General features: G+C 44.1%; 2 protein-coding genes and 1 pseudogene across 8 annotated transcripts; 2 read left to right on the top strand and 1 right to left on the bottom strand.

The window, feature by feature from the left end:
- Positions 1-25,366: 25,366 nt before the first annotated feature.
- Positions 25,367-53,795, bottom strand: LOC147884458 (uncharacterized). Of its 7 annotated transcripts, none has more exons than XM_087398233.1 (8): positions 48,931-53,795; positions 48,398-48,774; positions 48,148-48,291; positions 47,885-48,045; positions 47,392-47,736; positions 45,290-46,003; positions 44,268-44,352; positions 25,367-26,407 (listed from the first exon to the last, which is right to left on the bottom strand). In XM_087398233.1, the coding sequence occupies exons 1-6, from the start codon at positions 53,563-53,565 to the stop codon at positions 45,363-45,365; spliced, it is 6,303 nt and encodes a 2,100-aa protein (XP_087254359.1). In that variant the 5' UTR covers positions 53,566-53,795; the 3' UTR covers positions 25,367-26,407; positions 44,268-44,352; positions 45,290-45,362. The 7 variants fall into 7 exon arrangements, with proteins under 7 accessions (XP_087254359.1, XP_087254361.1, XP_087254360.1 ...); XM_087398235.1 differs by having other exon boundaries at positions 44,273-44,352; XM_087398234.1 differs by having other exon boundaries at positions 45,295-46,003.
- Positions 41,982-42,690, top strand: LOC147884459 (uncharacterized; annotated as a pseudogene).
- A 24,034-nt stretch (positions 53,796-77,829) lies between the features above and the next one.
- LOC147884457 (DUF21 domain-containing protein At2g14520-like) lies at positions 77,830-135,143 on the top strand. The gene is made up of 12 exons (XM_087398801.1): positions 77,830-78,031; positions 99,408-99,484; positions 99,573-99,656; positions 99,768-99,881; positions 100,007-100,093; positions 117,352-117,491; positions 117,619-117,706; positions 117,912-117,985; positions 133,600-133,790; positions 134,050-134,270; positions 134,691-134,734; positions 134,851-135,143. Exons 1-12 carry the CDS (start codon positions 77,854-77,856, stop codon positions 134,930-134,932), a joined length of 1,380 nt encoding a protein of 459 aa, XP_087254927.1. The 5' UTR covers positions 77,830-77,853; the 3' UTR covers positions 134,933-135,143.
- Positions 135,144-144,179: the final 9,036 nt, after the last annotated feature.

Below are 144,179 nucleotides of genomic sequence, written 5' to 3'. Positions count from 1 at the left end.
CAATTGTTATCATCATGGCTGCTGACGATGCAAATATGGCACCACAACCTTGGTGGTGGATTTTCTTGTGCAATGATCTTGGCTCTTAGGACTGGGCACTCATTTACTGTATGATTGGCCATGCAGTGTGGACACCAGACATTTTCTCGCCGTGGATATGTCTGAGTTGGTGGCTGAGACAAGTGAAGTTTTTGTTCCATGGTTTGTATAATGTCTTCTTTCAGCTTCATGGTCATGGCCTCTAGGTGATCTTCATTTGATGTTTCAGCAATGGCCTTTGATTTGCCCTTTTTTGAGCACTTATCGCGTGTACTAGATCTGTCATCATCACTACTAGTGTCTCAGTCGATCATGCCATCCTCGATGTCAATGGCTACTACATGAGCAGCACTGAATGTTTCATAGCTACTTATCTTTTTCATATCCTTTCAAATTTTCTTTCTTAGTCCTACAATGAACCATGCCGTGAGGTACTTTGCATCTGGGCGTGGGTCACATTTGGCGATTAATCTTTTCATCTTACCCAGGTGCGTGTCTCACCGGCCTTGTTCGATCTTGCTTAGTTGGAGAGCGGGATCATCTTGTACTTCTCTGTTTGAAAGCATCATTTGAATTCTATTTGAAGTAGGTCCCATGTGGCGTGCTCTTCTACTAGAAGGTCTAGGTACCATTCAGACGCTTCATTAGTTAAGGCCATGGGAAACCAAGCCACCTTGGTTTCATGGGATTGATCTCCACCTGCTCGGCATGCGGCATGAACCAAGTTAATCTAGTTAGGTTAACTAACCTATATCCTCCAGTTAGGTACTAAGTAAAGTTAGTTAACCTAACCTAACTACGGTAAAACTAACCTAGCTAGACTAAACTAACGTACCTAGTTAGACTAAATTAACCTAACCTAGTTAGACTAAACTAACCTAACTAGTTAGACTAAACTAACCTAACCTAGTTAGACTAAACTAACCCAGCTAGTTAGACTAAACTAACCTAACTAGTTAGACTAAACTAACCTAACCTAGTTAGAATAAACTAAGGTTAGGTTTAGGTTAGGTTTTTTTTTGTCTGTGGGGGGAAAATACGGCAGCGACGGGGGGTGGTTTTTGCGCGGGGGGAGCAATGGCGAGGGGGAAGGAGAGGGTGCGGGGGGAAGAGGGGAGGGTAAAGGGTAGGGGATGGGAGGGGGGTGAGGGTTGGGGGGGGAGCAATGGTGAGGGGGAAGGGGAGGGCGCGGGGGGGAGAGGGGAGGGGGGCGAGGGGTGCTGAGAGTTCACACTCAACATCATGTGATCATGTGAGCATAGCACCATCACGTGATCATATGTACATAGCACTAACCTTATAGAGTGCTATAAAGGAAAGGGTTAGATCCCCTAACCCTAACCCTAAATGGGTTTGTATATATTCTATTTTTTCAACTAAATTTAGTGTACAGTTAGTCATTTGTGGTGTGCTCTCTAGCTGTGCCCTCTCTCCTCATCTCCACTCTTCTCCTCTCTCCTCTTCATATTTTGTCATGGTATTAGAGCTCCTTGCCTTCTGCTGAGGCATTGAGATCATTGTGAGAGAGATTGAGTGATTGTGAATTCTCTTGAGTGTTCTCCATGAGAGTTCACTTTCGGTGAGAGACTCCCATCTACTTTCATAGAATTTCCGTCATACAATTCCGTCCATGTGAGAGAGAGAGACTTCCATTGATTGAGAGGTCTTCAAAGGTTTTGTGAGAAAGATAGGGAGTGTCTTCTTCTTGCTTGAGAGAAAGAGAGTGATTCCTTCATAATATTTTGTTTTTTTCTTCCGTGAGAAAGAGATAGATCTCTCGTATGAAAAGGTGACACTATTGGGCTTCCTATGCTGTCGAGTTTTGGTTCAGCTTTGTTTCGTGGAGAAGTGGTAAAAGGAGGCAACTATAGCACCCCTCATGCATAGTTAGCCACCGAGCTCCTAGTCAAAGCTCAAGAACAAGCACGTTGACTACATGCCTACAACGAATAAGGCTCTCTATGCACAACCTTCTCAGCAAGGGCTCATCCACAGCTCACTGCATCGCGGGCTCATGGGCCATCTCCATCTCCAACAACCAAAGTCATTGTTTCTTCGCGCTCCAACCTTTGGAGGCTATGGCTCGGTGCTGCTACGCTTGGAGATTTGGAGGCTCCTTGTGCAGAGACTTAGTAGACAAGGTTGACACTCCATCGACTTGCAAACCCCCGCTCTTGGCAATGCCCGCTCCACCAAACATTCAGTGCCTCTCTATAGCTATAGCCTATGCTCCAACCGTGTTGCCACCTGCTCGACGGCTAGCTTCACCCGATGCGCACCAAACGACCAGTGGCTGCTCACAGCTGGCTGCTCACAGCAGACTCACACCAACGAAAGCTCCTCAGAACGACCAGGCCAACAACCTCTCCACCAATGCCAGAACTATTAAGCCATGGGCACTGGCTCTCCAACGATCGACCAGCAAAGTCAGCACATCTCCAATAAAGCCAAACGACTTCTGCTACAGCAACCGGCTCCTTACAACCCACAGCTTCTGCACGGCTTCTCTCAACGAACTACAAAGCGACTCCTACAAGCTAAGTGATGCCCATAACAATATGCCTTTCCATTGACAAATGTAACTTCAACAAGCCCTTGAACAACCGGCCTCACGGCAGCTCCATAGCCAGCTCCTTGCAGTCGACAAAGAAGACGATGGAATTTAAAAGATTCTGTCAAAATCTTCACAAGATTTCGGCCTCCCTATCTCCAACACGTGGAAAATAAGGGGCTACCCTTATCCCCTGATTGACCACACATTTGGTTAGAAATTTGACACATGGCAGTGACTGCCACATCATCACCTTATCCACACTATCACATCATCTGCCATGGTGGTAGCCACATCACCACTGTCACATCATCAATGACATGTCACCAATGCCATGTCATCTACCACGTCATTTGCTAACATCATCATCTTTGCCACCTCAGCTGTCCAGTAAGCACTGACCTCTGCAGGCACACACAATGCTCCACAGTCACTTCATGTGACCACTCCTACCACCTCAGCACAGGGCTCCACAGGCACACCTCTTGCTAGGCACAGTGCCACATCATCACTGCATGTGACCCAGAATGACACATCATCATTGAGCACCATTTGCACTCCTTTTGCCCCTCCACCTAGATCAAGTCGTATCTCTTGATCCAAGAAGAATTTGAGGGTGCTCCAAAAAGAAAAGTCGCTCATTTTTTTGTGCTCTACGTGCTCGTCACATCAAGCGCACATTTCGATGCAAGTTACACTCACATTTGAGCCTCGTCGACAAAACCACTTCCTTCATGCACATTGCCTCTACATCGACGCGTCTGACCAGCACTTAAAAAGAACAAAAGAAAAGGAATTATTTGTTGTTCTTTCATCGATCGACAGTTGATATAGATCTAGATCAGAGTAGACTAGATCACCATAGAGGGGACGCTTTGAATTTTCCCAAGTTGCCAATCTAAGCCATGCCCGAAATTCCCGACTAGTACCTACAGTCCATACGCTCACATACGGTTTCACATCATTACATTACCTGAAACCTTACGTTCATCAATTCAATGAGCAGTCTTCAGAGAGTACAGAGGCATTGTAGATTGTTTCAGTGGGTGGATAGCATTTGATTTCACACACACATGCCACCATTGTAAAGCCTATTCGGCTATCTCATAGCATCGTGCACATCATTTTAGCCTTGTAAAGCCTCTTGACTATTCTCGACATCATTGCCACAAGCCTTGTAATACATATCAGATTTTATATATTGCAGTTCTATCTTCACCAATGGTTCAAAGATTTCACTTGGCATAGACAGTGTATTTGTAGTTGATTCATACATAGATTTTCACGACACTTTTGAGTACATTTCTTGCACCATGTCTTGGACTAGCAACCTCAATCTAAAGGCATTTACTAAGTAAGACAACTCCAATTACGGTACATGGAAATACCGAATGGAGACCGTTCTTGTACTTCAAGACAAATGGGAGTACGTTGATGGGTCTACACCTAGACCATTGGATGATCGAGCCATCAATAGCTCTACTCCATCTGTTGTCACAGCACTAGCAATGGGATCTACAATGGCATCCATAGCTACACAAACAGTTTTCGCACCAGTAGCAAATCCTGCCATTGCCCGAGCTCAGGCAAAATGGGATAAGAAAGACAAGTACGCCTATCATCTGATCAAGCAAAATGTGCAAGATGTCATGCTAGGACAGCTCAACATATTCAAGACATCGAAAGAAGCATGGGATATGTTCACAGCTCTCTACGAGTCCAAGAACACATCTAGGATTCTCACACTGAGAAACCAAATCAACCAGAGTTTCTGCAACAGTAGTGAAACCAGTCATGCTTATGTACTCCGCATAAAAGACTACAACAATCAACTTACAGCAGTAAGAGAGACTATGAACCCTGCAGAAATGGTTCAAGTCATTCTAAATGGACTAGGAGAGGGATACGAGAATCTAGTCTAGAGTATTGCCATCCAACGGCAAATTCTAACACTGGAAGAACTTCAATCAATCCTACTTGGTGAAGAACTCAAGACTCAAGCTATTCAAGCATGTAAAGGTCATTCTAATGATCAGGCATTCACAGCTTCAGACAGAAGCAGAGGCAGAGGCAGAGGCAGAGGTAGAGGTAGATCATATCATAAAAGTGGTCATCATCAACAAAGCTTGAACCAAAATCAAAATCAGAATCAACATTAGCATCAGCATCATCTTCAGCAACATCAAAATCAGCAAAAGAGGAAATCATTCCAACCGAGGAAGATTTCAAGGACGAGTGAATGCATCCACCAACATGTCAAACATTCAGTGTAACTACTGTCACAAGTTTGGACACTATGAAAGAGATTGCCGCAAGAAGCAGTACGACCAAGGTGGTCAATACAGCAGTAATCGAGGGAATTCTCGAGGGAGAGGAAATCATCGTGGTGGACATTCTAGTCATTGTCATTTTGCAAATGAACATGGTAATATGTTTCTTGCAAGCGAGGAAATGCATCAGACTGATACAGTGTATCTAGACACTGATTTCAATCCTAAAGAGGATTGCAGCTATCAAGTTGACCAAGTGGAATAGGATCCTTGGTATATTGATAGTGGTGCATCATCTCACATGACAAATCATCAGGAATTGTTCACAGAAATGAAGCCATTAGAAGGTCATAAAAATGTCATCTACACAGCAGACAATACACCGAATCCAGTTCAAGGGACAGGTGTTATCCCTATGAACAATTTCATTGGTATGAAAGGATTGGTGAAAGATGTGCTCTATATTCCGAAGCTCAGCAAGAACCTCTTATCAGTAGGTCAAATTTACTACTTGACTTTCATCGATGACTACAGCAGATATTGTTGGGTTTACTTTCTGAAAGAGAAATCTGAAAGTTCTCTGAGTGGTTTTTTGCAAGCCAACAGGTGGTTTTGGAGGAAAAAGATGTTTTTGATGATTCCCATGTTCCTTTCGACGAGATTGAGAGTCCGAAATGACTTGCAGAGACAACCATTGCTTGCTTTTGGTGTCCATTGCACTTTGGGAGTTCAAAAACTCCTTCATTTTTAAATTTGGGATCATTTCATTGGATTTCTGACTCACTGTCTCTGCTTTAACGTTTTAGTGCCAGTGTGTTGGAACTCAAGTTTGAAGCAACCATTCACAGATCTATCAGTTTCGTCTTACTGAGGAGGTCCCAAAACTCATGCGTTGCTCATCATTTGCACTCCAGTGATGTTTACAAATAGGTCTATTTACAAAAACGTTTTTTAGTCCATGTGTTGGACCCGATGATTGGGACCATGATTTCCAAAACCATCTGTTCCATTGCATTTCGAAGGCCCAAAACCACTACCTGTCAGCTCTTACGTGATTCTATAGAGATTTGTAGAAGCTCTATCTCTTTGAGGCACCAAATCTTCTGTTTCTCTGTCAAAAATCCATTCAAAGGTTCAAACCTTTGAGTTTTGGATTACAGGTCAATTGCAAGGGTTGGGTCCCCATTTCCCATCCATTGGTTGGGATTTTGAAGTTTGAGTAGAAGAGAGATATTTGCATATTGTCTTGCTCAGTTCGATTATGCCATGACTCCCATGTTTTGAGGCATCCCAGGTTCTATTTTCACTAGTGATCATTGTCGTGGGACCATGATTTCTTGGATATACGTTATGCATATCACTTTGGCTACTGAGCCAATGCTTTACAAGCCATTTGGATGCATTGCGATCCTTGTTGGATGCACTGCTGATAAGCCTAGATTGCATTATGAGATGCTTTATTGATGGACGTTTAGCACACAGATGCTATTTTATGCTAAGGGAAAGCTTCAACACATTGCAATTGATGCACTCATTGTGCTATGCTCTCTTGGATGAGACATTATTCATCCTTATGCCCATGGGCAGTGTTTATGCTTGAGGCATTTGGCTCTTATTAGCATTGGGTTTGCCATTGTTTTGTCATTGCAGGTTGACATTTTCTTTTGGGCTAGATTTGCTCATATGGATGCATAGTACATGCACATGAGTCAGATGCATTTTGATGCTTTGAGCCTTGAGTTTTAGTGACACTATCCTTCATTAAGGCATACATATTTGGGTGCATCTGGTATTTGGTGTGATTTCTCTCTTACAAGTACTAGCATTTGGGATTTTGTTTCATTTGCATCATGGCATCCTCTTCCATGCTGAAAAGGAGTATTTCATCATTAAAAAATTTGATGGGACCAACTTTACTTTATGGAAAGAACAGATAAGGGATGTGCTTATTCAAAAGAAGTAGATTAAACCCTTGGCAGGGATCAGAGCTAAGCCTGCAGATATTTCTGAAGATGATCAGAATGAGTTGGATGCATTAGCAAAGTCTACTATTAGACTTCATCTTGCAGAGTCAGTCTATTTCACAGTAGTAAATGAGCAGACTACGAAAGATTTGTGGAACAAATTATGTGCCACTTATGAGAAGGAAACTACCTCTAATAAAGTTTACCTCATGAAGAGGCGGTTCGAGCTATAGATGAAGGAAGGGGTCTCCATTGCTTCTCACTTGAATGAATTCAATATTATTTTCAGCTAGCTTTAGGCTCAGAAGCTTAATTTTGATGCACAGACTAAGGCAATTTTCTTCTTGTGTTCTTTGCCATCCTCATGGGATACCTTCCGTACAGCTATTAGTAACTCTAGATCTGGTGGAGTACTAAAGTTTGATGATGTTGTGGGTAGCTTGTTGGCTGAGGAGATTAGGCATAATTCTATGGAAGGCAACAAGCAAGATGCAGCCTTAAATGTGCAAAGGGACAGATCACAGTTCAAGGGGAAGCCCCAAGAAAGAAATCTCGTAGCAAATCCAAGGCACGAGACATTTAGTGTTACCATTGTGGCAAGAAGGGCCACATGAAAAAGGATTGCTACAAGCTGAAAAGAGAGCAAAAGGATAAGAAAAATAATGCAAATTGGGGTGCAAATAAGAAGGAAGAGAGTCCAAGGGAGGACAAAGGAAATATGAAGATCGAGGAGATTAATGCAGTCTCACTGATAATAGTGGCAATGACATTCTCTTCATGACTAGTCTACCTACAGACTTGCTTCAATGATGCATATTCCCAGGATTGGATTTTGGATTCTGGTGCATCATTCCATGTTACTCCCCATAGGGAATGGTTCTCCACTTATGACAGTGGAAAAGACAGGTTGTGTGCATCTTGGAAATATCTATGCATGTGACATAGTGGGAGCAGGTGACATAAAGTTTTCTTTTGCAAATGGGTCTGCATTTGTTTTGAAAAATGTGAGACATGTCCCTAAGCTGACCAAGAGTCTCATCTAAATGGGTCAACTAGATGATGCTAGTTTTCATACTACTTTTGGCTTTTAGAGTTGAAAGGGTGCCAAGTGTGGGACTTTATATCCCTTACATATATCAGGGGTTTCTGACCATGTTGTTGCAATAACTGAGCAGCCAAGTACTTCTTTGTGGCATTGTAGGTTGGGACACATGATGCATATTCCCAGGATTGGATTTTGGATTTTAGTGCTTCATTCCATGTTACTCTCCCTAGGGAATGGTTCTCCACTTATGATAGTGGAAAGACAAGTTGTGTGCATCTTGGAAATAACTATGCATGTGACATTGTGGAGCAAGTGACATAAAGTTTTCTTCTACAAATGGGTCTGCATTTATTTTGAAAAATGTGAGACATGTGCATAAGCTAACCAAGAGTCTCATTTTAGTGGGTTAGATAGATGATGTTGCACCTTTGGCTTTCAAAGTTGGAAAATTCAGAAGGTCTCTATGGTTTTGGCAAGAGGTGCCAAGTGTGGGACATTGTATCCCTTACATGTATCATGCCCTGTCGGATCATGTTATTGCAATAATTGAGCAGCCAAGTACTTCTTTGTGGCATTGCACGTTGGGGCACATGAGCCAGAATGGAATGAGACTCTTATGCCGTTTGGGTTATGTACCGCATTCGAGTTTTTTTTACTTTGAATTTCGTGAGCATTGTCTCTATCGGAAGCAGACTAAATCAGCCCATAAAAGAAAGAGCTTAAAAGGCTTGATTTGGTGCATTCAGATGTATGTGGTCCCATGCCTACATGCTCATTAGGAAAGGCTGAATACTATGTGGCATTCATTGATGATGCAACTAGGAAAGGGTGGGCTTATGCTATGGCTCGAAAGAGCGTGTGTTCCAGGTATTTTAAAAATGGTTGGCTTTGGCTGAAAATCAGTCAAGTAGAACGCTTAAATGCCTACAGAGGACTGATAATGGTGGAGAGTATATCTCTCATGACTTTCAGCATTTCTGTAATACACGTGGGATTAAGAGGGATCTCACGTCTCCTCATACTCCAAAGTAGAATTCAATTGCAAGGTAGATAAACCTCACCATTCGGGAGAGGTTGCAATGTATGCTTTCCAATGCAAGTCTTTCTGGTGGTTTTTGAGCTGAGGCAATGAAGACTATAGTGCATGTGATTAACAGATCACCTAGTAAGAGTTTGGATGGTGGTATTCCTAGAGAAGCATGGAGTGGCAAGAAGCCCTCTTACTCTCATTTGCGTATATTTTGGTGTGAGGTATATGCACATGTGCCAAAAGAGCTTCGGAAGAAGCTAGGTCCTAAGTCTAGGAAATGCATCTTTCTGGGTTATGGTGAAAGTGGAGAGATGGGCTATCCTCTCTGGGATCCAGACACAAAGAAGATCATATGAAGTCATGATGTGGTCTTCAATGAGAAGAAGATGCATAAGACACCCATGAGGGATATGGAAATGAGGAGAATCACTTTCCAGGATGTGAATCCATCCGCATATGTTGATAGACAGCAAGCTACCCATGACCAAATGTGCAGGAAATGGTGGCCCCAAGTACTCCCACAGGTACACAATCAAGGGCAGATGATGGATCATCTATTGGTGGAAATGATAAACCAAATGTGGTTGATATGCAAGTGGGACAGCAAGCTCAAATGCCCTTGACAAGATCAGCAAGAGTGTCTAGACTGCCTGAGAGATTTGTTCCAGGGGAAGACTATGTGATGCTTACTGATTGCAGGGAGCCTTCTTGCTATAGGGAGGCTATGATGAACAAGGATCAACACAAGTGGGAGTATGCTATGAAATCCAAGATGAATTCACTCATGAAAAATAAGACTTGGTACTTGGTTTCTTTGCAACAATAAAAGAAAGCATTGCCATGTAAATGGGTCTACAAGATGAAGGTCACAGGTGAGGATGTGCCTAAGTGCAAGGCCCGTTTGGTTACTAGAGGCTTCAAGCAAGAGAAGGGTGTGGACTTTGATGATATCTTCTCTCCGGTTGTGAAGATGGCCACACTTAGATGCGTACTTAGACTTGTGGTAGCAGAGGATATGGAGCTTATGCAAATGGATGTCAAGACAACTTTCTTGCATGGGGATTTGCATGAGGAAATTTACATGGTACAACCAGAAGGCTTTGAAGAAAGGGGTAAAGAGAATTTGGTTTGCAAGCTGAAAAAGATTCTCTATGGCCTTAAGCAAGCGCCTAGAGAATGGTATCAGAAGTTTGATGCTTTCATCGGGCCCAGCATTTCAGAAGAAGTGAGATTTATCACTGCCTCTACACTAAAAGGGCTAAGGATAATATCCTAATACTCCTGGCACTTTATGTGGATGATATGCTATTGGCTAGCAAGTACACTTATGAGCTCGATGGATTGAAGACCAAGTTGCATGAGGCCTTTGACATGAAGGATTTGGAACCCACAGGTCATATTCCGGGTATGCGCATTACACGTGACCAGAGTAGGAAACTCCTTTGGCTTTCACAGAAGGAGTATGTTACAAAAGTGTTGCAGCATTTCAATATGGAGGGGGGGAAGGCAATATAAGTACTCCATTGCCTCCATATGTGAAACTAAGTCAGGCAGATAGTCCCAAATCAGATGAGGAGAGGGCCATGATGGCCAAGGTTCCTTATGCATCAGCAGTTGGGAGTCTTATGTATGCTATGATAGCTACTAGACTGAACATTGCATTTGCAGTGGGATTTGTTAGACGGTATATGGCTAATCTAGGAAAGAGGCATTGGGGATGCATTTAAGTGCATCATGAGGTACATGCAGGGGGTACCAAGGAGATGTATATCTACTTTGGTAGTAGAGGAGAGATGCGTGTACTTGGGTACATAGATTCAGAATATGTAGGACACGTGGATAGCAGGAGATCCACTTCTAGTTATGTGTTCACCTTTACACATGGTGCAATGTCGTGGATGTCTCACGCACAAAAGTGCGTTGCTTTGTCTACCACATAGGCCGAGTATGTTGTAGCCACAGAGGGTTACAAGGAGGCTATATGGCTTGATCAGCTAGTGGGAAATTTGGGGATTCATATAGGTGTACCGACATTGCATAGTGATTCCATGAGTGCTATTCAGCTAGCACGGAATTTGGTCTTTCATGCAAAGACCAAACACATTGAGGTAAGGTACCATTTCATCAGAGTGCTACTTGAGGACAAACGCATAGATTTTGTCAAGGTTCATACAAATGATAACCCTGCAGATATGCTGACAAAGAGTCTACCTAGTCAACAATTTGAGTATTGTCGTGTATTGATGGGTGTTGGATAGTATGTCCACTGGTTGTTCTCCCTTAAACGCACATTGACCTTCAAGTGGGAGGTTGTGGGAATTAAAGGCCACTCTACCTTAACTCTAGTTATGTACAATACTCAAAGACATATATATATGGATGACGTAGAAGATTAGGGTGTTCTACACCCACCAAAACCTGTGTGGCTCTCTCTTCTGGCTCTCCCTCTCTCTCACCTTCTTCTGTTCCACTTCCATTGTTAGGATCTCTTACATGTGATACATGTCTGCCATGTTTTATCCATTGCTACCATGGAGTCTTCTGCTTCTTGGAAGGGGATGTAAAGGAGGCACTGTTCATGGTAGAATCGTGTTGGGTCTTTATGTTGGTTGAAGTGAACAAATCATATTTTATTAGCTCCTTCTTTGCTTTGATTTGCTTTCCTTTGATTGTTTTGTATTTGCTTGCATATTCTGCTAGGCAGATGTTGTGCAATGCTTATTGTTGATTGGAGTACTTTTGGAAGATGTCCTCAAAGAAAATGTTTGTATCATGGTCAACTAGAGTTTGCAAAGTTGCCTTCCTTTTCAGTAGAATTGTTCTATCCTCTTTGAAGGTAGTGTTTATGAATGTGAATTACCATGCGAGCATGTTGTTATTGGCAGAGACAGTGCAATCTAGGCAGCTTGCTATGAGCTCAATTCTTGGGTGTTTATCAATGTGTTACATATCTTCTATAGGCGGTCGTATGTGCTGAGGTTGTTTCTAGTGCTGTGCTCGAATGCTTCTTTTAATGCTTTCGCTGTGGTTGTGTCTGTCTTCATCATGTATGATCTGCAATATGTTGTTGCACTATGAGGGTTTAGAATGAATTGTATGTCATTGTTTGCATCCCATAATGCTGCAAGTGTGGGGTTGAAGTTGTTTGTGTAGATATCCTTTGGTGCTCTCTTTAGTAGAACCAATGGCTTTTTGATGGAGCAGCGCAAGGTTTCCATGTACTCTCCCTCAGTTGTGTCCAAAACTGCCAGCGAGTCATCGAATGTAAGCGTAGCACCGTGCTCCAAGGTGTGTAATGTCATGTTGATTTTCCTTGACAGAGCTTTAAGATCAATGTCCTATAGGTGCTCGTTTGTAGTATGCATGTCCTTCGAGATGTTGGCTTAAGATCAATGTCTTATAGGTGCTCGTTTGTAGTTTCCTTGACTGAGCTTTAAGATCAATGTCCTATAGGTGCTCATTTATATCTAATGGAAGTAGTATGCATGTACTTCAAGATGGTGGCTTAGAGAAATCGTACTTGCATCTTTTCTTTGTATCTAGTGGAAGTAGTATGCATGTACTTAGAGATGGTGGCTTAGAGAAACCGTACTTGCATCTTTTGTTTGCCTTCTTGCAGCCCTTTCAGTGGTGGTGCGTCTAAGAACCATGCAAAGACTCCTCAAGTAAGCATCCATCAATGCAAATAAATGTGTCACTTCAGCTTCTGTTTGAAGTCTGATGATGTGCGAAGTGCTTCAGAGTCCCTATAACCTATCCTTGAGTTCAAGATTTGTTCAACATTTGTCTTTTGGCGCACATTTTTTGCACAGAGATGCTTCCCTTGCAATTGTGCCTTCTGCAATCGGACCCAGGTGGACGACAAGACTTTCAAGACAATGCATTATCTTCATAGTTTTGAAGAAAATATTTTCTATGTTGTGTGTGAATCTTCTATCGCAATGTAGCAACTCCCACTTTGCAATTGCTTGGTAATTATGGTCACATAGCTTGTGGTACATTCGTTGCTTGCCAAAGAACAATGTGTTGGGAAGCACATCTCCTCACAATGCATGTCTCTAAAGAGACCAAGTGGATGATTTCCCTTTGATGGTGCAATATGTGTGATAGAGTCGTTATAGTCAACAACTTGCTACTGCGAGGTATATAGACCATGTAGAAGTGTGTCTGTGTGCAATGTGTCATCAGATAAATCACTCATGGAAGTGCTAAGAATGGCCTCTTCTCACAATAGCTTGTGCATCAAATTAATGTGGTCAAGCCACTTGTCACACAGAGCTACATTGCTTTGAACGTATAGCAACATTGAGATAAGTTCATGGAGAGCTTTCATTGTTAGCATGGGACAAACTAATCCACTCATGTAACAACGTCTAAACTCCAACTTACACTTAATGCCAACCAACAACGAACCATCGTCACTTAAGAATCAAGGTAGTATGTGTTGTGCTCTCTCTACATCTGCCATGACACTAATTACACTACCTCACAAGCCGTATTGCCCCTCGTAGTTGAGCTCCCTATCCTAATAGACACCAACCGCGCTTTGACTGCATTTAGCTTTGAGACGTATATGGTTGGGCAGTTGGATTGCATCATTGGGCTTGCAACTAGGCACGGCAACTTGCCTCTGATGAGGGATTTTGCACATTTAGAGAAAGTCTCGCCTCTTCTTGGCACAATGTCTCATTGTTCACTTTGAATGCATGCTCGAGCATGGCAACCACAATGGGATTTGGAGTTTGCAGTTGTTTTTGAAGAAGAGATTTCTATAAGAAGTGCAAGGAGTGGAAGGGGTGTCAGTGATAAGCTTAAAATACTTCAAGCTTCCTTGTGGATGTGTTGCATCTCTCATTATGCTGCACTTGTGTGCAAAAGCCGGCCCAACCCCCCTTTGCTTTTCTCCACACATTCTATAGATTTTCATTTGCAATTGCTTCTCTGTCATGGCTGTCGTTGGACACAGTCTTTTAAATTCCATGGCAGTATCTTTGGCGCTCGACAATGCTCCTTCATCCAGTAGCTTATCCAAAATAGCGCAATCCCCGGGGAACCAATTCCCACTTTTGCATCGGTCCTGTGCAAGCATCACCCAAAGGAAGACGACGTATCCACTCTCTCGCATGTCAAATAGGAAGATAGTCTTAGGGCCAATCAAGTTGGATTTTGAAGAATATCTTATGCTTGTGGCTCTTCTAAGTTTTACGTAATTTCCTACCTCCAAATCCCAGTCGAAAGTTTGTGCAACACTAGGAATGTAGTTTAGCAGCAGCTCAGAATCAGATGTTGTTGCGAAGAAGTGTGAAATGGCCTCTTCTAATCTATCCCCATCAAAGTTGTAGTGATTCCCATGGAAAAAGGCTCCCCAAATTGATAATGTTGATGGTTTGCAAGCATGAATGTCTGCAACTACTATGGATTAGTCTTTGCTGTCAAGGTATCAACATCATATAAAGAATATGTTTTTATTTAATGGGAATGACTGAAAGAAAGACAATTCCACACCTGGCGTGCCTAGAGCCTGCGCATCAAGGTGTTCCATTGCAGGACAATGCATGAAATAGATATGAATTAGAAGAGTGGCATTGGTTTCAATGGCAATACTAGGAAGCCTTATATGTTTGTGCTATTTGAATATAGAGGCGGCTTTTTGCCTTCAAATTCTAATGGCTCATGTTTTTGAACTAAGGATGCATATAAAGAGGGAGGTTTCATTGCAACAATTCAAAATTAGTTTAGAGTTGTATGTTAGATTGCTCTACCAAGATATAACATTTGAAGAAAAAGAGTATATTCAAAAGGAAATCATATGCTGAATTATACTTGAAAAACATTTAGGTAGAATACAAAAAGTGATCAGAAAGCTATTTTAATATTCATATATCCTTGGATAGAAAAGTTAGTGTCAAAATTGAGTGGAAAGTCAGTTCAAACGTTTATAAGTAGTTAGGGATAAGGCATAGTACAAAAATTGCAGAAAGTAATGTATTTGTTGTTGCTTGGAGAGTCCAGTTAAAAAGTTAAGGGTTGCAAACATTCATGTCCTAAAAACTGACAATAATCTCTACTTTTGCAAAGCAGAATTTTTGCAAGAGAGGTAAGCTGATTCAAGCTCCCTGTGAGTCTCCCTCTGGCTGGAAGCCACCGACATGTCCCTATGGATTTATGGAAAAGGTCCCGACTTTTTTAAAGCTACTTAGTGTTACTTTTGCATTCAAGCAGCTATTTGCATAAAGAGAAAGGAAGGGCTCGTGCAACCCACGTATTTTGTCAACGTTGGTACCTTGAAGAATGACGTTCGTCTGTGAGCTGTCCCTTAAAGTAATCTTGGCTTGCAAGCTTGCTGACTGGTAATCGCAGTATGTTGTTTACACTCACTGTTTTGATTCTTGCCACCTTATCTTCACACTTTTACAGCTGCATGAAACCTGCCTGGAAAATGCCTCGATAAGTCTCTGTTTCAGCTCAGCAGTTGGCAGGGTTGTCAAGATAGTGCCGTCTAATATTGCAAGGGTGCTGCTCCTTTACTTCCAAACGCCTATGTTATGTGCCACGTAGAAAGCGCAACCCTTTTGTTGGAACTCGTTCACCATGTGATGGTACTCGTACCGCCACTCCAGCACAAATGACAGCTAGAATGACAAGAAAAGATACCTCCTCTAAGCAACAAGTAGAAATATTTTGCAAACAAAGTGAGCCAGAGCATGAGAATTTACTGTAGCAGATCAGTCGAAAGAGGTCCATCCACAATTGTGAGCTGTTCAAGTTGGTTTCCAGCACTCTTAGAACCAATGTCTATGTTTGCCACTGCAAAGGCAATTGTTGCCACTTCAATGGAAGGAGTGCCCACCTTAGGGAATGTTGCACAACATCAAGCACTCATGAATGGCACCGTAAGAGGTTGCAAGAAAGAAGCGTTGTGATAATTGGTAGATAGTCATCTTCTTGATCATTCCCGAAAATACCATCAGCAAGCATGCAAAAGCACAATCAAAACGTCACTACAAAAATCAGTTCAAACCATGTTGCATGCGAATATTCCTGCAAAATACAATACCGATGCAAAACGAAATAACAGGGATGCTTTCAAAGACTTGAAGCCTCTGTCAAAAACTTGCAATTTTGTGGCACGGTCGCTGCACCACGATCCTAAGATCGATTCGTTATAGTACAAAGGCCTCAAAGAAAGAAGACCATGTGAAGGGTTAGATCAGATGAAGATAGAGATTAGAACATCGAGGGACACCTCCATGCAAGCATGCAACACCGATTGAATAGAAACATCGAGGGACGCATCCACACAAGCATGCAACACCGATTGAATAGAAATGATTGGAGCAAGAAGCAGAACATTGGCTATAGAGAATCTATGAAACTAAAAACCATGCAGTCGATTTGCTCACCGTTTCGGCATAGAATTGAAATGATTTGCAGAAAAAATAACCATTTGGCTAAGGATTCGAACAACCTGACCACAGACAAGGAAATCGTACCTCACAGAGACTACTGCAAACGATTTTGAACTTGAAGCGACAAACATAGACAGGCCGCTGCACGACCCATACCGAGATGCAGAGGTGCTCACAGACCGCAATCAAGAAACGCCCTAAGGCTAAGAGAGACTGAGAGACGAGCCAAAGCAACAACAGATGGGAGCAAAGTCGCTGAGCAAGATAGAGAGCATGAAAGCATGGCGGTCCAGGAGGATGAAAGCATGGCAACCAAATCGCCCTCGTGCAACGGAAAAAAAAAAAACTTATACTACTTGAACTTAGGAAAACACAAATTAATGCTAGCCTCCTCCCTAGTTGCAAAGGATTGCCTTGTTCGCAAGTTGTGGATACCATATGCACATGTTTGGAATGAAATGCCCAATGATTTGGATAAATAGCTAGTTCATCTTACACAAGTCGATATCATGGAATTATTAATTCGGTTGTCAAAACCATTACCTCCCATGGTTTAAGTGGTAAAAGTCATGGTTTGTGAGACATGGTTTGGTAAGACTTGGTTCACGTATGTAGATTTGGAATCCATGGTTTCCATGTGATCAAGCCAGATTGGCTTAGCTCCATATAACCAAACTAAATAAATCTAATTCATACAATTCTGGATGACTTACTTCCCATCCAATCAAATTAGATGAAACTTAGTTCCCATCCAAGTGACCTAGGTGAAAATAGGCCTAGATTTCCACAATCAAAGGCACCCATAAACTAATTAGTCTCTTTTAGTTTAACTTTCAATGATTACCCATTTGCATGTAATTATTAATGGTTCCTATTTCTCATAAGTGTGTCCATTAACAAAGCTAGGCTATTGGTGTCTCCCAAAGCCTTTGCACATGTTTAGTGCAACATTAAACAAATGCTTTTCCTTTACTTGTGGAGCTTAGCTAAAGTAGAAAAGAGCACAAAAAGGCTTCCAAACCCAAAGAAAAAAGACAAAAACATACTTCTTTTTGCAACATATATTGGTTGTCACTTAAATTGCAAGATGCCTAATTTATATATTGCTTCCATCATAAATATGAAACACTCTATCACAAAGATCCTACTCCACTAGTTGGATGGCCTGCTCAAACTTCAAGTTTTCCTTCATCCATCTCGGGCTCCAAGAACTCTTTATCTCATTACTTGCCAGTCTTTCCTCACCCTCTAATCCATGGGCTACCAAGTGATCAATGTGGGCCTTCAATCCTTTGAAATAGTTATTAACCTCATAAGAGGGGACTTGATACTTGCAAGAGGAGACGCAATTCTCTTTTTTTAATATCCCATCTAGGAATTCCTTAGTGGTGTTAGCTTTTAAGCACTAACCAAAGAATTCTTCTCTCTTCATTCAATAAGAGAAAGGATTTTATAATAATGAGCTATATGCTCATGAAGGCAATTAAGCCACATCCGAACCAATGCGTCCTTCATAAAAGGGAGTACTTATCTTGGATCTCTATGTTGATGATCAAGAATGAGAATGCGATACGATGTTGAGAAATGCTTGAATTAAACAAGACCAACCAATGGTGCAGATGATGCAAGTGAGGAGGAAGGCGAAGGAGAGGACAAGGGTTCACAAGAGGGTGATGGCTTCACTAGTGAGTAGGTATAGAGGTATATAGGCTTCTCTATGTTAAGCAAGAACGAGAATGTGGTACGATGTTGAGAAATACTTGAATTAAACAAGAGGAACCAATGGTGGAGATGATGCAAGTGAGGAGGAAGGCGAAGGAGAGGACAAGGGTTCACAAGAGGGAGATGGCTTCACTGCTTCACTAGTGAGTAGGTATACAGGTCCTCCTCATTTCGAATCCCTCCTTGAGTAGCATGTAGCTACAATGGTGGATTCTTCTCGAGTCCTTTCCCTCTCGCTCTCATACATATACTTTTTTATGTAATGTCTCTAGCTATTTACTAAAATAAGCGTAGTCTCAAATACATTTTCCATTCTCTAGGATAAGTGGAATATTGTTTCCTTGCAATGAGACTACATTCTCTTAGTACTATCTTAGTCATCCTCGTCCGCCGCTCCAAGACACCCCAAGATGTGCTCATGCGTGTCTAAATCCAGTTTGAAGACACTCTTGCCCTTCTTTCGTTGTGGCACAAGTTGCATATGGGACTTAATAGCTCTTATTGGATGAGAGTACACAAATGTTTGTGGACTCTTGTGTAACATTTCGTAATTGCAACCTCTCTTGGATGTTTTTTTGTACCAAAAAGCTCTGACTTCTACATCCCACTTCTCATAGGTTGTTCCCCAATTATCCTTAAATGCTTCCTCAACCTTGTGCACTTAGTTTTTGTGGACTGCAACAGAAAGTATGGGTCATCTTCCTCGTTCTCCATAATTGACTCATAGGTTGTTCCCCAATTATCCTTAAATGCTTCCTCAACCTTGTGCACTTAGTTTTTGTGGACTGCAACAGAAAGTATGGGTCATCTTCCTCATTCTCCATAATTGACAGTGCAAACAGAAAACATATGGGGATGCTTCAATTGGATATCATAAATGCCAATTTTTTGAGAAAGGCTAGTCTAATGGGGAAGTTTGCTTCTTTTATTAAACTTTTTCTTGACGAAGGGACCCTTTTAAAAAAGACCCAAGTGAAAATGAACACAATAAATCTAGATTGGAATGAATCTTACACTCTGGTGGTGCAAGATCTAAGATCTCAAGTTTTGGAGCTCCTCATTTATGACTGAGAAAAGGCAAGAAAAGAGATCGATGTGTCTCTTAGCTTTTTTCTTTTGGCAACAGAATCAAATGCAAAATTGTGTCTCCTGGTATATGACAAATCCAATGGAGAGAAAGACATGTGCTATGTATGAAAATTTGTCTTCATGCCCAAAAGATCACATGTTGGATAGTGGTTATGTCACTCTCTCACTTTGTTTTTTGTATGTAGGTGGTCATACGTAGATCATTACTTATTCTCTATATTGTAAAATATGCTTAGGTGGCCAGACTTAGATCATTGCTTATTCTCTATATTGTAAAATACCCTGCACTTGCTATCCTCTACACTACATATTCTCTATATGCACTAGTATCAGTCCTTTGTATTGTGCAATGAATGTTCATTGTATTTCTCAATGTGTGTGCATGCATGTATAACCCACACTGTATAGCCACTTATACAATAGTACATATTGCACTTCCGCAAATTTGTCCCTCTCCTTAGTTTCTTTCTTCACCCTTTCCATGCCTTGGTCATGAGAAACATTTGAGTGTTGCAAGCTATGTTGTGATGAATATCTCATTGAGGAATGAATTCCCTTAGAATTTCTTTGTGTTGAGATGCTTTTCTTCTTTTTAGAAGTATAAAGGCTAACATGAAGTCTTCAATAAAGAATAAATCTCTTTCTTTATGTTTTCATTCAATTTTCTATGTTATTTACATGTTATTGAGTTCTAGTTTTTTGTCGTTCTTTCACTTAGTGTGCTTCTTCCTTGGATTTCAAGAAGCACAAAACATAGATTATGGAATGAGAAATTTTGCATGCTTTTGAAGGATTCATGAGTCTCTAGCAATCAATGGCATCTTGATAGCTCATAAGGGCTCTAAGTGATGTATCCTTGGCAAGTGAATAAAGCATCCTTTGGAACAGGGTTGCCCCATTTGGGCACCATAGTGCATGCCATGAGTAATTATTTTATTGCATAAGTTTCATGAGTTTCCTTCTACATTGCAATTCAATTCCATTTATGAAACGATTTACCATTTATGGGCACCATATTGTGTGCCATGAGTATTTATTTTGTTGCATATGTTTCATGAGTTTCCTTCTACATTGCAATTCAATTCCATTTATGAAACTATTTTCCTTATGGGCATGGTAAGCTCTTTGTGGAATTTTTTATCTTAAAGAAGAGACGACGATTATGTTTCAATTCTCATGTATGTAGGAGCATTTCCATATGCATACGTACATCCTGAAACATTACTCATGCATAACACGTGTGATATAACCGTGAATGCTTAGCTAAATAATGGTTTTATGAATTAATCACTTTCTGCATATTCAGGAATACTTCATATAAGCCGTGCAAGTTAAGGATGTACTAATTATGTTAGATTCACGTGCACCTCTAATCGTAGTTGGTAACTGAAGGTACTAGAGTGCAAAAGATCTTGTGCCTATGCTTGGATTCTAACTCTTTGGTTGAGTAATGGACATAGGGAGATGGGTGGCCAAGATGGCTTGGGATGAAGCAAAATTTTTTTCCTTCCCTCACATTTAGGGGATGGAGATGGCATGAAGGGGCTACCTAATCCATAACCTTGGTTTTCTATGAATACCGAGTCTCTTCTCATCTCTTTCCCTTTCACCACTTGCTTGATGGGTATTCTTTCCAAGGGAAGCAAGTAAGAAGACCCTCCATGAGATTGTGAAAGGAAAGGTTTTTTCTTTACATAATTGGAAAGAAATTCACAGGTTGAATGCTTCATGCATTTTATGTGGATTTCTGGAAGAGTTTGCTTAAAGTGACATCTCCACTAATACGTTGTCGTGCCGCTAAGAGGCACATGATAGGGAAATTATCATGCATGGACCATGTCCTCATTGCCCACTTGATGAGAGAACACCTTTTGGAGATGTGGAATATATGTCATGATGCACATTAATAAATTGACTATGTGTCTCTTTCTCCTTAAATCAACTTTCCACAAGTAGGCATCCATGCCACTAAAGAGGCACGTGATAGGGAATCCTATCATGCATGGACAATGTCCCTATTACATCTTGGTGAGAGAACTCCGTTTGGAGTTTTGGGCTTATCATGTGATATTCCTTAATGAAGTAACACAATACCTAGCCAAGACACCCAATTTCCCCATGATCACCTCCCATACATTGCATAGGAAGCTAATTTCTAGCTTTGGAAGACATACAAGAGCAAGTCCCTCCCAGCTAAATTACAAACATATAGAGATAGTTCCACTACTAGGAGATGGACATGCTAGCAGCTAATCTATCAATAGATGCATGAATATTAGAGGCCTTCCTACAAACACATCTCCTATGCACATGGGAGAAGTAGAGTAGTGCGCCAAATTTCTCCATTACACTTGCTAGATATGTACATCCTTCCAAAGCACATGCATGGTTGCCATCGGCAACTGCACAAAGCCCTATCTTCTAAAGCCCTTCCACCACTTAGCACAATGCGTGGTGGCTACACATGGCACAAAGATCAAGCAAGAGAAGCTTTCCAACATGCATTGATAATTGACTAATTATTTGGTTTGTTGTCTTACCCTTTGGGTGTAGATTGTTAATTTGAAAAGGTTCCTCAAATGATACGTTAGACCTTAGCGTTTAGGATATATTAAGAGAGTTGAAAAAGTGAATTATGAACTATTAAATTTAGTTGTTGATTTACCCTTAAAATGGTAGGTTGGACCTTAGGGTCTAGGGCATATCATGTCATGGATTTGTCTTTGACACACTTTGAGACATTTTAGAGGCACATGATGTACCATATCCCCTCATATATCCACCTTGGAGGCAAGGGCATAGTATGGTACAGTAGTCAACCTTTGGTGGATTTGCCATGTGTCATAAGAACATGTACCCAACACTTTGGAGTAGCCAATCAAGTTTTGACATCTTTTGTGTTCAAACCAGAGAAACAAAACACATTGAGCGGGCAAAAATTGCTCTCATTAAGAGCTAGTAAAGCACCAGAGTTGAGGATAAAAGTGCCATCTCATCCGTATGGTGCACTTGAAGAAAAAAGGGAGTCCCTCTACCCCTGAGAAAAACAATCCTCTTGGTAACAGTCTACTTAGGAAGGCCCGTGCATGCTCACCCAAATGGCCATCAAAGTGTGTACAGCAAATTCTAGCCAAAGTAAGTGAAGGGTGGACTAGAGCCTCAAGTAGTCTATAGCGGCAACTCCCCCCTTGTCGATAGTCCCATAAACATTGTGGCCCAATGGGAGATAAAGGAGGCTCTCATCCTACTACCATTTTTGGGGTTGAGAGATCTCCAAAGTGGTGAGGCAAATGAGGGGTGGGTACCCTCAGCAAGCAATTCTTATAAGGACACGTGGCACCATCTCATAGGTGGCCACTCACGTTCCTTGACATTTGTTAGAGCACAGTGGCTTTGACAACCCATGTTGTGTAGGTGCAAGTTGATGGTGTGCCTCCACACGACGGTGTAAACCAGGTGGTCTGCGATCTTTCACAATGACATGTGCCTAAGGTGACAATGGGGCACAGACCTCTGTGTCACATGTGGCGACAGTAGGGCACAAGCACTTGCATAACAGAGCAAGGCAAGCAAGTCCACTGCTCGCATAATTTGCACGACGATTGCATTGCAAACAGAAAACTAATTAATTAGCTAGTAAATTGGTAGACAGAGTTGAGACAATAGAAAAAGTAGATTTAAGAAAACCTACTAGTGTACAAATCATTGTTGACACATTGCTTACTATAGTAGCATGGATCCGAGCCCCCCACTTGGAAGACAATGGGCAATCCCTCCCTCGTGCTTGGATTGAGGGAGGATGTTAGAACCACTAAAGTGGCCTATGGGCAATCCAAGCCCAAGCGGTTGCCATGTGACAAGCCCCCCATTGTGGATAGTCCCACATACATTGTGGGCTAATTCTAAGGAAAGGATATAAGGCCTAAGGAGATCAAGGAGGCACCACTATCATTCTTGGGGTTTGACAGATCTTCGAAATGGCCATGCAGTTGAGGGGTGGGTACTCTCAACGACTCCCGTGAGGACATGTGGCACCATCTAATAGATGGTGACTCAAGTTCCTTGGCATTTTGATTAGGGACATTGTATCAATGCCACATAAGAGAGGGTTGAAACTATAGCTTCTTTCTGAAGCCTCAAGTGGCTACAACCCCACACAATTAATGATTAGGGCTTATTGTTTTATGATGTGGTTCATTCTTGGTAACTCTACTATTATAGCTTTAAGATGTGCCTCTCACCTTTCATTGTAGTACATTTTTTACTAGAAGTCACTGTGTGTCTGCATCTAATTAGGTGTCACAAAAAGTGAGGACTATGCCTATGAAGTCTCATCTTGGGAAGGCTTCTACTAGAGCTCTTCAAGAGCTCCTCTTGAGGAGGCTTACTTGCACATCTACAAAAACGATTTTGTAACATTCTTGAGGGCTCAACTTGAGGAAGTAAAGAAGGCTTGCTTGCAATATGACATAACTAAAACACATGCCAATTAACAATTCAGTTCAAAGCAAAGGGACACGTTGCAGGCATGTCACGAAAAGCATTAACCTACATACAAAAACCAACAAATAACCAATCAATACAACTAAATAACCAAGTCCAAACAAGCATAAGAGCTGCAACCCCCAAGTGAACTTAAAAAGGCGAGCATTAAAAGGCTTGTAAAGGAAACACAAAACAATGACAATGACACTCATGAGAAAAGCATGTGCAAAAGCATAACATCATACCATCAACAATGCCTTGTTGTTCCTCCATCTACGTCATGCCCAATAGCAAGCAAGTCCAACTAATTAGCCCAACCAAGAAAAAAGAGAAGGGGATGCAAACCAATACCAACAACACAAAGAGACACATCGACAACCAATCAATGCCATGCCTTTTGATTGTGTATAAGTGCCAAATCTATATTGTGCAGATGACGAATTTAATTGCAAACGAAGCACAATGTGCATAAAGCCACTATTTACATAGTGTGTTCAAAAGAGCATGTATACATGTACACGTGTCTCTGAAAAGGAGTGCATGTGCAAACTGCACATGTATGCACATGGTGTATGTGGGTGTTGCATTCCACCCGTGCATGTAAGCTGCCTAGACTAGATCTCATTTGAAAAAGACATGAAAGAAGTCTCGTCTCTAATGCAATACATTAACACAACTTATAAATAAAAGTGCATTCCCTAGAAAACAGTATAGAACTCGGAAAAACATTGAGCTAATAAATGCACTAATAAAGGAAAATGAAATATCAATGGATACAAAGTGAGACACACAATATCAATACTAAAGCGGGCTAGTGCCTCTTCCTACTAACAACCTTGAAGAGTACCACCATCCCACAAAACTTATTTTTGTAACAAACTTGTCACTAATTTTCATGCATCTTGGTGCTTTTCAAGATGTTGACAAAGTTCCGAGAAATAATTCATTGGATATCACATCATAATATGGGTTTTGCTTTCTTGATTGGATTTTGATTATGCTTCTCTCTACATTCTTGATCCAAGCCCTACTTGAAAAAGCCTCACTTTCATGGGTTTCAATCCCTTAGTTCCACTACCTAATATTGCTCTTCGACAGGCAAATTGTCCCAACTATATGTTGGCCTTCATATCAAAAATTGGAATTCAAATTTGCTTCTGTTGTACAGTTTGAGACCAAGTTTTGTTGGCCGTACAATAGCTCTTAAAACTCTAAAATAAGTATATCCAACACTAACGTAATTCCAAATCCCCTACCTCTTGACTTTTAATGATGCTTTAGTTCTTGAACTATTCAGCAGAGATTAACTTTGTCTGATGAAATGGTGCACGTAGTAGTACAATGTTTGCTGGCTTGTTTCATAATTTCCTATTTTCTGCTCACAAAAATTGTTTTGCTGATCTTCAATTTGAAATGGGAAGCATTGAAATTTCATTTCAAATGAGTTTCAGCCCATAAGCAGGTCTCCTGTGCACCAACCACACACTAAAAACCTTCAACTTCAAAAATACAAGCAGCAGTCTATACAGCACCTCAAATAACTCACCAAGCAAGTCAACATCACACGAGTCACTACCTTTGAGTGCCTTCTTGTACATCATGCACATTACAACTCGATTGTTCGCACATGAGCTTGATTACCAAATCCCAGAGGCTTCGGCAAAATGCTTTCATTTCACAATCCGGGCAGGATCCTGACAGCAATATTTACAGAGATAGAAAACAAATGTTCCAAACCACATTCAGAACTCTCAGCCATTCACACTGGTTGTTAAGTACTTGAGATACGTTGATTTGTACCTTCACTACATTTCATGAGTCATCTACTCTGTTCAACACGTTAGTCAGAGCACGTGTCAGCATCCTTAATGCATATGATCTCTTTGGCCACGTAAGTTGTCAGGAACTCCCACCCAAAAAAGCATATCCCCTCAAGGCTCACATGGTTCATAGCAAAGGCCCCTCCCAAAGGTGAAAACAGAACTTGCCATATCGTAGGGTGAAATTGTTAAAAACTACAACCGACCAGGTTGGTTACCAATAATGCAGAAAATTGTCCTGCTTCATATACTTACATTTAGTGAGAGTTCCATGCTCTTCATCCTTTGCAAAAGACTGCCTCATTACGATGAAAGAAGGCTTAAATGCGGGTGTTACAGAAACTAAGAAAACAGGAAATTGCTGTATTATGAACTAAGCTCTATGAACCCACAGAAAACCCGATTTGCAATACAAATCTAGTCTTTCAAGAAATTTCACACCTAAGCAGCTCAGATAAATTCCTGCACCTCATCCAGCATGTTTACATCTGAAGTGACAAAGCCAAGCATGTATTCCAATCCCCATTGTCCAATTGAGCTTGTCCCAGAGGCAATGCTTCCCATGTACATCTCACTGACTTCCAGGCAGATTATTGATTCCCTGAAACCTGCAAACACTGCGATAGCAAGCCAACTGGATGCCAGAACCAAAAGCAGCCGAGCAGCTCACCATATTTTGTTAGAGGCCCTTCGCAGTTGGCTATAGCCTGTCAAATTCATTGGAAACTTGCGCTGCCATGTCCACACACAAGAACATTCTGCCAGTTGCGCGAAATGGGAGATGAAAGCCATTGCTATTTGTGGTGTGCATAACCAATCCGCAATGATTGACTGACTAAAATCAGAGTGGTTAAAAAGAAACTCCAGCCATTGTCTCAAATATTGGGAGATTACGGATAACGATCTTGCTTCTGGGGACAAGCGGGAGCACTTCGAAGCATCTGCATTTGAAACCAGAAGAGGGATCCCGCACTTCGAAGCATCTGCATTTGAGACCAGAAGAGGGATGGATGGTAGAGATCAGTCTCTCTCTCTCTCTCTCTCTCTCTCTCTCTCTCTCACACACACACACCCCCCCCCCTCCTAGGGATGCTGGCCCAGCAGCTAGGCCCCTACAAAAAGGAAATCCTAGGGTGTAGCAGTTAGAAGTTGGCTAAATACATGCTTGCAACATAGCATAGCAAGCGATATATAAGAATTTCTCAGATTTCTGGATGTAAGAGCCACTATCATTTTAATAGTGGTCAACAATACAATAAATGCAATCAGAACTCAAGAAAGAGCTAGGTCAGATAAAATCTGATTAAAAAGGACAAAAGCTACCATGTCACAATACAAACAATTAAGTCTCTACGAAGTAGGTCAAGCCACACCAAGGAGGCCTTACTTCATGAATGGTGGTGGCATGCAAGACATTATCTCAGCCACCCTGGAGAAAGAGGGAAGAAGACAACGTCAAGAGCAACAAAAAGGCTAGGAGGGACTCCCTGCCAGCACAACCCCTCTTTTATTTCCTGGTTCATTGATAATCATATTGATAGAGCAGGAGTTTCATCCAAGGATACGAGCTTCATCATTTGATTAAATACACTTGAGACCAGGTAGAAGTCTCAAGAAGAGGGCTATGCTAGAGGACATTTTTATGGGTGAGGACCTGACCAAGATACAACTTGATCACCGAAAAGTACTGTGCTGTACTCAGACGAATAGCCAGAGGGCAGTTTATAGAACAGAGTCTGAGAGATCATCCTTTGTATGGCAGCATGGAATCCCTTATGGTTCTGTTTGGTCAACGTTAGATCGCCTGAATGCATGTATCTCAAGCCTTATTGACTGAACACATGCAAGCCCGAAATGGCAAATGCCAAAGGCTAGAGAACAACAAAATATTTCACCTACACATGAACCTATACAAACCGTAACCTTACCAAGATACAACTTGATCACAGAAAAGAACTGTGCCGGACTCAGACGCATAGCCAGAGGGCAGTTTACAGAACAGAGTTTGAGAGACCACCTTAGTTTGATGGCAGCAAGGAATCCCTTATGGTTCGGTGTGGTCAATGTTAGATCGCCTGAATGCATGTAGCACAAGCCATATTGACTGTAACATGTGCAAGCCCAATGCCAAAGGCTAGAGAGCAACAAAATATTTCACCTACACATGAACCTACACAACCCGTAACATTCATATTAAACCACATACACCAAGAGATTATGATAATCTAGCACTCCCCTCAAGAATTCGCCCCTTTGCAAAGCTTTGGTGAATAAATTTTTCAACTGAATTTCAAAGAAACTATGGATAGATCAAAGATCAGTCTACTTTCCAATTTGTATTGGTAGTAATCTTTGACCAACCATGACCTTTTGTTGGGGTAAAGGCACATTGCCACCCTTTAAAATGTTATGACCACTATGACTGTCTTAAGACAGTCATAGGGTGAATACCTAATCCTAATAAAACCTTTGAGTTTGTGGTGTGGCTCAACACATTCTTTTTACACACCCACACTCCTTGTGTCTCTGTCTCCTAATGTTCCACCCCTCTCTTTCCCTCACAAGTGGTATCAGAGCCTTTCTCTCCCTCTCACTCCGGTCTACCCCTCCCTCTCCCCTCGGGCCTCGTGCCCTTTGTCAGCAGGTGCGCGAGCGAGCGCAGCCAGCGCGCACAGCGCACAGGAGCAGCCGCGCGCAGCAGGCCCGCGACCAGCCATAGCTGCAGCAGGCAGCAGCTAGCTGCTACCAGCCTACCGGCGGCCGCAGCCTACCAGGCGGGCGCAGCCAGCGTGCGCCGCGCGCAGCACCGGCCGCGCGCAACCAGGCTGCACAGGCAGCTGGTCACGACCGCGACCAGCCGCGACAGGTACAGCCGGCCGTGCAGCTGTTAGCTGCCGGGCCGTGTGACCAGCAGCAGCCGGCTGCACACAGGCAGCCGACCTCCATCAGCGGACGCGTGCACGTACAGGTACAGCCGTACCGGCTGTACCCTCAGCCAGAATTTCGACATTTTTTTTTGGGGGATCCGTGCCCTCGCAAGTACAGGGTACAGCAGGTACTCTGTGCAGGCACACAGGTACTTGCAGGTACAGCAGGCACAGAAATTTTTTTTTGGGGAAGAAGGAAAAGAGTGAAGAGCACTCTGCTCTTTTGCGTGGTACATCCCAGTACGCGCAGGTACAAAGTACAACAAGGCTGTTTATACATTTCCCGAGGAAAACTTTTTTTGGGTACAACAAGTACTCTCATTGTCCCTCTTGCTAGGAGGTGACCAAGGCCACAGTGTGTGGTTGTTTGCACAATTTTTTGACGGGAGATCATATGCCTTGATTTTGCAGAGGGCTTTTATGCTTACACTGAGTGCAAATCTCAGTTTTCGCGTGACAATTTCATAGGGCTTTTGCCTGGAAGTGTATGCAGTGTATGCCTTGAGGCAGTGTGGAGCCAGGGTGCCCACATTGGTCTCGTTTTCCGCAGTGTATCAGTGACATTTCTTTGCAGGTCACATTTTGTGTACGGCACTTAGAAAATCTCAGTTGAGCCACGCTTGGCCAGGGCGCATCAAGTTTACTCGGTCCCTAACTGTCCATCGTTGACAGTGCTCAAAAGATTTTCTTTTCGGTGTTTGTACGTTGGGATCTGTGTTGCTACTGTGCACACAGGCAGTTTATGCATTACATTGTCAGGTGAAAGTGCCAGGAGAGCGCTGAATTTTGTATGCTACCTCATTGTTGAGGGTGTTTTTCACTTGGTACACGTGTCAAATCAAGGGGCTTTTGCCCAGATTGTGCTTGAGAGCACTTTGGTCACTGTGTAGAGACTTCAGATGTCTTTTATCCCCTTGACATAAGGGTGATTTGTTGGGATTTGTCCCGTGCTTTGTTGCAGGTTTGTGACAGGCTGAGGTGTTTGGATCCTTTTTTTTTTTTTTTTCAGTGGACAAAACAGTGTATGCCAAGTGGTTTATGCATATAAAATCAGTGCAATACCTCATCTGAGGTGGGAGAAGTGTCCAGGACAGCAGTGTTTTGTGCTTTGTGGAACAGCTGCAGCATTTTGTAGTTACTGTTTTATGCCTATTTGAGCACGGTACAGTGTGTCGGAAGGTACAATGACTGGAGGGAAAATTTCCTGTTTTGCTGCAGGTTTTTTGACAATAAAAAACAACTATTGTGAGTGCTCCTGGCTCTTGATAGAGCAGGTTTTCTGAGAAATCAGAATTTTATTTAGTCATTTTTTGACTGACAGGGAGTCAGGCACTTTCCTTGTCTAATATGGCATCAGGGGGAAGTGAATCCTCAATACTGAACATAAAGAAATTGGAAGGGGCACACAATTATGCATTATGGGCAGAACAGTGTTTGAATGTACTTATGCTAAAGAAGATTTCTAAGCCCATAAGGGTGAAGGGTGTCAAGCTATCTGGGAAGGCAGATGATGAGTGGGAGGAGCTTGATTTGTCCGCAAGGGCGGCTATCATGCTTACTCTCACTGATTCTCTTGTGTTCAATGTTCAGGCAAAAAAGACCTCTTATGGCCTATGGCAGAGGCTAGAAGAGTTGTATGCCCAAAAGAGTTCAGCCAGTAAGGTTTATTGGTTGAAGAAGCTTGTCGACCTTCGCATGAAGGAAGGTACAGCTATGACCTCACACTTGAGTGAGTTCAATGCCACCTTTACACAACTTATCGCACAGGGATTGAACCTTGATGAGGAGTTCAAGGCTACTTTCTTGTTGTGTACCCTCCCTGAGAGTTGGGACACTTTCAAGACCACTCTGTCAAATTCAAATGTCACTCTTATGTATGCTGATGTGGAGAGCTCTCTCCTTATGGAGGAGATGAGCAGGAAGAATAATATGGGCAGCAAGTCTTCCAATGCTTTGCAAGTACAGGAAAGGGGTAGGACTCAGCAGAAGGGGAGATCTACTGGCAAGTCCAAATCCCGCAGTCAGTCCCGTGGCAAAAAGGATATTGAATGCTTTTACTGTGGCAAGAAGGGACACGTGAAGTCTAAGTGCTTCAAGTTTATACGGGATCAGAAAGCCAAGAAGGCTGAGGCAAAGGATGCAGGCAGTGGAAGCAAAGGCAAAGGCAAGGCCAAGGGAGATGACACTGATGCAGTGAATGTTGCAGCAGAGGACAGTGACAGTGACAGACATGATGTATTATGTTCTTCTGCTGTAATTGCACATACATTGGTTGTTGATGGCCATGACATGCACACCTGGCTCTTGGATTCAGGTGCTTCTTTTCATGTTACGCCTCATAGGGAGTGGTTTACTTCCTACACAGGTACTCATGGAGTTGTTCACCTTGGGAACAACTATGCATGTCAGATTGCAGGGATTGGCAGTATACAGATAGTATTCCCTGACAAACGCATATTTATGCTTGATGGTGTTCGCCATGTGCCGCAAATCAAGAAAAATCTGATTAGCACTGGCTTGTTGGATGACAGTGGTTACCACACCACATTTGGGGATTCCAAATGGGTGATTACTGATGGCCAGGTTGTAGTGGCTGAGGGTTACAAGAGTGATACCTTGTACCCTCTTTATGTTTCCAGTGTAGGTAATCATGTTGTTGCCATAACCGAGCTGCCGAAGGTTTCATTGTGGCATAGCCGGTTGGGACACATGTCCGTTAAAGGAATGCAAGAACTGTCACGTTTGGGTTATCTGCCGTCTCTTTCTTTTTCAGATTTGCCTACTTGTGATCATTGCATTTTTGGAAAGCATTCTATGACTCCTCATAAGAGGAGAACTCCCCAGAATAGAGCACCGCTTGATCTAGTGCACACTGATTTGTGTGAGATGCCACAGCTATCACTAGGGGGTGCAAAGTATTTCATTACTTTTATTGATGATGCCGCACGCAAAGTGTGGGTCTATTTCTTGAAGCATAAGAGCGATGCCCTAGATGCTTTCAAGAAGTTTGTCGCTCAGGTTGAGAATCGGACAGGACGCAGGCTGAAATGCCTCAGATCCGATAATGGGGGTGAGTATGTGTCACATGCTTTTGTACAGTTCTGCGAAGCTAAGGGCATTAAATAGGAACTCACAGCCCCTCATAATGCATCTCAAAATGGTGTGAGCGAGCGGATGAATCGAACTATTCAGGAGAAAGTTCGATGTATGTTGTCTTATGCTGCATTGCCCCATGGCTTTTGGGCAGAAGCCGTGCAAACAGCAGTTCACCTAATCAACAGGTCGCCGAACAAGGCTTTGGAGTTGAAAGTGCCAGAGGAGGTGTGGTCTGGCAAGCCACCTTCATATAAGCACTTACGTGTGTTTGGCTGCGAGTGCTTTGCTCATGTACGCAAAGAACTGCGCACCAAACTGGAGCCAAAGTCTTTCAGATGCATCTTCATGGGTTACGGTGACGAAGGTCAAATGGGGTATAGGTTATGGGATCCTATCAAACGGAAGATTATACGCAGCAATGACGTCATCTTTAAAGAGGATTGTGTACACAGAGAACCCGTGCAACCTGTGGAATACAGGAGGGTTGTTTATGATGATGTCGGACAGCAAAGAATGCCCATTAATATGCAGCAGCAGGCTGCTGTAAATAACCCTGTTCAAGAGGGTATACAGGCTGAAAATCAGCCAGACAATTTTGCCAATGATGCACCACTGGATATGCCAGCAAATGGCGCTGTAGGACAGCCAAATATGGTGGTACAGCCACCCGTCACGCATGACGAACAGGCTAGACAGCAGCCTAATACGGAGCATTTTGTTAGGAGCACCCGTGTACAACGGCCTCCTGACAGGTTTGTTCCAGGAGCCAATAATGTGGCTGATTTTATCATGCTGACAGATTGTGGTGAGCCTTCCAGCTTCAGGGAAGCTATGGGAAGAACAGAGAAAAGGAAGTGGGAGAAAGCCATGCAGTCAGAAATGGACTCCTTACTTCATAATGATACATGGGACTTGGTGCAGCTACCTGCAGGCAGAAAGGTTTTGCCATGCAAGTGGGTTTACAAAGTCAAAGTGGATTCAAATGCTTTACCGAGGTATAAGGCCAGATTGGTTGCCAAGGGATTTAAGCAGGAGAAGGGCATTGACTTTGATGAGATCTTTTCCCCTGTAGTCAAGATGACTACTTTGAGAGCAGTGTTAGCTCTTGTTGCTCATGAGGACATGGATTTATGTCAGATGGATGTGAAGACTGCTTTTCTTCACGGAGATCTCCATGATGAGATCTACATGAGTCAGCCAGAGGGATATGCTGTTAAAGGAAAAGAGAAGCTTGTGTGTAAGCTCAAGAGGAGCTTGTATGGACTCAAGCAGGCACCAAGGGAATGGTACAAGAAGTTTGATGCCTTCATGCAGTCCCAAGGGTATCATAGGTGTGAGACCGATCACTGCTTGTACACCAAACGGGCAAAGGATGGCAGTTTGATGCTACTCATTCTATATGTGGATGACATGCTGATTGCCAGCAAATCTCAGCAGGAGATTAGTGCTTTGAAGAAGCAACTGCATAAGTCTTTTGACATGAAAGACTTGGGTGATGCAAACCATATTCTTGGTATGCGGATTATTCATGACAGGTCCAAGGGACTTTTGTTTCTGTCACAGGAAGAGTACATTGGCAAAGTACTGCAGAGGTTTAAAATGGAGGGGGGGAAGTCTATTAGTACCCCGTTGCCTCCACATTTAAAACTCAGCCGTAAGGACAGCCCTAGATCAGATGATGATAAGGCTGAGATGGCCAAGGTTCCGTATGCATCTGCAGTTGGTTCTTTGATGTATGCCATGGTTGCCACTCGTCCGGATATTGCTTTTGCGGTGGGAGTCATCAGCAGGTATATGGCAAATCCAGGCAAGCGGCACTGGGAAGCAGTGAAAGGCGTCTTGAGGTATCTCAAGGGTACCAAAGACTTGTGCATATGCTATGGTAGGCAGGATGCATTGGTGCATGGTTTTACAGATTCAGACTATGCAGGGAATGCATATAACCGGAAGTCTACTACCGGTTATATTTTCACATTTGCAGGAGGTCCTATATCATGGGTGTCTCGTTTGCAGAAATGCATTGCACTGTCAACCACTGAAGCTGAATATATTGCAGCCACTGAGGCTTGCAAGGAAGCAATATGGCTTACTCGGCCGGTGGGAGATTTGGGCATTACAGGAGATATGCTAGTTTTGCATTGTGATAGTCAGAGTGCTATCATGTTGGCAAAGAATCCAGTCTTTCATCAGAAGACCAAGCACATAGATGTGAAATACCATTTCATCAGGGAGGTACTGGAAGACAAGCGGCTTGAGCTTGTGAAGGTGCATACTGATGATAATCCTGCAGATTTGCTCACTAAGAGCTTGCCTACAGAGCGGTTTGCACATTGTCGCCGCATCATGGGATTAGGATGAGACCATTCTTATTTTATGGTCTTGTATACAGTAACTGTATATTGCTGTAATTTTTATTCTTTTCTCCCCTTTAGGCACATTGGCCTTTAGGTGGGAGGTTGTTGGGATAAAGGCACATTGCCACCCTTTAAAATGTTATGACCACTACGACTGTCTTAAGACAGTCATAGGGTGAATACCTAATCCTAATAAAACCTTTGAGTTTGTGGTGTGGCTCAACACATTTTTTTTACACACCCACACTCCTTGTGTCTCTGTCTCCTAACGTTCCACCCCTCTCTTTCCCACACCTTTTTCATTTTTTTTTAAACGTGGTGGGTCTCTTAATTGTCACAAATGATTGATTTATCTATACTTGCGATGATCGAAGATGAAAAGCAGCTGTCTTAAGCAAATAGCTCTTTTCTTGGGTTCTTGATAAGGTAAGTGTGGCTAGTTTGTTGCTTGTGACAAGACTATGTGATGGTATGACATACCTTTCATATACTGGAAGATTCTTTTCATTATTTTTCCGAGATCTTGGCGTAGATTTGAAATGAGTTGGACTACTAGATCAAATATAGATAGAAATTGTCTTATTTGGCACTTTTGGCGCATTTTATACTTCTAATAATGGACTTCATGGAAGAATCTTGCCATTTCAAAGAACAAAGAGCAATAGTTTGCACTTCATGGTGTTTTGACTTCATAAAATTTTCCATGCCCTATAACTTCCAGAGGTTGAATGAAGGTGCTGCTGCAGATCCGCACTCTCACAGGCCTTCTCCAGGCCCCCGACATACTTCAAAACAGTCCGTACCTGCTGATGTACCTGTCTGTACATGTGCTGGCATCATCCCTGCCTCATCGCAGCCCTCTTTGCTGGATACCCTTGGCAATTTGGCCCTCTCCACCCATGGACAGCCACGTGGCACTTCCGCCTCAGATCTGCCCTCCTGGTGATGCTACATCTGCCAGGTGAGAACTCTCTATTTGCTGCCCACATGGCAGCCTGTTTGCTGCCCATGTGGCAGCCCAAAAACCCTTTCTTTTTCTCTATGGTCCACCACCCTGATGCACTCCTAATTTGGGGGCTCTCTGCAGATGGGGAGATGATGTCTACGAATCCAACACACAGTTCTTACACCATTAGACTTTACCATCTTAGCATGATAGTGGCACCTTTCTATAGACGAATCAGCCACACCTGACGCCAACCTATGTGTACACCAAATGACACGAAGATGGAAGCTATTGCATAGGATGGACTCCACTACATGGAGTTATTTCACAATCCATAGGCTTTTCAAACAGATTTCTTGATAATTTTATGTCAGAACACTTTGTGGACACTGTTGGATTGATGACCACTGTTTGGCATCTTCTGGGGTGATGAATTCATTGCTGGTTATTGATTGAGGCTGTTGGATAATTTCTATTGGAGTACACGAACATTTCACGGTCTCTTACAATAGACTTAGATTGTGGGTTTGAGTTAGTAACTCTCTAACATCATTTTAATTTTTGACACCCCAAAAAGGAAAAGTGAGAATTCATCAAGTTGCTAAGCATCTAGCACTTCCTTCAACACAAAAACAAGACCTGCTCAAATTGTGATTTGTTGGGAACAGCTCAGATAGATTGTGATTTGATCCAGGGCCCTACTTATATGACGTCAAAACTCTTTCTGGACATTGTTGGATTCATGATAACAGTTTGGTTGTCACAAGGGCGTGAGTTTTGATGCTCACATGTGGCCTCGAACCCGGTAATCAAATGGTGAGGTCACAGGATGTGGGTGTGCAAGTTCCCCCTGGGCAATTGTGCCTTGGGGCCAACTGAAAGGTTTAGGGCCAAAAGGGGCCCAAAAACCTTAGGCCTTTCAAGTTGGTCATTGGTACACTTTTAAAAAGGCCCCACTAGAGGGGGCCTAGGGGCAAATGAAGCCCTTGGGGGAAACCCAAGGCATGGGCTGCCACGTGGCAAGCCCATGCAGACCCTTTTGGAAAGGAAGCCCAAGGAAGGCCTTGGGCAAGGAAGGATGGTGACGTAAGCTTACGGGGGAAAAGAGGAAGGCAGCCTGCGCAAGGAGAGAGGGTGAACAAGGAAGGATGGCAATGGCTGCTTGCGGGAGGCCGTACGGGTACAAAAGGCGTTGAATGCAGGCTGCACGGGCACCGAAAGGTTTCTCCTTCCTTGCTGAAGCCCTACGACAGTACGGATGGCTGCGCAGGTGATAATTGCAATACGGAGCATTAATTGCTGCTGGTACAAGTTGAGTACGGAGCATTGACTGCTGCTTGTACAGGCTGTGTACGGAGTAATAACTGCTGCTTGTACGGTCTGTGTACAGAGCGTATTAAATGCTGCACGTGCTGCTGGCCTTTGTACATACTGTTCACGGGCTAGTGAATGGAGAGAGAGCACGCTACGAACAGATGAGAATGAGCAGCCAGGTTGGCACTTCCGGCAGCTTGTAGTTCAAGGACGATAGGCTGATTTTCGCCTCGGGCTGTGTACTCACGTTTGGGAGGAGATAAATGCCATCTGCCAAGGAGTGAGCAAAGCAATGCCCAGCATGGTATATGCTTGGTAAGAAGAATGCACACAGAGGTTATGCTTGGGGGCCATGTTGGCCAATGAGCAGTGGGCTGAGTTTTTAAAGAGACGTGCTTGGCAGAGTGATCACAGTGAATGCTTGCAGATATGGTTTATGCTTCTGAGCATCGGGGGCAGCTCGGTTATGCTTTCACTCATTGTTTGGGTATCCTAGTGGATCAGTGAACAGTTGTGTTTGATTGGGGAGCGTGTGGCCTTGCTTGGCCTGTAAATAATGGCTCCCATGTTAAAATGCAGGTGTTTGCACTGAGTATGGACGCTTGTAGTCACATGGGTGTGATAGCAGAGCCCCACAGGGCTAATGTGTTGTGATACTAATGCCTCTGAGTGAGGGAAGAGCATTGAATGCTTGAGTTGGTACTAACTGTGTAATCTCTTTGAGGCACTCTTCAATTAATAAAGAAATACCGAAAGGGGCGCCAAGTCTTTGGGGCCAGTCTTTTTGAGCAAGAGCGCTCTAGCTCCCCCTATCTGTCTGTGGAGTGTTTGCTGAGTATTCTTTTGTGAAGGCTTTTGTTTGGTTAGTGTTTTACCACCCTCTTGTTAGCCTTAAGGCTGGTTTCATGGTTCCATTGCTAGGACATCACCATCTTTCTTAAGGAGGTGAGCCTGTGATTGTCTCTGGTGAAGTGTCGTTTGCTGTAATTCGATTACAGCGACAAAAAAATCAGCAAATATATCTTTAACACATAATGATGGGGATATGGAGGGGCAGTCCTCCCAGGATGAGCAAGAAGAGCAATCTATGCATGAGGGAGCCTTTCAGGATGACCAAAATGTTGACGCACAGCAAGTGGTAAATGCTTTTGGGGTGAGTGCCTCTCAGTCAAAAGGGTCAAAAGACCGAGGTTCCTTGAGTTTATGCATACTCCTTTGAGGTCCAAGGAGAGAAAGAAACATTCTCATTCAGCCTACTCAAAAACAGCCATTTGGAGTGAATCCATTGGATGGACAGCCTCCAGTAATGCCAAATGTATAGGGAGTTGCAGGGCAGCAGCCCTTTCAAGGTCCTGGTATGGTTATGCATGGCCAAGGGGCTGATTTTCAGAATCTAATTCAAAGGGCAGCAAGCTCTTCCCCAACCCTTTATGCATCCGGGGTATTTTTGGTGGGGGTTCAGTATTTCAAGCAATGGCTGGTCAAGTTAATGATGGTCAAGGAATGCTTGGAAATCACCCTGTTGGTTTACAGCCTGGGATGCAAGGGATGCAAGGCAATGTATGTGGGGAAATGCAGCCCGCAATGCCCAACATGATGTATGGCAATATTGGCATGCAGCCAGGAATGAAGGACAGGAACCTTTGAAGCTCCTACAAGTATGTTTGGTATGCCTGGGGCTGGTTTGGCAAACCCTCTAATGGGTGCATCCAACTTGTCCCATGCTGTCATAACATCTACCTCAAAGGTTACTGTCAACCAGGTAGCTGAAAACACTTGCTTCAACTGAACCCAACTCGTGGGTGCTCTATTTTGGAGCAGCAAATTTGTCCACCACTGTAGAGCATTCCCCTTCAAGAAGGTGGCTACCTTTCGCATTTTAGATGACTCAGTAAAGTTCCCTCCTGAGAAGGCTGCATCAAACTGCTGCACAAAAGTTAAATCCTTCAGCCTGTCCTGAGCCCCATTAAAGGTCCCCAACTTCACTGCTGCACCACCCTCTTTGTAATCTTTTACCTTCCCTTTGGGTGCCAGATTATCATACACAGGTGGCTGCAAAAATGGAGGTTCAATTGCATTCCCTCCAGCTTGTCCTGCATTACCACTAGCTCACAGTCATAACTTGGAAGAGTACAACAAAAAGTTTTGGAAAGCTCTCTTGCCAGTCAGCTCTTATAGGCATGTGCCCTTGTCAGAACAGATTGAAAAATCCTGTTGTGGGCTGCCAAAGGAAATCAGGGACTACTGTACTAAGCAAGGGTTACCAACATGTCTCAACTCATTGAGAATGCTACCACAGTTGATGCATTATTGTAAGATGTAGAAAACTCTTGCACGCCAAGCCTTGCAAAATCGAACACGCCTCTCAGTGGTCGCTCTAGAGCCTGGAGTCCCACGCTCCTAGGTGGAGCGTAGAGTGTAGATGATATCCTGCCAAATGGGGTGGAAACGGATGCTCACCCATCACGAGACTGCAACGAGCCACCCAAATGTTCCACGCAGTGATACTGGCTACCACCTCCCAAACATTGTCCTCCAAAAGATAAAGGAAAGCTAGGCTATCAGGAGGGACTGCCTCATGGAGCGCTATCCTCTGAATGCTCTGACCCTGTATCCAGTAGGCTAGGGAGATCTCATCAATCTGGAACGCGTGTCCTCCCTCAGTCAACCAGGCCACCATCTCCCAGGTGTAGTCCCTCTGAAGACTTTGCATACGGGTCATGATCCTGAGGGCTCCCATCCAGATCCTCGCTGCTCTGCGACAGCTCCAAAGGCAATGCGGAATCATCTCCAGGAAACCACCAGAGCAACAATGGCACTGCCCCTCCACTCAAATCTTCTCCAATGATAGGCCAGGTTCTAATTCGTTGTCACGTGAGGAAAGGAAAGCCTTGATGGAGGCTAACAAATGCTTTCACTGTAAAGAAGAGGGCCATATGGCACGCGATTGCCCAAAACGTAAGCAAAAAGGGAAAGTGAATGATAGGGAAGAGCAAAGAGGCAAGAAGCCTAAACCATCTGTAGGATTAATGCCTGATGTTATCAGTGAGCAGCCTAATGATGATGCTACAGAGCTTTGCAGGGCATGGGACAAAGCCAAGGATCAGATGACATTGATTTTCTTTGACCCACGTGCTCGTGCAAATTTTATTTCTCCTGAATTGGCAGGCAAACTTGGAATCTATGCTTAGGAGATGGGACCTATGAGTGAAGCAGGATTGGCTTGTCCTAGCTTTGTCACTCCGATTACCCCTATCATTGGAAAGCTCTGATTTCATATACAGAGCTTTGTGGACAGCGAGGAGTTTTATATAATGCCTCTTGAGGGCTGTGATGTTTTGCTGGGAATGCCTTGGTGTCACATGGTACATGCTTTGGTGGACACATATAATCGGAAGATCTCCCTGGAACATAGAGGGAAGAAGCATATTTTGGATGTCAAACTAGAGGGAGACTCAGTCCCTGTTGTATCTACTTCCGCTATATGCTCAGTAATGAAACAACATATTTCTGCGTACTTAGTTTTTGCAAAGGATACTAGGTCTGATGATCCACAATTTGTAATATCTAAGCTTGATTAAGGGTAGACAGGTTTCCTAAATCAGTTTAGAGAATGTTTTTTTGACTCGTTGCCGGGTGAACTTCCACCTGACAGGCCTGAAGATCATGCAATTGATATAGTGCCAAGCAGTAGTCCACCAAACAGGGCACCTTACAGGGTCAGTGCAGCTCAGCAAGAAGTAATCATGAGCCAAGTGAAGGACCTTTTGGATAAGGGGCTGATTCAACCAAGTTCTTCCGCTTACTGTTCACTGATTTTGTTGGTGCAAAAGAGTGATGGTTCTTGGAAAATGTGCATTGATAATTGTGCACTCAACAAGATAACCATAAAAAACAGATTTCCAATTCCAAGGATTGATGATATCCTGGATAGATTGGAAGGGTCAGCCATTTTCAGTTGCATAGATCTCAAGAGTGGGTATCATTAAATATGCATTCGCCCAAAGGATGTGTCCAAGACAGCTTTCAAGACTAGCTTTGGGTTGTATGAGTCTTAGCTATGCCATTTGGGCTTACGAATGCTCCTTCCACTTTTAATCGGATGATGGATAGAATCTTCCATGACATAGGGCTTTTGTGGGCACTTTCTTTGATGACATGATTGTGTACTCAAAAGATGAGGCAGAGCACAGGAAGCATCTGGCAATTGTGTTTGCAGAACTCAGCAAGCATAGGCTGATTGTAAATGCAAAGAAAAGAGAATTCTTTATGCCTGAGATTCCCTTTTTGGGGCACATTATCTCAAAGGATGGGGTGCGCCTGGATCCCGCGAAGATTGAAGCAATTCGCACCTGGCCACAGCTTAAGAATTTGCACGAAGTACGAAGCTTTTTGGCTCATGCTTGTACTACACGCGATTTATACGCCATTTTGCTGAAATTGCTTCACCACTCTATGCTGTGCAAAAGGGAGCATCCTTCGTGTGGGCTGAAAAACAAATTGCAGCATTTGAGATGCTAAAAGAAAAGCTTACCACAGAGCCAATATTGATCTTACCAGATCTTCGAAAAGCTTTTCACGTCCAAGCCGATGCATGTGGAAAGAATGGCCTTGGAGCAATCATTATCCTGGAAGGACAAGTAGTGAAGGACGGGTAGTGGCCTATGAGAGTAGAATTCTGCAGGATGATGAAAGACATATGGGCATTTATGAGAAGGAATTGCTGGCTGTAATTCATGCCCTTGCTACATGGAAGCACTATTTGCTTGGGGCTGATTTCACAGTGCAGACAGATCATCAATCTTTGAGATATTTCCTTACTCAGACGAAGTTATTTGAGAAGCATATGCGATGGGCCAATTTCTTATCCATATTTCACTTTCAGCTACTGCATGTGGAAGGTAAAAAGAATGTGGTGGCCGATGCATTGTCAAGGAAGCCTCAGGTTTCTGCAGTAACCATTGCTTACCACAATGAGTTGGATGCAATGAAGGACAAGTATGCTCATGATGAGGATTTCTCAAGGATTTATGACCAGATGTCTAATGATCAGCAGCATGACCATTATACTCTTAAAGATGGCTTCATTATGATGCATGGACGCCTTTGTATCACAAAGCAACTAAGGTCAAAGGTTATAATAGAAAGTCATTCTCCACTGTATGCAGGACATAGAGGCATTGATGCTACGGTTAAAGCAGTGGAACACTTTTTCCATTGGCTAGCTTTGAGAAGGGATGTGGATGCCTTGGTCAGAACATGCATCACTTTTTCTATTGGCCAGCTTTGAGACGGGATGTGGATGCCTTTGTCAGAACATGCATCATCTGCCAAAAGGTCAAGTTTGACAGGCAGAAGACCACTGGATTGTTGCAGCCATTGCCAATGCCAGATAGACCGTACGAGAGCATTGCCATGGATTTTATATTCGATCTTCCTAGGACGCCTATGGGGAATGATGGTCTCTGGACTATTATATGCCGGTTCAGTAAGCGAGCAAACTTCATCCAATAAGGAAGAAAATTACAACAGATCATATGGCAAAGTTGTTCATGCAGAACATTTTCAAATACCATGGGATGCCTCAATCTACGTAAGTGACAAAGATCCGCGCATGACGAGTCTCTTTTGGAGAGGGCTCTTCGAAAATATGGGCACTACGCCGAGATTTTCATCTTCTTTTCATCCTCAGTCAGATGGGCAGTCCGAAGAGGCTAATTTGACTGCTCTTGATTTGCTGAAATGCTGTGTCTGAGCATAAGACACAATGGGAGCAGTGTCTACCCTTAGTAGAATTTGCTTACAACAATACTGTGCATACTTCCACTGGGAAAGCTCCTTTTGAAATAGTGGAAGGAGGTAGGAAAGTTCCACCTATCTTGCATACAAAGGATAAGATTTTTGAAGCTGATAGGTATGTTGAAAGCATGGATGTGGCATATAAGAAGGTGGAGCAGGCTCTCCAGAAGACTCAGGCAAAGCAAAAGAAGGCAGCTGATCGTCACTGTCGTGAATTAATATTTAATGAAGGTGATTGGGTTCTTTTGCGCTTTGAAAAGGCAAGGCTGAAAAAGAAAAGGGGTAGGGACCGGTTGTTTCCCAAACTCAGCATGAGATATTATGGGCCTTTTCACGTTTCAGAAAAGCTAAGTGATGTAGCTTACAGGTTGAAGCTACCCGATCACTGAAGAATTCACAATGCTTTCCATGTGAGTCTCTTTAAACCTTTCAAGGGTGATCGGCCAGAGGATATGCCTAATGAGTTGCAACCAGAGGTTGAGGAATTGAATGAGATCCTAGTTCCAGAGCAGATTTTGGCACATAAGGAAAAGAAGATCAGAGGTAGAGTTTCCCACCGCTACTTGGTAAAATTCAGAAATTATTCTCCCTTGCATGCAAAGTGGTTGGAAGAGGATCATCTGGTAGATACACCTCAGTTATTACAGCTCTATCTAGATGCTTTCATCTTGAGCTGACTTTAGTTCTGGCTCCTTCAGGCTCAGCAGAGCATAGGTCTGGAGCATTGGCTGATGCTCAAGAGAGGGGTAGTACCTCTGTCTCTATGTTACAGACATGCTCAGATATCTAGGTCACTTGGTGACATTGTTTGTTTCGGTACTGCTTGCTGACAGTATATCTGCCTTGGGACTTCTATGATCAGTGTACTAGTCACTATGAGCAGGTTTTTGCAGTTGATATTGATATCCTAGGTTCTGAACAATACATGCTTTCACGATGGTATATTCACATGTATTTCAGTTATTGCATATCCTTGTAACATTCACATGCAATCGAGGTCGATTGTCATGTTTCAAGAGAGGGGTATGTCACGAGGGTGTGAGTTTTGATGCTCACGTGTGGCCTCGACCCCGGTAATCAAATGGGGAGGTCACAAGATGTGGGTGTGCAAGTTTCCCCTAGGCAATTGTGCCTTGGGGGCAACTAAAGGTTTAGGGCCAAAAGGGGCCCAAAAATCTTAGGCCTTTCAAGTTGGTCATTGGTACGCTTTTAAAAAGGCCCCACTAGAGGGGGCCTAGGGGCAAATGAAGCCCTTGGGGGCCACCCAAGGCATGGGCTGCCACGTTGCAAGCCCATGTAGACACTTTTGGAAAGGAAGCCCAAGGAGGGAGAGTCCTTTATAGAGGGGAGGGACATGGATATGGGAAACACTGCAAAATCTAGCTTTGGCAAAGATGAAAAAGACTAACTCAGGATGCATATGAAGAAAACATGTCTATGGATCTATTTGTCTTGCTGAAAGTGTTTTGTGGTAGCGTTTTGAAGACTACATGCAAACTATGGAAACCTAATGCAATGAAACATCAGAGAGAACTTCAGACAATCAAACTGTTTCTCCTACAAAATGCTGTATAGCTTATCCTATTGTAGGTCATGTTAGGATGCATGCATTAACATCTAACAACTCACGTTCCCTGCTCCCCCTGACACACTCCCTGCATACTCCTCTCTTCTGCTACTCTGCCTACATCTCCAGCCTCTCCTCCACCCCCGTTTCCCGCCTAATGAATTCGTCAAGAATATGGAGTCTTCTTTGAAATCCTTAAGCTTGCAGGTCTTGTCTACATCTGAGGATATTTGCCTTTTTTCAAATGCATAGGAGAGTATGCCCTGGATCCTCTTAATAAGAAAGAAAGCTGAAGACAACACCTTTCATCTCTAGGAGCCTGGATAGAAGACCCGACAACTTTGCCTTATTCATCCACTTCAGAATAGACCCTGTGTATAGGACAAATAAGGCAAAGGGCCTCCCAGTCCAAGATTGCAGTACAGACTGACAAAATCATTACATGCTCACAACCATACATCCTTTTGAGAGACTAAGCAGTTCAGGCCCTAGCAAAGATAGCCTAGGTAGTCAAACAAAAGAACAACACAGCCAGTTGAAGAATTTGCAAACCAGAAATACATCAACAGACCTTGAAACAAGAAAGGTTGTTTAAGAAAACCATTTGTTAGAAAAACGAGCTTTGCATGGGTGTAGCTATCTACAAACTAGAAATATGGCAGAGATTGCAATCATAAAAAGTAAAGAAAGCCTAAGTAATCAAACAAGAACAACAGTTGGAGAAGCAGCAAAATAGAATAGCTTAGAACAAGAAAGGTTGGATAAGAAAACAACTTTTTCAAAAAAAAACCAAGCATTACATTGTTGAAGAAACCCCAATCGCAAGGCAAGGGATGTCACCTCACTTGAAAGGATGTATATGAGTTGGCATCACAACAGCTTCATGTAGACAATTGACATGCCTGCTGACCCATTACAGAAGTATCTGTGGAATGAACATTGAAGTTACACACAAACATGCTCAATAATGGAGACATTACTCATGCAATGCAATGGAAAATCAGAGAGAACTACAGACATCAGTTAACTGATTGTGCAAGTTAAAAAACATTTGCATTAACCTGGTCAACATAACATCCCCACCCTTGAACTGTTTCCTTAAAAATGTTTTATAACACATCACATTGTAGGTGTCATGTTAGGAGGCATGCATTAACATTTAGCAAATCTCATTCCCTTCTCCCCCTGACACACTCCCTGCATACTCACATCTTCTGCTACTCTCTGCCTGTATTGCCCATCCCCCTTTCAGCCTGAAGAATTCATGGACTCTTCTTTCAAGTCCTTGAGCATGCAGGTCTTGCCTACACCTGAGGAAATTTACTCTTCCAAATTCACAAGGGAGTACGCCCTGGATCCTTAATGAGAAAGAAATCAGAAGAAGACACTTTTCATCTCTAGGCGCCACCAATTCAAAACACAGAGTCTGCATATAGGATGAATAGGAACAGAGGGCCTCCCAATCCAAGATTGCAAAACAGACTGACAACATCCTTAAAAATTACAACCAAACATCCGTTTGACTAGCCCATTGTGAGACTACACAGTTGAGGCCCTAGCAAGCCTAGAAACACAGCAATCAGACCTTGGAACAAGAAAGGTTGGTTAAAAAACCATTTATTAGGAAAACCAAGCATTGCATGGGTCCTCTGTCTGCAAACAAGAAATATGGCAAAGATTGCCATTAAAAAGACTGAAGAAAGCCTAAGTCATTAAGTAAAACACAACAGTTAGAGAATATGCAAATTAGAATAACTTAGAACAAGAAAGGTTGGAAAAGAGAATGGTTAATTTTAAAAAAGCCTAGCATTGCATGGGTGCAGCTACCTACAAATCCAAAGCCACAAGGCAAGGAATGTCACCTCACTTGAAAGGCTATATATGAGTTGGCATCAAAACAGCTTCACGTACACAATTGGCATGCCTGCTGACCCATCACTGAAGTATTTGTGGAATGAAATTACGCACAGACATGCTCGATTGTGGAGACACTCTCCCGCTCATGCTACCACCCATTTCTCCACTGCTCATGGCAGCAGCAGGAATGTGTCTCCAATCAGGCTGCTTTCCATCTAAGGCATATGCATGTTCCATGGAAGTCATACCAAGCTGACCAAAATGCCCAACAGCAGGAGGAAATGGATTTGTATACGCTAGCATAGATTGCTGACCCTGTACCTGTGGAATCCCACCCACTGGACTAATAATAGGTCCTGGGAATTTTGACAGCACTCCACCACCAGAGAGCCGCTGTTGCCATCCTTTCATAACAACTGGTCTTACAGCTACAAATCCTGGTTCCAAGAGCCACCCCTGTCTGTATGTGTGTGAAAAAGGCAAACCTTGTTCGCATGGAGCAACTGGAAAAATTGGTCTACCAAACATGGTGCCCATCTGTACACAAAAATAAGGAGAACCTGGTAGACTGGGGACCATAAGTCCAGAGGACCCTTGCACAAGAATGGGAGGAGCTGTAGACACCGACGATAGAGCTGCCTGCACCGACATATCTCTAGGTATGGTAGGATCTTCCTTCATTGAAGCTTGTAAAAATACTGGCCTCACCATTGGAACTCCTGAAAATAAAAATTTCCCTGTAAGGACATAAGCTTTGCACCCATAGCATCCAGGGTCTTTGCAGGGTAGTGGTGGGGGGGGGGGGGGGGTGAGTTTTGCGGTGGGGGTGTGGGTGTTAAGAAGGGAAAACGGGCGGGGGTTAAGAGAAAGTTTTTAAAAAGTCAAAACCTGTAAAAGGCTATTCGTTCATAAGACTAGAATATATCCAATGTTACAAATTAAATTTTTTATAAACAAGCGAAAGAGCAAAGGAAAAAGGCAGTAACAGAAATAACTTAATAAGCATATGCTAATGTTCCAAGAATAAGCTGCCATGTGGGTCAAAAGCTCTAAAAGGATATACCTTTGTAAGACTAGAATATATCCAATCGTACAAATTCAGATTTTTGTTGTTCTAAAGTCCAAATTTCTAACAAAGAAAATAAAAGAGAAAATGAAAGAGAAGAAAAATGAGGTAACAAATTTTTTTTGAAAAACAAAAGGTAGACATACTTAACAAGCAAAGCAACGCTTATGTCGTCATCAGTGCCCAAGCATAAGCAGCTATACCGGGTTTCTAAAGACCTGCAGAGTCTCTTGGCAAACCCATTGCTTACAAAATACGTCAAAAGCTCTAAAAGGATGCCCAAAAACCTCATAAGACATGATTCACATATCACCCAACCCATTACCATGTACCTCACCACTTAGCCCTGTAAAGACCTAAGCTTTGCACCAATAGCATTCAGGGTATTGGCTGGGGGGTTGGTGGTGGCGGTTTGAGGGGGGGGCGTAAAGAAAGTCAAAAGCTTTAAAAGGATGCCGAAGAGCCTCACAAGATATGATTCACATCACCCAACCCTTATACCTAGATGAATCCAGGAACATTCCCAAACTCATCCTCTAGAAACACAACATAGTGCAGTTTCAATCTCACGAGAGTCACTCATAAGATTGAAAACCATAAACTCCATCATGCATAGCAGGGACTAGCTACTATGGCATCCCCACTGACGTCATCAGCACCCAACAGTGGGTGTAGACCATAGTATAAAAGTATGCTCTCACACATACAAATCCACACACCCACACATACTTGAGCATCCATTTATACAAAGTCTTCGTACTGAGTTTCTATCAGCACTCCGGAGGTGAAGGGCAAACTCAGCCATGACGAAGGCTAGCACTAAAGAAGAAGGCTAATCAAAAAGTAGTCCAAATCTCTTCATTCAAGCTAAAACTGCTTGTGAAGTCTAAACGATTTCATTTTAGTCTCTCCCAAACGAGCATCTAAATCTAAATCTATGCACCCAACCCTTACGCATGTTCCTCACCACTTAGCAATCAGCCTGCACAGCACAGCTCCAACCTAAAAACAAGAAAATTCAAGCTGAAATCAGGTCATTACCCAATGATACTGCGTAGGAGTTAAACATAGGAGACTGGCCAGCCCAAGCTATATTCCTTAACTCACTGCTGTCAATCGCAGTAACAGCCACAGCAGATGCAGCCAATTCAACTTCCGCCTCAGGATCAACCATTGCTTTTGGTCTGTCATCATCCACCACTGTCTGTTTAGGTTTCTGAAGAAAAGAAGCATCATCACCCAGCCCTAGGGTAGGCCTGGCACGACTATTTAAATCGACACCATCGTGAGAACCTTCGAGGCCTGACAGCAAAGATGACTCAGCTCCGACATAAGAGAAGAGCAGCAGACTGCTGGCAGGCCGGATTGTTGGTGCTGTGGCAGCCCCTACAAACAAACCAAAACGTTGATTGCATTACAAGCTGCAAGAATGTGTCCTTTCTTTGAGCACACGAGCTTGTAAATGATTCATATTTCATAACCTTTACCCTAACACATCCAAAGTTCTCTCCACTAACAGAAGAGGGAGTGGGACCTGTTACTGCAACAGACGTTCTCTCCTCTGGAATCTGTGAAGACTGTAAAATTCCTTGTTCAGATAAGCTAATATTTTTCTCAGTTTGTTGAGGCTGCAGAGATATTTGATCGCCAAAGCACAATGGTTTCATGGCTTCTTCAAGCTGAATCTGTGTCAAGCTGAAAACCTGGTTTTACAAATCTAGCTGGCTAATGAGTAAACTGTAAATGCAATCTGCTCCAGCAGACAGGAAAACAGAACACGCCCACAATGAGACTTACTTGCTGAGTGCACCCTCGCCCTTCCCATCAATGGGTTCATTCCAACAAATCCCTTGACAATCAGATGGGCTTCCTGGAACTAAGCTACAAGCAGACTTGATATCCTGCCCAACCCTGTCACTGCAGGCTCTCCCTTTGCTTAATCTGGGGAGACATGCATGGCATTATTTCTATGGTAGCTCATGCTAAGTGAAACAAATGAATTTTGATCTCAATTTAAATGACCCAACAGCTACATAATACTACTTACTTTGATAGCTGTGATCTCGTATCAACATATTCATCAAGAACGTCATGCTGGTCTCCACAAACTTCTGAACTCATGGAGTACAAACCTGCAACATTTGCAAGCAGCCTATCTGTCTTACAAGCACTACTTGTTTCGATGCCAGGCCATGTGGGAGCAACGTCCTCTACCTCATGAAAATCTGTCATCTTATCCAGCACAGTGTCAAAAACATCAACTTCATGTCCATCTGTGACAGATACACTACTTGCTTCGAAGCCAGGCCCTGTGGGAGCAACGTCCTCTACCTCATGAAAATCTGTCATCTTATCCAGCACAGTGTCAAAAACATCACCTTGATGTCCATCTGTAACAGATACAGTCTGCTGTATGCACACAACCTGCTCCATCAAAGTCAACAAAAGCAGCAGCATCCCACAAAGTCAGTCATATTAGCTCAGCAGGTAAGGTTCCCAAGGTATGATCAAATGAGACCCCCAAGAGGAGATCATACAGGAATAAATCCATTTGACATTATATCGGAGCAGAAAGCATACCTTCATGTCCTCCGCCTGTGCTTTGTCCTCTTTCTCTTTCTGTTCTTGCACACCATGTAGAGTTTCCTGCATAGGCCTCACCTCATTAAAATCTACCTCCAAGGCTGGCTTTTGAAGCCCTAGATGCATATCACCCACGGCTCCTTGCTTCACAGTTACTTCCACAGAAAAAGTTTGAGGTGCACCAGTATAACCTTGCTTCAAATCACTGTCAATCTGGCACGGACATGATCTCATGACAGCTCCAGTCGTCTTATCGGCCTTATTGTTCAAAGCCATACTCATAAAAGCTGCAATCTTATCATCTGGAACAAGGTCACTTGATCTACTGCCAAGTGCAACAAAGCCATGACACATTGAAGCCTCTGGTATTTCTAAGGTTGTTTGGGGCTTGCCATTTGATGACAAATCGGGAGTGGACCCAGTAATTACAGGCTTGGCGGAAACATCACTGTCCATCCTGTCTGCCCATGTTGCCTTGCTGAACCATTTTACACCCTTGGTCTGGCCCATGAGCCCAGAAGCCCAGCCAGCGGCAACAGGCCTCGATTGGCACACCGCATCATTTTCATTGTGATCCCTGGGCATTCCATCACCAGTGGACTCTTCAACCTTAGCAGATTCCACAAAAAGTAAATTTGCATGCTCATCAAGTCTAAGTTCCTCACTGGGTTTCCTAAGCTTGTATTGCAAATCACGTGTAGCACTATTAATTACCTGCTGAATAGTCTTCACATGATTTGGGGCCTCCGTAACAACACCAGAACTAAGCCAGACAGGGCTGACTTTGTGTGTTAAAGATACATTTCTGTCTTGGTTAAAGGGTTTGTAGTTTTCCTGAAGATCTGTGGTCGAACACATAAATGTCTCTGCTTCAGCAAAGGCCTTCGTTTTATCATTTGAAAATCGCACAGGCTTCTCCTCTAGATATAACAGCTGAACATCTGGATGAGGCTGAGACAGAGGAGCTGAATGCCCTATCTGCCCAAACTGGAACAAAGGCTCACTCAGATGAAACGGCATCTCAAATAAGCCATTCTGAAAGGCACTAGAATAGAAATCTGAGTATGGCAATTCCTCAGCAGGCATTGCCCGCAAAGAGCCTTGTTGTGAAGCAGTCCTCATCTGAGGAAGGGGAACTGCCATGAAGGAAAAGGGCTGCTGAAAATGTTGAACCAACAACTGCCTAGAGCTAAGGAGTCCCAACGGCTCTAATTGTCCAGACTCTATGGGATTACTTGACGGTGACGAGTCAGGCGGCAGTAGTGGCTGGGCAGCAGATTGTTGAAAAGTTTTGCCAAAAGTATGGCCTCCAAAAGTTTCCACTACCTGTTTGTCCTTGTACTTCCCTTGCATAGGATACTCAGGCTCTGGCTCAAGTGGCTTATCAACATCTTTAGACCCACAAACTTCAAAGGGATGCCAAGCATCTGCAGTCTGCTCTAACAAGCCATCCTTCCCATTATTGCCAGCAAGAATCTCTGTGATCACTTGTTTCTCTCTCTTCAGAACAGGTAAAGATGATGGGGCCTTTTGATCCTCAGGCAATTGAACAGTGGAGCTCCCTCCTTGATTTTCCTTCTCAGCATCCAATTGGCTGATATAACTCTCATTCTTACATGCTATAGGGTAAGATGGGCAAATCTTTGCAATGCTAGTTCCTCTTACAGCAGACCTTAGAGCTATCCCTGTGTCCTTATCCCTTTCTGATTGCAAAGTCCACTTTTCATCATGCTTGGCAAGTTGCACCACAGAAGCACCCTCCCCAATCGAGCTACCGTGTTCATGCCAATCTGAATCTTCCAGCTTCCTCAAGCTCCATGGTTCATCATTAAATGTTTCTTGTGCTCCAACTCTTCCGTACTTGCAATCCAAATTCTCTCTAAAGTCCCAGTCAGCATCCTGGACAGGTCTGTAGTCTCCTTTTGAAAGGTTGGTAGCCAGAGACCATTCTTCTTCCCTGAGCCTAAGGGATAGTAAGTTTGCATCTGGATGCAGCCCGCGTGGCTGCTTGTGCAGGGACTTACAGCTGATTGGCACAGTAGCATTGGTACCTGCTGTCTGACATTCTGAAGAGAGAGGAGGAAACAACATGCATAGCCTATCTTGTGCCCCTCGTCTCCTGCTCCCATGTTGATCAACGTTGTTCCCAGATGAGAATGATTCATGATATTTTGGAAAAGTCCCTGATGTCAGCTCTCCTGCAAGAGGCATGCCTGTGATAAATTTCTGATGCTGCTGTTCCATCATGAGCTTTCTAGCTTTTGGTATGGGATGTTGTAGCCCAGCTGCCTGTTTGGGAGAACCACCCAAAAGTTCCCAAGGAGAAACGGCCCCCCATAAGGATTCATGATGCCGGGATGCCTTGGATGATGAGCTCAAGTCTGTGGACTTATTACCATTGTCTTTATCAATGTTATAAGGCTGAAAAGTATGGTCAGCTCTAGCATCAGACCCATGAAAGATGCCTCCAGCCCATGACTCATCTGACTTACTTGCGCACAAAGAAATTGCACCAGCCCCATCATCCTCTCGTGCAGAGACAACAGCCAATGGAGCAAAGCATTTCATATCTTCCCAAGTCACATCACCTGTCCTCCTTAAATCCACTAGTCCCCTGCCATCATGTGTCCATTTTGCAGGCCGTTCCAAGTTTTCTTTGTCTTCTTCCTTCTGAGAAGGGGCCTCTTTCCCTTTTTGCTCCGTCAAAGCACGCGATGCAATACGTTCCTCAAGCTCTAAAAGCTTCCTCCTAGCTGCCTCTTTCCTCCTCTCCTCTTCCATAGCAATCACGTGCTTTTCCTCTTCTCGAGCCCTCTGTTCCTGTTCAAGTTTAAGAGCAGACTCTAAGGCCTCTTTCTCTTTCCTTCCTGCAGCTTCCCTTGCCTCTTCCTGGAGTTTCAGTTTAGCAGCCTCCTCTTCTCTGGCAAGGCTATCGTACTTCTCCTGTTCATGTCTGGCAAGCTCAGCAGCCTTCCCTTTTTCCTTCAACAATCTTTGACGTTCCTCTTCTTGCACGAGCTGAATCTTTTCAAGTTCAGCATCAAATGACTCCCTTTCTAAATCACGGAAACTACTATCCTTTACTACGTCCTTGTTCCTCCCGACGGGCTTGATGTCAAGACTCAGTGTATTGCCAGAGAGATCCAAGCCAAATCCTGACGTTGACATGAACCCCAAACCCTGCATTTCGGTTAAACCTCTGCGAATTGAATCCTCTTGATAGCCCCGTCCATCAGAATTGCCATGGCTTTTATTCTTTCTTATTGCTACCAAATCTTTCACACCTCTACCTTCAATAGACGCCACACCTCTACCTTCAATAGACGCAATGGCCTGGTTATAGCGTCGGTTGATCATAGTCCTACCATATGCATCACCCTTGGGACCACATGTTCCACCATTGTCTCCACCAGCCGGTCCATCCCAATTGCTTGGATGATCCTTCCAAGAGCTATCACCTTCCCCTCTCGCCTCTCCTTTCCTATTACCATCAAGACCAAGACCTCCAGGATCCACATCTTTACCAATTATAAGTTCTTGACCCGGGCCTCCTGCATACACTTCACCATTCTCGAGACACTTTGTGTAGCCCAAAAAGTAACCATTCCTAGAGCTAGGCAGGGGATTGTAAGCAAGCCCATTCCTGCTGTCGGAAGCAGGAAGGGCCTTGCTGCCAGGACCGCTTCGAGGTCTCTCGTGTAGAGCAGGTCCTTGCGTTTGTGGGGTTTCTCTCTCGTCATCTGCCCAGTTTGACGTATCGTATAGTCTAATTAGAGGAGAAAAGCTACAAAGCGAAACCTTTTCCCTGATACTTGTACTCGTCCGAAGCTCCTCTTCCTGAGGATTCAATGGCATACCCTCGTTTACAAAATGCACCGCAGTTCCTGCAGGTTGTAGCTGAGAGTGAGACCCAGGCTTAAGAGCCTGCTGTTGTTCTGACAATGGCCGCAACTTCCATTGTTTCTCTTCCAACTCCTGTCTTTTCTCCCGTGTTTGCTGACACTGCCTCTGGCGATTCTGGATAGGCGCAGGAGTACTGGAAAGGGATGCTTGTAGGGTTGGGAAATCTTCCCCTCTGAGCACATCCGTCCTCTGGCCTGGAGATGAAGTCCCGTTGGGTTTCGCATCGCGCAAACCTGGAGCAATATAGACACTAAGTCTCTCGCAGGGTAGGCTTGATTTAGAACGCTCTGCTCTTAATTCTGCATTCCGCTCCACAACTCTGGGATTGGGGTTGCGGTAGACAGGATGAACGGCAGTTGCCCATGATTCGGCGCTTGCGTAGTCCGATCTATCCGGTGCAACAGTCGATGAACCTGAAAGGCGCACATTATCTTGTTTGACGCTATCCTCCAGCTGGCGAGGCCCCGGGAGTTGCTTGGACCAACCAGAAATGCCGTGGCCACTGCCAAGAGGATCGTTTTCTCCATGCTCTTTCTTGAGAGAAGGAAGATTCATGGGGCTGGGGAAGCAGAGCTTGGAACCCTTGGGAGCAGAATGCAGAGGCTTGGATCGAGAAGGATGCAGCGAGCTTCCGTGGGGGGAACGGCCAGAGGCAGGAGCTGAGGGGACGCCATAAGACTCGTTGAGGTTCACAGAAGCGAATTTGGAGCCAGTGCTGGGACGAGCCATGGGGAGAAGGTATGGCGAGCAAGGCGATGGGCATGGGAGGAGCCACCGTGCAGTGGGAGCGGCTACGAATCTTGATATACACCTGAAGCTCCTCTGTTGAGGGAAGACGATGTTGCCAAAAGCCTGAAGCGAGCTCAAATCCGAGCTCGAAGCTACCAGCTACCCTAGACGCCAAAAGACGAAGAAGACGAAGAAGAAGATGATGAAGTTGATGAAATTTTCAACAGCAAAGAAAGAATTGCCCCCTTTGGAGCTCACAAGGGTTTGCTGTTCCTTATTAGTTTCTTAGGGTCTCCTCCCACTCCATTGGATGATCACCCCGGCTCCCGGTCATCAAGCTGCTAATTGTGTAGCGCTTGGAGTTTACATCGAATCCGTCAATCGTGTAATGGTTGGAGGAGTTGGCGATTTAGGTCACAGACGTGTGATGGTAGCGCACTTGGAGGAGATCGAATGGGCCAATCGTGTAATGGTTGAACGAGTTGGCAGCCCTTCATGGGCTAATCTTTTGTGTCAATTTCCAAGCTCATCCCTCTTATCAGGCCAGCTAGATTTGCAATAGGCAGTCTTTCCATCGTGGAGCAAGTAACTACTAACTCGAAATTGAAGCTGAATCCTCAATTGTTTAAGGAAAAAAGAGAATGAGTAAAATAGTGGACATGAGACCCAACACATGGTCCGTTAGGATCGATCCTCCCTGCAAATGTCCCGAGCGGTGATCTATTATTGATTTTGTAATGTCCATATTTTGAAAGCTAAAGTCCAGCAAATACATGAATAAGGTGATACAATAACTAATGCTCATTGCAGTTTTTACAATATTGTCACATGGACTACAACCATATGAATACATGTGTAGTCATCCTTCAATCTTCGATCCATATTGTCACATGGACTACAACCATATGAATAAAAGTGTAGTCATCCTTCAATCTTGCATCCAACTTGGATTTCCTTGCTCCCTCGCATCAATAACATGCATTAAACGGTTGTAAGAATTTAGATTAAAAACATGAAATTTTGAATGGACCAATAATTGAAATATTTTATATTATAATATATAATATATAATTATTATAACCACACATAGTGTGGGTGGGGAGGTGCCGCGCTTTCTTTCCGAAAGAGTTATAATCTCAGGGAACGAGCTCTTCCCTGGGCGTCGAGATAACGTAGAGAGTATAAATGCCGAGAATATTAGCATTGGAGATAAGTCTCGTGAATGGATAAGAAACTGGCATATTACTTGAATGTCAATAGTCATAATCGTAGTCGAACACTGGGAGAATATATTCAGAAAACTTGCCAATGTGACCCTGAGAGGATGTACGTGTGTCCTTGAGCGGGATGATTCCAACATTCTCAGATCGTTCAATAGACTCTGGACAGCACAAAAAGACAACTATCATTAGAGGAAGTTCGAAGTAGAGCACGTAACATTCTCACTCTCCACTTAGCCAGTGTTATGTGCCTCTCATACCAACCTTAGGAAAATGGGAGTTTGATCATTGTAGTAAGTCAAGCTTTTACACTTGTGAAAGTAGAGCATAAGGTCATCGCGAGGCTCTCCAAAGCTTCACATGCCAAATAAGCCCAAACTTGCAAATCAAGTAGACCATCTCTTCAAATCGAATACATCAAACTAAATCAAGGGCATAAGATGAAACCAGATCAACAAACTAAATCAAAGGGCATACGATGAAACCAGATCAAGGGCTTAGATTCATGACACGTGGCTCAAGGGGGTGTGAGAAAACCCAAACATCTACCTATGCTGCCTGTCGTAAAAAGCAAAAAGAAAAAATCAAGCCAAATCTAAGAAACCAAATCAACGGCTTATATGGATAACACATGGCTCAAGGGGGGGAAAGAAAACCCAAACATCTCCCTAGGCTGCCTACCGTAACTAGGATGGCAGTCCTTCACACCACCTTTCCAAGGATGGCTGCCTAGTGGTGTGAACCAATAATCGATCCATGTTTCCTTCTTATTTCCTAACACTTAAGAGTCTTGTCCTAGCACTTAAGAGTCCTGTGCTAGCACTTAAATGTCCCAAGATGTTAAAAAATGGGAAAATCACACGTTGAAATGACGTCGCAGGCTGCTCTTTGTTGAAAGTGAGGAGGAAGACAAGGCAAATCATAAGGAAGTGGAGGCATCTCGTTGTGACGAAATGGATAAGGAGTTGGAGTAAAGCCCAAAGGAAAAAGCATCGGTTAATGGAACAACGGACGAGGATGTACCACAACATGAAAGGCTTAATGAAAGGCATAAGGAAGACGAGCATGCCCCTTGAGAAGTCTCACCTGAGTTTGTGGCACCAAAGATACACAGAGAAGTGTCACCCGAGACACGTGTTGAAAAGACCAAGTTAGTGTCAAGATGTTTGAATGCGGATTCCAGAATTACGGAGGGGCCTCAAGCAGTGAGATGGTCCTCATGACAATTGGAGAAGGACCTGGCGAGTTGGCCAGGTCGGCTTGTTCTATGTATTGAATTGTGAGGCGTTGTTCTCTAGCACTTGTTGCAATGCTTTGTTCCTAGTCTTAGTTTTATTTGGCCAGTTTATTGGCTTGGTTGTTTCCCTTGGGGCATCTCCTAGCCCTGGTAATGGCTTTGTACTCTTGGACCTCGTAACTACCAAAGCCTGAATATTTCTTTGATTGCAATGATTGTTGTGGTTGTACTCTTGATTGATGGGTTCTAGATAGACACCAAAGCTCACATGGTGGACCTTGCCTATGGCCATCCATACCACAATAGGTACAAGCTTGGTCTTGCATTTGCCTCTGCTGTTGGTTCCCCCATGGTTGTTGATTGGGCCTTCTTGGGGCTACATTTTGATACCTTTGTTGTGTTGGTCTTGACACTTTGATTATTTGATTAGCAAGTATTGTTGGTGCTTGATTCTGTTGTTGCTAAATGTAAGGTGGTACTCTCCCTCTGTAATTGGGGTTGTACCAGCATCTCTCTTTGTCATGATTGTCCTTATTGCAGAATTCACATGGAACCTTTTGTCGTTGTGGGGGTGGCTTTAAGCTTTGCAACAACTGGTCTTTAATCATCTTCTCCAACTTGGAGATTTTGTCTGCTATCTTTTTTGCTGTGGATCTTTTGCTTTTTCTCTTTCTTCTTTTTCTTGGAGTGTTCCTCATCATCCTCATCATTTTCTGATGAGTTGTCTTCCTCATCTTTAGTATCTTCTAATGCTTCACTATCTGTGTTTGTCTCTGAGTATGTTTCTGAATCTGAATGTCTTTCCTTTTTTGTCTTCTTGGATCTTGATGCTGTACCAAGTCTTCTCTCTACCTTTTGCTCAACTTCCACCATATTGTTAAAATCATTTGCTCCTCCAAGCTGGTCCCTGCCTGCTACTGCAGTTCTCAGTTCCTTGTTTAATCCTTTGCAAAAATAGTCTCCTAGTTGCTCCTGGGTGGGTCTTTGGTTTGCTATTAGACTTCTGTTGAGGTTTCTAAGCATCTGTGAATAGTCTTCAACCATGAGGTCTTTTTGTTTCATTGTTCTCAGTTTTTTCAAGATGTCCTCTCGTGTTTTTTCTTTCCTAAAACGACTTAAGAAAGCAATCTTTAATTCATCATAAGTGGCAAAATGTGCAATACCATACTGCATAAACCAATTCATTGCTTTACCATTGAATGTTGCTGGCAAATTGCTCCTTCTTGGTATCATATGGCAGTTGTCCAAATCCACTAGCTATCCACCTTGTCTCAAATTGCCCAACATGGCTGTCAGGGTCTTGACCTTTCTTGCCAATAAACTTTGCAGCTTTGACCAATGGGTTCTACATTTTTTGCTAAGCTTGAGCTTGAACTTTGACATGCTTCTTCTTCTTTTTTGGAGGTGGTGGGAGGGGATTGAAATTCAGTTGTTTCCTTGTAGTCACAAAGACACTAGCTACAATATTAGTGGTGTTCTTTGTAGTAATTCCTATGTTGGAGTGGATAGCATTAACCTTTCTAGCTCAGTTTTTGCCTCGTGCTGTAGGGAATTATCAGAGGAACGTGTCCCACTAGGGATAAAATCAGGGTCGTGAAAGATATCCTCTGGATCATTTGTTTGGGAAGCAACCTCTACCCAAGCTCTATTTCTTGTAAAATATGCAAACCAATATGGCAAGGCGACGTTTCCTCTCTGAAGCTATTCGACATGGGCTAGTCATTCCATGAAAGGAAAGGAGAGAGGTGTGATTATAGTAGCTTACCGGGTGGTCGAAATGTGATGCTGTCAGCTAAGCTTTCCGTGCTAATTTCACAGTGAATCTGTGATGTTGGTGATGTGATCTTCTTTGCTAACCATGATGTATTGTGGTTGTTTCAGTGTCTTGTTGATGTTGCTGTCGTACATCGCTATTGCAATAGGATTGTGATTGTCAACTGTCTTTGCTTATTGTTGCATTTTTGTGGTCCTTCTTTGTGAGTTGCAGCTTGAAGCTTTGAGCTTTTATGGAGTGACACGATTGCGCCTGTAGTTGATGCTTAATGACAACTACATTTAGCCTCGTCAAAGCTCGCTTTGGCAGAGTATTGCTTTACAATACGGATGTGCACGTATTGTTGAATTGTCGCTATGAGGTCTTCCTCTACTAGTGTATTCACTAGGATAGAGTTGTAGGCTACGTGCAAGTTGCTTAAAGATTTCCTTCCTAGCGTGTGAGCATTGCTCAAATACTACTACTTTTCAACACTGGCTACCGTATGTGTTTTATGATGTCATTTGTAATCGTTGGCATATTTGCCAGCTTTGTGCATGCATGTGTGATACTACGATGCCGTTGGAAGCTTTGATGTTTTTAGAGTTGCAGTTTGTATGTTTCTCTGTTGTTGTTTCACGTCGTAATCGATAGTGTCGCTTGTTTTGCTGTGAGCGAAAACCGGCAATTCTAAGTAGGAACGCTGATAGGATCGCCGATAGTGTTCAGAGTGTCTTCAGACAAGTGAAAAACAAAAACACATCTCCACTCCTGACAACAAGGTGCCAGTAGTCGAAGTATAATCAAAAAGTAATCGGACTATAAAACTATCACGAGATGTATAAAAAGAACAAAGAGGAAACCTTGCAAAGGTAGTATGTTTCTTGTATATTATGTTTTAGCAGAAAATACATCAACTCAACAACTCTCTTCAACAGGAGCTAATACAAGGTTTATATAGCCATTCGAGATCAGTCCAATTGTTGTAAGGCAACAATAAGTTTCAAAATGTAACAGTCATAGTCCAAAACATTATGTAGTGGATCAAGCCACTAAGGAGTGCTGTTAGGGATAGTTACAACTGTCCCTGCAGTTACAAAATGATCCCACTACTTTGTTCTAGTAACTCCCTCTTACCAGAGGTGTATTTATCCTATCCCATGGTAAGTGTCCACGTGGGTGGAGGCTATGCCTTCAACATGTGGAAACTATTTGTGTAGCAGGAGATCCCACTGCTGTTGGTGCTGTGACAATAGGTGGAGTAGAGCTGCTGCTGGTTGGATCGTCCAATGGTCTAGGTATAGATCCATCGACATACTCTTGCATTTGTCCTAAAGTACAAGAATGGTCTCCATTTGGTTTTTCCATGTGCCATGATTGGAGTTGTCTAGCTTAGTAGATGCCTCCAGATTGAGGTTGCTAGATGTAGACATGGTGCAAGAAATGTACTCAAAGTGTTATGAAAATCACTGTCTGAATCAATTGCAAAACACTGACTGTAGCAAGTGAAATCTGAACTGTCGATGAAGATAGAACTGCAATATATAATCCGATCTGAACTACAAGGCTTGTGGCAAATGATGTCGAGAATAGCCAAGAGGCTTTACAAGGCTGGAATAAAGTGGACAATGCCGTGAAAATAGCCAAATAGGCTTTATAATGATGGCATGTGTGTGGGAAATCAAATCATGTGCTATCTGCCCACACTGATCAATCAGTCAATGCTTCTGAACACTCTGAAGTCTACTCACTGAACTGATGAATTCAGGTTTCAATTAATGTGATGATGTGAAACTGTATGTGAGCGTAGGGACTGACTTCGAGTAGGAACTAGTCGGGAATTTTGGGCATGGCTTAGATTGGAAACTTAGAGAAATTCAAATCGTCTCCTCTATGGCAATCTAGTCTACTCTGATCTAGATATATACTAACCTTCGATCGATGAAAGAACAACAAATAATTTCTTTTCTTTGGTTCTTTTTATGTGCTATGTCAGATGCGTCGATGTAGAGGGTGATGTGCATGTAGGAACGTCGATGAGGCTCAAAAGTGAGTGATACTTGTGCCGAAATGTATGCATGATGTGACGAGCACATAGAGCACGAATAATTGAGCGATTTCCTTTTTGGAGCACCCTCAAATTCTTCTTGAATCAAGAGATATGGCTTGATCTAGGTGGGGGGGCAAAAGGAGTGCAAATCTGCTCAATGATGGTGTGGTAGTCAGGGTCACATGCAGGGGTATGCCTGCCAAGGGATGTGTAGTGATGATGTGCTTGCGAGAGACTACCATGTGGCAATGATGAGTTGGCAAGTTGACTGGCCAAAGGATGATGTGGCACTTTAACTGGGCAACAGATGATGTGGCACTTTGACTGGTCAACAAATGACGTGGTTGTGATGAGTCGGTTGATGACATGGCAAGATGATGTGGCTACCAAACTAGAGTGATGATGTGGCAAATGTTGATGTCAGTGATGACATGGCCTAGGGCTCGGGGATGCTGACATGGTAGATAAGGATAAGATGATGTGGCACCTATGAGGCCACTGTTGACATGGTAGGGTGTGAACTATCTGCTGATGTGGCAATCGGTTGCCATGTGATACATAAGCAATGTGGCAGATGGGTTGCCACGTGACCAGCTGTTGACCAAAGGTGTGTGCTAACCTTGGGTGGAGATAAGGTTCTAGACAGAATCTAACAAAGATTCCATCATCGAAAATAATTCCATCATCAGGTTGGAGTCGGGATTCCGTCGACATGGAGAAACGTGCTTCATTGTGGATTGCAGAACTGAGCTGCTGTTGCGTAGGAGCTCATTATTGTTAATTGAAGAGGCTCTTGGCATTGGAAGCGTGTGTTTGCAAGCATGGTGACTGAGCGTGGGTTGGCTAGACATAGACGCTGGTGCTGTAGGCTGCCCATCGTGCTAGATGGTGCTGCAGTTCGCCCTTGTGGGAGCTACAACCCGTGGATGTAGGTGAGCCGCCCTTGGCTGTAGATGCGCTGTCCATTGGAAGTGTGTCTTGTTGCGAGAGCTACAACCGGTGGCTGTAGGTGAGCCGCCATCGGCTGTAGATGCTGAGGAGCGACTTTGGCCTGAGTCGTCATCCATGAAGGTGGAGTCGCCCGTGAAGGAGCGCTAGAAGAAGGTAGGTTGGCCGTTGCATGCGAGATTTCTTGGAGTCCCGTGCCTTTGCTGATAAGGCATTGCACGTTGAGACGGCCGCCTATGCTAAACTTGATGGCGTGGGATGCACCGCTCCTCCTAGTCGGCTGAGCAAGCGTGCTTGCTTTGTAGTTGTAGAGGCTGAAGAGTTGGGTGTTGTGCTGAATAGATCCTCTCTGGGAGCCACAAGTAGGTCGCGACAAAGGCAGATTTGTTGTGGGAGTCGAAGCTTTAGTTGCTTTGTTGTTGTAGCATGACTCGTTCGATTCATTGTATAGGCCACCTTCAAGCTTGCAATCATAGGAGTTTTGTTGTTGAGTTGCCTTTGCTGTTGAGACCTAAAAGTCTCTCTTACTTTAAAAAACAGAGATCTCTCTTTCTCCTTTCTCTCAAAAATAGAAAAATCTCTCAAGAAGAATTCCTCACAAATGGAAATCACTTGAGAAGGAAATATCTCTCTCACACTTAATGAAATCTCTCAATGAGAATTTGAATGATCACTCAAGAGGCATGAACATGAATTTGTCTCTCTCTTACACACAATCTCTCTCATTATAGAACTCTCCCGATCTTTCTCTCAAACTTGGAGTAGAACTATGAACAGAAATCTTTCATCAACGGAATGAAAGCATGAAGCTCAATCTCTCAATCAATCACACTCTCTCATACGGATTGCAATGCCTCAGTGGAAGGCAAGGGGGCTCTGATACCATGACAAAATATGAAGAGGGGAGAGGAGAAGAGTGGAGATGAGGCAAGAAGGCATAGCTAGAGAGCACACCACAAATGACTAACTGTACACTAGATTTAGTTGAAAATGTAGAATATATACAAACCCATTTAGGGTTAGGGTTAGGGTCAGGGTTAGGGCATCTAACCCTTTCCTTTATAGCACTCTATATGTGTTAGTGCTATTCACATGTAATCACATGATGTTGAGCGTGGTCTCTCAACAACACTTCCATGAAGAACTCTAACACAAAGTCGGACCGTAGTCTGATACAAGTCAGAACTTATTGCAATTTAGAGACAACACATACAAAGTAGAAATGATCTCCATTCACTTATCGTTGTCAGATTACAGCAAAAGATTATAGTAGAACTGATAGATGAAGCATCATTGCAATCCGATTCATATCCGAGTTTTGTTCTATACACAAGACTCTCTAGCACAAGTCATAGTGGTTACTCAGTGGTTACATGCATATAATTGAATAACTACTTTAGAGCGTTGATCATGACAATCAACTCCTTTAGTTATTATCTAGTACTACAGTTAGCTATAGGTGCCTAGTTAACCCTAACACTAGGCACTTCCAGTGGATAGGGTTTTTTATTTGTCAAAAACACGTAGACTCGAACCCTTTACATTAGGTATTCCTTGTAGAAGTTAACATCAATCTCCAAGCTATCTTTCCTAGTGATAAGTTCAAAGTCTTCAGCTCCACTGCCTTTTGTAGACTGTTATGTGACATTAGCCTCAGAAGGTTCTTTTATTTTCTTCACAGGTACTTCTAGTCCAAGTACAACATTATCCTGCAAAATGCTGAACTGCTGAACTCGAAGCTTTGTCTTTGTTTTAGCTGCTAACACACCTACAGCAACTTCCTGCACCATAGACTTTACTTCTTTATTAGGACCACATTCAACAGTAGCTACATCTTTGTCTTCAACATGCTTTTCTTTATCTGCTACTTTATCTACAACCTGCACATCCAATACATAAAACTGAAATTCAAAGTTAGTTTTAACACATGCTGGGTCTTTGGCTTTGCTTGGATCCACTTTCTTTGCTTTTGCCAACCGTTGTTTCAATCTTTGACCTTTCCTTAGCAATTACTACATCCACTTGTAAATCCACATAGTCTTCAAACAACCTTTCTAACTGAGTGAAAAATGCCTCCTTCATCTCAGCAAGCCATTTTTGCACTGTAGGTAAACATTCCTTCTGCATTGAAGCTTACAATTTTCAAACTCTTTTTTCTAATATAAAAATTATTGTTTCAATTCTTTGACCTGGTCCCCTTCCTGCTGATAAGCATCAATTTTCTTCTACAATACCTCCTTGTCCTTTCATAAAACTTGCATTTGAGTTGAATATCTTGCTTGCATATCATCCTGCTATTCTTGAAACTGTTTTAAGACCTTCATAGCATGATTCACTTCAACTACTGACACTTTCTCAAACAACTGTACTGTGCCAACTTCTGTTACTGTTATATTCTACTGCACCACTGGTTTAGATACTACTAGTAAGCTATTACCAAATTTTCCTTAAGATTGGTTGCCAAAGCTTTCTTCACATTGAGCTTGATCTTTCTTCAAGAGTTCACTGCTGCAATTGGCACTTCCCACAAACTGTGTGCCAAGCTCTTTCCAAACACCACCTTATGTGCTTCCTCTGTAGTGTATTTAGCCTCCTTGAGCTTATTTACTACTTCCCATTGATCTGTATCTATAGTTGATGTAGTTGCTTTAGTCTGAGTTTCCTCCTCCAGGATAGACAACTCCTTAATAATCATCGAGGACCTTTTACCGTACTCAAACAGTGCAGTAATGAACAGACCTACCTTTGAATGGTTATTTGTGCCTGCCAATGCCTTCTTGTTCACTTTAGTATCATCAACCTATCATGAATAATGTCATCCCCTGAAATCTCACATCCCCTCTCAGTTGTTCTCTCTAGACATAGAATTAGTTTTGATCAGCAAGTGAACCCGTTCTAAATACCATTCCAATTGGCTGCCGTCACAGATCATCTTGCACATTATACATCAACAAGCAATTTTTTGCTGTCGTCGGTTGAATAAACTCTCTTAGCATGTCTGCTTCAACATCTTTATCATAGGCAACCTCCGTGCTTCTTCAAATCTAATGACACCTTAAAGTTCATGAAAGCACTCTATCTTAACAGCTTCTTTGTTGGTGGCGACACTGTTTCTTCAAGCAAATTCTCCTCTTCTTCTTCAGCAATCATTTTTGCTTCTGGCTCTAGCTCAACTATCTCCTTGACCCACTGACTCTTGCGTGTTGGCTGTGGGGCATGCTTCTTGCCCATGTTCACCTTCGTCTCAGTGGTTGTACTCAACAATTGTAAATCAACCTCTTCTCCTCTAGCGACTTTTGACAGCAATTGAAGATTTCCCTGAGGACTACCTTGTGCAAATGGAGCCAAGTTACCATCCATATTGTCAGCACGAATCACCACACTCCTTAGGATTACAGTGAAATCCACTTTGACAAGTCGAATAGACTGAGAGCTTTCCCACACACACATCTGAGAATGCATGTGCCAATGTATTGTATCTTGATGCCAATGTTGGTCATCACTTCATTGGATAATTGCATGCATTCGTCGGCTACTCGATCCATGCAAAATATCATCTTCAAGCGACCCTTTTGTATGACCACTCCATCGCCTCATGCCAACTATCACCTCCATGTACACATGTACAATACTTGTTAGGATCTTAATCGGACCTATGTCGGACATAAGTAATATCATCTTCAAGCGACCCTTTTGTATGACCAATCCATCGCCTCGTGCTAACTATCACCTCCACGTACACACGTACAATACTTGTGAGGATCTTAATCGGACCTTGTCAGACATACGTCGGCTGACCACCCCTGGAATCGAATTCAAATCGAACCTCCGCCAGATCATTTGCAAGTCGGCCATCGGATTAGCTTCATGTCGGATCCAAGTCGGATCATTTGTGTGTTGGCGATTCCCCCATATTGAGAAACAAAGGAGTCGGATTTCTATCGGATTTGTGGCACCTACCATCCTTGTACTCTATCTGCATCACTTTTGTATCCTCCACTTGACAAATGCAAACCATTACTACTCCCCTACTTGTGTTTTCACATACATTTGCTCCAATCACCTTTTGCTTTGGTTGAGTTGGGTCATTCCCAAAGTACGGTTTAAGCCTAAAACCCTTGACCGGCTTAGGAAAAGTATTGCCATGCAAATCACTTACTAGAAATGTTCGTTGACTAAGTACTTCCACAATTCCATAAGGTCCATCATATCTCAATCTCAATTTTCATGGATGAGGTCCAAGCTTAAAATTATACATCAACACAAAATCACCTCTTTTGAACTATTTGAATTTTATATTCCTACTAATCCAAGCTTGTCTTCTTTTTTGAATAATCTCTGAAATGGCTGAACTAATAATTCTATCCTCATCTAACTTCAACAATTCTTGAATTCTGAAATTCATAGATTCTTCAGGAGACAACTTATGTTATGCAGCAATCCTCAAACTCCCCACAATGAACTCCAGTGGAACAACTGCTTCTGTGCCATATACCAATGTGAAAGGAGTCATACCTATGGTTACTTTGAAGGCTGTTGTAAATGCCCACAAAACTGAATGTAGCTTCTGATTCCAATCCTTAGGATTATCCTCAATTGCCCTTCTGAAAATTTTCATAATGATCTTATTTGAACTTTCAGCTTGTCCATTACCCTGCGGATAATATGCTGTAGATTTCTTATGCAACATCATGTGAGTCTTAGCTAGCTTTGCAATGACCTTATTAATAAAGTGAGTACCCCTATTAGACACTATCTCAATTGGTATTCCAGACCTTGTCATGATATTGTGATAGAGAAAACTTGCAACACTTCTTCCCTTATTATCTTTCAAAGCTACTACCTCAACCCATTTAGTATAATAACCTCAGTTGTAGCAAAAAGAATGTATTTATTATCTATATACCTGGCTGCTGGCTTAATTGGACCAATAAAATCCAAACCCCATTTCTGAAAATGTTCAAGTTGAAGAATTGGTTGATGAGGCATCCTCTCCTTTGGTGAAGGTTTTCCATTTCTCTGACATCTAAACACTCCTTTGCATATTGATGAGCATCTTTAAACACTGTGGGCCACCACAAGCCTGCTTGCATAATCTTTTTGCCTGTGACCTCCCCTAAGAAATGTCCTCTGGCACTTCCGACATGTGCCTCTTTCAATACTACCTGCTGCTCATGAACTGGCACAGATCTTCTAATTACTTGATCAATACCTCTTTTATAGAGCACACCAACAATAACCAAATAAGGCTTACTTTGTAACACCATTTTATTTTTCTAATCTCTTGTCAAAGAATCAAGCATCAGTTCATCAATAAGAAAAAACAATATCCAATCATACCAATCTTTTGGATCATCCATTTAGATCAAGAACAAGTCTGCATCTAGTAGTTGATCTGGAACCCCAATAGGATCTTCTCCTGTGATAAGTCTACTCAGGTAATCAACAATTGCATGCTGTCTTCCTGGTATATGAATTATTTGATAATCAAATTCATGCAACAATAACATCCACCTTGCAAGTCTTCCTATCAGTTGTGGTTTAGTTACTAAATAGATCAAAGCCTGGTGATCCACATGAAAGACAACCTTATTACCAAGTAGGTAATGTCTGAACTTATGTAAAGCATATACCATTCCCAAAGCTTCTCATTTAGATACTGCATAATTCTTTTCAGCTTTTGTCAACACTTTGCTGGCATAATAAACAAGTCGGAACAAATTTTTTGCTTGTTTTGCATCAATACTACTCCAACTGCCACATCAGAGGCATCCACAAATATATGAAAGGGTAACTCCCAATTTGGAGTTGTAGGATAGGAGCTACTACTAACATCTTCTTTAGAACATCAAATGCTTGCTGTTGCTCCAATCCCCAGACATATTTTACTCCCTCTCTTGTCAATTTTGTGAGTGGCATACATACATGTAAGAGATATCTCAAAAATCTGCTATGCCATTTGATTTGGCCAAAAAACCTAGACAATGCTTTGAGTCTTTGACATTCTTGGGAAACAAAGCTTACTGTATAACAGATACCTTCCTTGGATCAATAGCCATTCCATCCTCAAATGTAATGTGTCCCAATAACACACCTCTTCCCACAACAAAAGCACATTTGCTTGGATTCAAACTCAAACGAGCCATCCGACATTTTTCAAAACAAAATCTGAGATGATCCAAATGATTTGATCTTTTACCAAGAACTATAAAATCATCTAGGAATACTCTCATGAAAGAAGTAAGGTAATTTGCAAACACCTCTTGAATCCAATTCTGGAAAGTTGGTGGAGCATTCTTCAAACTAAAAGTCATTACAGTACTTGCAAACACTAATGCAGTTTGGTCTTTATCCTCCTTAACCATCCTTATTTGATTGTAACCCCACTGAATCCATCCAAAAAGCTATAAAACTTACAGCATCTAACATGGTATCACAAAAAGGTCAAGGGAATGGATCAATAATAGTTGTTGCATTCAGCTTCCTATAATCCACACATATTCTTAGCTTGCCATTCTTTTTTGGAACTATAACAGTAGGTGACAATTGAGTGACTCTATCCAAAGGATATATGAACCCAACTTTCAGAAGTGTATCCAACTCTTCTTTAACTTGCTTAGCATAATAGGGTTCATTCTATATATTTGCTAAACAATTGGGAATGCATCTTTTTTAAGGTTTATCTTATGCTGGCAAGAAGAAGGATCAACTCCCTTCATATCTGTATAATGCCACGAAAAGATGTTTTGAACTCCAGTAGCAGCCCCCTCAATTGCTCTTTGAATGGATCCTTCAACTTGGTGCTGACACATACCATCTTTGGGTCATCCTTGTTGCCAAGGTTCATATCTTGAAGATCATCTTCTTTTACTCTAGCACTCTTAATCATATGCTCTTCAAATTCCTTCTCTGCCTAAATCATTGCTTGAATATGTGTTTTCAAACCTCCTTCCACTATTTTTTCATCAGCATCAGAGTCATTTGACTTCTTTTGGTCAACATTCTCCTTCTGGTCGGAACTGCTTGGCTTGCTGCTCTGCACAGTTGGATCTGCATCCGTGCTAGTCTTCTTAGGATTTGTATATTTCTCCATAATGCCTACCACATCCACTTCAAACAATGGCACTAATGAAGGGTATGAAGGGTTTCTTCTTAGAAAACAATCCTCTTCATCCTCTTCTAATTCTGTTACCATATTAACTCCCTCTGCCTCAATGGGTTGCATGTGTCTGGGAAGAGTTCTCTTCGGAGTTAAACTTATTTTATGATTTTTCTTTCCCTTCCTGATAGTACTCCTTTTAGCTCCCCAATCCTACTTAGCTCTTGCAGCACGAAGCCACGGCCTACCCAATAGCATAGAGTATGAACTTGCTTTTTCCTCCATTCTCAGTACCACAAAGCTTATGGTAAATGCCAATCCCCATATATTGATTTGTTGACCTCTCACTATACCCAATGGTTGGATTCTCCTCTGATCAACCATCCTCACCTAAAAAGGTGTTGGGACCAATTCATTGTCACAAAAGCATTTATACACTCTTCTGATAATATATTAACACCAGATCCCCCATCAATGAGTACTTATGGAATTCTTTGTCTTTTGTACTCCACATCTACTATGGGTACTTTATAATCAACATCCTCCACCATGGATGTATATGTTTCCACATCTTCTTCATCTTCCATTCTTACTCTTACTTTAGCTATAGAAGGTTGTACCTTATAGAAATTCTGGCACAACTATTCTTTAAAAGCAGGTACTAGGTTGGGCAATTGATCAAGTGTTATATGAATCTTTGAGTGTAGCAATTCTTTGAAAAATTCCTCTTGACATTCATTATTTGTTGGCTTTCTTTTAGATTTGTGTGCCTCCTCCATACTCAAAAACTTTTGCTCCCTTTTAGGTGCTTCCTTTTCTTCTTTCTTACCTTCAGTTTTCTCCTTACTACTTCTGACTATGTTTCGATCACTGTCTGAACCAGTCATGCTAGGTGTCAAATTTTCCTTCTTTGTTGGGTCACTCCGGATAGCCTCTTCTTGGAACCGAACTTGTTTTTGCATTATTTATCTTGATTTCTGCCATTCTAGCATTACCCTTATTAGTATTATTATCTTCCTTCATCCGATCTAATCTAACTGATGTCGGACTGTGTTCTGATTGTTCTCCTGTGACTATCGGAATTGTGTCAGATTTACGTTTTCTTTTCTGAACTCTTCTCCTCTTCTTTCTTTGTTTCATTTTCTTTGTATATAGCCCTTAAGGCTGCATCCCTGACTTCTTGCTATTCTTCCCAATCAACCAATTGTTTTGGATCAAATGCTAGCCCCTACTCTTGTAATTACTAGCGCTTCAACATTCGATTGTGCCATAGACACCTCACCTTCCTTCTAACATTCTGAGCAATCACACTCACATTCATGATACTGAATTTTATGTTGACTATGAATCTTTGTGACTATTCTTGTAGTCTCCTCCTAGAAAGTCTCTTTGGACTCCTCCACAATTGTCTCCAAAATGACCACATTTACCCTTACTGGTGGTTGTGGTGGTGGGTTTGCATTTAGTCTGGGGGTGAAATTTACAATGGGTATCCCTCTTTCATTTCTATGTTTACACCAAAGTTCACACTGAGGACCTTGACAATGCCCATCCTCAATCCCACAATACGTGCATGCTTGACTGTTTTGTCTTTGATGTGTATTCCAATTCTATTTCTATGGTCTTCTAGGTGTTGCATTGTTATATCTTGGGTTAGCTTGTGCTCCTACTTGATTAATTGCTACTGGTTGGGTAGCCTGTGTTGTTGGCTATAGATGGGAGGTAGCCTCCCCCTATACCTTGGATTATACCAACACTTTTCTTTATCATGATTATCCTTCCCACAGTAATCACATGGTACCTTTTCTTTCTTTGATTCTACTCCCATACTTTTCAGTTGTTCCTTAATTATCTTCTAAAGTTTAGAGTCTCCTTTAGGACTCTTTGGCTCTTTCTTCTTGGTTTCCCCCCTTGTTTTGGGCTTCTTATCTTTTCCTTTTTTCTTCCTCTTCTTTCCTTCTCCTTCCTCATCTGAATCTTCGTCAGAATTGTCATCTTCTGAGCTATCACTCTCCTCACTATCGGAGTCAGAGTCATCCTCTTCCTCTGATTCAAAATTAGAGTCATTGTGCTTTTTCTTCTTTACCTTCTTTTCTTTATTCTTTGATACTCCAGATCTTCTTTTTGCCCTTTGAGCAGCTTCCATTAAGTTATTGAAATCATTCGCTCCAGCAAGTTGGTCACGGCTTGCTACTACTACCGTCCGCAACTCGCTCTTGAGCCCTTTGTAGAAATAGTCTCCTAATTATTCTTCAGAAGGTCTCTGTGGTTATGCTAGCCTTCAATACAAAATTTTGAATTTTTGTGCATAATCTTCCACTAGTAAATCTTTCTACTTCATGTTGCGAAGCCTTTTAAGCATTGCCTCTGGTGTCTTTTCCTTGCTAAATCTTCCTAAGAAAGCTACCTTTAGGTCCACATATGTAGCAAAGTGTGGTAGCCCATATTGCATGAACCGATTCATTGCTTTCCCCTCCATCGTGGCTGCAAATTACTCCTTCTTTATTGCATCTACTAATCCCTCGAAGCCACTTGCAATTTATTAGGTTTTGAACTACCCTACATGACTGTCAGGGCATTGTCCTTTTTTCCCTTTGAACTTTGCAGCTTTTACTAGTAGATTTGGATTTGCCATGATGACAGGTGGTTCAACAGTTTGTGTCCTTCTTGGTTGAGGTGGCCTTGTAGGAGGGCATTTTGCCGCTAATATTATGGCACGTAAGGTGCTACAGGCTAGCCTTTGGTGGCCGACTCTCTTCAGAGCTCCTTCAGAGATGTAGCTGAATTTGTCAAGCAATGTGACCCCTACCAGTGTGTGCAAATCCCACATAAGGTGGACATGATGCCCTTAACAGGAATATCGAATGATCAGCCCTTTGAGAAATGGGGCATAGATTTTATTGGACCAATAAGCCCAGCAGCTAAAGGAACAGGGGCCATATACATTATTTTGGCCATAGACTACTTCATTGGGAGAGCCACCAAGAAAGCTGATGCGAGATCCACTGCTAAGTTCTTATATGAGCAAGTCATCGCATGGTTTGGATGTCCATTAGAGTTTGCTCAGTGACCGGGGAACTCATTTCCTCAATGAAACTATACCGATCCTGACAAGTGAATTCATGATTATACATAGGAAATCAACGCCATACTATCCTAGTGCAAATGGCCTGGTTGAGAGCTCAAATCAAACTTGCTGTGCAAGATTATAACTTGCATGGTGGAGGCAAGTCGTATCGATTGAGAACATAAGCTCATCACAGCCTTGTGGGCCTACCGAACATCTTATAAAGTAACCACGAACTGCACCCCCTTCAGCCTAGCCTTTGGGGTGGAGGCACTTATGCCAATGGAGTATGTAGTACCTAGCCTCTGCATTACAGCCAAGGAGAGGCTCACTGAGAATGCCTTGGTGGAGTGCTTGATTGATCTCAAAAAGCTAGATGAGATGAGTTTGCGTGCAACCTACTGCCTCCGAATGGAGAAGGCACGGTGTAAAAAATGGTTCGACCGCAACTTCAAAAACAAGGGCCTCATGGAGGGTGATCTCATGCTCCTCTATAGTGTCTGCAACACCAAACGTAAGCTCAAGTATCGAGGCATGGGTCCCTATCATGTGGTGGAGATCACTCCACAAGGGGCATACCGCGGATAGCCACCCTAGATGGAGTAGGAATGGAAGGCTACCTCAACATGAGCAAATTGAAAAGATAATACAGCCCCTTCACCCTGCCAACCCTTCAAGCCATCCATAGAGAAAAAGAGCTCAAGGTTGAGGTGCCTAGATGAAACGCCAAGCCATTGAAGAAGCTAGGGCATGTAACACCAAAATCAGACAACATAAGCAAATGGCCTTGCTTAAGGCAACTCTTGAACACCCATGCCGAATTGATGAGCTAATGGTAGAACCAGCCAAATTGAATGTCCAATTGCAGGGTATGAGCGTATGCATCCAAGCACTTGTGGATTGGGAGTGAGCCACATCTTCATCTCCTACGACATGTGGGAGAAGCTACAAGTACCCCTAAACCTCATTGTAGCTTCAGTATGCGCTATTAACAGTCAACTCTTAGGTACATTAGGATATGTGGACTTGAGACTAACTGTTGTTCACCACACAGTTGAGATCCACTTTTATGTTCTCCCCACAGAAGCGATTGATGAGCAAATAATATTGGGAAGGACTTGGTGTTACGGTGTGAACTGCCAAATCAACTAAAGGGACAAAACATCATCCCTCTCACGAATGGGGGAAAGACTATGGTAATTCCGTTTTGTGAACCTTGTCCCACACCCCCTACTACACCATCACTGGCCTGAGGCAAGGAAGTTCTAAGTCAAGGTGGATCTAAAGCCTCAGCCACCTCTGACTCTCAGGATCTCGACCCTCATAAGTCCAATCCCAAAAAGAACAGGGACCCAACCACGGTGGCGGTTGGGTAAGATTGCAAGTTACTCCTCCACTACTATCATCCACCTAGCAATGCCGTGAACATTAGGTATAAGAAGCTATTCTCTGCGCACCATGCAACTTCAGCAGTAACCCGTGGCCTGAAAAGATCAAAGCAGGGTATGGATCCCCTATCACTCCAATGTGGGCATCCCCACCTAAAAGGAGGACATGATGCCATCCATCGCCTCGGCTCCCAGGCCCTAATCCACCTCTCCAACCACAACATCCCCACAAGCACTGGGTCACCACCAAGCTCTTGGAAAACTAGGGTAGTTAAAAAGGCAATCAGGTCCTCTAGGTATAGAAGTTTGGATCCCAACACGCAAGGGTTCAGAAGGTAGTAACACAAGACCTATGTCAACCTTGGATGCAGTACCACAAGAACCTACCATCGAACTTGGTGAAACAAACAAACCCCCAAGGCCCAGGTGTGCCCTAATACCACGAATTGTACAACTCAACGAGAAGATCGCCTAGGATAGCGAGGAAGCAACACAAGACCAACGGTGCTTCCCAAATATTAAACTATCTGTAATTATAGTAGGGGATACAATACCACAAGAGCAAGTTTTCGCATCGGTTGTGGTCACACGAGAACCCGCTTATCCCATGACAAAAGATCTCCCAACAAAGGATTGTCACCGCACCAATGCACCTCTGGAAGCTAGAATGAGACACAAGCACGTGCTCTACATGGCTATTAACTTGCTATGTGGTAGCGTGACATTCGTCTCCATCGCATACCACCTGATCATCAAGTCCAGGTCTAGGTGAGTCTGTACATGACTACACCCTCCATTACCACAACACAACAGGATATTAAGTGCTCAAGAAGTCGGCAGTTCAGGAATCGCTCGCAATGACAGGTATGCTAGGAGAGTTTCTCCAAGCCTACAACTCCAATACAGATGTCGGCATCCTGTGCGATGCGACAAACACTCCCCACTTCTACCACCTCAACATGGATGTGGTGTGAGACGCCTTCGGTATCCTGATCATCGCCATCGACAAATACTCTCAAAAGAAGAAGATGCCCGAGGCCCTCTTTGAAATCTGCCGATACGATCAAAAGAAGAGCAAGGGCGCATTCACTTTTCAACAATAATTAAGCCAGAGTTGGAAAAGTCAGCACGCGCTCTATAGTGGTTAACCCAAGTCAACCACACGTATCACCACCAATCGATCATGCCCAACATCTTGGTGAGACTGGTAGCCCCCCAGGTCACTAACTAGGCAAATTATTTTTGCAATCAGATGTGGGAAGACCTCAAGACACATGGTCAGGTCATCGGCAACCCCTTCTGTACATGCCCATTTTGAGCACATGTTGTAGCAACAACCATCAATCGGCTATGGGTTGGCTGACAAAGTTGCCATCGGACCACTACCAACTGACCAAGAGGAAAGAGAGGTCGCCCCGAAGCGCGTAACCGGTTCCACTTTGGTAAGCGGCCCTGCTCAACAACCAGCCCGAAGTCAGCTGCTCGCCCAATATGAGGATCGCCAGGTGCAAGAGTTCTTACGTAGACAACATCGCATGGACCACTCATCCCTGCACCAAGGGCAAGACTGTACAATAGGAGCCCATTCCGATCGACGATCTCCCTAGAGATGATACTGTCACCATTGGCCTCCATCTAGGAGCTCAAGCTGTTCAGGAAACCCCCTCTGCACCCCAGGTCTCGGCTTCAACCACGACCCACCCATAGGAGATCGCCTCCTTCGTCACACCGGTTCCTCCTCGTCTCCATTTGCAAGCCTCACCGAAGCCCTACAGTTCTGTAGTGTGCCCCAGTCTCAGGTAACGAGTGGGTACATCAACATGATGGTTGAGTAGCTCTCTTGTGCCAATCAAATGTAGCTGCAATTATTCGATGTGATGGCCCAGCTCCCACAAATGGCATGCACCATTCTACAAAGATGACAAGAATAGGCCTCTCAGCTCTCCTCAACTCTCCTCCAGGCATAGATCTCCGCGTGTGACAGCCACACAATAATGGTCGCTGCCCAAGCCACAAGGCAAATTGCCCTCGATTGAGCAGAAGAGTACTGCAACAAGGTAGAGGAGCTGGAGCTCTTGACTACCAAGCTCAAACATGAGCTTGTCGCCAGTGAATCCCTAGTCCAAAACTCATGGACCAGGTCGACAAGGCAGAGTCCCGCCTCCGCACTGCAAATGCGGGTGTAAGCCGAGGAACAACAAGCAAGAATCCAGGAGGGATATGACCGACAAATCTAGACCCTCCAGGATCTCTTGGCGCAAGAACAGGCTCTAACTGTTTCAATGCAGGAAGATAACGAGCGCTTGCATACCTCTGGCCGCCCACAGGATTTTGGGCTGGATGTAGCTAGCCAATCCCGATGAACTCAGCCCCTGGGTCTGCACTCCAGAAAGCCTTCAAGCGGATATCAATTGGATGCAGACCTATGACCGAGCCTCCGCGGTTCAAAAGCAAGGGCATCTTATGGCATACCGCCCCACCGCCTACATCCCCTCGGCATAATTATACTATACAAACAAGTGCCACAAGCTCTCCAAGACTTGCTCGAGTCCTTGGTCACCAATTTTGATACAATTCACGTAGCATACCCCGAAGAAGTCGCCGAGGAGGAAGGACAAGAAGCCATCTTCCGCCCCACCTGCTGAGATCCCATAGCTGCCTCCAATTGATCCTGCCCAACCCACCCAGCAAGCCCCCCAACCCTCCCACCCCCCCTTCCTCTCACAAATCTCCTCAAACACTCCTCCAATGCTTCCAACACCAACACTGCACAGCACGGGACCTCCCAGTCCATTTCCTCCAATGCCTCGATCGACCTCTCGGATGAAGCCCTCAATACGCTACTTAAGTCGACACATTTTGTACATATGCTCACCAACAAGTTACCCACAAGGATTGCTGAAGAGGACCCAATGCCTATGGAAGATGATGATGTTCCTCTAGCTCCAATAGAGGAGAGAAGGGATGGATTGAGAAGACGCCTTGGCACACCCTATGGGCCAAAGAGCCTTGTGAATGTAAAGAAAGGGAGAGTGCATAAAGGAAAACGGTTGGCCCTTCCTTCAAAAGGTGACTTGTATAAAAGGCCAAATGGTTGACTTTTGTATGCACAAGTTTGGAATACAAGCTCCCTCCTCTTCCAAGAGTGTCTTTGGGTGCTCTCTTATTTCCCTTGTAGTGCCTTTGTGTTTGCCACTCCACCCCCCTTCACAATCTCCTTTCCTCCTCCTTCTCCCTCCCTTCTCCCCTCTCTTCTCCCCTTTTCCCTCTAGGCTCTCTCTCCTCTCCAGCCCTTCCCTCTTTCTCTCGTGGAAACACATTGGAACAATTCGGGAGCCGCTTGAGTGACACATGTGGATAACTCATGCTTTGCATTGCTCTCACAAGGAGTAGCTTGGAATGGAGGCTCCATCGGCATTCCTTCAAGATCCCCATGACACGTGATTACCATTGAGACTACACACATCACTATCGCATGGTTTCTGAGAGGTCTCCCTTCCTATTGATGGCAGATCCTCAAAGCCATAGAGGCTTCCTTCCTCCCTAGGTTTTGTAGCACTGGGTCCTCTTGGAGCATTTGTTGCATCAAGTCTAGAGCCTCTGATTTATCAGAGCTGGATAGTTCCTTTTCTTCCACCCTCTCTGGCACCCTAAGTGCCTTTGCCCCTCTATGAGTGGTCAAGTTGTCAGGGTGAATGGTATCCGACCCCTTGTTAACTTTGAGCCTATGCTCGAATTTCTCCAGGCATTCCCGTACTAAGTTTTGAGTGTCGATTAAGTGTTGTTTTCCCAAGCCTAGGTCTGGATATGTTTCTTTATATGACAATGGGGGTGTGAGGCTGCCCACACTGGCTAGTTTATATCTGAGTACAAGGTCGTACTCAGGTCATCTTGGGAGAGGGCTCGTTCGGAGGTGGCGAGGGTGGCTCCTCATTTGAACTATCTTGGTTGAGCACTTGGTTCCTTCCTTTGCCCTTCTTGCCTACTTCATTTCCTTGCCTATGGCCCTAGGCTGCATCCTTGTGAGACCTTCAAGGGTATTGCCACTACTTGACCCTATTCAATACTCAACAAATTGATGCTAGTACTCTTGGGTGGGGTGGCTGGAGCTGTTGGTCTCCTCAGGGGGCAATCCTTGAATAAATGCTCCAGTCAAGGGTGTGGGGCTTGTTGTGGGCGGAACCACCAAGGTAAGATCCCTATACGGGCAGTCTTTTAGAAAATGCAGCCCTTGGCATTTAAAGCATGACATGGGAGGGTTCGTTGAGCCCTTATACGAGCATTCACTTGCCCTGTGTGGACCTTGGCAAGTATAGCATTGGATCGAGAGCCTTCATGCAATGGAGTTCATGTCTCTTGCTCTCGCGGCCATGAGTGTTCTCTCGAACACTGGGACATGTTGATCCTCATGTAACCAAGTAATGACTTATGATGCCACTTCCCTCATGTAGTAGGTAATGACTTATGATGCCACTTCCCTCCTCATAAGGGTGATATTAGGGGTGTCCGTGCTGATGATCCGGCTCCCCCCAATCATTGGCTAGTTTTCCCACCAACACTTGATTGAGTGGAGTTAGAATCTATGAAATGTCATGGTGTATGGTTTTGGGCATATAAATTTTCTTACAATAATCTTGGGCTTTTAATGATGGGTGTGGGAATTGTATAATGAAAGTTACTAACTTTTCAATTAAGTAGACCCATTAACTTTAATCAAATATTAACTTCATAGACCAAATGAATGTTCGTAAAAAACCCAGGTGTAGTGTCAAGTGAAGGAAAGAATTTTGAGAAAAAATTTCCTTCGGAGGTCGCAAAAACCTTCACTTTTGGGCCTCATCTTTTCAAAAGAGAAAATTATTTTCAAGGTTTCCATTTTGGAAAACCATCTTTCGGGCATCAATAAATGGGGCAATTTTGTGGAACAACCTATTTTGGGGCATCTTCTCTCTCTTTGAGCGTCTTCCCTCACATCCTTCCACTTAACCCACCCTCTCTCTCTCTCTCTCTCCCTCTCTCCCCTCACCTCCCTGTGGTACCCTGGTTCTCGTCTTCGCTTCCCCATTTGTTTTGGGCACGCTATTCACCTTGTTTAGTTAGAAATCTTGTGCGCAAATTTATGGAATTCTATCTCTTGTATGTCCCCTTTAAGACGGAGACAAACACACAGAATTCTCTCTCTATTTTATGAGCTTAGAGATTTTTGAGAAAACTTCGCAGGAAAAATTTTTGTCACCTGTGAACGTAGAGGGAGAGGAAATGCATGCGATTTCCCGTTGGACGGTGGGGGGGCCATCATCGTGCGTGGCGCGATGTCCAGGAGACACGTGGAAAGGCCAACGAGGCAAAGCCGTTATGGAGAGGACACATGGAAAGTACGGAGGCGACGCGTGGCGAATGTGGCCGTACCAATCAAGTCGTACAACCAACACGAATCATGCTTTTCTGTGTCTTCTTAAACTGGACAAGACTCTAGACTCTCTCAGCTCTCAGTAGCCAGCGTCATCCTTCTCACACACCTCAGCTATGGCTTCCCACCAACTTTGCTGTAGTCTCACCTTCTGGCTCTACATCCTCATCATCGCCTCCCTCGTCCTCTTCGCGGGATTGATGTCCGGCCTCACATTGGGTCTCATGTCGCTTGAAAAGGTCGACCTGGAGGTGCTCATGCGGTCTGGCCAGCCTAAAGATCGAAAGCACGCAGGTCAATAGCTTTGTTTCGCTGCAGGAAAACGTTGTTTTTGCAGTATTGCGGTGCGCCGAGAACGGGACTAGCTGTAGCTAATCGCTGGATCTAGCGAGAGCAAACGAAGAGTAGAATCAAAGTACTATTAGACGATAACAATAAAACAATAAGCTAACAATGCCCTGATTGCCGCGAGAGATATTAGTATGTTTGAATTCTTCGTCGCCCCCGAGAGCATGGAAGTGGTTCTGAGTGGTGTAACCTTGAATGGGTTCTGTTTTGCGCAGTCTCATTTGATAAATATCATACAACCCCCTTAGAACGTGCCGCTTTGAGTCATGGTTTCAGTTTGTAGGGCGTATGGTTTTGGAAACCATGTACATATGAATTATCCAGAAGCATAACGAATAGACGGCAGGTAGGCAGTTTAAATGCAGCAGAATTAGTAAACATGACGCGGAGTAGAAAAATTCATCGATTCCATAATGTTATCCGTAGTTCTGGCAACTCGATTTTTTTTGGGGTGGTGAAGAAAAAGGTACCTCGACTGCTGGCTAAAGGAAGAGCGGGACGGGTACTCGTCGCGCAATTCAGTTATTGGTTGGTCGGGGTTGGCCGTTTGCTATGATCTATTGCAGTTCTAATCTCTTATGTGGAGGTCTCAACCAAATTCTCGGTTGATTTGAAATTTTTAGTGAGAACAGTAGATGGAGGTAATGTAAGACCCTCAAGTGAAGAACCAAGTAGACGCAATCGTATAAGAACGTCGCACGAGGCCGACTTTTAAGCGGAAAAGTTTTCAGACTGAATATCCCTGACGTGGGACTCCATGCTAGTCGTCTTGAGATGTGCAGGATCTCCTACTCAGAGAACCGTTGCTCCGTTCTTGAGCACAACTTGTTTACATGATACGGGGTGACCTCACAAGAAACTGGCCTGACTGATGGCCTCGTTCCTACTTGGAACTTGGACTCCAGCCCTGTCTATACAGGAAGAGCAGGATACTGTTCCTCGTCCTCCAATGCAAAGTCAGCGACTTGTACCAAACCTTGGTTGCTCCTTCCTGGCAAGTGTAGACAACCTCTCTGCCCACACAGCCTTCCAAAGCTTTCGCTCCTGCACGTAACTTTTGAAGGTTCATACTAGGCAAAAGGGAAGTCGCAAGATTGACTTGCAAAAGTGGCTGGTTGGGGGCCTTTGTCCCATTGAATCTCTGGGGTTCATGACCAAGCGTTTTTTTCTCGGCCAGTATGGTGTAGAGAAGAGATTGGTGGGAAAACACTCATGCATCATGGTGAGTCGGAAGAGGGATTGCCATGGTCGTCTACTTTCTCCATCGATGACTTCCCCACTATACATCGTGTAGTTTGTGTTAGCTTTCCATCTATAAAAGTATGGCTAGAGAATGCATGCTGCATCAATGGTCAAGTACTTCTTATCCTACAATTTGTGAAATCTTTGAAATATACAAAGCATGGCCGGATCGTGTATTGGAGAGAGAAAACAGACAATGGCTTGATCCTCTCGAAGCTGATCGAAAACAGACCATGTTATGCCAGAACGATGCCCTATATGTGAGCACACAGATGAGGAGACAAAGGGGCACCTAGCGAATCTGAATTGGGATTTGGGCTGCCCACTGCCAACTGGGCAGCATGGGAGACTGCCACGTGGGCAACAAGCTGGTTGTCATGTGTGCAGCACTTCAGGCTGCCTTGTGGGCAGCAAATCTGGCTGCTAGATGGGTATGATGCCTGGAAGGCTCAGCAAGTGGGCATTTACAGGGCATGGAAGCCATGGAAGAAACCTGACCAGGGGCTGGAGCAGCAGCCTGGGGTTGGGTTGAGATAAGGGTCAGCTTAGCCTATGTGTGGTTGGCCATAGGACCTAGGCAGGTGGGTCATCTGGCTCATACAACTTTGAAGCCATTAACATGATTCTTGATGGAGGACATAAGACCTCTAAGGGGCTGGCCAGGCTGCAGAAGTCAGGGGGCCAGACAGCTATTTTGGGATAGGAGGATTCTTTATATAAATTGCCTTGTGCCCCTCTCTCTCAAAAGCGAATTCCCTTTCTAGGGCATGTGGCAAGGACTAGAGAGAGCAGGTGTAGGAGCTGGACTGTAGTCCAATGTTGGTGTGCAGTTGGAATAGCTAAATGCTTGACCAATCCCTATATGTATCAACACAATCAACTATTTACATTTATACACATTACCATTGGTCTGTCTAAGGATCTTCTATCACTGAACCATCTGTCATGGGAGCCTCAGAGCCTCCTACTCTTCTCGGACCCTAATCATCACAGACCTCAATAGCTAAATGCTTGACCAATCCCTATATGTATCAACACAATCAACTTTTTACATTTATACACATTACCATTGGTCTGTCTAAGGAACTTCTACCACTGAACCATCTGAGGTCATGCTATGCTCTAACTAGAACGTAACACCTAGTATCTCTGATTTGGTATCAGAGTCGGAGGACCTACTTTAGCATTGTACTCTGACAACTAAAGGAAGGAGGTCCTTTGGAAGGAGGATGGTGACTCCAATTCATTCAAGTGTGCCTTTTTCAAGTTTGCTTGTAAGGTATTGCGTCATTTCAGTTTGTCATTTCTAGTTTCTTCAAATCCATGGCTTCACGGATGCTGACTGTTGATGGTGGGTAGGGAGAGAAGTTAAATGGGAGTGATTACCTGGCTCAACTACCTAGTGATAGAGGATGTTGAAGGTACCTATCGGTGTGGAGTTGAAGCCCCAATTCTATGAGAAGTTGGCAACGCCTAGAGATCCGATGATGGTTAAGAGTAAAAGAACAAGGCTTCAGAGGCATCAATGATCATGGCAGCGACATCAGATGGAGTGTCAAGTGATTCCACACATTCAGCTTGTGGACATGCCTTGGAGACATGGACTATTCTGAAGGATATGTAATGGTTTTGCAAGGATCCTTATGCTTTGGGATTAGTTCTTCACCATGAGGATGGAGGAAGGGATGTCCTATTGCTCAGAAGGTGGACACAAATAAGTTAGCCATGGTTGTTGAACTCATCTTGCTTTCGGCTCGGTTACCCTCTACTTCCTTCATGCCCTTCCTCCTTTACTTTTTTTACACTTGTTGAGGTGGATGCGCTCGTGGCTCCTCCACTGCCTTCTCCTTCGTGGTCGCCATTCTTCTTGGTCTTCAGCTTCTCGAGGCCTTGCGGTCATGGTGAGTAATTGCAAAATCTCTTTGACCTATTGTTGGAGCTCATTCCATTGCCTTCACATCCCCTCAACTTTGGAACCTTTGTGTGTCAACTTGGCCTGGACTTCTATTAATTTTGCCTTTGATATCGAGGCCTTGTCCTCGGCCCTTTGACCTTTGCTTCCAAGATGCCGACTTAGATCTTTAGCTCATTATTCTTTTTGTTGGACCGTCCACTATTTGTATGGATGTCTTTCACCTACATCTTCCTTTTTTAGTTCTAGTAGATGCTAAGGAATACACTGAGAACATACTCACGCTACATCCCGATCACCTTGATTCAAGCTCCGCAATCCCTCTAGAGTGTGCAGAATTGTCTTTTCTTTGCAAAACCGCTGCAAGAAAGCGATTGTGATAGCATCGTAGGGCAGGAATCGAACTGAAGGGTATCCCGCCAACCATCCTGATGCCTTCACCTCTAGAGTGGACTCGAACACCACTTCCTTCTGCATCGGATCCACCACACCTGGCACATTGAGTGCATGGATTTTGTCGAGCTACTGAACATGTGCGTCCGGATCATCGCAAGCTTTCCCCATAAACTTGGTATACTTCACATTTGCCATCGCCATGGGAACTGGATTAACCGAGCAACCCGCAGTCGGTGAAGATGGCTCACTCAGCACTTGTCGACCATGCAGAAAAGGACGAATAGCAGATGCCGAACTCAAGTGTTGCCTTACAAAGAGCGGAGTAGCTTTGCATCGTCCTGCAGGGTGCTCCTGTTCGAACTGGGCATCGCCATGTCCCAGAACACCTCCTGTAACATCTCGCAGGTTCTATCGAACATCTCTCTCCACCCAGGGGTCTCCGTCAGCGGAAACGGACCGCCTAGGCTGTCGGGCAGCCTCGTTGTCGGAACCAGCGGATCCTTAGGTCCTTTTGATCGCACTCGCATGCATGCCGCTATTCAATTCCATGATTCGGCCGGACATGCGATTGATTTCCGCGTGTAGATGCCAAATCTGCCATACCAGTTTGCTGGCAAAACGTTGATCACTGAATTGAGCGTGTTGCGGCCTTGTATTTACCGCGACTAGTTCTTCGAGGACTCCATTAATCTGCTGTCACTTGTGGTCAATACAAGCTTGCAGATCAGCCACCGAAACCGTAGGTCATGGTCGAGTTGGATGTCACCCCGCTCGACAATGCGGACACGACTGGTGTCCCATGGGACTCGACACCAACCTCGCATATGTGAAACTGTGATTGATTGTGGTCGCCAATGTGTAACGCCCTAAATAGTAGACGCTACGGAATACACCGAGAACATACTCACGCGCATGCGTAAATACACAGAGATACAAGAATGTGAAAAGAGACATCTCAATATGTGAATAATGCATAGAATGATCAAGAGACATCAGTCTCATGGATATACAACGTGTGGTTGCAACCGTTGACTGAAGGGTTGCGGGTACTTGCGCCTCTAGGAATCTGCACTAACTCCGCGATAACCCCGCACACTGTTAATGCCTTAACATAGTGCTTCAATTTCTTTACTTCCTCTTGCAACGACGCCACGCCTTTTTTGCTTCGTTGGCCTCATGAATGGCCATGACTTGGCCTGGATGTTTTGGCCTACTAGGTCTTTTGGTTCTACTCGAAAAACACACATGTGGCTTGCAATGCTTTGTTCTCCTCCTCCAACCTTCTTGATCAGTAATCGACCATACCTAGGGGTAGAAAGTTTTCAGCCACATAACTCACCATGCTACAGGATTGCTGAACCTTTAGAGCATAGTTATTGCAATAATGAGTGAGGTCGACTTGTTCACCAAGACATTGGCCAGTATTTGGACTGATACTATACATACCTTGATGGCCATCTGGGCGAGTATGCAGGGGTCATCGAGAGCAGCCTCTGCTAGGAGGAACACTTTCCTCAGAGTTTGGAGGGGATCTCCTTTCTTCTCTGATTCTGTCTCAGGGTTGACTTGGCATTTTCAGCCTCATCCCTGGTTATTTGCTAGCTCTTTTTCAGCTTTGATTTCTCTCATGTTTTTATTGACATGATGTACTTTTGCATTGAGCTTGCTTTGCGGTTTTCATTCATACTTAATAGAAGTAATTTTTTGCCAAAAAAAAAGAAGTTCTAGAACTTCATTCGTATCTTCAGTCATGTTTCGTTGGCTCCTTGGTGTGGGCTTATTGCTAGACCATCTTTGTCCATGTGTTTGTCATCTTTGTCTCTGTCTATCTCTGCTTGTCCGTCTTGATTTGGTCTTCTTCCTTGTGACGGTGATGAGGATCCGCTCCCTTGTCCTTGCCACAACTGGCTCGAATTCATTGGAGGGAGGGCTTTTCGACTCTCTCGGTAACTCCCTTCTTCCTCTCTTTGTTTGGCATGGGTGGTGGCAGACTGGTTGGTGTGCTTACGTCCCTCAGTCAAGGATTCATCTTCTTCATCAATCATCTAGAGCCTTCTTGTCTAGGCTTCGAGTCCAGCTTCCCTCTGTTATTGGTATCTGAGTTGACATCTTGTTGTTGTGTTCGTCAACTCCATCATTCACTATTCCTTGCACTCCACTTGCTTTTGTAGTGCAAACCACTTGCATTGCCCACCAGGATTGTGAAATGTTGACGTCGAATGGTAGGGTGCATGCTGGTTCATCAATTCATCCCGTGGCCCTTCATTCGTTTGGTTATGTGGGGCGATTGTCTTTTCCAGATGGCCAGAGGCGTGCCACCCTTGTTGAGCGAATATTGTCAGGAAGCGAATGCGTAGTGTGGGGGCAAGGGTGAATGAACAACACAAAGCGAAAGAAAGAACTCAAAGAGAGATTGAAAAGATTCTGGGCTTCTTGTTGGAGTTTGGGATCATCCAATGGCTCAATAGGAGATGTTAGACGGTTGCTTATCCTTTGATAGAATTTAGAGTGACGTTGATGTTCCATAATTGGCTGGTTGGAACATGTGGAGCTTCTATGCCACATCATCGAGAAGCAATGCTTGGTGTATAGCTGGCTTTAGATAACACCTTTGCATTTGAGTAGTCCTCGAGAAGGTAGGTGTAGCATTTCATTCAATGAATGGGTATAGGCCTACATTGGTCCTTCAAGGGGTGTGAAAGCATAGGGTGTACGGATAGCAAGAACTAAAATTGCTTTCATATTTTATGCTAATAGTTTGAAGGATTTGTTGGATGAGTCCCTTGCTACCCGGTTCTGTCTTCCAACAATGCAGTCAACAATAGTACTCCATAGCGAATTTCAGAGTGCACAGCTACCTATTCATACAAGAAAAATAGCATAGTATGTTGAGCTCCACATTAGTGGGATGGCAGAGAAGCAAACGTTCACTGTCACTCAGCCGCCCGACATACATCATCTTAGGTGCACCAGGGCTTACTTCCCACCAAATAGTTGTTAGTTGGTAGGACCGCACCATTTTAGTTATAAATTCAGATGGCACTAGCCACATGTATAGACAGTCAGTGGACACGGGTTTTCAGCTTTTCCATTTGTTCTAGTTTTAGCAAAAGGGGATGTCATAGGCATCTATAGCCCCTGGCATGGCTTCCTACATGGCAACCCTGTAGTCCTGCAACCCACAACAAAATGTACAGCAGATTAGCCAATAGTGTAGGAATAGACTACCATTTAAGTAACCATAGAGTCAACAATGGACTATATACGACATTTGTATTGGATAGCCCCACACGTGAGCCCTCGTATGAGGCAGTGCCACCATAAAATGCGTTTTGGACGTCTAGAAACGTGCAAAACGTGGCATTTACGGCGAAATGCCTTGGGTACAAAATGGCGCATACGGCTGTTTTTCTGTGCCAATTTGATTCGCCTCTCTCTTGCTTGCCCTGCTGCCTGCAAAACACTGTACTCTACCCAGCCTAAGCCCTCTACTCTACCCAGCCTAAGCCCTCAACTCCAGCCTCTACTCCACGCTCCAGCCTCCACTCCAGCCAGTTGCCTAAGCCCTACCCCCTTGCTAAGCCCTCTACTCTACTCCCTTGCTAAACCCTCTACTCTACCCTCCCTTGCTAAAGCCTAGCTGTAGTGAAGTATATATAATATACATAAAATACAGTATTTTTTCTAGGCGAAACACATGCCAAAATCTACGCGTTTCTAGAAACGTTTCTTGTGACACTAGTACGAGGAGGGCAAGGGCTTGAAACCAACAAATCCTCGTTAGGGTTAGGAGCTTCCAATTTGACAGCACATGGACTGCCACATGGGCAGTAGATCAGGCCATGACGCGAGCAGATCTGGAGAATTTGGTGGACAGCAAGCTGGCTCCTGGCCAGGGGCTGGCGCAATAGCCTAGAGGTCAGGCTGAGATAAGAGCCAAGTTGGCCTACGTGTTGTCAGCCATAGGACGTGGGCAAGTCAGCTATCTAGCGTATCATTCGGCCCTTCTTGAGGGGTTGGTCAGCCTGCATAACTCAGTCCCAGTCTGCCTATTTTTGGGGCAGGAGGGCGGCCAGCCCCCCCTTTATACAGTGTGTCCACTTTCAAAATGTCCTTCCTCTATATATTGTGCCCCACTTTCTCAAGCAGTCCTCAATGCACAGAAGTCCCTTTCTTGCAATCGTGGCAAAGAAAAAAGAGAACAATTGTAGGAGCTACCATTTTCGACTTTTGGTACTTAGCTGGAGCTTAGTAAGTGCAACATCTTTTGGCTGTAGTTAGGTCAGACAAATTTTCCACATGAAGCTTGACAAGGACTTTTTGTATCAGCTTATTGTACGAGATTACAAAGATATGGTGTTGTAGGCATAAAGTCAACCGTATGGTTGACTAGTAGTACTTGAGTACTATATATACCAAGTACTTGTATTGTTTCATTTGAACATTTCTATTGGAGCTTTCTTGTGTGTGCACTCTTGCTCACTTGTGTTCACAACCTGTCTCCACTTTGTCCCTACATTTGGTATCAGAGTGCTTTCGTCTCTAGAGCCCATTCCCGTGCTTGCTTCCAGACTCCCGCAAGCTTGGTGCTCCAGTGCGCGTTCTTGGTTCTCACATTCAGGTCTCCAGCTTTCGTTTGAGGTAGCTCCAACAGTCCAGCGGCTGTTTTTTTTACCTTTTGAGGTCCGATTTCGACATTTTTTGAAATTTGGAAGCTGCCCGCATACAAACAAATCTGTCCCGCACCATTCCAAGCGATTTTTTTAAATAAACTTTTTTTTGTTCAGACGTCTGCACGTCCGTACGGATCCGTCCGTATAGTTCTACGGCAGTGCTGGGAGTCCGTACGCCTTGTCGGAAGGTGATTTTGAGTAGTTTTCGACTGTTTTTCGGCATTTTTGCCAGATTTGGACCCTTTTCAGCTCGAGCCTCTCTCGGGTGTGTTCCAGTAGCTCCAGACGTCTCCATACTTCTCCAGGATCTTCCCTACACGTGTATTGTGTTTAGAAGTACTCCCGACAACTTCATTCAGCTCCAAGCAGCTCACTTCAGATCCTTTGTCATCTCCAGCTTGCCCACACAGTCAGTGGACTGTTTTGCAGGTGGTTTGGGCCAAGTTGCACTTCCAGTAAGTGTTTTGAGCTGTGTATTTTGCTTCGGGATTGTTTTTGCAGCCCATACTCTTGCACTCTCAGGTGCATTTGCAGATACTCTGCATTGTTGGATGCATTTGTAGTTACTCTACAGTTGTGGATGCCTTTGAGCTCCGTTGGATGCATTTGAGCACTCGTGGGTGTGCTATTTCATATTTGGGTTGTGCATTTTCAGTTTGGGATTGCACTTCAGATTGCAGTGATTGGTTTATGCTATTTTTGCAGTGATTGCATTGTGCAGTCAGTGGCATTTCAGAGCAGCTAGTCGTACTTTGCATTTGCAGCAAGCATTTGTTTGGGATTTGTCTTCCATGAACACGTGTGATGCTCTCAAACCACTCCTGGCGAGGAGTCATGTGCTTAGTAGCACCACTGTCGATATACCATGTATCACTTGCAACAAGGGAAGCATCCCTTGATTGATTTTCAGCATTCAAATCCCCCCTGGCATCCTGCAGCAAACACAAAATCTCTATCACCTTGGGCAAGATGAGCTTCACCATGTGTATCTGAAGCATGAGTTTCAGTGGGGACAACAAAATTACTGCTAGAGCTGTCCCTTTGCCTTTTCTTTTCATTGGCAATCCTTTTCTGACACTCTGAGATGTAATGTCCTGGTTTCTTGCAATAGTTGCATTTACCCTTTTTCTGATTTTTTGATTGAACAGCTTGCATTCCCCTCCTTGGGCTGAGTTGCATGGCTGTGTTTGGGCTCAAACTTTTTCTAAAATTTGCCCTTTCCACCCATGGTAAGCGCTAGCTCACCTTGACGAGAGGCTTTGGCAGAATTTGAGCATCTCTCCTCTTCCTGCAACAAAAGCCCAACTAACTCATCGAACGAGAGTGAGGCTGCCCTGAGAACAATGGTCAATGAAGTGACGAATGTGCCATATGAGGGCGCTAAGCTATTGAGAGTAATAGAGACGAGCTTCTTGTCTTCTATTTCCTCATCAATACTTGCGAGCTGATCACGTAGATCAATGATCCTGGCAATATGATCAGTGATGGCCTAGCCTTCCTGCATCTCGAGATCCTTGAGCTGATTTTAAGGCAATGGCCCTTGCCTCATTCTTAACATGATACATGTTTTTGCCAATCTTTCCCATGCTGCCTTTGCATCCTTGCATGACTTGGTAGTCGTCATAATGTGTCTCTTCATATATGTGGTAATCAAAAACATTGCTTAGGCACTGCGACGGTCAAACTTCTTCGGCTCCTCCATCGATGCTATGGGACTAGCAAGAGGGGCTATAGCAGTCTGTTGTCTGCCTGTAGTCTGACTCGAAGAAGCTGTGCTGGATGTAGATGAGCCTGCTAGCCTTACCTCATCCCCACTCACAATATCCCACAAGCCCTTACCAACCAAGATGTTCTTAAGCATGAATGACCACAAGGCATAGATTGGTTCATCCAGCTTGTCACCCTCGAACAAATTGCCAAAGCTGTCTGAAAGAGTCGACATGATGCAAAATGGGATACCCACAGGCTGCAAATGTACCTGCAAAAAGAACTACAAGTCCCAAAAGTGCAACTAGCTGTAAATGTGTTACATGTGCCAATGATGCTTCTCAAGACATCATCGGAGTTGGGCACATTCTCATTCAGCTTGATAATGGGAAAGTTAATATCCGAGATATTTGGTATGTTCCAAATTTGAGGCAAAATCTGATTTCAGTTTCAAACATTGCCCATGATCAACATATGTTGGTCGAATTTCAGGATAACCAATGCAGGATCAAGGATCCAAAGAAAGGGTATGAGGTTGTAGCAACAGGCACATATGATAGAGGCTTATACAAGCTTGATGCTCAGCCTTATGATCAGAACTTATGATCAGAAGGTATTGGCTGTAGCAAACACTTCCCAGGCTGATTTATGGCATGCCAGGTTTGGACATGTCCATCACAGGGCATTGTCCTACTTGTACAACTATAATATGACTCAGGGAATGCCAAAATTGCAGCAACCAGCAAATGAAGTGTGTGAGGGGTGTGCACTTGGCAACCAGAGTGTTGCAGATAGGGCAAGAATTGGGTCAAGGCAACCAGAGGGTTGCAGATAGTGCACAATGATGTATGTGGCCCCATGACTATTCCCACGCATAGAGGAGCAAGGTACTTTGTGACCTTTATAGATGACTTCTCTAGGTTGGCATGGCTTTTTCTCATGAAGGAAAAATCTGAGGTGTTCTATTGGTTTCAGGAGTTCAAAGCTATGGCTGAGAACCAAACCAATTCTAGAATTGGAACACTCAACTCAGATAGAGGGGGAGAGTACATGTCACATGCATTTCAGGGATTTTTGAAGCAGCATGGGATTAAACATCACTTGACATGCCCTTACATACCACAGCAAAATCCACTCCCTGAGAGGAAGAATCGTACTCTCATGGAGATGACAAGATGCATGCTGAAATTCAAGAGAGTCTCAAAGGCTTTTTGGGGAGAAGCAGTTGTGACAGCCACTTATATTCAGAACAGATGCCCTACCAAAGCTTTGGTTAATGTGACTCCATTTGAGGCTTTGTATGGCTTTAAGCCAAAGGTTAGATATTTCAGAGTTTTTGGCTCAGTGGCATATGCTTTGGTTCCAGATGCACATCAAACAAAGCTTGATGACAAGAGTGTCAAATGCATTTTCGTGGGGTATAGCACTGAAAGTAGGGGATTTGGAGCTTGAGCTGCTGCTCCTCCCCGCTCCCTTGCTGCCCCCTCTCCCTCAGCCCCTCGCTCCCTTGCCCTCAGCCCATCCCCCTCCCCCTCCCTCAGCCCCTCCCTCCCTTCTCCTCCTCTCCCTCTCAGCCCGCCCCCTTCCCTTCAGCCCGCTCCCTCTCCTCTCCCTCTTAGCCTGCGCCGCCGCCCCCTCCCTACCTCTCAGCCCGCCCCCTCCCTGCCTCTCCTTCCTCTCCCTCTCCTCTCCCCCTCAGCCTGCGCCGCCCCCTCTCTTCCTCTCAGCCCGCCACCTCCCTGCCTCTCAGCCCGCCCCCTCCCTGCCTCTCCTTCCTCTCCCTCTCCTCTCCCTCTCAGCCTGTGCCGCCCCCTCCCTTCCTCTCAGCCTGCCCCCTCCCTGCCTCTCCTTCCTCTCCCTCTCCTCTCCCTCTCAGCCTATGCCGCCGCCCCCTCCCTCCCTATCCTCTCCCTCCTCTCCCTCTCCTCTCAGCCCACCCCCTCCTTGCCTCACAGCCCGCCCCCTTCCTGCCTCTCCTTCCTCTCCCTCTCCTCTCCCTAGCCTGCCCCCTCCCTCCCTCTCAGCCTGCTCCCTCCCCTTCAGCCTCTCAGCCTCTCCCCTCTACCCCCCCCCTCCTCGTCCCTACCCCCGCTCCGTCCTCACCTCCTATCCCTGTTCTTTATCCCCCTACCCCCGCCTTTTTCCTTCCTTATTCTCCTGCAGCATTTTTTGGAGCGGAAGGAGCCCCCAAATTTGTCAGAGTCGGCCTCCTCACCTCGATTGGCGATGGATATTCCGTCAGCCAATCCTACTCCACCTCCACCGGCCGCGAAAACTATTACTTTTTCTAAAGACGAGTTGCAGCAGCTCAAGAAGGATGTAGAGATTGAATGCTCTACCACGTTGCTAGCACGCATCTTCGGGTCTCACCCCTCCAGATCCCAAGCCAGAGACTGGATGCTTGCGGCTCTCCCCCCAGACCTCACTCCACGATTGTTAGATGTTCGTCTTCTGGGACGAGGTTTTTTCCAAGTTATTTTTGACACTCCAGAGGCTGCGAGCACTGTGCTCAAAGCTGAGTTTTTACACCTGGGACACAGGAAGATCTTCTTTGATGCCTTTGATATTGGTTTCGACCCAGTGGAGGTAGATAAGGAAATCTTTTCGCTCTTCATCAGATTTCCCGGGCTTCCCCAGGTTTACCATCGACTTCTTTCTGTTATTAGGGAGCATTTTGGCGCAGTTGCTGAGATCCCACCCCTCCCTAGGTTGCCATTAACAGCAGCAGAGGCAACCAAGGCTGATGGGGTACCTAGAGTTAGGTTCCTCTGTAAGGATCCTAACCTCAAGATGGACCATGTTATGATCTAGCGCCCAGATGGCTCCTTTTTTCGCCAGAGAGTAGAGATTTCAGGCAGACAGGACCAGTGCAGGATATGCAGGACCATTGGACACTTTGCCAGGGATTGCCCCAGGAAGAAGAAAAGGCCCAAGAAGCCCTCTGGTACAGCTACCGCCCCATGGCCTCGACAGGGGGGTGGTACAGGTCTAGCACTTGCTCCTCAGCCTCAACAGAGGGGTGGTACAGGTCCAGCACTTGCTCCTCGACCTCCGCATGGCAGTCCTCCTCAGGATGGTGGTGGTACAGGTCCAACACCTGCTCCTCGGCCTCGACAGGGGGGTGGTAGCTCCTTGACCTCCACCTACCTCAGGGGCACGCGACGCATTCCAGTGGGTTCCGACACGTGTGGAGATCCCTCCTTCAGTTCACGAGGGCACACTAGTGGACTCTGCTTCACCTCGAGCTGTCCCTCCAGTCTCACCTCGCACAGTCCGAGACTGAAGCTTCGACCTCCTCCCCGGTTGGAGCTTCTCCCCTAGAACCAGCAGTGCCAGACACTCTTCTTGAGACAGTAGAGGTCTCCGCGGCTGGGCAGACACAGGATAGAGAGCAGTCCTCACTTCCTCCCTTGGATAGGGGGAAGGGGATGGTTTACACTATTGATCCTCTTCCCTCAGAAGGGATCCTTCGCACTCTGGTGTCTGGCTTGCTTCACATGAACTCATTTTCAACCCTGGCAGATGATTCTGATTTTCCAAAGGAGGAGTTTGTGCCCGCTACTTTTGGGGAGCCAGTGATTGGGTTTCCTGTTGACAGGGCTTCTTCTTCAGGTGGCAGGGTTCTTTCCCCTGTTGATTTTCCGCCACTTGGTTCCATTCCTCGCTCCTCGAGTAGGTCTTCCCCTGTTGAGGGATTTGTTTCCGCCACTAGGTCGGGTAAGGTGTTCCACTCTACATCCTCCCGTCGATGAGGATTATTAGTTGGAACATACAGGGCCTAGGTGGCGTCCCACATCACCGCCGTAGACAGTTGATCCGGGATCAGCTTCATCCAGGTGTTACTGGGGGTTCCATTGATATCTTATTTATTCAAGAGCACAAGCTGGATTCTAGAGATTGTGCCAAGTCAGGCAAGTTGCTTTCCGGCCATACTTTTTGGTCGCCTGCCTTGGGCACCAGGGGGGGCACTTCTATTTCAGTTTCGCAGTCAGTTGTCCCCTTAGTTGTTGGACACGGAGTCATTATTCCCTCTAGAGCTCAGTGGATTATTCTTTTGATTGGAGGGCGTAAGGTTGGTTTCCTTAACCTGTATGCCTCCAACATTAGAGGGGAACGTGTCCTTATGTGGAAGGATTTGCTCTCCTGGGCCCCCATTGCAGATTCATGGGTGATTGGAGGTGACTTTAACATGGTTGAGTTACCGTCAGACAAAAAAGGGGGTAGAGAAGGAGGACTTTACTCTTTGGAGAGAGCAGCTTGGGATGCCTTCCTTTTTCACTTCTGTGGCAGAGATACTTGGTTGGACGATGCCTTTCTTATTCAACCACAGTCCCTCCTGTTCTCTTGGTCGAACAGGAGGCAGCAGATGCCTATTCATGCATGCATTGACAGATTCTATGTAGATGATTGGGCACTTGACAAAGGTGGATCGGTATGCATTGCTGCTGGGGTTTCCACTTCAGACCACTTTCCTGTTGTGCTGGCTATCTCAGAGCCTCACTTGAGAGGCTGGTCTGCCGGCATCAGGATTCCAGATGCCTTGTACACAGAGGAGGACCTTACAGAGGCAGCCCTGCAGATATGGGTTTCTCATGTCCAGGGTGGGCAGCCATATCCATCACATGTAGCTGCTGCCCTTTCTGGTATTAGCGACTTCTACCTCTCAGCTGCTTGTACCAGGAGACGAGATATTCTTAGACGTAAGATTGGTGTTCGCCAGTAGTTGGTAGCTTTGCAGAGGGAAGAGCAGAAACGGCCTTCATATGCTTGGATTCAGGAGCGCCTTGCTGCAGCAAGGGCTCATCAGCAGATATTGCTTGATCAGAGAGCAGAGTATGCCTTTCATGCACGGGAGTCCTTCTGGATTTAAATGGGTGGTAGAGTCAATAAACACTTTTTCTCTACTCTTGGCCCTAGACATAGTAGAGAGAGTTTATCCCAGCTTATTGACTCACATGGGGTTTTACAGACAGAGCCTGATGATGTCTTACGCATAGCTTCAGATTTTTATGCCACCCTTCTTACTGCTGATCCTGAGACACATGATAGAGAGGATGCTAGACAAGCTATTTGGCAGAGCATCCCTTTGTTGGTGAATCCGGGTATGCATGTTTTGCTCGATGCACCTTTCACCAACACAGAGTTCAGGACTGCACTTTCAGCCCTTCACAAGGGCAAGTGCCCAGGTTCGGATGGCCTCACCCCTTCTTTTTTCATTGCATTTTGGGATATGATTGGAGACTACATTACTTCAGCCCTGCAGGCCATTTGGGACTCTGGCGAGATGCCTGGGTCGCTTACAGAGGGTCTCATCCACCTTATCCCAAAAGGAGGTTGCAGAAATTTAGTGTCCTAGTGGAGGCCTATCACACTTCTGGGGACTTGTTACAAGATTCTGGCCAAGGCAATCAGCCTCCGATTGCAGCCCCTTCTCCCTGATCTTATTCATGACACTCAGATGGGATTTGTGCATGGCAGAAGCATTTTTGAAAACATTTTCTCTTTCTTGGAAGCTTCAGAGTGGGCCATGCAGAGTGGCCAGAATCTAGCCATTCTACTTTTGGATTTTGAGAAAGCTTATGACAGAGTAGATTGGGGTTTTCTGGAGGGCACCCTTCTACGCTTTGGCTTTACTGATGCTTGGATCAGAGGTGTTTCCTGTTTGTACAGATCAGCCCACAGCCAGGTACTTATTGGTGGGGTAAGGGGTGAGAGATTTCAGATTTCGAGATCAGTCCGTCAGGGATGCCCCCTTGCTCCTTTCCTTTTTTTGTTCGTGGCCGAAGCTATGAGTATCTATGTTAGATCTCAAGCTGACATCTTTGGGTTGAGACTTCCCATCAGAAGGGAAGAGGAGCTACTTGACAGTGAGTTGGCAGATGACACAACAGTTTACTTGGATGCCACTCCACAGACGCTCACTTCTTTCAGGATAGCATTGGATTTATTTTGCTTGGCGGCCGGGGCACAGATGAATTGGCATAAATCCAATGGCTTTTGGATCAGTGATGAGGACACTCCAGTTTGGGGGCTTGACATAGGATTCACTTGGGTTCAGAGAGGTGTGCCTGTCAGGTATTTGGGCTGCCAGGTCGGCTTGGATATTTCTTCCACGCAGCAGTTTGCTCCCGTATTGGAGAGCATCAGGAGGAAGCTTCTTTTTTGGAGCTCAGACAAGCTGGATCTTGCCTCTAGAGTTGTGGTGGTCAACCAGGTCCTCTTCACGGCCTGGTTTGTTTGTTCATGCTGGTGCCGTTCTAGAGACTGCATCATTCAGCTCAGGAGACCGATCAGAAACTTTCTTTGGAGTGGGCTTGATGGCACATCAGATGCCTTAGCTAGGGTGGCTTGGGAGACCCTCATCCTCCCTACACAGGAAGGGGTTCTCAATATTATTGATCCAGATTTACAGTGCAGAGCTTTACTATGCAAGATGGTGGTGCGGGGACTTATGCCCGGGCAGGAACTGTGGAAGGACTTTCTTATTAGCAGCATATAGAGGTGCACACCTTCTTCAGGAGGAGACTAGATGAGCAGTGTTAGGTGGATCTTCACCACAACACACCTCAGATCACCTTCGTCCCCTCTCATGGTTGCCATTCTGAAAGCTTGGGCCAGTTTCAGGAGCACTCTTCGGAGGATTCCTCCTTTCTCTCGTGAAGAGATTGATAGGCAACCCATTATGTGGAATGACAGTATTTTAGATGATCATGGCAGACCACTGGGTGCCTCACTCTACATGCAGTGGTCCAGGTGGGAGAGGGGACCTGCATCATCTATGGGGTCTTGGAAAGCTTTCCGCAGGCTTCTAGAGGAGACCAAATCAAGGTTGACAGGACATCTCAGAGGGAGTGCAGGGAGGATCTTGCAGATTGAGGCAGCCCTTCCAGAGGTTTGGGTACACACAGATGATATGCCACTCACTTGCTCCACTTGGGCAGGTACTTTTACGAGAGGCGGTGTTTTGCTTCAGGTCTTGGCCTTTCGAGATGCACAGGAGGATGCTTTAGTTTTTAGTGTCCAAGATGGTTGCAGATTGCTCAGGTCCACAGAGGACATCTTGCTTGAGTCTGCTTTTCAGCCTATCTGGGTTGTAGGTCTTTTGGTGCAGGGATCAGATTCAGAGTGGTTCCTAGATCTAGACCCCCGGCTACTCTCCACCGGGTCTTGGAGGCTCTGGCTCTATGGGGGAGTTCCCATCAGGTATTTGCAGTGGGACCCCGGAGAGTGGGAGTGGATTGACGCAGGGCATCGAGAGACGAGCATCCTCTTCTTTTGTTACACGGTCAGTAATGCCAGGAGATTTCAGCTCAGTAGTAGAGGTTGGAGACCTTCTAGAGTTCCATATTGGGAGACATTTGATATCGCTGCAGATCTGCAGAGGTGCTTCTGGAAATCCCACAGGAATAGAAAGATCACTATCTTCTTTTGGCTCTCTATCCATGGTGGGATAGCAGTGAACCTTCGGAGATCCAGGTTCGGAGCCGACCCTACTTGCCCTCGTTGCCTCTCTGCTTCGGAGACTATTCAACATTGCTTATGGGATTGCAGACAGGCAAGGATGATTTGGATGGGGGTAGCCAGGATTTTCAGTCACTTTGCCCACTCCCCATTCTTTATGACATGGGGCTTAGTGGCTTGGCTTTCTCTTACAGGGCCTCAGGTATTCTATGAGAGATTTGACTCCTCTCGGGCCATTTTGGTTCGACGTCATTAGATTGAGTCCTGTTCGTTGGATGTGGTACCACACCTTCCTTTTATAGCTGTACATGCCTTTGTGGATACTTCTTGGGAGATTCTAGCGAGCATAGCATCCTGGCATATCTGGAGAGCCAGATGCATAGAGGCTTTGGAGGATACTCAGGTTCATCACTCACACACATTGGGGACAGACACCGTACATACTTTGATGGCCGTATGGACGAGTATGTAGGGAGACTCCCATGCAGCCTCAGCTAAGAGGGCTTCTTTCTTCAGGGAATGGAAGGATTCTTCTTTATTCTCTGAGACTACTACAGGGTTGAGGTGCGCCCATTGGGAAAAATGTGGTTGGTACGAAATGGATTTATAAGGTGAAATACCATTCAGATGGCACCGTTGAGAAATACAAAGCCTGTTTGGTTGCCAAGGGGTATGCACACGAGGAGGGAATAGATTATGAGGAGACTTTTGCTCCAGTGGCCATGATGATCACCATTCGTTCTGTCATCTCTCTTGCTGCGTTTTATGGTTGGTCAGTGTACCAGATGGATGTCAAGACCGCTTTCCTCAATGGAGATCTTAAAAAGGAGGTCTATGTACATCAGCCCTAAGGTTTTGAGGTGAAGGGACAAGAGCACAAGGTATGCAAGCTCAAGAAGGCTCTATATGGACTGAAGCAAGCACCTCATGCGTGGTATCAGAAGATACATCAGTTTTTGCTGTCCCAAGGCTTCGTAAACACTCATACAGAGCCAAATCTGTATGTTCTGCAGCAAAAATCAGAATTGGTCATGTTGGTACTATATGTGGATGACATCATACTCACTGGCAGTGATTTGCAGCAAATTACAGCAGTGCAGTCCGCTTTATGTCACAACTTTGACATGACAGATTTGGGCCTATTGCATTATTGTCTTAGCATTGAGTTTTGGCAGACTCATGATGGGATTTCTATGTCATAGACAAAGTATTCGAAGGGGTTGTTGCAGAAATTTAAAACGGAGAACTGTAAGCCTGTGGCTACTCCATTGGAAAAGGGACTCAAGTTGAGTAAGCATGATACTGCTGAAAAGTTTGATGGCACTTTGTACAGACAGTTGGTTGGCAGTTTGATATATCTATGCTCCACATGGCCTAATATTGCCTACGCCATAGGGCTTTTGAGCCAGTTCATGCATTGTCCCACAATCACACATTGGAATGCAGCAAAGAGGGTTCTCAGATATGTCCATGGCACTCACTCTCTTGGCTTGCATTATGCTTCAGATTGTGATCTAAAGCTGAGTGGTTTCACCGACTCAGATTGGTCAGGGGACATTGACGACAAACGGTCCACTACTGACTATTGCTTCTCATTGGGTTCAGCCTGTATGTCATGGCTCAGTAAGAAGCAAGAGCGAGTCTCTCTTTCCTCTAGTGAAGCAGAGTACAAAGCTGCAAATTCAGCCACTACGGAGTTAATGTGGTTAAGGAAGCTTTTGCATGACTTGCATCATGCACAGGATGGCGAAGCAAACTCTATCTTCTGTGACAGCCAGAGTTGCATTGCCATAGCCAACAATCCTGTCTTTCATGCTCGCATGAAACACATTGAAAATCATTATCATTATGTACGGGATTGTATTTCTGCTGGCTTCACTGATCTCATCTATTGTCCATCTGAGGACAATGTGGCGGATATCTTCACCAAAGCCCTATCAACAGATCTTTTCTTACGACATCGACATGGATTGGGGATCAGAGACATTCTCACAATGTCAAGGGGGGTTGTGAAGTGATTCACAATGACATTGTTTTCATGTACTCCCATGGGTTGCATATCCATCTGGATGAATTTGTGCAACCATGGTACTTTAGGTACTGCAAGGTACACCTGAGACATTTCCAGGGTACTTTCAGCCATATCTTTGAGGGGGGATTTGTAAGAGATTACAAAGATATGGTGTTGTACGCATAAAGTCAACCCTATGGTTGACCAGAAGTACTTGGGTACTATATATACCAAGTACTTGTATTGTTTCATTTGAACATTTCTATTGGAGCTTTCTTGTGTGTGCACTCTTGCTCACTTGTGTTCACAACCTGTCTCCACTTTGTTCCTACACTTATGTTCACACATTTTGAAGCATTGTAAAGAATACATTTTTTTCCCTATGTTTCTGTGTACTTTCCAGCATAGCTACCAAGAAACGGACTGTTCTGGGAACAATGGATGCCAGGATGGGAAATTTTCAGGAAGGGGAAACGTGGACATGAAATGGGAATGCGACTTTATATGAAAGCCCATCATATGACATAGGAATATACAACATGGAGACAGAAAAAGGGGCAAGGAACAGAGCTTCAGGGGAACGAGGCTTGAGGTGGAAGCATGAGGTGTACGTAGAAAACCAGAGGGTAGAACTTCAGCAGGAGCAAGTGGCCAGACGCTGCAGCAACGTGAAGTAGTAGTGCAATGAGAGCTATATTAAGGTGAGTCGGAAACGAGTTTGAGCAAGCATATAGATGGCACTGAAGCCCTCGGAGGTATGCAGAATCTACATCATCCCTTCATAGTTGCAGCCGAGTGTTTCTGTACATTCTGGCAAGCTTGGAAGGATTGAAGCTCCTTGATAGTTGTGTGTAATCAAGGAACCAGTTTTTGGTGTGTTCTTGTTTTGGAACCGGGCATTATTGTGTGTGCACCATCGCTCAAGTGTCTTGTCGTGGTACAGGACTGAGAGAAGCTTTAGATCCAGAAACTCCCCGACAAAGAATTTCTGCTGTATACCCTGAGTTTGAACATTTTAAATTTACTAATCTCATAATACAAGACCACAGAGAGAGATGAGGACACTGAAGTTTGAACATTTGCCAATCTCATAACAATGGGAAGAAGACTTAATGCGGATAATGACTTACCCATCTCCTACTGAATAATGCTAATAGGTTTAGCCTAGGGATCAAATGAATTAGTTGCAAGGAGGCAAATCGAAGAAATATGTCCAGCTTTTTAATAAAATCTGTCATGACTCCTTTAAAGTTGCATTGCATGTTGGATGAAGCTATAATGGTGCTTGGTGTTGCAAGCCTTGACTCCACGGAAATCCCCTTAGTCAGTACACTGACATGTTATATGGACAATTCTCTTCAAAACATTTTATGATGGCTTGATGTTTGCATCAGTATCTTAAAGTCATATTTATCCACAATAGAATATAGGGTTATCCCACAGCTGAGAAAATTGATGGCATAGAATTTTCGAAATTAGTCATAGAATTTAGCAACTCGATATTTATAAAAGAATTGTATAAGTGTAAATGAAGAAAGATAGGAATTTAGAGTTGGTACATTTTTCAGCTTTCTTCTTGTTGTAGTGCCTTTGTATTCATATCCTTATACAACAGCTGTTTTTTCTTTCTATTATTGCATAATTTGCATTTAGCCTTAATCTTGATATTTCCAGTGGGATCAAGGTCATGTACCATAAATACGTCTAGCGGGGTTTAAAGTCTCGAAAATCATTATCAGGGTCCTTTTTATTTTATGACTGACTGGGACAACCTCGTGCATTGTCTCATGCCATCAACTTTGGCCTCCAGTAGTCATTAGCTAACTGGCAGGTCGAGCCAAATATGAGAATACAGACATTGCAATACTGTGACAATTTGGCATAGCTTGATTATTCTGGTCCTATCTTTGTTATTTACAGGGAAAATCTTCCCTGTTGTGAAAAACCAGCATCTTCTTTTGTGTACACTTCTGGTGTGCAACTCTTTGGCCATGGAGGTAAGAAGCTTATACCTATCAAATTTTTGCTTGCTTTGTGTAGAATGACAAGATGCTTGCTGATCTAGTTTGCATAAGTTTCATACAGGCCCTTCCAATATTTTTGGATTCATTGGTTCCGTCATGGGGAGCAATCCTTATTTCAGTGACATTAATTCTCATGTTTGGAGAGGTAAAAGAAATTTCATTTTCTAATCAGCTAAGCATATATGTATCATATGCATCTAGTTAATTCATGTAATGTCTGATGCGTTTCTCAAAATTTTGTCACTCTAAATGTCAGATACTTCCTCAAGCTATTTGCAGTAGGCATGGCTTGGCCGTTGGAGCAACCATGGCACCTTTTGTTCGTGTCCTTGTCTTTGTGTGTTCTCCAATTACATATCCAATCAGCAAGGTCAGGAACACATTAAGTGATTCTTTTAGACATTCTCCTGAGATTTCTCGCATGCATTTGAATTTGTGGAGATGTTGTGTTTGTTTACAAGATGACAAGGTAGATATTTTGGAATATGACCGCAGTTATTGGATTATTTATTGGGTAAAGATCATGTTGCTCTCTTTCGAAGGGCTGAATTGAAGACTCTCGTTACTATGCATGGAAATGAGGTACAAATTTGTGAAAACCCCAGTAAATGGCCTTGTACAGTATCATTTTGTGATCAATGGGTATATGCTTATGCATGCAACTATTATAGAATTGTGTATTTTAGTTGTTATTTAGATTTATCTGGATCATTTCTATAGTAATCCACGACATATACCTAATACTTTGAGGATCAGAGATGGAACTAGAAGCCACATAATTGCAAGTAGAGTTTGGTTCAGAACCAGGGCCCTACCTATGCAGGGTATTGATAGCTGTTCTGTACTTCAGTATATGAGAATTTTCCCGATATATCTTGGGCAGACCTCTAAACCCACCTGAAAGCCCAAGTATCTATGTGCCGAACTTGTAGGGGCAGAGCCCAATTGAACATCAAAATCATGCATGTCACCTTGCAAACCTTTAAATAAACCTACCTCTTGAAACCAAGTAGTAGTTGTCTACAACATTTTTTTTGTAGTCCATAGCAGGCCTTTTGTTACGCTCTAGCCGAGGTAGCATGACCTCGGAAGAATCAGTCGACATTTCCCTTATAGGATCTATCTTTGTAATATATGTGTTTGTGCTTTATGTAAATGATCGGGAGGGGTTAATGTCAAGGTCCTAGGTGAGGGCTGATAGCACCAGACTAGATAGATCTGAGACCAAGGGCCTAGTGCAAAGATTGTGCCTAGGGGCAAGGAATTAAATGCATCCCAAGAGAGGGGTGAAATGTTGCATTAGGAAGGCCCTATATGGATGACATGTGGCATCTAGATCTATCTAGGGATTTGGGGTCTGTCAAGGCTAGTGAGAGAAGTGAAGAATGTGTGGATTTACGTAATTTCGATATAGCTCTCTCTCTCTCTTGCTTGAAGACTTGGCAGAATTGGCTGGGTGGTAACGAAAGGTGCTACTCCCGTGATCTGTAGAGAAGAGAAAGGCAGAAATTTGTTGACATTTGGTATCAGAGCCGAGGCAAGGAAGAATTCAACGGGCTCAACCTCACCCAGGAATTTTACGTGAGGCGTTGTGCGGTGGCTTGGTTACGGGTAGAACCGGAATCGTGAATCGAGAAGGGGCAAAATTAATCGCGATTTTAAGCGACTGGGAGAACTAAGTCGTGACTATAGTTCAGTTCGAGACTTCGTGCAGCTGATAGCAGCGATTCAACGGCAGTAGAGAAGCTACGAACGAGCGGAACGCAGGAACTGTGATAGTGTGGCGCAATCATATGGACGGGTAGTGCTTACGCCAGAAGCTAAGCCTACAGGGATTCGGAGTTAATGAATTCCAGGCCTGGACATCCCTGGTGGATTGACGACGTACAAGTAGAGCGGGGCGATGACCCGTTGTGACGTAATAGAAGGACCAGAACACAGGCGCTGTTGACGAAGCCAGACTTCATAATTGCGGGCTAATTTGAGCGCTGTCACGTCGATTTGTATATTGCCTACTCAGCCTGCGTGGAGATTCCAGGGAGCAGTCCTTCTTTTTTTTAAAATCAAAATCTGAGTTTTCAGTCGAGTTGTCTGTACAGCAGAGGCTGTCGTCTATTCATTTCTGTGTATAAGAAAAGGGGGAAATCCATCAAAAAAAAAAAAAAAAAAAAAAAAAAACCCATCTTCCACTGTGAACCTATGGAAGCAGAGGGACAGAATTCAAGGGTAAATCCTAGCGAGTCTAGAGTACAGTCTACACAACAGATGTCACATCAGGCAGCACCTACTTTGATTGGTAGGATTTCAATACTAGAGGATGCTTTACAGCAGATTATGAACCAGCAACTTCAGGCGAATGCTGGTCAAAATGAGATTAGGGAGATGGTGCAAGCCTTGTCGGCTAGACCGTCTAGGATTGATAAGGGCAAAGCTCTAGCTGAGCCAGAGCCCAGTGTACATTCCTTAGAGCGCGCAAGGGTCAAAGTACCTAATATCGCTAATTATAGACCGGAGAAGTACGCTGGTCGGATGACCGAGCGCAGCTCTGATGTGATCGAGGTTTGGTTGCACAAGTGGGAAGAAGCCTTCGCCATTTGTGAGATTAAATCCGATCTAAAGAAAATCCGCGAGGCCACACACCTGTTTATTGAGGCAGCGGATAGGTGGTGGATAAAGCAACAGAAGGATCAAGTTGCTCCAACCACCTGGGAAGGGTTCAAAGCTGAATTCAAGAAACACTTTCTCCCACCTGATGAAGAATCCCGAGCTTGGGATGCTTATAGAAATCTTCGTCAGAGGAGCTTGTCAGTGGCAGAGTACACTGACAAATTCAGGGAATGTGTTATGAAAATAACAGACCCTCTCCCTATGTCGGTTCAGTTAAAAGATTATATCTATGGACTGAACGACAAAATCAAAATGGAAGTTCGGGCTAAATATGTAACTACACTAGATGAATCTATAGCAGTAGCCCTGAACTATGAGGATGCCAGAGGCAGGTCTGGTGGATTTGTGCAGGCAGGGACTCAGTATGAGCACCCGAGGAAAGGGGGATTTCAGAGGAAATGGGTTTCAAAGACAAGTGTCTCGCAGCCAAGTGGCCAAACCAAGCAGGTGAAGCCGGTTGAGGGACCAACAAAAACAAGTACCACCGTTGGGGTGAAAAGGAAAATAACTCCAATGGCAGCCCGGGCTTGGTCAAAGTCCTCATTGACCCCTGAACAAAAAGAGAAAGCTAGAAAAGAAGGATTGTGCTTCGGCTGCCTTCAGCGACATCAGTGGAAGGATTGTCCACTGAACAAAGATCGTCGCACGGCTAGTATGATAATATCTGAATGCGACGTGGAAATGCAGGAGAGTCCCAGTGCGGAGCATATGCAGATGCAACTGGCGGGATCTTCTCAGAGGTTAGTACCTTGTTTGTTATGTGTATCTGTTGCTAAGTTAGTGACGAGTGCACCTGATAACATCCTATCTAAGCCCGCAGCAACGGGGTATACAGCCTTCAATGATACGGAGTTAATCAAAATGAAAGGGCAAGTGGCCAGTCATGATGTCATTGTGTTGTTTGACTCGGCGTCAACTCACAATGTGATTAACTCCAAGCTCGTGAAGAGGCTGAAATTAAAGACAAGTCCATCTGACTATGCGTACACAGTCAGGATGGCAGATGGAAGTTCAACTGAAGTATGGGACCAAAGGGTTACCCAGTTGGAGCTTCGGATTCAGGACTATGCTGAGAAGCTTGATTTTGAAATGACCAAGCTTGCTCATGCAGATATAGCCCTGGGAATGGCGTGGCATTCTAAGAAGAATCCAGCCATTGATTGGAAAAAGCACGTATATCAATTCAAGATGAATGATGTGCTTTATGTCTTGCGAGGTGAAAAAGATATACCTCAGGGACCATTGGTTTCCGTGATGGAAATCAGAAAGGCTCAAGTAGAGTTTTTGTACCTTTGCACCGCATCGGTAGAGTCGATGGATGATTCTTCGACTAGCACTGATGTTACGCAAAATGGTGAGATGGCCAAGCTGGCTAATCTTATAACAGAGGAGTTCTCTGAATGTTTTAGGGATGAACTACCTTATGGGTTACCTCCAGAGCGGAAAGTTCAGCATAAGATTGAACTGATCCCGGGGGCAGAACCTGTAAATAGACCTCCCTATAGAATGAGTTTTACTGAAGAAGCGGAGGTGCGTAGGCAACTGGAAGAATACCTCAAGTTGGGGCAGATTCAACCAAGTTTCTCACCTTTTGCTTCGCCAGTGATATTAAAGAGAAAAAAAGATGATACGTTTCGCCTCTGTATAGATTACAGAGCATTAAATAATATCACTGTTAAGCACAGGTATCCGATGGCTCGGATTGATGATTTGCTAGATGCATTACATGGAGCCGTGATTTTCAGCAAGATAGATCTTAAGTGCGGCTATCATCAGATCCGGATTAGAGCCGAGGATGTGCATAAAACCGCTTTTAGAAGCAGGTTTGGTCATTATGAGTTTTTGGTAATGCCCTTCGGACTTACCAATGCTCCAGCGACCTTCGTCATGCTTATGAATGATTTACTACGTCCGTATATCGGAAAGTTCGTAGTACATTTTATTGACGATATCTTGATATTCAGTAAGAGTGTTACTGAGCATTGTGAACACTTAAGGATAGTGTTCAGTATTTTGAGGAAAGCCAGTCTTTATGTGAATAAAAAGAAAACTATACTGTGTATGGTTAGGCTTGAGTATTTAGGGTTCATAATTACTCCACAGGGGGTAGAAATGGATCCGAAGAAAGTGGCTGCGATACTAACTTGGCCGATCCCTCAGAGTCTGACCGCGTTGCGATCATTCTTGGGATTTGTCCAGTTTTATAGAAGGCATATCAAAGGATATTCCGGAATAGTATCGCCGTTGACTGATCTGACCTCAGATAAAGTACCTTTTATTTGGGGACAGAATCAACAAGAAAGTTTTAACACCATAAAACAAGCTGTGGTCACAGGACCGGTGTTAAAAATAGTTGATCCCCAGAAACCATTGTTCCTAGAAACCGATGCAAGTGGCATTGCGGTAGGAGCAGTTCTCCTTCAAGAGGGAAGGCCAGTAGCCTTTGAAAGCAAGAAGCTTTCTCCCTCTCAAAGGAATTGGCCAACTCATGAATTGGAGTTGTATGCTGTTATCCATGCTTTGAAAACATGGAGGCATTATCTGTATGGTTCAGAGTTTTATGTGGATGTAGATCATGATACTCTGAAACATTTCTGTAAACAGCCTGACTTGAGGGGCCGCCAAGCTAGGTGGGCAGAGCTCATGCAGGAGTTTAATCTAACGATTCGGTACCGAAGAGGAAAAGACAATAAGGTAGCTGATGCGTTGTCTCGCATTATGCACAACCTGAGTTTCACGGTATTAGAGAGTGCTCTAATGACCGAGATCAGAGAAACTCAGAAGGTGGACGAGTTTGTCCAGAGCTTATGGCCTAAGGCTCATGTGTTAAAACCCGGGGAAAATGAAAAGGATGACCTGGCATCCAGAAAAGGCCAAACTTATGCAAGATATACCATAAGGGATGGTATGCTAGTTAGAAATGGCAAGGTTGTAGTACCTGGTCAGAATGATCTCAGGCAGAGAGTCATTCGACAATGCCATGATAGCCCGTGTGCGGGACATCCAGGAGTCGAGAAGACATATGATCTCGTGAAGCGAGATTTCTTTTGGCCAAAGATGAAAAAGCATATTCATGAATATGTGACACGGTGTTTCTCGTGTCAGGTAAGTAAGGCCGAGCGGGTGAAGCCACCCGGACTTTTACAGCCCTTGGAAATACCACTAAGTAAGTGGGAGAGCATTTCCATGGACTTTATTGTAGGGCTACCTACAACACAAGGAGGTTATAATTCTATCCTTGTGGTGGTTGATCGTCTAACCAAGATGGCTCACTTCATTCCGACTAGAGAGTCTATTAGTGCCCCGCAAGTAGCGGAGTTGTTTATTAGACATATATTTCGTCTGCATGGATTGCCTAGATCCATAGTGTCAGACAGAGATGTCAGGTTTACCGGTCATTTTTGGACAGCGGTATTTGAGACACTAAGGACTGAGTTGGGAATGAGTAGTGGGGATCATCCTGAGACGGATGGTCAGACGGAGAGAGTCAACCAGACATTAGAGGATATGCTGAGAGCATATGTGTCATTGAGGCAACATACGTGGGACAAGTGGTTGCCATTGTTGGAGTTTGCCTACAATGATAGGAAACATTCATCTACTGGGTTCAGTCCGTTTGAGCTGAACTATGGTTATAGACCAGCTAATCCAACTATAGTTGGAGTACCTCAGAAAGTGCCTAGTGCCGCGAACTTTGTAGTTCAGATGCGGGAGATGCTAGCACTTGCGAGAGCTAACATCCGCCAGGCTATGGATAGAGCCAAGGTGTATGCGGATGAAAATCGGTCTATAAGAGTATTTGAAGAAGGAGAAAAAGTTTTTCTCAGAATTCCTTCGCACTCGAAGTCGTTGACTTCAGGAGAGTGTGCTAAGTTATCACCTCGATACTGTGGGCCGTGGTTAATTCTAAAGAGAATAGGCAGTGTAGCCTATAAATTAGAATTGCCACAGGGGTGTAAGGTGCACCCGGTTTTTCATGTTTCGCGCTTAAAGAAATTTTTGCATACAGGTGACTCACTAATCGAAGGTGTGGTTTTGTTTCAGGAGATAGAGGATATTGCAAGGCGCAAACCAACAAGAATCCTGGACCGAGGAACAATGCAAATACGAAATCGGAAGATACCCACGGTGTTGGTTGCATGGCATGGTCAGCCTCTATCGGAAGCTACCTGGGAATCCGTATATCAGTTGCGGAGAGTGTTCCCAGACTTTATCATCGAGGACGCTGATGTCTGAAGAGGGAAGGAATGTTACGCTCTAGCCGAGGTAGCATGACCTCGGAAGAATCAGTCGACATTTCCCTTATAGGATCTATCTTTGTAATATATGTGTTTGTGCTTTATGTAAATGATCGGGAGGGGTTAATGTCAAGGTCCTAGGTGAGGGCTGATAGCACCAGACTAGATAGATCTGAGACCAAGGGCCTAGTGCAAAGATTGTGCCTAGGGGCAAGGAATTAAATGCATCCCAAGAGAGGGGTGAAATGTTGCATTAGGAAGGCCCTATATGGATGACATGTGGCATCTAGATCTATCTAAGGATTTGGGGTCTGTCAAGGCTAGTGAGAGAAGTGAAGAATGTGTGGATTTACGTAATTTCGATATAGCTCTCTCTCTCTCTTGCTTGAAGACTTGGCAGAATTGGCTGGGTGGTAACGAAAGGTGCTACTCCCGTGATCTGTAGAGAAGAGAAAGGCAGAAATTTGTTGACACCTTTCACCATGTCAGTAAATGGCAATGAGACTTTAGTCTATAAGCTCCTCATCTCTCTTGATGGCATTGAAAAGATCCCCCAAAAAGAGAAACTCTTCTCCCACTGATCTCTTCTAAAGTCCCTCAAAGAAAGCTAAAAAAAGATGAGGGCATATTAGTTCCCAACACATTTTAAAGGCAATCATACAAGAGTTGTTGTTACTTGGACATGCATCAATGGGTAAGGAAGAGAGCCCCCTCCAACTCTGCCAAGGTCAATGGTCCATCTAACCCGTTCAGCTTGTGATGGTTCACCACCTTTGACGTACAAGACCAAACCTAATCTCTAGCCCATATAATGTTTGATGGGAGGCTTACATATATAGATCTAAAAGTAATGGATTGTCATATCCATGATAGAGCGAGGATGAAAGTGAAGGTCTCCTTGGTCATTGGGGGTGGCATCAAAGGCCGTGAGAGAGTTAACATGGTCCAGTCGCTCTTAAAGCTTTATGCAACATGAGCCTCCCTTTTGAATTCAAAAAGTCTTTTGAGAGTGGAATTTGAATTGAGACCGTCTGCCTTGAGTATTCTGTAGATTCTCTCTTATGTAACCAAGCTAATTCTCAAATCTCTAATTGCTAAAAAGGTTCATTATTTGAAGTACATGCAATGCTTACTTCCAACCTTCTAGAGGGGAAGAAACTGCATTTTAGTCCAATAATTCGGTATCCATGCTGGCTTATGAGTGCCCTGCAAAGGGGCTGATTTGAGAGAGAGCAGCACCAAGTGATGTTTGAAGTGGAATTTCGGCAATGGTGCTACAATGTTCACCTCCCATGAGCTGCCGGTGGTCTCGCATATACCGGTCCAATATCTCTTGTATCTTAGAACTAGACTAGGTCACTTGCACGAAAAAACTCCTTATAACTTGGAGAGAAGTCCTTGGGCATGGATCTTTAGTGTTTATGTCCCCTAGCAGCCTCTACAAGCCCAAGTGGTTTGGACCCTTAATTCTCTTTGGAAGATCTTGGATCTAATCCTCGAGGACACCTAAGGCGCGTAACTAGCTACATGGACACTCATAGGCCATGATTGCACAATTTTTCATCTCTCTTGGCACTCACCTAAAGAGCTTAGCCTTGCCCATGCAATCCCAAGTTAGTGATATCCTAATTACAATCTTAAGTTAGTGATACCCTAAGAACAAGCAAACACATTGGGAGCATGTGCATGTCCATGTTCTCTTCATTGGCCAGCTGTCCATCTTGACCTTTTCCAATCGATCGACAGTGAACAAGTGGCACATAAGGGACTTGTTGTCCAAAGTGTTGTTGTTGGGTAGTCTCGATATCCTACCCTTACCAAATGGTGTGGGATTGATGGTCCAGCTGCCCCCCATGTTGAAATTGTGACTCATGAGAGTGCATGAAGGTGCAAGTGTTGAAAAGGGAAAAGGCCTAAAATGAACCACCCTCCGAAGGACATGTGGCAATGTACACAAGGGCTTAATCCCACATAGAAGTGGGTAGCCTAACCGAAGGCATAAAATGCCTTGAGGAGTGGAGACTGCAATATTTCGGATCCATTTTATGGGATGAGACTCCAAGGATTGCCTATGCAATTGAGGGATGGGGCTCCCTTAGAACGTGGCTCTTGATGACATGACTCATGCAAAAGTGACTACGTACAAGCTATTCGACATGGTATATCAGAGCTCCAGGAGCTGTGAGCTGAGGTGCCAGCTGAAGCGTGATGCCACATGGCAGCAAGGCAGACTCTGGGCACTGGATCCTAAAATCACGTGCTACGCTCGCAGCAACCACACAGAAAACTGTACCTGACAAACAGCCAAGTGTAGGCAGTTGAGGCATGCAAAAAGACAGGCAGACTGCAAAGATCGTGAGCAAAGACAAAACTGCAGCAAGACCTGATGTGACAAACGTGAGTAGAAGGCTAGAAGACTCACGGAAATTGACATGTGGGCAGAACACAACAGACTAGTGCAAGCAAACATGTGGGCTAATGCAGGCAGTCAGCCAGCTAAGTACAATGAGATTAGATGACCTGGACTGGTGTGGCACGGCCAAGCATGTATTGATAGGACAACTGAGTAGACGCGGACAAGGGACAAACACGAATAGCCAAAGACATGTATCAATGAAATATTGAGCTGCAAAATGTCCTGAAAATTTCAACAATTTGCTCCTTTGTGTAGCATACTAGTCCATTTCACTCACAAGACAAATGCAAATGCACTTTTCTTGGAGATCCTCTTTGGAAAGGGGAGTTGCTTTTGCTAGTAGGTTGGGGAGGCTGTTTTAGGCTATGTTTTCTTACCGATGAGGATTGTTAGCTAGAACATTCAGGGCCTTGGTGGTGTTCCTCATCATCACAGAGGTCAGATGATTCGTAATTAGCTTGATCCAAGTATTACTAGGGGTCATACTGACATTTTCTTTATACAGGAACACAATTTGGATGGCAGGGATTGTAGAATGTCAAGTAGACTGCTTTAAGGTCACACTCTTCGGTCTCTTGCTTTTGGCACTAGGGGAGGAACTTGTATTTCAGTTCTTTGCTCCCTAGTGGTTCGACAGGGAACCTCCCTCTCGAGCATAGGGGATCTTACTTTTGATTTGGTGGACTTATGGTTGGTCTTATTAATCTTTACGCCCCCAATAATAGAGGGGAACATGGAAGGAATTGCTATTTTGGGCTCCCATTGTAGACTCCTAAATTATTGGTGTTGACTTCAACATGGTGGGGTTACCCTTGGATAAACAAGGGGGTAGAGAAGGAGGCCTTCACGAGCTGCCTGTGATGCTTTTCTTTTCCATTTCAGTGACAGAGGCTCGTTGAGAGATGATGCTTTTCATGCTATGCCTTCCTCGCTCATATCGCTCATATTATGTTGGTCAATAGGAGATGTCCGATGCCCATCCATGCATGGATTGACATATTTTATGTTGACAATTGGGCATTGGATAGAGGCGGCACTATTTTTATTGACATAGGGGTCTCTACTTCGGATTACTTTTCGGTGGTCTTAAAGGTTTTTGAGTGGCCTGCAAATGCTTGGATTCAATAGTGCCTTGCTGCAACTAGGTTTTAATAGCAGCTACTTTTGGATCAAAGTGTGAGTATGCCTTTTATGCATGGGAGTCCTTTTGGATTCATATGGGGAGGAGAGTCAATAAACACTTTTTCTCTACTCTTGACCCTGGATAGAGTAGAGAAAGTATTTCTCAGTTGATTGATTCTGACAATGTTTTATAGTTAGATCTTGATGCCATCATACATATTGCTTTAGAATTTTATGTCTCCCTTCTTATTGCAGACCTTGACACTCCTATCAGAGATGATGTAGTAGGTTATTCTAGGATTGGTGAAATCATATATGAGGGTTTTGCATCTTTCACCAATTTGGAATTCAGAACTGCTGCTTTTTCCTTCACAAGGGCAAATGCCTTGGTTCAAATTGGTCAACTCCCTCTTTCTTCACTACTTTTTAGGACTTGATTGGTAATTATATCACCTCATTTCTACATATTGCTTATGACTCTAGTGCTATGTACAGAGGGCTCATCCATCTTATCCTAAAAGGGAGGGGCAGAAATTTGGTTTCCCAATGGAGGCTTATCATTCTTTTGAGGTACTACGTATAAGATCTTGGCAAAGGCAATTAGCTTGTAGCTGCGGTCCCTCTTCCTGATCTTAGAGCATTTTAATGACATATTTTCCTTTTTGGAGGCTTTGGAGTCGGCCATGCATAGTGGGCTATAGTGGCACTCCTTTTTTATTTTTCAATCCCAATAGACATCTAAATAACCAATCTTCACTTCAAAAGGTCCCCACTTTCTTTTAAAACTTATGCCAATTCTTATTCACTACCTGCATAAAGAGGTCCAAAATTTGCAGCCATATCCATGTCCATACCCAATAACATATATTAAAAAGTCACACATAATGTGAACCATAAGTACATTGGAATTCTGCTGCTCAACTAAGTTCTCCAAAGAACTATTTAGTAAACTTATATCAGTTTCTCAAAAGTTTTTCAAAAACTACAACACAAAAACCCTGCAAAGGGCTACTCCATCAAAGCTCCATAAGACAGACGCTCTTGGGTCCCTTCAAATAGGACCAAGAGCTCCACCCAATTTGGTTCATTCCCTAGGTTGAAATCGATTGAAACTACCTATATGCGCGGAGGCGTACATAGGCTAGTGAGTGCTCGTGATACAATCTAGTCCTAACTATGGAAGACTTGGGGTCCCCAAATCTTCACTATTGTCGGGGATGGCTTGCATGTTGATGTAGTAGCGCGCTTTAGTCGGCTTCCGTTTATTGTTGTTGTGAACTGGACTCCATCGAGTGTTTCTAGCAGCACAGCTCCAATGGGATTCATTTTTTTGACTCTATAAGGTCCTTGACCTGGAAATTCGAGCTTTACTCTCGAAGTAGTTTGGGGTTCCTTAGATGGTACCTTACTATGTTTTGATTTTTCAAGTGCTTGAATTAGATGGGTTTCTCCTTGTACAAATCATCCCACTAGTCATGCTTATCAAAGGGGGTAATGAAGTGAGATTTCTGATTTTCAGATCAGTCTATCAGGGAGCCCTCTTGCTCCTTTTTTGTACTAATTCATGGGAGAATCGATGCGTATCTTTTTGAGATCTTAAGGCATATATTTTTGGGCTAATACTTCCCTCCAGATGACAATACTGTTTTTTGGATGCCACTCCCAAGACTCTCACCTCCAACAAGACTGCCTTGGATTTATTTCGTTTTGCAGCAAGTGCACATATTAGTTGGAAGAAATTCAAGTGCACATATTTATTTAAGTGAGGAGGATATCCCAAATTAGGGGGTTGATTTTGGTTTCACATGGATCCAAAGGGGTGTCTCTATCAAATGACTGTCAAGTCGGTGTGTGCATCTCTCCCTCACACTAGATCACTCCTATGTTGGAGAGCATCAGGATGGCTGAACTTGGCCTTACTTCTAAAGTGCTAATTGTCAACCAGGTATTGCCCGCCACAACCTGGTTAGTTTTCTTTTATTGGTGCCAGCCTAGGGACTGCATCACTCACGTCAAAGGGTTGATTATGTGTTTTTTATGGAGTGAGGTTCATGGTTCGCCAACCTGGTTGGTTTGCTTTTATTGGTGAGAGTCTAGGAACAACATCACTCAGCTCAAAAGGTTGATTATGAAATTTTTATGGAGTGAGCTTCATGGTTCAATAGATGCTAGAGCCAAGGTGGCTTGGGATACTTGATTCTCCCAATGCAAGAAGGAGGCCTTAATATCATTGATCCAAATCTACAGTGTTGTAGGGATTTGGTTTGCAAGATGGTGGACAAGAGATTGATGCCAAGACAGGAGCCTTGGAAATATTCACTTACTTGATGAAGTGGTTCTTGTAACCCCTCCTCAAATGGTTATTGGATGGACAATACTAGGTGGATCTTTATGACCCAAGTACTTGTATTGTTTCATTTGAACATTTCAATTGGAGTTAACTTGTGTTCACTTCTTGTTCTCGTGTTCACAACTCTTCTCCATTCTTGTTTCTACATGTAGTATCAGAGCATCTAGTTTTGTTCTTGGTTGCCCACATTCTGTTCCGTTTCAGCTCCCATAGATCGCATTCGACCCGGACAGCCCACATTTTGCTCTAGTTCAGTTCGGTGCCTCGTTTCATCGCTAGAAACACTCCAGCAGCTGTTTTTTGACTTTTTGAGGTCCAATTTCGACGTTTTTCGAAATTTCAGAGCTACCTACAAACAAATGAATCTGTCCTGCACCATTTCGGGCAGGGGAAAAATTTTGCAAAATTTTGTCCGTACACTTGTACGGACGTCCGTGCGGTTGTACAACTCTCCGCACGACTTGTTAGAAGGTGATTCTAAGTCCGTATGACTTGTCAGAAGGCGATTTTGAGCATTTTTCGGCGTTTTTGCTCAGATCTGGACTCTTTTCAGTTCCAGGATAGTTTCAGGAACTTCTCTTGTCCATATTGCAAGTGCATTGCAAGGTACATTGTTCATTTGCAGTGTTACACAGCTTGAGGCTGTTTTGGGCACTTATTTTTAGTGGGTACAGCTTCTACAGGGTGTTTGCAGCTCTTCCAGACTTGCATTTGGATTCCCATCGTGATGGGTGCAAGATTTGTGGCTGGAACAAGCCTTTTTGGCGCCTACGTAGCTTGCATTTATGAGTCTTGAGACTCATTGACAGCTACTTGCAGTTGGGATTGCATTCTAGCACGTGAAGTGCTTTAGAATATTGCAATTTGAAACAGTGCTTGGCTGATTTTTGGGGCAGAAGTACTTTGTATTTGGGCATTTGGGCCATTGTTTGGCATTGCATTGAGCCATTGTTTGGCTGGAACAAGCCTTTTTGGCGCCTACTTAGCTTGCATTCATGAGTCTTGAGACTCATTGACAGCTACTTGCAGTTGGGATTGCATTCTAGCACGTGAAGTGCTTCAGAATATTGCAATTTGAAACAGTGCTTGGCTGATTTTTGGGGCAGAAGTACTTTGTATTTGGGCATTTGGGCCATTGTTTGGCATTGCATTGAGCCATTGTTTGGCTGCAATTTAGCAGAAATTTTTGGGGCAGAAGTACAGTGCATTTTGTATCCCAGAAGGGGATTGGGCTTAGTGCAAGCAATTTTTGGGACAGACTTACTGCTATTTCAGAGTAGCCACTATCAGTATATGCCACTGAAGTGATTGCATAGAAGTCAGTTGCATAGAAGTCAGTTGCATTTCAGGTGCCCATTTGTTATATTTCTTTGTAGATTTGTTTGCAGTTATTCTTGAGCCAGCATCATGTCTCTTTCAGAGAATTTTGGGACCATGACTGAGGCCGACAAGTTGTTGGATGGAACGGAAACAAGGTTTTTCCTCAAGTCAGGAACAAAGTAGACATCATGGATATACTTTTCTTTCCTGAATCTAGAAGGATGGGAACGTCTCCCACTCTTGTGATGTCCTGAGTGGCATCATTGGCACAAGTAACCTGTCTGCCATGAACAGGTTTGATTTCTTCAAACCACTCTTTCCTGTGAGTCATGTGCTTTGATGCACCACTATCTAGATACCAAGTATCTATGGCAGCAAATGAAGAATCCCTAGATGAAGCAAGAGAAGCATCATGTGCAACTAAATCCCCCCCTAGCACCAAACCTGTCCTGAAATGCAGTAAACACATAATCCTTTCCCTCTTGTGCAAAGTTTGCATTAGATGGTGAAGCATTGGCATTTTCAGCTGGTACCACATAATTACTACTTGTGCCTTGCCTCTTTTTCTCATTGGCAATCCTTTTATGGCACTCTGCAATGTAATGACCAGGCTTCTTGCAATAATTGCATTTGCCTTTCTTCACCTTCACACCTTTATCTGCATTCCCTGCATTGGTGTTTGCATTACCCTCTTTCTTGGGCTGATAAGTATGGCAAGTGCTTGCTCACTCGAACGGGCTAAATTGGAAGAGTCTGCATTTCTTCCTGTAAGAGCAAGCCAACTAACTCCTCAAAACTAGGTGGGGCAGCCCTGAGCATAATAGTCAAGGAAGTAACAAATGTATCATATGAGGGTGCCAGACTATTGAGGGTGATAGAGATCAATTTCTTGTCTTCTATATCCTCATCAATAGCTGCGAGCTCATCCCGAATGTCAGTAATCTTTGCAATATGAGCTGAAATAGTTTGACCTTTCTGCATGGACAAGTCATTGAGCTTTTTATTCAAAGCAATGCTTCTTGCTTCATTCTTCATATTCCACATACTTTTCACTCTATCCCAAGCTGCCTTTGAAGTCTTGCAAGAATTGCTAGTGGACTTAATGTGTGTCTTCATAGACAATGCAATCAAAGACAACGCTTGGGCATCCTTGCGATTAAACCTCTTCAGATCCTCCATGGGAGTGGTAGTAGAAGACTGAGTGGTAGTGCTAGAAGTGGATGATGCACTCGTGCTAGATCCAGCAGGTCTAGCCTCATCACCATTCACAATGTCCCATAAGCCCTTTCCAGCCAAGATATTCTTGAGTGTAAATGACCACAAAGCATAGATTGGGCCATGCTCATGATCAGCACATGCTTGTGGAATTCCAGGACGATCAATGCAGGATCGAGGATCCAAGGAAATGGTATGAAATTGTGGCTACAGGGTCTTATAAGGCCAGCATGGGTCTTTACAAGCTTGATGCTGAGCTCTATAATCAGCATGCTATGGCTGTCTCTTCTTCTACTCTAGGTGATTTATGGCATGCCAGGTTTGGTCATGCACATCACAGAGCTTTGGCATATTTGCATAATCATAATGTGGTTGAAGGATTGCCAAATTACAGCAGCTCGCTCAAGAGGTGTGTGAAGCTTGTGCTCTTGGAAAGTTGCATCGCCTACCGTTCCAAAAGGATGGTCTAGGTTCAGTAAGAGCACAAAGGGTCTTGCAGATTGTGCATAGTGATGTTTGTGGACTAATGAATGTCACAACCCATAGAGGGTATTGGTATTTTGTCACATTCATTGATGATTACTCTAGGTTCACTTGGCTCTTTCTCATGAAAAGCAAATCTGAAGTGTTCTATTGGTTTAAGGAGTTCAAAGAATTGGCTAAGAACCAAACCAATTCTAGAATTGGAACACTTAATTCTGACAATGGGGGTGAGTAAACTTCACATGCTTTTGAGGATACCTAAAAGAGCATGGGATAAGGCATCACAAAACAGCCTCAACATAATCCGATTGCAGAAAGGAAGAACAGGACTCTCATGGAGATGACACGGTGTATGCTAAAATTTATAAGAATGTCAAAGGCATTTTGGGGTGCGGTGGGTTCAGATGGGAAAGAATCCCTGCTTCCTGTGTGGGCTCTTGGAAGCCTTATTATTGGACTAGGTCCTTACAGATGAGAGACAACATGCTCAAGTTAGATGGATGGGGGCTTCTTCAGGTGATAGGTCTCTGATGAGATACAAATGGAGATGACTTGGTCGTTGATGTGCACTTTGGGGGCAGGCTATCTAATTCCATGGATGAGGATATCCTTGTGGATGCATGTTTTGAGCTGGTCAAGTATGCGCTCACATGGAGCACTGTTTCTTTTGGCTAGTGGTCTTTTAGAGGGTTTGGCTTTATGGGGGTGCTCCCCCCATGGCCAGTGTTTGGACAAACTGTGTACGCATTTTGATGGTCATTTGGTTGAGTATGTGCGGTCTTCCATGACTTCTTCTACCAAGTTCCTCATTGTAATGAGTTCCTCTTCTTTGCGACAGACAAGTAGGGGATGCAGGAGAGTGAAAGGCAAGACACAAAGATATGTATTCCGAAATGAGCCACCAACTACAAACACCAAAGGGTCTTGATATTATAGAAAACCCTATCCCTAGTCCTAGATAGTCACAAATTAGTTGACTATTCTATATTGCCATGCACCATTGTAAATGTTTCCTTCAAATAATCACTGAATGTATATTTTGGAGCATACTACTAAAATCATATGTGGTATTTGGATTCTAAACCAAACACGAAAGGATCCTCATGCAGATCTCTCAACGTGTTTTGATGAAATACCATTACATGGTAACCTTGGCTAAAAATATCAAATTGGTTCTTTCTACAACAACAAGATTAAGAAGATCCTAAAGTATTGTTTGGCAAGTCCATTATTATATTGGACGACAAGATGAGGGTGATGAAATATATCCACCGGTGTTTTAATTGCTTGTGTAGCTTTATCCTATAGAGTTCTTCCTCGTGGTCCTGTTGACTGAACGGTGGGTTTCACCAACTGGAATCCGAGGAAGAATGACGGTCTCCAACTTGAGGGTAAACAGGGATGTAATAAAGGAAAAGAGGAGAAAACAAGATTAGGCAAAAGAGTACAGAGAACTAGAAGAAGAGAGGTGATAAATATCAAGCACAAACATAGAAATGCAGCCAAAATCAAATGGGTGAGTATATACCGACAAATAGGTCAGATGAAGAGGAATAAATATCAATAGAACAAAGGTACACTACCAAATCAGCACGAGCTATGATTCTATGCAGCCAAAATCAAATGGGTGAGTATATACTGACAAATAGGTCAGATGAGGAGGAATAAATATCGATAGGAACAAAGGTACACTACCAAATCAGCATGAGCTATGAGAAACAAACACGTCGGGACAAATGAAAAGAAAGAAAATAAAGGCACAAATAGAAGAAATTCATTAGGCATGAACAAGTAAAACGAACTACAAATGGTAAAAAGAGACGGGGCTTGCTAGGATGAGGAATTTCTTAAACCAACCCTTCTTTTAGTTCACCAACTTTGGTGCCACTTTTCTGGTTGAACAATTAACGACAGTTAGGCACAGCCAAACTCTAAATTTTTACTTATCCACATTTTAACTTACCGGGATTTTCTTTTTTCATTTGAAGACAAAATTAAAGAGAGTTAATCTTCAAAGTTGGTATTGCAGGCTGGAATTGGTGGGGAGCTCACACATGATGAAACAACAATAATTGCTGGAGCTTTGGAGCTGACAGAGAAAACTGCAGTTGATGCAATGACTCCTATTTCCTCTACATTTTCAATCGATATAAATGCAGTATTGAACAAGTATATTGAAACTTTTGTTCTTGTGCTCCTTAGATTGGTTTATTCATGGCTCCATTTGTGTTATACAGTTAAACTCACTCTGTCTTTTTTACAACAATAATGAGGAATATATTATTGCTATCTTCAGGGAAGTACTAAATACAATGCTGGAAATGGGACATAGCAGGATACCTGTCTATGCTGGACAGCCAAAAAATATAATAGGGGTTATTTTGGTGAGCTATAATGCATCTCTTCAATTAATTTTTTGTTCTCACACATGTAAAATGTAAGCTTGGTTGGAGAGGAGTGGGTCCCTGAAAATATACATTTTGAACAAAAAGTTCTTCTTACAATCAAATCTCTTATGAGGTAATTACTAACAAAACATGTCCGACAAAGCTGAAACAGTATGATAGCTAAATATGAGTTTTTTTCCAGGTGAAAAACTTGGTCGGGATTCAACCGGCAGATGGGCTTTCTATTAGAGATCTTAAAATTCGGAGAATTTTAAGGTGATCTTTTGATTTTGCTAAGCATTTTCATTGCGAGAATGACGTTCTTAATGTCTTAAACAAACAGTTGGTCTAGGATTCAAAAATTTAGACTGTTGAAATGATGGACGTTAGTAGAATCTTTCACCATGTCCAGTCTTCCTTTGGTCTAAAGAGAAACAATATAGATGAAACATAGTGTGTATGCGCGCATGTGTGTGGCTATGCACCTTTTGGTGAATTACTTCTTCTATTGCTGATACAAGAATGAGGTCTTTTATTTCTTCAGAAAGCAGCTCATCCAGGACTCAGAAATTGGGATGGAAACTGTTAGAAACCTTCAACGTGGTTTGAGTCTTCACCTTGGCGAGTAGTGATATAAATGCAAAAGTGTGTATCCATGCACATGAGTGGGTATGTGAGTGTGTGACTATGTGAGCATCCTTTGTGCATGCACACACGAGAAAGATAGGAGGAGGTGGGGATAGAGGGCGGGCGTGGGAGTGGTCCATGTGAATATGAGAAGGAAAGAAATAAAATTTGTTAATGTCCATCCACATTTGGGGATCATGTCTAGAATATCAATGCATAGGTATACTGCACTGTCTCTGCAGTTGTGTTCCAATTAGAGCATAGCATGACCTCGGATGGATCCGTGATAGAAAGTCCTTAGAGAGACCTTTGGTAATATATAGAAATGTACATAATTGATTGTCTTGATGTGTTGTCAAGGATTTAGCTATCAAGGTCTTTGATGATCGAGGTTTGAGATGACTGGAAGGTTTTGAGGCCTCCATGCACATTAGTATGGGTTAGTTCATTAATTGTGCTCTTAGGTAGGGGCGGGTGAGGTTAAATGCCAATGAATTAGTGAGGACCTGGAAGGACCTTATTGATTAAAGGCATGGGGAGGAAAACTAAAGATTTAGCAAGCAACTAATTATAGCAATGAGCCTTCTTGGGATTTGGGGCATCTGGTGCCCAAAATTTGGATAATGGAAAAATTGCAAATAATGTGGGATGTAGAGGAAAGGCAATTCAAGCTAATCCATCTTAAGTGTAAGATGCTAGATGATTTGGTTGGAAGGAGATTATGGCTTTGACGCTTGTAGGTTTTCTATAGAGTGAGGCCATATTGCTGTCGTAAGTCTCAATGTGGAGTTGTGTTGATCGTGATAGTTGGGGAATGGTCCCTCGCTCCAAGATGTTGTTGGGCAGGAGCGTTGTTTGGCCGTTTTGCCTTTCGCTTGAGATCTCCCTTCATGCTTTGATTGGGGCTCCCGGAGTCGCCTTTGGTGACAATGGAATCTAGGGGTTCAACAATCGCCCCGACTTTGATTCGAGCCGCATCCTTGGGGCTCTTATCTGCGGCACCTATTGGTGGAAGCGTTCTATGGTTTGGCTCACCATTGAAGGATTGACGGTTCGCTGCACTCACATAGCATTCAGAAAATCTAATCATCCTCGACGCAAGAGAGTTTCACCATTTTGGAGTAAATGTGTCTTTGTATCTCTAGGCCACTGATCCTTCCATGATCCATCTTCACCAACTTTGCAATCATCGACTTTAGGGTATGCCATAAAGAGAGTCTATGGTTTGCTGCCGCTGTTCAAATTTCGATCGCCCTATTGCTCTTGCTTTTGATGGTGCGCCATGCCCACTAGCATGAACAACCTTTGATCTATCGTTCGGATTTTAAATGGCAAAGGCTTCAACTTGAGCTTTTTTTGGACGTTGTCCGATATTATGTTCATGCCCGACCCTCCATCAATCACCATGTCCTCCGCACATGATTATGAACCTTGACTTAGATCACATGTAACTCATCGTCCCAGATCACGTTTTTGGTCATTTGGATTGTCGGTTCGAGTGGTGTGGCTGTGGGTCATTGGTCTAGCACTAGACTCTAGAAGAACTTCGTGCAGTGGGGAGCAAGTTCCATTAGTTGGTCGATGGTTATCGTGAGATGAAGCTCTTTGAACTCGTCTCACGTCCCAATCGATCGTTATCCACTTCATCGAGTGATTGTGTTCTTTTCCTTCTTTCAAGGGTTTGCTACCCTCTGTTGGTATTTCGTCCTTCAGTCGCTCCTTTGGTTGTTCGACCCAAATTTGCTGCTACTTCGATGCGTGGTTCTTTTTGCTCTACTTCTTGGTTGATCTTCATTGTTGTCTTCTTTTCCTCCCTCCATTGGAAGTGGGCTTGTTTGGTTTTTGGCTGTTCGGTCCTTGTGATCTTATGACAACCTTCGGTGATTACCACCCCTACATGGGGTGCGCGGTCATCATTGTCACATGCTTTTTCTAGCATGTTGCGAGCTGCTTATACATTGGCTTTTGTGGTGCCCTTCCTACCAGCACGCCGTACTATTTGTCTTTGTTCATTCACCTTGATAGGCTTCTTTGGCTCTTGTGCCACTTGATGGACTTTGGGAGCCAGTTTGCTTTTGTTGTACCAGCTATCTTGGGTGTGGTGGCCCGAACTTGCAAATGTTGCAAAAACTGTTCTGACCGACACTCATTCGTTGTGTGGCCATATCCCTTCTCTAGGTTTCTGCATCTCTTTGAGCAGCTTCTTGACCATCTCCTTTTCGATCTTGGTGTTCTTTTTTACCACCATTTGGTCTTCTTCGTCTTCATCGCTCTCTGCTTCTCAGATAGGCGGCTTCTTTCTCCTTCGAGGTTTTGTGTTCCCTTTTCTAACGCATTCACTTTGTCGAGCAATTCATCATATGTCCTCATCGGGTACGTTTCTCCATGTTGCGCAGGTCAGGTTCCAGTGTTAGGTCACTCATCAACTAAAACCTCAAAGTTGTTTCGTCTTGCACGTTAATGAGCTGATTTGTAAGCATCCTCATCCTTGCTGCGAAATCATACACATTTTTACCGTTTGATTGGCGGAGATGGTTGAGCTTCAGCAATACATCCTCCTTGCTGAATCCATGCTGGAACCCTTTTCAAGAACGCAGCCTTCAAGTCGGCAGGGTTGCCACATGGCTGTCCATGGTTGGAGAGGGCCAGACTATACAGAGAATCGAACGGAAATACAGGGCGATGAGATGGCGATGAGATGGTGCTGATGTCAGCATAGGTACGGACTGTACGGAACAGTTGTATAGCCTGTTTGGAGCAATTCCAGTGGCTGGTAGAGGCCTGGCAGGAGGTGGAATCAGCAAGGCAGGAAGACACCTCAGATTGCAGCAATTTGGGGCCCAAGGCAAGGGGCTGACAGGTTGGCTGATGTGGGCCTGGCTGGGCTGGGTCCCCATTAGACATCACCTGAGCGGCCTTTAGAGAGCAGCAAGGAGCAGCAAACCAGCAACTTTTGGGCCTACATCCAGGAGGAGAGAAGTGGGCTAGAGGGCTGCAGAGAAGCTGCCCACCTAGGCTGACTACCAGGGTAGGATCACTAGATAGAGAGTCTACATAAGCTCAGAGGAGCACGTAGGCTTAGAGATCTAGAAGGGCCAAGGTGATAGTAGCACAGATTTTGGTAAGGCCTTAGGACCATAGTTTGGTGGGACTGAGGCCCTCTTGTTTATTATATCCATTTTTGGATATGGTTGTGAAGTACACAGAAGTAAAGAAGTTTGATTCCGTAGTGAAACACTTTTGCGAGTAGTTCTTGGGGACTCTCTATTCATCTTCCGCTGGCGGGATACCCTCTGTAGGGATTTCATTTCTAACATGATATCAGAGCCTTGATGGGAGTTCATGGGAAGTGGAGATTGAAGGCAAGGACCTTGCTCAAGGACGACCTTGATTGATTGCTAGGGGGAATCGACTTTGACGTCTGAAGGATTCTACCCAGATGGGAGGGTCAGGTTCAGGCAGGTGTCCGCAGGATTGTTCCCAGGAGGGAGGTTCAAGTTCAGGCAGGTGTACGACACTACCCTTTTCAGTTCATTGTCATGGCCAACAAATATCAGATCCTTAACTTTGGGGACACGGGCAAGCTCGATGGGACCAATTACCCATTGTGGAAAATGAAGTTCGGAGCCACTTAGTAACCGAGGGAGTCATGGGAGATTGTGACGGGGGAGAGTTGATGCCTCAAGCCACCGTGACTACTCTAGCCACATCAACTATAGCAGCAATGCTGCACCAGCAGACCCTATCCTAGTGAGAGGATGGTAGATCCGTGACGCAAAGGTGGCTATCATTGTGGGTACCATGGCGGATGTGGTGGTTCCTCACATCCTGACGACGAACACTTCCTTCGAGGCATGGACCACCTTGAGGGGTATGTATGAGCTCAACAACAAGGTGAGGACCTCGGACCTTGAGATAGAGCTATATGGCATGAGCATGGATGAAGGAATCAGTTCAGGATCACATCACCAAGATGAAGGTGGTGCAGAATCAGTTGGCGACAGTTGGTCAAAGGACGAGCTCGACCGAGATGGCAAGGCTACTGTTGGGAATGCTCCCCTGGAGCTATAGTAGTTTTATGACTACGATGATTGCAAGGCAAAGGACGGCGCTAGTGACTTTCGAGGAGCTGGTTCCACTGTTGCTGCAACAACTACCTTGGGAAAAGAAGTATGATGGAATGGATGATAAAGCCCTAGTAGCTCAAGACAGGAGCAAAGGCAAGGGCAAGGGTAAGCCTGGCAAAGGCAAGGCCAAGAAGTATGACGATGGAGCAGACTCTTCAGATGTAGAGAACAAGAAGAAGAGGAACAAAGAAAGAAATGCTTGTATTGTGATGAGCCAGGGCATTTTGCGAAGGACTGCAGAAAGAAAAAGGCTGATAAGAAGAAGGGAGTCAGCTCAAACCCGGTGTTACTGTTACGACGTCTTTCTCTTTGGCCCTGCATGGGCAGTTATGATGTAGTGGAGTGTTTTTTTCTCAGACAGTTTTGTAGTTCCCCCTACTTGGTGGCTATTTTATGTGGTAGTGTAAACCTCATAGGGGGGTGTTTGAAGCATTTCTAAGGTTCAAGAGTGGTAGGAACTTTGTGACATTTGGCAAGCTGGTATGTTTGTCTCCCCGGTTGGTTCATGGGCAGCTTGGCTCCCATGAGATTCACAGTAGCAGTGTAGCCTTTGGGCAGCTGATGCAGCCACCTGATTGGAAACTGTTCACAGTGATTGGCTCCTGGTGCTGGTTGAAGGTGACTTTTGGCAGGAGACTGTGCTGGCTTTCCTTTACTCGATGTAGCCATCCCTCGGATGGTGGAGCAGCCTCTACATCGCCTATTTAGCTAGCAGATATTTGTGAGCATGGTGTTGCTGGCATCCAGTTACTTTGCAGCAAGTCTTTGAGTATTTAGTCAGTCTGTGTGGTGTCTCTGTCAGCGTGTGTGGCAGAATGCAGTTCTTTTCTAGAGCCTTTGTGGCCAGGATATCTTTCTTTCTCGGTGTCTTGTAATACTGCAAAAGCCTTGTGGATGAGCAGTAAGTCGTATATTTCAAGCAGTCTTTTTTTGGCTTTCTACACAGTCGTGTTTTATATTGCATGTGTCATAGTATGTGAGAGTTTAGGATCGGGTTTAAGGGCTGAAGCATAATGCATATTCCAGCCTTGAAAGCATGGAGACATTATGGTGCAGGGTTTTATGTCGATGCCAATCATGATACTCTAAAATAAATTTGCAAGCAACCTGATCTAAGTGGCTGCCAAGCTAGGTGCGGAAAACTCGTGCAGGAATTCCATATAGAGATTTAGTACCTAAGAGGTGGGAAAACCTCATGCAGGAATTCCATAGCACCTAAGAGGGAAGGATAATAAAGTTGCTGATGCGTTTGTCACCATTATGCATAATATGAGTTTCACAGTCGTAGAAAGCGTTCTAATGACTGAAGTTAGGGAAACTAAAAAAGGACGAGTATGTCCAAAGCCTTTGGCCTAAGGCTATTGTGATAGAACCCAGGGTTATAGATGATTTCGCATACACATGTAAGGTATATACCATAGAGGATGGTATGCGAAAAGAAATGGCAAGGTAATAGTACCTACTCGGTATGATCTCTAGTAGAAATCATCCATCAGTGCCATTGTAGCCCATGTAAAGATTAATGAAAGGACTCAATCTAGGAAGCAGCTAATTATAGCAATGGGCCTTCTAGGGATTTGGGGCACCTGGTATGCCCGATTTGGATAATGAAAAGATTGCGAATAACGTGAGATGCAGAGGGAAGGCAATGCAATCGGATTTGTCTTAAGCATGAGGTACCTGATGATTTTGCTGGGAGGAGATTATGGCTCGGACGCATGTAGGTTTCCTATAGAGTGAATCAATGTAGTGTAACTGAATCATCACAAACAAATGCCTATCCGTATGAGAGCCAAAAACACGAAAAAGAAAAGGAGGGAGGTCCCCATCAGTGGGCTAGCCGATCAGCTGATCAGAACCCTATGTATACTATCTTGGGGACCAACTCCGTTGGTTGGCTAAGGATAGAAGGGAGAGAGAGGCACATGTGCACATGTATGATCTATCTCTCCCTTCTTGTGGCTACGATTTGAGATGGCATTTGTGATCTCTCCCTCTCTCTTATATTTATTAGGCACATGCAAATTAGGGTTTGCCCAGGGAGAGGCACATATGCACGTTATGTGACACACAAGAGATGAGTCGGAGGAGCACTCCATTTTCAGATGCCCAGTATACTATGAGATACAAGGACACTTCTATTGCCTCTTCAGAGATAGGTCTGGGATACTGTCCCGCTTTCTTTCCTTTTCAGACCAAAGATGCTTAACCGCCTTCATTCACGAGGCAATTAGACGCCGCGAGCATCTACTACGATCACGGAGACAGGAATAGACCTCCTTGATAGACTCTTCTCAGAGCTCGATCACTGATTTCTTCTAGCCAGACCATGCGGACTCCCACACCACGAGGCCCCATCATGATCATGACACAGAGCCAGTGACACAACAGCTCAGATAGAGGGTTGATGCACAGATTACACTTGGGGATATTCCTTCCCTATTCAGAGTTGGGGCTCCACCAACAGGGGTTACTGTAGCCCTTATCAGACGTAGAGCCACGACCAGGAGACGACACAGGACCACGTCGGGAGCCAGCCACCAGCACTCTATCTTTGACTTTATGCCCTCACTACCTCGTCCCCCTTGACGCTCTGATGATGATGATGAGGATGAGGATGTTAGTGTTGTGTAGACGATCATCATTCTGACATGACTATGTAGTACTCAGCATTTATGATTTTGCATTCTGCATTGGAGTTGATGCTCGTTTAGTAGCTCCACCCATACAGCTTGTTGTATCAGGTTTTTCTCAGTCTCGTAGGACCCATTGGTCTTTCGAAGACTTTAATAAACTCTCTCTCTCTCTCTCTCTCTTCTTATGGCTTTGATGCTTTAATTTCAGATGCCATAAGGAGATGACCCTTGCCTACAGTTCAACCCACCACAGCTCTAGTGCATCAAACATTAAGAACACACAATGCACCCTTTGGAAATCATTATGTGTTGCACTGCCAAGTGTAAAGAGGTCCTGTGTAAGGTCATGGCCTGAGCCCACAGCGCAACGGAGAGCTGAGTCATATATCATGGAGGATGTCCAAGATGGCTAAGTATTCCATATGTCTCCATTGTTCTTAGTCCTAGGCCCTTCTACCCTAGGCTAATTGTCTTGCCATCTAGGGACTCCCCTTGCAACCACATGGTTAGCTAGGATGTGATGTACTTCCCCTCAAGACATTGTATCTCATTAAAAATGGAGCCGGGAAATCTTCTCTTTCCATTGGCATTCTCTCATAAGTTGGACTTCAAAATGTACCCTGAGCAGCATAGGAGTTGGGAGCTGCTGCTCCTCCCCGACCTGTGCTGCTCCCCTCCCTCTCCTCAGCCGTACGGCCCTCCCTCTCTTCTCCGCCTACCCTCCTCTCCCTCTCGACTCAGCTTCTCCCCTCTGCCAGCCCTCTCCTCTCCCTCCCGTACCCCTTCAGCCTCTCCTCTCAGCCCTGCTGCCCTCCTCTCACCTCTCTGCCTACCCCCTCCTCTCCGCCCTCACTCCCTAGCCCCTCCGCCTACCCCTAGCCTCTCTGCCCTTTCTCCCTAGCCCCTCTGCCTACCCCCTAGCCTCTCCGCCCTCTCTCTATAGCCCTCCCTCCCTCTCCGCGTACCCTCTACACCCTCTCTTCTCCCCGCCCTCACTCCCTAGCCCCTCCGCCTACCCCCTTCCCTCTCCACCTATCCCCTAGCCTCTCCGCCTTCTCTCCCTAGCCCTCCCTCCTTCTCCGCCTACCCTCTACTCTCCCTTCCCTCTCCGCCCTACCCTCCTAACTCCCTCTCCCTCTCCCTAGGCTGCCTCCTCCTCCCCCCTGTCGCCCCCTCTCCGCCTCTCTCCCCCCCTGAGCCCCCTCCGTCCTACTCTTCCTTCTTCCTCTTTCTATCCTCCCTCCTCCTCATCCTAGCCCTTCCTAGCAGCATTATTTTGGTCGGATGGAGCCATTTGTGTTTGAGTCGGCCTTCACACCTTGATTGATGATGGCCCAGCCTTCAGCCAATCCTCGCCCGCTTCCACCGGCCGCGAAAACCATCACTTTTTCAAAAGACGAGTTGCAGCAGCTCAAAAAACATATAGAGCAGGAGAGCTTGACATCGCTCTTTGCTCGCATCCATGGGTTCCATCCTTCCAGGTTATAGGCCAGGGACTAGCGCTGCTCTACCTGGAGACCTTGCAGGGCACCTCACAAATGTTCGTCTGCTTGGGCGAGGTTTCTTCTAGGTTGTTTTTGACTCCTCGGAGGTAGCACGTACAGTGCTTCAGGCTAGCCCGTTAGCACTGAGCTCCAGGAGGATTTTTTTGATCCCTTTTTCATTGGGATTTGATCCTGTCGAGGAGGATAGCTGGACAATGTCACTCTTCATCAGATTTCCCGGCCTTCCTCAGGTGTACCATCGACTTCTACATTCCATTGGAGCCGCCTTTGGGGTGGTTACTGAGATCCCCCCTCTTCCTGAGATGCCTTTTTCAGCAGCAAAGGCAATCAGGTCCGATGGGTTACCGCGTGTTAGGGTCATTGTCTCTGACCCTAATATCTCGGATGACCAAATTATGCTACAATGTCCAGATGGCTCCTTCTTCAGACAGAGAGTCGAGATTGCAGGGAGACAGGATCAATGTAGGATTTGCAGCACTCTTGGGCACTTTGCCAGAGATTGCCCAAGGAAAAAGAAAAGACCTAAAAGATCCAAGGATTCGCCTCATAGCTTCACCCGACCTAGACCCTTCCTCACGACCAGCTCCTACCGCTTCATGCCTTGGTAGACCTTCGACTTCACAGCCAGGACCGCCAGCCTCTCGTCTTGGTTTTTCTACAGCATGGACAGGACAGTCAGCACGTCGTGTTTCGGTCATCCCCCATTGGGTGCCTGTCAGAGTTGGGGAGCTAGTTCCACCTCAGGCTACCATTGATGGAGTCACGGATCCGTCTCTTTAGACAGGAGACATTTCCATGTGCATATAAGACTGCTCCTGCCCCTTCACATGTTCATGTGCAGGAGCGCTCACCTAGGGAGAAACTTTCGCCAGAGACCCGTGCCTTACTTGAGAACAATGCCAAATTAGTGGCCAAGGTCATGCAACACCATGCTGAGTTATTACAGCACTCCCCTTCTTCTCTTGCACGGCTGTTTACACCTGACAGAGGTAAGGGGTTTATTGGTTCCACTCCTCCTTCCGCAGGGCTCCTTTGCACTCCTGCGCTAGAGTTACTTCGCAGGAATTCATTTTCAGTTTTGGCAGACTCGACTGAGTTTGAGACAGAGGAGGAGTTTGTACCCTCTACGCTTGGGGAGCACATCTTTCAGACATCTGTGGACAGAGTTTTTCCCTCAGCAGGTGTGTGTGTGCGATCCCCAGTTGACTTCCCTCCTCTTGATAGGAGGAACTTTTTGCAGGAGAGGGCTTTCTCTACTACCAGGTCGGGTAGGATATTCCATCCGGCCTCCTCCTCTCGCAGATGAGGATTGTCAGTTGGAGCTCGTCTCCCTCTACTGCCAACCTCATGGAGGAATCGAGATCCAACCATGGCAACCTCTGTCTCCCTAATGTGCAGTCCCCATATGATCTAACTCGGTGTAGATATGTGATGGTCTAAAAGGCTGCATCTAACTGGAGTGGAGAAGCACCAAACTCGGCCTGAATGATGTGATGTGGTACAGATGGTTTCCCCCGGATCATCCGTGAGAGCATGAGGATCTGCAGGTGATCCACCCGTGTCCACTCTATCTCTGACATGTCAGGTCCCCAACAAGGGCTGCCATACATACCAGCTGGTCGGACCAAGGAGTCGAAGAGAAGAGCCTTGGTCTGAGGGTCCTGAAAGTGGGAGTGGAAGCACTGTCTCTCTAGCCGAGCCAGTGAGGCGTATCCCCTACTCAGTGTGGCCTGCATCGCTAGTCTCATTGTGAAGATCAGGCAGGAGAAGATGACCCCCAAGTAAGTGTATGAGGATACGATCTCAACTGGTGCAGTGGCAGGGATGCTTAGCACGATGATGCCCTAGAGAGAGTAGCGTGGGATGCCTTCCTTTTTCAGTACAGTGGTAGGGATGCTTGGCGCGATGATGCCCTAGAGAGGGCAGTGTGGGATGCCTTCCTTTTTCAGTACAGTGGTAGGGATGCTTGGCACGATGATGCTTTTCACACTCAGTCACATTCTCTCCTGTTTTATTGGTTGAACAGGAGATTGGAAATGCCTATACATGCACTGATTGATAAATTTTATGTGGATGATTGGGCTCTTGACAGAGGTGGTACTATTTGCATTGCAGTTGGGGTGTCTACTTCGGATCATTTTCCAGTGGTTTTGATGATATTAGATCCTCATGTGAGGGGCCGCTCTGCCAGTGTTAAGATTCCAGATTCCTTTTATGCAGAGGAGGGCCTTACAGAGACAGTGTTGAGGACCTGGGTATCTCATATGCAGGATGGGCAGCTTTCTCCTTCAAACTTAGCCGCAGCCGTCTCTGATATTAGTGACTTTTATTTTTCAGTTGCTCGTATAAGGAGGGGTGAGATCCTCAGGCATGAGATAGGTATCCGCCAGCGGTTGGCTACCTCGTATAAGGAGGAGCAGTTGGCTACTCTCCAAAGGGAGGAGCAAAAGAGGCCTACAGATGCTTGGATTCAGGAGTGCCTTGCTGCAGCAAGGGCTCAGCAGGAGTCACTTTTAGATCAGAGAGCAAAGTATGCTTTTCATGCCAGAGAGTCATTTTGGACTTAGACGGAAGGTAGGGTCAACAAGCAGTTCTTCTCAACTCTTGGCTCTAGACATAATAGGGAGAGCGTCTCACAGCTTGTTGACTCAGGCGGAGTTCTTCAGACACATCTAGATGCCGTCTTGCAGGTTGCTACCGATTTCTATGCCTCCCTTCTTACAGCAGATCCTGACACTCAGGCCACAGATGATGCTAGAGTGGTTATTTGGCGACACTTACTTGGGTTGGAGACATGGAATATGAGTGTCTCACTTGATGCACCCTTCACCAATGTAGAGTTCAGGACTGTCCTCTCTGCCCTTCACAAGGGCAAGTGTCCTGGTTCAGATGGACTTAACCCCTAATTTTTTATTACTTTTTGGGATCAGATTGGGGATCATATTACCTCGGCCCTGCAGGGTGTATGGGACTTGGGTGAGATGCCAAACTCACTTACGGAGGGCCTCATTCATTTGATTCCGAAAGGGGGTTGCAAGAATTTAGTGTCTCAGTGGAGACCGAAGTCTCAATGGAGACCGATTACCTTGTTGGGTACCTTGTATAAAATCCTAGCTAAAGCTATCAGCCTTCATCTGCAGCCCTTTCTTCCAAATCTTATCCATGATACGCAGACGGGTTTTGCATGACGGGAGCATCTTTGATAACATCTTCTCATTTTGGGAGGCTTCGGATTAGGCCATGCATAATGGCCACAGGCTGAACATTCTACTCTTGGACTTTGAGAAAGCTTATGACAGGGTTGACTGGGGCTTTCTGGAGGGCACACTTACTCGCTTCAGTTTCTCAGATGCATGGATCTGAGGGGTGTCAACCCTCTACAGATCAGCCCACAGCCAGGTTCTTATTGGAGTCAGGGGGGACAGATTTGAGATTACCAGATCAGTCCGTCAGGGTTGTCCCTTAGCCCTCTTTTTATTCCTTTTTGTGGCTGAGGCTATGAGCTATTACATTAGAGCTCAAGCTGGGATTGTAGGGCTCAAGCTTTCTCTAAGGCAGGACTCCGTAGATGATACGGCTATTTTTTTGGATGCCACTCCACAGACACTAACTTCATTCAGGACGATTTGTTTTGCATTGCGACAGGTGCACACATTCATTGGAACAAATCCAATGGCTTTTGGATCAGTGATGAGGACACTCCAGACTGGGGGAATGACATAGGGTTCACTTAGATTCAGAGGGGAGTCTCCGTCAGATATTCGGGATGCCAGGTTGGGGTGGGCATCTCTCCGGCACAGCAGTTCACTCCCGTGTTGGAGAGTATCAGGAGGAAACTCATCTTTTGGAGTTCAGCGAGACTTGACCTTGCATCCAGAGTTGTGGTTGTGAACTAGGTATTATTGGCCACTGCCTGGTTCGTTTGCTCATGTTGGTGCAGATCTAGGGGTTGTATCGCTCAGCTCATGAGACCTATTAGGAACTTCCTATGGAGCGGTTTAGATGGCACCTCAGATGTTGTAGCTAGGGTGGCTTGGGAGACCCTCATTCTTCCCACAGGAGGAGTTTTCAATATTATTGAACCGACCTTGTAATATATGGCCTTGCTTTGCAAGTTCGTAGTACATGGATTGATGCGTGGATAGGAGCCTTGGAAAGATTTTTTCTTACGTAGCATTCAGTCTTGTACCCCTTCTCATGGGGGAGATTGGATGGACAGCAGCAGATGGATCTTTACTTCAGCCCATCTCAAATCTCCCCCTTCCCCTCTGATGGCTGCTATTTTGAAAGCTTGGGGCTGCTTCAAAAACACTTTTCGCAGAGTTCCACCCACCTCTCGTGAAGAAATTCACAGGCAACCAGTCATGTGGAATGACTCGATTTTGGATGACCATGGCAGGTCACTTGGAGTTTCACATTATATGTAGTGGTCTAGATGGGAGAGGGGACCTGCTTCTATAGTAGGCACTTGGCAGGCCTTTATGAGACTTCCAGAGGATTAAAGACTTTTAGCAATTGGCCACTCTCAGAGGGAGTGCACTCAGGATATAGCAGATACAGGCAGCCATTCCGCCAGAGTGGATTGACACAAATGACATGCCGATCACAGAGTCCACTTGGTGGGGAGCGTTTTCAGGGACGGGCATTCCGTTACAGATTATTGCACTGCAGGATGCACATGAGGATACCCTAGTCTTTGATGTTCAGTCGAGAGGCAGACTTATTAGGTCTTCTGATGATATTCTTTTGGAGGTTGCATTTCAGCCTGTCAGGATTGCATGTTTCATGGAGTGGGGCAGGGACTCACAGTGGTATCTTGACCCTAATCCTATTCTCCTTGCGATGGGGTCTTGGAGACTCTGGCTATATGGTAGTTCCCCTATTAGGTTCTTGCAGTGGGACCCAGGGGAGTGGGAATGGATTGATGAGGGGCACTGAGAGAAGAGCTTCCCCTTCTTTCGCTACACAGTTAGAAATGCCTGGAGGTTTCAACTTAGTAGTAGAGGTTGGAGGCCCTCCAGAGCACTCCATTGGGATAGTTTTTAGATTTTCGCAGTTGTGCGGAAAAACTTCTGGCGTAGGCTCTCGAAATCCCTCAGGAATAGAAAGATCACTCTTTTCTTTTGGCTTTCTATTCATGGAGGGATTGCAGTGAACCTGTGGAGATCCAGGTTCGGACCCTACATGTCCTCGTTGTCACATTGCAGTTGAGTCAATACAACATTGCTTTTGGGAGTGCAGACAGGTGAGGACGATCTGGAAAGGTGTTGCTAGGATTTTCAGTATCTTTCATACATCACCTTTCTATATGACCTAGGGTTTAGTGGCTTGGTTATCTCTTACTGGCCCTCAGGTGTTTTTCGAGGAACATGATCTAGATCCAGCTCTCATTGTACGACAACACTCAGTGGAGTCTTGTTCCCTCCAGGATGTTCCCTTCACTCCTTTCAGAGCTCCTCATGCCTCAGTAGACACGTCTTGGGAGATTCTGGCTAGCATTGCAGCTTGGCATATTTGGAGAGTTAGGTGTACAGAGATGATGGAGGGTATCTAGGTTCTCACCCTTCCCAGGTTGTGGCCAATATTTGGACCGACATAGTACACACTCTGATGGCCATATGGGCGAGCATGCAAGGATCCTCCAGAGCAGCCACTGCTGGGAGAGTTACTTTCTTTAGAGTTTGGAGAGGATCTCCTTTCTTCTTTGAGTCTCCCTCGGGGTTGAGATGGCATTTTCAGCCTCCTTCTTGGTTTTTTATTAGCTCATTTTGAGCTGTTTTTTCCTCATGCATTGCATGATGTACTCCCGCATTTGAGCTTGCTCTTGCAATTTTCATCCATACTTAATGAAGTAATTTTCTTGAAAAAAAAAAAAGTACCCTGAGACGCTTCACAATTCCACTATATTAATTTTCTAGCTTGGCCACGAACTCCTCCTTTCTCAGAAAACCTATTTTGGTTTTGAGCACCTCTATTTCCAATGGTGAAAGGGTGGTTTCTGTGTGTCCATGTGTGTATGTTGGTGCCTTTTCTCTTTGTCTTTTACTTTTTTTGTTTTTTTGGGGGGGTTAAGTATTGCCTGTATTCTCACATGAACTTTGTCTCTTTTCTCATGAAGAAAGCTACCCAAATTTTCTGTGCTTCTCAGGGTTACAGATAAAATGCCTCTGTATGCTATATTGAATGAGTTTCACATTGGACAGTCATATGGCTGTAGTTGTGAAGTACAGTAAAGAAAAAGAGGAAGCACTAAACCATAATCAACATAAGCCACTAGGAAGAAAGCTCAGCAGAATTAAAATTCTGCTAAGAGTGCCCAGTTTAGATCCAAATCAAGGTGAATTACTCCTGTATTTAAATTGTTGCAAGTTTCTTAATGTACTTGGCTATACGAAATACTGCTATGTGCATGTGGGCTCACAGACCGCCCCACAACAAAAAGAAAAATTGTGTCCAAGATGGCTAAGTATTCCATATGGTATTCATTGTTCTTAGTCCTAGGTCCTCCCATCCTAGACTAATTGTCTCCCATCTAGGGACCTTGCACTAATACTACCTCCATGCAACCCATGGCTAGTTAGGGATGTGACATACTTCTCCTCAAGGCATTTATCTCATTGGAAATGGAGCCAGGAAACCTTCTCTTTCAATTGGCATTCTCTCGTAAGTTGGACTTCGAAATGTACTCTGAGACCCTTCACAACTCCACTATATCTAAAATATTTAATTTGTTTTTCTAGCTTTGGCCACCAAGTCTGTCTCTATATCATTTCCTTCTTTCTCAGAAAACCTGTTTGGTTATTTCCAATGGGGAAAGGGTGGTTTCTGTGCACGCATGTGTAAGTCTGTTGGTGCCGCCTTCTCTTTTTCTTTTTCTGTTTTTCCCTTCTTTTTTTCTTTTTTTTTTGGGGGGGGGGGGGGTGTTACTGTGTCCTCACATGGACTTTGTCTCTTTTCTCATGAAGAAAGCTACCCAATTTTTTTTTGCTTCTCAGGGTTCCAGATAAAATGCCTCTGTATGATATATTGAATGAGTTTCAGAATGGACAAAGTCATATGGCCGTAGTTGTGAAGTACAGTAAAGAAAAAGAGGAAGCACTAAACCACAATCGACATAAGACACTTGGAAGAAAGCTCAGCAGTAAAAAAAATATGTGCAGAGTGCCAAGTTTAGATCCACATCAAGGTGAATCAATCCTGTCTCTTTTAATTGTTGGAAGTTTCATATGAACTTTTCAAGCAATGTGGTTCACCTGTACAAAATACTGCTTTGTGCACACATCATGCAGGCACGTGCGCGCCCACACCAAAAAAGAAAAAGTAGAATGTAACACACCCACACCCACACCCATCCTGTAGTGCACTCAAGGGCGTACATGAAGTAGAATGAGACAAGTCTCTTCATGTCCTGCAGTATGATTGTTTAACTTTGGAATTCTGTGCAGATATTGGCTCACGAGATATGGCTATCCAGATTCCTGAAACTGATGCTACACAAAGCATAGTGAACAATACAGGATTGAAACAGAAATTGCAATCCCAAAGGACAAAGAAGTGGGATTCGAGGGATTTTGTCAAATTAGATGATATGCCTTTTTTAGAGTTTCCTGATGAAGAGGTTATGGGCATTATCACAATGGAAGATGTTATTGAGGAGCTTTTGCAGGTCAGATTTATCCTTGCGATTCAATTCGTATTCTGAGTACATGCTAAGTTCCCTTGCAATTTTCTACATGTCCTTGCTATTACTTGCATCAAGGTGTAGACAGTGCTATTTGCCAGTTGATGTCCTGATATAGTTAATTTCAACATCGTCACAATTCTTGTAGCTTTTAAAACTAAAATTTATGAAATTCCTACATATTATGTATTGTTTACTGGCTCAAGAGCTGGGGTTTAAGCCCTGCCAGGACGATATGACTTCTCATAATTTTCAGCAATTTCTCTTGATATTGTGCAAGGCTTAAGCTGGCAACTATACGATATTCTATCACTAAACAATATCAGATATTTTAATAATAATTGGTTCCATGCTTGACGGATTGATAGTTTGGTTCAATAATTGCAACCATCTTTGTGTTTACAGGAGGAGATATTGGATGAAACCGATTTACGGATTGAAACTCTGAGGTAAGTTGAAACCTTTGATTCTTTGTCAAACTAGCACAGTTTCCTATATTTTTTTCACGTGGCATGGCTGGAGCTTTAGAATCACCCCTTTTTGTGTTTTCCTTCGAGTTTTTCAGGCTTAAAGCTGCTTTGTCCAAGAATGTGCAAAATTTACCAAATCCACCAATGCATACAGTTCGGGGACCAGAGGAGCCATGAGACAGACTTTCACCATACATGATCAATCAACCCTAGTTTTGCATATGTGTGATCTCACTGCTCAGGCTCTTATCCTGTCGACTATATTACACAAAAAATATGTAGAAACAATAGGTGGCTTTGAGCAAGAGCTCACCCTGTGCTGCTCTCCTGCTGTTCCCAAGCGATGCTCACCTTCCCCCTCTCAAACTACACACACACGCGCGCGCGCACACACACATGTCCTTTACCCCTTGTGTCTTTTAAAGCAGTTGTGCTTATGACTATCACTTACATGGTTAGGCCAGGCTTTCCATTGTTGGCTAGCCTCAGCACCAGCTCTCTGTTAATGGTGCCTGTTCTTGGCTGGCTTCAAACACCTGTATGACCATGGTTCATGTCCCTGCTGGCTATATCACTAAGCCTGGAAGACAACATTACAGGCGCCCTAACCTATAACATGCTTATTCTGTCAATTCTACCTTGATATTCTAGTTACGACAACCCCTTGCACTGGCAGACGCTTGGTGAAGCAATTTTGGCATATAATTCATTGATATCTTTCCATCATTTTAATAGTCGGGAAGCCTACAGAAGTGGCTGGTTTTCCCTCCCAACTGCACACATGGATATTCTTGTGTGTTCTTTTATCTTCAGTGCTTTTCTAATAACCACTGCATCTCATTGCAAAAACGAACGACATTTCTGGAGTGAGGAAAAAAGGCTCATATGGTTGCTCACTATTGAGTTGAGGTTGATTGATATTTGTGGGATTTAATGATCTACCAGTGAGTCGTTGACAATTATCACAGGTATCTTCATATATTTTTAGGACATGCTACTAGCAAATATAGGCAAAGGAAACACTAGCATTGGGGTATAGTATTCTTTGTGCCATTGCTAAAAGTATAGGATGACTCTGACATAACAAAACAAGTCAAAGGAAACACTAGGATTTTGGCTTAGTATTCCTTGCACAATTGCAAAAAGACGAGGACCACTGCTGACATTGTGAAATGTTGTTTCACCTTCTCTCTCTCTCTCTCTCTCTCTCTCTCTCTAGGCATGCGTGCGTGCGTGCATGTGTGTGTGTGAGAGAGAGAGAGAGAGAGAGAGAGAGACCATAGGCTAAATCTTGCCTTCTTTAAATGCTCACTTCTATCATGTCTGTCAGTCTTTCGCCTCCAATGAGATGCAAAGTAGAAAAAATTTTACTTGCTAACTGCAATTGCTTGTTGATATGCCAACGCCATGAGACAACTCAAACTATGCAAAGTAGAGTCTTGTCACATTTTGTAGAATTATTTTGAACACCATAGGATGGGTAATCTTTCCATAAGTAGAGAAATCAAATAAGATTTTTTCTATGAAAGAATATAATTTATTCATTGAAAATTTACTAGTATCGAATGTTGTTAAGGCAAGTTGGTTATTGTTGGAAAGAGAGTATGGATGTGGATTGGCAAGTTGCATGGTCTTCATTATTGTGAATACTTCACCCTTGTGGATCCTTCACCCCTTTTAACCTTGTTTAGACTATTAAATGAGCAAGATATATCCTAAAGACCAAGGAGATATATTGAATCACAGTGAATCCTCATAGTTGTCTTTGAAGCTACTAGGGACAAAGCAATAAGGTTATGGTGTGGGCTGAAGCCGAATCATCACTCTCTTAAAGTGAGATTATAAGATTAAAGTTTACCTAATTGATTTTTTGCCTTTGTTGTATTGAGTCTCTGTCTCTTCCGAATGGAATCTGAGGTATACTAAAACCATGATCTAATGTTTTGCAAGGCAATGGCGTAATATTCACTTTAGATGGGCTTGATGACAAAGTTGAAAGTTGTAACAAGGAACCTTTCTCTATTTTCCAAATGGAATTTGAGGTATACTAAAATCAGAATCTAATGTTTTGCAAGGCAATGGGGGCTAATATTGATTTTAGATGGGCTTGATGATAAAGTTGAAAGTTATAACATTGATGAAATAAAAAATGCCAAACCCTTGAATGATGTTTAAAGTCATTTTGTTGATCTAATTTTGCAATAAGTGAATGGGCCTAAACTTGCTTAGGTAGTCAAGTTGTTGGCAATTATCATAGGTATCTTCATATGATTTTAGGACATGTTACTAGACAACTAGATCCGCGGTAGGTAGACAGTGAGGCGTAATTGCAAGCACTACGAAAGTTTCTTGTTGATGGTTGTAATTTACGTTTTTCCATATCAAACGTTCTTCGTACGTCAAAACGTCTCTCGATAATCAATTGCCTCATCATTAGGACATTTGTATGCGTATCATATCGCCAGGTGCAAGCATATAAGTTATTTTTTTGCATTTCTCAAACTAATCGATACACATTCTAGGCGAAAGGAATATCGCACTTGTACTGTGTGTATTTTCCAAAATTCAATAACAATTGCATGATAAAGTTAGAAAGAAGGAAAGTACCTTCTGCTGTTGCTGCAACACTGAGACGATTGGAACTTCGAGGAGACAAAAGCACCTCAAGCAATGCAAGGAAATGAAGTTAGATCAAGAAACAATAAGAAGGTGACAAAGAACGAGGAATGAAAAACGTTCGTTTGATAATATATAGTATAATTATAGTAACCACATGTAATGTGGGTGGGGAGGCGACAAGCTTCATTCCCCAAAGAGTTATAATCTGAGGGAACGGGCCCTTCCTTGGGCATTGAGTTTTCAAGCATCAAGAGTAACAGCATCTAGTAGCTTCACGAAGAGGTAGCATCAATGCATAGGATGTTGATTTTGTACCTGAATGTTAGTAGTTGGTCTTGTGCGTAGCGGAAAGCGATATCCTGGTCGAAATTAGTATGTATATTTAAAGAACAATGTCATTCTTAGGGCCTTAGCACATGGATGGGGCTAGCATGGGTTTAGGATGGGAATGTTTTTGTCATCATTACTCCCATCCTACACCAAGTGGTCTAGGATGGATTTAGAATGGGAGTAGCCACTTTTTCTCCCATCTTGGACCATGGCCTCTAGACCCTGGCAGCCAGAATGGGTTTCCCTTTTTTAGGGATTCAAAAACATGAAAGGATGACATGTGTCCTTGTCCCCACAAGGTCCCCACCTCTTAAACACATGAAATGATGCCATGTGTCCTCTTCCTCCTAAACCCATCTTTAGTTCTTTTTTTGTTAGCACATGGTGGGATGGGAATAGGATAGAAATATGCATGGGACCACTTGGGACAACCTTTTCCCACTCCCATCCTATTTCTTCCCATGTGCTAAGCCCCTTACTACCTTTAATAAATATAAAATTTAGCACAAGTTGTGAAAGCTCTCAAATTACTTTTACGCTCACAATACACATATTGAATGCGCTATATGTGTGTACACAATATTATGTGCATTAATTGCAACGATGTATTATATAGACAATGGTTTTACTCAAAATTTCTAATGCTTGGCTTGTCGTCCGCATGCAAGCAAGCGTACGCATTTTCCCTTTTATTACATACAAGGAAAGTCAAAATTTCCTTTGCCATAGGACATCAAGATATGACGAAAGAGCTTCATTTTCTTCTAATACAAGCTTGCATTTCTCTTTTTTACTTGTGTCCATTTTCTTCTTTTTTGAGGCCTTGAGCTTTTCGTTATTGCTAGACTCTTGTCTACTAGTTGATGAAGTCATTGCTGCCCTCGGCGAGCTGTTGCTGTCTTCGCCGTCAGATTCCGTGGGTAGCCTCCGTAGCAACAGCAGCTTCTTCGGCTTTGTGCCTTGTTAACTGCGGGGCTCTCTCACAGAAATTGCATGCACATTTGAAGCCTGTGCAGGTGACGATCCTGACCTTGTAGCAAGACGCTACTCATAGCAAGATGTCACTCATTAGTAAGCTGAAGAAAATCCAGGACCGCTCTTCGGGGTAGAATCTGGTTTGTAGTAGCTCACATGAGGCAACCTCACGCGTCCGTATTCCGTCCACAATTGCTTCCATGCTGCGAAAGGGTGTCCGAAACCGACGCCTTCTAGTTGCTTGCAGGCTATTTGCCCTTAAAACATTCACATTTGTGCTCAGACGTGCTCATTTTGTCAGTGTCAACTCACTTAAAAATAATTGGAGTAACGCGTTTCCACCTACAGAACAGTCCGCAGGATATATCGTAACAGTTATGAAAGCATGTCTGCCCAAGAAGGTCCAGCTTCTTCTTCTTCTTCTTCCTGGACCTCCCGCGGGGCCTCCATTCTTCCAGGCAAGGTGAGTGGCTTGCTCCTCACCCTGTCCAGGTCACAGCCTCCTTGCTGCTGCAGCTGCAAGAATTCTTTGGTCTTCCGCAGTTTTGTTCTTCTCAGCCAGAAACCACGAGTCTCTGTTAGGCAGACGAAATACACTCTCTCACGGCCCGCGCTATGTGATTATCAGCCGGTGCAACTATGCGCCGGATCGGATGGGGACAATCTTCCTTCATTCTCGGCCAAGAACTCTCTCTCCCTTCAGTTGCCTTCCCCCATAAAAGGGCGCTGCGTGAAACGTCAAGAAAGACCACCTTTCCTTCTCTTCCGGGCTATGACAAATTGCATCTTGTCCAAGAACTCTCTCTCCCCACGGCTGCCTTCCCCCATAAAAGGGCGCTCCGTGAAAAGTCAAGAAAGACCACCTTTCGTTCTCTTTCGGGCTATGACGAAACGCCATCTGTTGCAAGTCGAGAGTCATTACAAAAAGCTTAAGCTTCAATATCATGAATTACAACTCAAATTCAAAGGCATTGTCATCACGAAACTTTGAGGCTGATTGAATGTGGAAACTATGCGGGAGTTTGTACGCAAGCTGACACGAAACTTTGAGGCTGATTGAATGTGGAAACTATACGGGAGTTTGTACGCAAGCTGATACGGATGGGAGATGAAGCTGTGAGTGACGACACCTGAAGAGAGAGAGAGCTTACCACGATCACGCGCGACTCTTCAGACGAGAGAGAGAGAGAGTAGAAAGCTTACGATGATCACGCGCGACTCTTCAGACCACGTTCTTTGAAGAGAGAGAGAGAGAGAGTAGAAAGCTTACGATGATCACGCACGACTCTTCAGACCAAACAATCAACAAAGTAGCCCACGCTCTTTGAAGCGATCACCAGCTATAAATCTCTGCGCTTTGCTATAGCTTTGCTATATTAATATGTAAGCGAAAAGCTAAAGCTTTCAGATATATAGTTTCATATTGAAAAGCAAGATGTAAATCAAGACATATGGATCAAGAAACCCAGCCGACCGTAAGAGTGTTATGGCAAGATATTGGAAATATAATATAGTTACTGGGCGCAAGTTGCAACAATGCAAGTGCAGACGAACAACATGGCGGTCGCATATGGAGAGGGTTAGGGTCAAGAGTGGGGAGTTGGATAGTGGATTCGATGTTTGGGACAAGTTACAAGTTGTATCTTGTGAGGGATTGTGATAAGATGTAATATCAATTGATGAAATAGAAAACAGCCCATGCACGGTGATGCTCGCTGTATCGGTGTTGTGTCAATGTGAGCCGGGACCCTGTTCGTGGGTAGGCTGGGTGCCTCAAATTTGAGGCTGATTTTGAAGCTGTGACTCCTGTGAGCAGAGATGCAGTGACTACCGCCCAGCTCCTCTCCGCTCAGAAACAAGGAACCCTTGTCTTTTGCAAGCTCGTCTTCTGCTCAGATTTTCCTTCAGCAAGGACAGATCTCTCCTGTTGTGTTTGTTTCAGCCGCTACCCTTCCAACAGAGCAAATCCATCGGCAAACTATCAGCAGATGCCACAGCTGAAGCAAGCGAGTGGGTCTGTTGCGCTTTAAGTGCCACTATGGACATGTGTTTTGTTCTTTGCATAGGTACTTGGACAAACACAACTGCACGTTTGATTACAAAGACGCTGGAAGAGATGCCAGAGCCAAAGCGAATCCAGTTGTCAAGGCCCTGTGGAGAACCCTTTGATGAAGCCTTATAGTTCTGGGGAAGTACCTGGACTACTCTCAATAGGATAAACAAAGGAGTCATTCTCGATTCGATATGTGTTTTATTGTTTCGATGGGGTTGATCTGTCAGCAGACGGTATGGTTCAGGTCGCTCGTAGAATACTTCCTCTCACCCCATGGATTGTTCTTAATTGCAGATCTCTGTGGCTGGCTTTGTGCAGATGGTTAAAGAACATTTTAGTATATCTTTCGCCAGTGTGGCTTTCCAGATGTGTGTTTGCTCTGGATCATTTTTACCGGCTGTCTACGACGTCAGCACCGTCCCTGTCTCCGTTGCCACTTTGATCGCCGGCTCCGCATGGCGTAGCAGCCACTCGATGGTCTCCCCGTCCGATTTGTGCCCCATCTCTCTCGTCAGCTGAAATATCCTGGCAGCGCACATCGCTGGCATTCGGATCCTCCTCCCTCTCCTGTTCACTTTCATGTGTGATCTGTCCTTCGTCGACGATCTCTTTGGTGGTGCCTTCTTTGGCACTACTTGCTTATGCATTGCTAATGCTGAGTATGAGCCTTGCCTTCTCGGGCTCTGCCTGGCCTATGCTCCCATTTGCTAAGAGCTGGTTCCCGCGTACTCCTGGCCTGGCATATAGCAGCGCACCTCCCCACGCAACCATAAAATCGCCCGCGTCGTCGTTTTGCAAGAAGCCCTGTATCGCCCGGCTGGAGAGGCCGAATTCCCGTGTGCTGTGGGGATGGTTTTTGCTGCAAATGGGCACCGAATTCCACGGGGGAACAAACACAGCGTTGGCATATTCTGGCAATGGGTGCGGGAACCTACTCTAAAGGGCTTGGAAGAAATAGGATGGGAATGGGAAAAGGTGGTCCCAAGTGGTCCCATGTATATTTCTATCCTATTCCCATCCCACCATGTGCTAACAAAAAAAGAACTAGGAATGGGTTTGGGACAAGGACACATGTCATCCTTCCATTCTTTTGAATCCCTAAAAAAGGGGAACCCATTCTGGCTGCCAGGGTCTAGAGGCCATGGTTCAGGATGGGTAAAAAAGTGGCTACTCCCATTCTAAATCCATCCTAGACCACTTGGTGTAGGATGGGAGTAATGATGACAAAAATATTCCCATCCTAAACCCATGCTAGCCCCATCCATGTGCTAAGGCCCTAAGCCTTTGCCCCTGCCAGTAGCCTTAGACATTCTATGGGGCTCCCTAGTAAGAGAGATGTTAGTGTGACCTATCGAACTTTGGACGCAACATCAGCCAGCACCCAAAATGAAACAGTTATCTCCCAGCCCCCAGACTCTATGGAGTACCTCCAAGCTCAAGTCTTACTCTAAATGACAGTGCCACTAATGAGGTTGATACAGCAGTCAAGGAGAATGTAAAACATCAAGAGAGTACAAGTATTCGTGAGCACTCCCTTTAGTAGTTTTGAGCAAGGCTTGTTCTAATTGTGATGAGACTTTGTATTTCACGAAGAATGTATTGTGGAGGTACATAATCACTTCAGAATATCTATATAGAGGCATATATTTAAATTTATTTGTCTTTACAATGTTTTTAGTAGCAAAAGTATTGTGTCCGCTAAGAGAAGCAAACTGACAAGACCTATCCTAAGGCATTGTCGATGGCGTTTTGAATTTGCAACTTGTGTGCAACAACTGCCTTTCGCTTGTCAGTTTCTTTAATTGTTAAGATTTTTGGAGAAGCCGCAACTTGTTTCTAAGTACCTGCATAAGACGTTTTTTCTTAAAAAGTTAGATGTAATGTCGAATACGGTTAAATATTGTGAGTAGATAAAGCATTGCAGTGTAGTACTATCTTGCACAGGGTTTTGGATGAGGAGCTCTTACAAGTTTTTGAATAGTACTTTTTTGTTTGTTGTTGCTTGAACTTTGTTGCAGTTTTGTGATAAAAAAGTGTTGTAACTTGCACCATAGACTTGAATACTTATTTTGTATGGTAAATTGAGATGTTATGTGAAGTCATGGTAAAAGCAAAGTTGAAGTAAGTTGTTGTTTTTGATTATTTGTTGAGCAAATAATGCCATTGTTTACATTAGCTTGGACACTAGTAAGGAAAATTAAGTAAGCTTTACCAGTGGACTAGGCCTACGTGTAGCTTCATTAGAACCTGCCAACAAAGGCTAATGTACAACTTTAGTAGTTGTTGGAGTGTGTATGTTGAAACTCATGAAGAAACAAATTGTAAAATATTTGTTTGCATGCGATAGACAAGATAGATTGGAATATGATAGGTCCAATATGATGCTGTGGTTCCTGATAGATTGTCTTGTAAAGAAGCGTTTGTCCATGTATGGTCTAGTTGTGAGTTGTAGATTGCTGTTGACTGTTTAATGTGAGTTTCAAGTTGAAGCTGTTCATGAGTGCTTAAAACTGTGACTGTTCTGGGTTGGAGTTTCGCATATCCATGTTGGAAGTCACCAAGTATTATGGTAGGGCACGCTATAGGTTAGTGTGTCAAAACTTGCTTGCAATTCATGTAGATATGTTGCAGTATTTTTTCTTCGGGAGTGGTATGTTGCAATAATAAATACAAATTTTCTTGTGCATGGATTGATGTGTACTGCAATGAGTTCATTTTCGTTTGCTGCATTTATTTCGGTGGTGTAGATAATTAATGTTTTATTATACAAAATGGTAGTGCCCATGCAATTGTTTCTTGATATTGTATTGTAATGTGTTTGATCAATGTAGAGCAATGGATCATACGTTCTTGTTTCATTTAGGAAAAGTATATTTAACGCTTGTAACTTTGGATCATGAATGATGTCTTTGTAGTGTGAGCTCAAAGATCTTGTGTTTAATGATTGAAGAATTAGGTGTGTGTTTCTATATTGTCGCAATTCTTGAATAGCTGGATTCCATGCTTTCTCTATTGATAGCCTTACCATTTCTATATGCACTTTTACATCCACCTTAAAAGTTTTATGTGATAGTGACTGCTTTTTATGGCGTACATGTGATAACGCTGTATATGTTAAGCCATGTTTTGTTGACCTTGTAGGATTAAATGCAAGGCTATCTAATGTTAGACTCTGAGAATGATGTATTGTTCTAGTAGCTGCAGGTTGTGTTGGGAATTGTGCTCTTGTTATTGTGTGATGTTTGTTTTGACCAATTTGAATGTCTTATGTTATTGGTCAAATTGGTGTCCGTTGTTCTTGTATGTTGTCTGTGTACATGTACTTGTGTTTTGAATGTGTTATTGCACTTGCTCTTTTGTTGTAGAATTGGATCCAAATAATACGACCTTTTTTGTTTGTATTTGTTCCGTTGAAAATGTCATCAGCTCCATTTACAAGTCTTTGTA

The sequence above is a fragment of the Dipteris shenzhenensis genome, chromosome 27, assembly GCF_047967505.1.
Source record: "Dipteris shenzhenensis isolate YYH24624 ecotype China chromosome 27, Dip_SZ_1.0, whole genome shotgun sequence".
Classification (NCBI taxonomy): Eukaryota; Viridiplantae; Streptophyta; class Polypodiopsida; order Gleicheniales; family Dipteridaceae; genus Dipteris; species Dipteris shenzhenensis.
Note: the sequence above shows the minus strand (reverse complement) of the source record. Positions and strands in the feature narration are given on the sequence as shown.

Bases quoted from the DNA above. Each gene is read 5' to 3' on its own strand.
- LOC147884458 (XM_087398233.1), bottom strand. From the start codon at position 53,565: ATGGCTCGTCCCAGCACTGGCTCCAAATTCGCTTCTGTGAACCTCAAC. The intron at 48,775-48,930 runs GTATGCTTTCTG...TTGATGGAGCAG, and splicing joins CACAGGCGGAGGACATGAAG to GTTGTGTGCATACAGCAGAC. The intron at 48,046-48,147 runs GTAAGTCTCATT...CCAGGTTTTCAG, and splicing joins GGCGAGGGTGCACTCAGCAA to CTTGACACAGATTCAGCTTG.
- LOC147884457 (XM_087398801.1), top strand. From the start codon at position 77,854: ATGGCTTCCCACCAACTTTGCTGTAGTCTCACCTTCTGGCTCTACATC. The intron at 117,492-117,618 runs GTATATTGAAAC...TGCTATCTTCAG, and splicing joins ATAAATGCAGTATTGAACAA to GGAAGTACTAAATACAATGC. The intron at 134,735-134,850 runs GTAAGTTGAAAC...CGAGTTTTTCAG, and splicing joins TTACGGATTGAAACTCTGAG to GCTTAAAGCTGCTTTGTCCA.